A 144,179-nucleotide genomic window follows, 5' to 3' on the forward strand; every position below is an offset into this window, starting at 1 on the left:
GACCTCCTCCAAAACCTTATATTTACTCCTTTCCCAGAGCCCAGGATTAAATCTACCTCTTCATTCATCAGATTATGCGTCAGTTGGCTCTCCTAGCAGGATTCCAAGATTCACAGGCTCCTAATTTCCCCTGTGTTTTCATTATTATAATTTTAGTGTTCAGTTACTGTGTGCCTGGCACACAGTAGGGGCTCAATAATTGTTAGCTGAATGCATAAGCAAGTGAATAAATGTGTTGGAACCTTGCGCATGCTCCTGATCTGGCAGATGGTTGTGATAGAATAGAATACTGTTTGCCAAATATCCATCCCCTACCACCCTCCTACACAAGAAGTATACTTACCTGCTTGATTGATATTAGTCTTGGGCATTTGACCTTCTTTGTTCTCATAATAGGCAGATTGTGCTTCCTCATCCTTTGAGTTTAGACTTGGCCAAGTGACTTGCTTCATCTAATGTGTTGTGCACAGAGTTGATGCAATATTGGCTTTTACAGTGTGACTTACTCTCTTACATGGCTATCATTGCCACGAGAAAAACTCCCACTCTTCCCCAGTACCTACTAAATCCAGCTGGATCTGCACCATGTACACAACCACTCAGCCTCACCCAGCCTATGACAACCCACTACTAGGCAGCCCACCATCAGGCTAGTAAGAATAAATAACCTTATTTGAAGCACTGAGTGTGGAGTGCTTTGTTATGCACCATTATTGTAGCACTAGTTAACAGATACCTTTGTTACCAACAACAACAATAACAGCACTGTCATTACTGCTATCATTGCTATTAATCATGAGACATATGATTATAGACATGACATTGTCCATTTGCAGCAGATGCACCTGCACTGAAAAGACAGAGGGCACCACGGCAGCTCTAGTGCCTAAGTAGATGACAACTAAAGAAGAAAGGGAGATGCTGGGAAAGGGAAGAGACTCAAATACATAGCTTGTTAAGTGCACAACAGAGCCAAAGACCTGCTGTGAAGGTCCTTAGAAAATCCTTTCTCTACCGAGGAAGAAAAAATATGCCCCAAATGTTCTTTGCACTTGCCCGTGAAGTGAAGAAATCAATTCCCTCTCTAAAATTACTCTTTCACAAGGTCCTCACAGAGTTGAGTGGGCACAACCAGTTTAACAATAGCTTCCCACAGTATTAAGATGCAGGTGCAGGCATTTATCAGGGTCCTAGGCTCTCAGCAGTAGTGACTATTAAACGCAAGCCCAAACACGTGCCTTCCAACCAGCCTTGGTTTCTGAAGCTAATATAAAACCTTGCATATACATTCATTGCCTTTTCCCTGAGAAGTTTCTAAAAAAAAAAAAAGAAAGAAAGAAAGAAAGGAAAGGAAAGGAAAGGAAAGGAAAGGAAAAGAGAAAAGCAAATGGCTTTTTGTTTGAATTTCCTTAAAGAGTCATTTGCTGAAGCAAGTATTATTGGCTCTTGTAAACACACACAATTCATTTAACTGATCTCTGGCTGTTCTGAGAAATTGGAACCTGAAGCTTTGTAGCAAATTGTCTCAGACAGATCTTGGAATGTGAAATGCATATGATATAGGCAAGATTGCCTTTATGACAACTCAGTAAAGAAACAATTGCTGGTGCTTTTAGCACTCTGGGATAGGGCTCCACTCTCTGCAATTTTGATAGAGAAGTCACCCCAAAGCTTGGGGCACACATTCTGCATGTATGACTCAGAAAGCTGTGGACGAGGATGGCTGGAGGAGACAGAGACCTAGGAGACGACTTAAGTATTACCCAGGCTCACCCAATCTGTGTGACAAAAGTTGCTCTCTCCTCACACATCTGCCTCTTTCTCCAGCTTCCAAAGAAGTGTCTAAGTAAGCTAAGGGAGCCAAACTGTGCACTCAAGAATACTGACTACCGCACACTGGCTTTCCCTGGGTGTGCCCCATAAATAAAGGTGGGTGCCTTGGGGCATCTTTTCACCTCCTTCTCTCCTTTCCTTTGGTTCCCTTTCCCTGGGAGATCTCTTCTACTCCATAGTCGGTGACTATCAGAACTTTAATTCTATCCTGATTTCTCTGTTAAGAAAAGTCCAAGTCAGGAAAACTGAACTTGCTTATTGTATAAGCATTCAGACTCAACATGACCCAAATAGAACTCATTAATTTTCCACAGATATATTTATTCTCCTGCCTTTCTCATATCAGGTAAAGGCATCATCCCAAGCTGAAGATCCCAGAACCACTCTTTTACTCTTTTCTTTTCTCCACTCTCAAAGCCAATGGGATGCCAAGAGGTGCAATTTCTATACTGATAATCCACATCTGTCATTTTTTTCCCAGTAAACTGCCCATTCATTTACTCATCTAGTATTTATTGAGTCCTTATGCTGTGTCAGGGATTCTGGGTGATCTGAGATATAGCAGTGAGCAAACAGACAAAGAACCCTACATTGGAGCTATATTTGAGTGTGGACAGATAATAAACAATAAATAAAATGAATATGAAAATTACATAGCATGCTAGGAGGTGATGCATGCTATGGAAAATAATAATTTAAAAAGAGAGTCAGTTAAGTGGATGAGCTGTACGGGGGAAGAGGAGGAGGCTTGTTAAATATGGTGAACAGGGCAGGCTTTCCTGAGAAGATGAGGTTTGAGCAGGAAATAAAGGGATTAAGAGAATGATCCAGGTGGATATTTGGGGAAAGCAGGATTAGATCAGCTGGAGTAGAGGCCCAAAGGAAGGCTGGAGTTTGCAAAGAAGTTTGTGAAAGAGTCAGCTCAGCAGGCAAGGAGGGGAGTGAGGGAGGGAAATGGTGAGGAGGGTAGAGCCAGTGATCGGCTAAATGGGGGTATGAAAGAGAAAAATCAAGGGAAACGCCAAGATTGCATCCCAAACAACTGAAAGCGTGGAGTTGCCATCAACTGAGATGAGGAAGGAAACGGGGAGCAGGTTTGGGACAGGCAAGATCAGAAGATATGCTTTGATCATGCTGAATTTGAGATGTCTATTAGACATGTGAGTGGAGACATCAAGTAGACAGTTAGATACAAGGGGCTGGAATTCGGGAGAGAGCTTCAGACTGGAGATTTGACCCTAGGCTAGGTCACATCATCACTCACCTGCATTATTTCAATCATCTCATAACCGAGTTCCCTGCTTTCATCTCTGTATTTTCTACAATTGCCCTCTATACTTCCACTAGAGATGTATTTCCAAAACCAGAATCAATTCCATTTTTCATCTGCTTACAGACCTCCGATTTCCCTCTAAATATCAAATCCATACTATTCCACAGCATGGCATTCAAGCCTATATTTAGAGCTCTCTTTCATTAGGGTCAAGTATATAGAGAAAATACTCTAGCCCCTGGACTTATGGATAGTCTGGAATGTTTCCAGGGAGAGTTTCTTCATGTTCTTTTACTCTTGAATACCACCCTTCCTGTATCCTTGGCAAACCTACTTATCCTTAAAGTCCCAATAGAAAAGTCACCTCCTTGCTAAACCTTGGTCTACAACTCCCAGTAGAATTAATTGCTCTTCCATTCATCTTGCCATTGCACCTTATACATTCCTCTGTTGGTAAAACAGCTTTCTACCCATGACTAACCCAATGACTAAATGCCACTTCGTACACTTCTTTTGAGTCGGTGGCTAGCACAGTGCATAACAAAAGTGCAATCAAATTGCAATGAACTAAAATAAACCCAGCTACCTTCTTAGTGCACATATCATGTGGCACTATCTAGGATCCTGGAGTAACAGAAGAGGAAGTGGAGAGTTGTGGTGTCCATCAGGTGGGCCAGCCAGAGTCTGGTAGTCAGGGTGGTGACCTCTGCAGGTGGTTGACAGTCTTTGAGCCTGCAGCAGGGAGCTCCTTCTTTACTCCCTTCTCCTGGAATCCTGGCAGAGAAAAGCAGTGGAGGTAACAGGCTTGAGTTCTAACAGTAGGGGTTTTGTTTAGGCATAAAGAATGTCCCCATTAAAGCAAGAAATGAGATGGAACTTGCAGAGAGACATTAAGGGAAATAGAATAAATGCTCTCTAAATTCATTAGGCACCAGGACACCAGCAAGCAATCCAGTTCATCACATTTTGTTTCCCTCACATATTTACAAAGGATCCTCGGCCCTAGTTCTGGAGGTGATTAAGAAACATGCCTCCCACTCCCATATCCCCACATACATGCCTTCTCCCACCCTCTGTCTGCCAACTTCTGCAATCCTCTAACATTTAGAATGCCCGGCCTCCTAGTTCCAGGCCAGTCCCTCCATCAAAGTTGGTTTGAAAACTTAGTACTTTAAAACAAAGCAAAACAAAACTATCCCTAGTGGAGTGGAATAAGAAGTTCGTTGGTTCATTGCAATTGGATGCACTTTTTCTGCACACTGCTACCACATCCCAATTGTAGGAGAACTTCCACTGCCTGCTAAATAAATAATCAACCACAAAGTTAAGTCTGTGCTCTTCTCTGGGATTTGGGGCCAGTTCCTGATTATGAACATCAACTCAGCTCCAGAAATGCTGTGAGTCCTCAATATCATAAATGAGGCTCTTTGAGAGAAAAGAAAAACAAGAGTGACTTAGGGATGAGATTTGTTCTTCAGCAGGTTTTAGGTCTTAATTGCTTCTAAGGAAAATGGAGTGGTGGTTAGGAATGCTCCAGCCCGGCTCTCCTGCAAAACTTAATCAAAACTCTGAGACTCCCAGAGTGCAAAAGAGAGGCTGCTCTGAGGACAGGGAATTCTGTTTGCTTGGCTTATTATCATCATTTCCTGAGGCCTCCAGAACAATGCCTGGCACAGAATCAGTACTCCATAAACCTTTGTTTAATAAATAATAAATCATGGCACTTAAAAATTAGAGACAAAAAGAAGGACAAGAAACCAAACTTTAGATGTCATGGTAAGGAGCCAAGGAGTCATTGCACATTTTAATCTGGTTAAACAAACTGTCTTCAAAACATATAAATGAGCAAAACAATAAGATGTTCTTTTGGCATCTAATAGTTTTATGTCTAGTGCGTATGCAGATAGAAGAGCAACGTTCATGGAAAAATTCAGTCAAATATTTACCAAAGATAGGAATCTCAGAAATATCCCAATCCTTCTTCTCCCCCCTTTCTTCCTCCTCTTCTTTTCTGCCTCCCTCACTTTCTTTTTGCCTCTTCCTTCTCCCCCTACCTCTCTTTCCCCTCGTTTTCTTCCTCCTCTACCTCCTCCTCCTCCTTCTTCTTCCTGTCTCCTCTCTCTCTTCTTTCTCTCTCTCTCACACACACATACACACACACTTACTGTCCACAGGCAACCTGCCACCACATGTTGTAGTTCCAGTCTCTCCACTGAGTCTTTTTTGTTAGTATCTTCTCATCTGTCTCCTGCAATAGTCTTCCAAAAGTCTCTTTCGTGCCCCAAGTCTCTCTTGGGTGCATTCTTTCTCCACTCTACTACCCAGTTGGCCCTTCTAAGCTGCCTATCTGACCAAAAACCACATGTCTTCTCCCCACATAAAGCACAATGTTGAGGCATGTCTCAGAAGCATTCAATCCCTCATCATCTTCACTACCAGCTAATGCTGAGCATGCCATGCCCTGCGTATGAACTTTCACTGCCCTCTCCCCATACTCTGCTTGGCAAATCCCTCCCAATTCTCCTCAGCCCCTATATCTTAAAAACAATGATAAGTAAAAAGATGAAGAAAAATAAAAACTAAATCTCTGAATCCTTATACTATCTATACAGTATGCCTAGGAGCAGAAAGTCATGGTCAGTATTTCTCCAAAAGCCTGAAAGAATTCCTGGTTTAAAAGATATAAGAACAAAAAAAATATGATTCTGGTCCCTGACAGGGGTGAATCCTACATTTCTGTAGCTACCTGCTGCATATGTGGCCAGAATATCTTAGTAACAAGTACCTAAGCTGTGGCATTCTGGATGTTATTGCTGTTTATTCTATTTAGGCATCTTATCTCCCTTTGATTTTTGTGATTTCTTAATTGTTTCATTTCCTGCAAGGATTGAGACTCCCAATTATTGCCTTCTTAATGAATTAAAATAATGTACTCTCTTTTTGCAGTAGTGAGGGTTAGAATAACTTCGAATCATATACTATTATGAGCAGTTTGGAAATCATCTCACTGGATTTGTTTATTCCTGCATAATTAAAGACAAGAAGTTCCAGGAAGATAATAAACTAAATATTTAGCAATACATCTCTTTCTGTCTCAGTGGTCACACATCAAAGATGGCAGCCTGGTTTGGAGATAGTCTAGTTAATAATTCTTTTCTTGGTGGTTGGAGAAGTGGTTAGCAGTCATCTCAATCACGGACAATATAAAAAGGCAGTAAAAAAAAACTGCAAAAGGATATGAGAAAGTCACGAAAAGACTCAGGAAAATTAAGTTTAAAAATTTAACCTTCTGAAAAAGGCTTCTGTGTAAATATTGTCAATAAAATATAATGTCAGTAGGGTAAAAATTCTACCCTTGAATTTTTAATCTGTATTTCAAGTTCTCTAAGATAGTTAATTGGTAATATTTAATATATGTCATAAAATCACTTTTAAATTGATTCTAGGCTTCAATAATTTGCAATCTGTTAGGAGAGACATTAAATGGAAAGACTATTGAAAAACATTTTTCCAATGGACAATATTGGGAAAATATTGTCATAGGGAAAGATTAGATAAGTAGTAACTTTTCTTTGCTATATTCTGCTTATGGAAGAGGACTGATGCAGACAGTAGCTCTGTCTTGCGAATAAAATGCAAGTGTGATTGGGACCCTGAATTCTTTTCAGAGATGAGCAGGTGGGAGCCCCAGATAAGGTCCTTACCCCAGAACAATTCATTAGAGGATCCTCTTGACCCTGTTGAAAGCCCGGGAGAAAACCAAAGACCTTCTCCTTTTAGGCACAAAACAAACAAGTGGCAAATCCACTCTTGCTTGATGCAAACCTTCCTAGATTAAGCAGAGATTGAGACTAGTTGAACTATAGTCAGAGCAGCTGGTGTTTATACCTAACATTTTCATTCCTTGATCATGATCAAAATGCTGAGTCAAAATAGCCCGCATCTGGCATTTTAAGCCCGATAAAGTCAGGGAGAGGAACAGGGTCACAGATTGCGCCGACAGTGGCTTCCTAAAAAATTGCATATGCAAGATTTCGTGACTATGCTCATGGAGGACAGCACAGAACCTTGCAAGGATTGGGTCCCTTCAATGTGGGTTGACTATGTTCAACTAACCAACACAGGGTTTCCTGCAACTTCTTCACCGTCACAGGCTGCATTCTCCTGTACTCTTGACTATATTTGATAGATGTTTACTGTGAGCCTGGGTGAGGCACTAGAGATATAAAAAAATGGAAGACCCAGTCACCATCTTCACTGATTCAGGGTCTAGCTGGCATGATTTTGAACACAGAAGGCAGTAAATGCCAAAATCCCTAACATCTCTAATGATGAGGAAAGGTGATGCTTTGAAAGAGCATATTCTAATGTGATCAAATATTTCACATTTGTAAGATACAAAAATCATTCATGTTTCTGTCACACAAACTGAAGGAAATTGAGCTTGAGGCTACACAGAAAGCTGTGCTAATCTTCTGGCTAGAGCTGTAGGGAAGCTATTTTAGAAAGGGGAGGTTTCTCTGAGGAGGTGGCATTTAAGATAAGACAGAAAAGAAAGAAATGGGGAAGTGATTGCTATATTACTGTACCATTACCATAGAATTCCCATAGTACCTAAGGGTGTGTATTGGCCAACCCTTACAAAGATTTTGAATTCTGTATTTGACATCCCTCACCTTCACTTTCAGCCTCCTTTGTCCCTTTGTACCTCCTTAGATTGAAGTGTTCCTGCAGTCAGTGGGGCAACTGTCCTAAATAAATGTTGTACCCTTGATATATTAATTTATCAGTAGTTTTTGCATTACTTAACACTTCCAGTGAGATACAGAAAACTGAAGATAGTATGCATACATGTGTATTTAAAAAGGGAAGGTTGGTATACACACGTGTGCTTTTATATACATAAAACAGCTAAAAAAATACACAAAGACATTGACACCCATGGTTGATTCTGGGGAAGAAAACTGGAGCTCTTGGGATACAGAGTGACATGGAGACGTCCTTTCACTGTCTGCCCGCTTGTAATGTGTTATTGTTGTTGTTTGTTGGCTGTGTACATGTATTACTTTTTCAATTTAAATTTAAAAATAAAAGAAATGGCTACCAAAAAGGAGACAATCACCATAAATCCCAAAGAAATAAATTACAAAGGTTGAATTCAAGACACTGTGGCATAGCAGGAAAAAAAAAATTGAGGGCTCAGAGGACTACCAGTGATGGGTGCTTTCTACCTGTTAGTAAGAGCTCAGCCTGGCCCAGCGCTCCCACAGTGCATTTGTTGTGCTATTTTTAAGTTCAAATATACCTAAGATGCTATCTTATAGTCACCTTGGGCTACCGTAACAAAATACTATATAGGTGGAGCAGCTTAAACAACAGAAATGTATTTTTTTCACCGTTCTGGAGGCTAGAAATCCAAGGTCAAGATGCCTATATGGTTGGTTTCTGATGAGGGCCCTCTTCCTGACTTGCAGATGGCTGTCTTCTCACTATATCCTCACATGGCAAAGAGAGGTAGAGGGAAGGGAGACAGCAAGCTTTCTGGTGTCCTTTCTTAATAGAACATTAATCCCACCATGAGGACTCCACCTAATTCTCTCCTGAAGACCCCATCTCTAAATACCATTGGATTGAGGATTAGGGTTTCCATATAGAAATTTGGGGTGCACAAAATTCACTCCATAGCTGATGAATATATGTTAAGATGCATCTTAAGAAGTTCAGATGCATATATGATACCATCAGGGAAACTTACATGGTAGACATAGGTCTAGTTTAGAGGGCTGGCTCTTAAAGAATGCTTCCTATGGTTTTACGCCAAATTTCTTTTTTTTTTTTTTGAGAGGGAGTTTCGCTTTTGTTACCCAGGCTGGAGTGCAATGGCGCAATCACGGCTCACCGCAACCTCTGCCTCCTGGGTTCAGGCAATTCTCCTGCCTCAGCCTCCTGAGTTGCTGGGATTACAGGCACGCACCACCATGCCCAGCTAATTTTTTGTATTTTTAGTAGAGACGGGGTTTCACCATGTTGACCAGGATGGTCTCGATCTCTTGACCTCGTGATCCACCCGCCTCGGCCTCCCAAAGTGCTGAGATTACAGGCTTGAGCCACCGCGCCCGGCCACGCCAAACCTTTTAAGATTGAGGGTTGAACATGGAACGTGGCTGGAGAAAATGTTTTTGTCCTCTGTATCCAGGAAGACACAGAGTAGAAGCAAAGTAGGCTCATTAAGAAAGTACAAAAAGGGTAATAAGGAAAGTCTTACTGCCTCCTGCTCTCATTTCCCCTTATAACAAAGGGTAGAAAACTACCCTATAAAACTAAGTAAAATGCCATCTATGCTGTTGCTTCTGGAAATTACTTAATTGATAGTACACCAGGAAACAAAGTAACGTGCTTCTAATTCACTCAGTTCAGTCCCACCTCAGGAGTCTCAAAGACACTGAGAGCCTGTATTACACCTAATTTGGAAGTTTAAGCTCTTCTTCCTGCATCAGATTTGATTACCCAACATTTAAAATATCTCACTGCAGTTATGAGGCAATCTAGTGAACACGTGGCCTTGTTTACAACCTGGCTTGAAAATCATCACTGCCTTGGAGTCATTCTATTCCTAGCAGAGTTGCAAAAGGAACACTGGAGGTCGCAAATGGATTTCCTCTACTATTTTCTCTTAACACATTTTCCTGTGGTTCCATAAAGGTCCATTTTGTAAGAAAGGCAACTTGTGTTTTCTCAGAATGGAAGGCAATGTTACATGCAAAGAGAAATTAACAGGATGGCGACTCTCTAGAAAACTGAATATAAGCTTGTTTTATTGCAACTCACTCTTGAATTCCATTGAAACCAACAGGTCTGAGATCAATATTTCATCAACCGAGGCCATCTCAACACCTTGAGAATCAACTGGCAACGTGCCAATCTCCTACACAATACAAAGCTATTGACCCAGGAGCAGTGCCTGCTGCAGATATGACTGTGTTCCTTGCTGGTACCCTGGGCTTTCCTGATAACCCATGAGTGTGATGGCCAGAAAAAAAAAAAAAAAAAACACCTTATCAATTCATTATCTTCTGGGGAGAGAATTCTATAACACCACAATTGGTGCTTCAAAATATGCACTAGGTCATTCCAACCAAGTTTTGAGACCCTTAGAATTCCAAGGTTCTTCAATTGATTCTATTCTGCAGAGTACTTAACTTCAATCTGTGGCTACACTACCAAGTAATTGAAGATTTTGATCCTTGATTTAGAAGGTCATATCAAATGTTTTAAATCTTTAGCTTCAGAAAGAGGGGACATCTTTTTCTTTCCTATATGCCATTTCTCCTTCTCTCCATGGGGAAAGCCATGGTTTAAGTTATTTTAAAAAGTATAAAACAAGGAGGCAAAAAAAAAAATCAGTGTTAACCCAAGTTTGCAGGCCAAAATAGCTAATATATACTAAGAGAATAGATTTTAAGTGTTCACAACATACACACACACACACACACACAAATGGTAAGTATGTGAGGTAATACATATGAATATCAATGGCTTGAGTTTTTCATTCCACAATGTATACATATATCAAAACTTCATGTTGTATACCATAAATATATGCAATTTTCACTTAATTAAAAATAGCCAACGTATATGTAGCATTTACTATGTACCAGGCATCCATCTAAATGCCTTACATAAATCCACTTATCCTCACAGCAACCTAGGAGGTGGGTGCATTTTTACAGATAAGGAAACTGAGGCAACAGAGAGATTAAGTATCTTGTCCAACGTAAAAAGGCAGGGGCCATATATGCTAAGAAGTCCTCTGGTCAGTTTTAACTCAAATGCCAGCCCCCATTTAGTTTCTTTAATTTGTGGGAAAAGAAATTTCCTCTCAACAAATAAACAGTGTTTGAAAAAATCAAATGAACATGGTATCCCTGAAATTCTCAGTGCTCTTATGAAGGTAGAATGAAGGCACCATCCCCACTTACACGTGACCTCACCTCCCTACACCAAGCAGATACTCAATGAATGCTGGCAGAAGGGAAAAGGTTGGGAAGATTCCCAGTGCTGTCTCTGTTACTTGGTGGTGCAGCCACAGATTGAAGTAAGTACTTTGCAGAACAGAATCAACTGAAGAACCTTTGGAATTCTAAGGGTCTCAAAACTTGGTTGGAATGATGTAGTGCATATTTTGAAGCACCAACTGTGCTGTTATAGAATTATCTCCCCAGCAGTTCCTCTGAAAAGCTCCTCCCAGGGCTATGGCTTCTTGTGAGAAAGAAACAAAAACGGAGTCTTCCTTCTAGTTTCAAGATTGCCCGTGACTTCCTCCTCCCAGCCCTGACAAACTAGCACCTGGCTAACTCAGTCACTTCTCGTCTGTGAGTTAAGCTCATCCAATGTCCATTGACCCACCTTCTGCTTGCCTCTGCAGGGTTTGCACCACCATTCTATCCTATCTGGAACTCCTGCCTTTCCCAGGGCCCAGGCAGTAAGCGTGGTGTATGAGGGGTAGACCCCCAGGCCTTCAAGTGGGTCAGGCTGACTGCACATGATTACCACATCAATGAGCATGTCATTGACACTATCTCTCAGAGGAAATTCTCTCACTGCTTCTGTCTCCCCCGATTAGAGGAATATTAAGCTAGGACACACTTGAACAGTCAGAGTGAGCAATGTAGTGGAAGTAAGCACTGGAATTGAGTCAAGACACTCAGACACCTTGTTACAGTGTGCTGTGTGACTTTGAGTAAGCCTCTGCCCTATGAAAAGAGAAAGCATTGGACTATAGAGGGATAACAAATCCCTGACATGTCCATCACCATGACCCATTTCCAGACCCACAGCAGGTATCACTAATCAGTCATTTTCAACTGAGCCAAAATTAAGTGTCACAATTCTTCTCCATAGACAAGCCCTATCAATAGCACAGGACTGGCACACTGGCTTAAACCTCTTTACCACTCTAAATTTGATCATCCCTAAGATATTTTCCATTAGTCAATTTGTTTCATACTGCATTGAAGTCCAGTACAACTGGCCTATACAGATATATATTATATATATATATATATATATATATATACACACACACACATATATTTTTATCACAACATACTTCTCATCTCATCATGCAGTACTCCTCTCATTTTCCATACCTCCTCAGAGGCTATGAAACAAGTTTGCCTACCATACTCTTAGAACCTAGGAATGTCATTCATCAGGATCAGGAAATTTGGAATACTTTCATTCATCCATCCATCCATCCATCCACCCATCCATTCATTCATACAAACTCACTTTTTAAATTTTCTGAGCAGCAGCCACATGTCAGGCCTAGCCAGGTGCCCTCTTGTTGATTTCTCTCCTGTTTAGATGGTGATTCTTTATTCTAGTTTGGTTTGGTTCTTTCCATTCAAGACCATTTTTCCTGATGGACACCACTGCACTGCTTAGGTTCAGATGACTTTCCCTTTAAACTGCTACTTTCCCAGGGAAGTGTTCGTCATTGAATTCCCAAATACCTGTAGGAAACAGACATATCAGATGAGTTTTGGGTGTGGTCAACCCCAAGATGTTAACAAAATGACTCTGAGCTCCTAAATACAGAAATTTTGGAAGAAGAAAGAGGACTCAGAAGTGTTACAAAGGAAGCTAAAGTCCAGTTTTGCTGACTTGTAAAATTCTCTCTGTGGTAAGGCATATTAGCTGCTAGGACTTCGAGCAGCCCACCTTAGGCCTCAGAAGGAAGGTTCATAATCCAAAGTCAGGATCAAATAGTGACGGCAATAAACGAAGCTACTCAAGGGATTCCAAGCACGTTTTTCAAATATCTGAAGGGAACTCAGGGGCAGAATGCTCAGATGGCTCCAAGTCCATTGTGTGCCAGTTATGATGCTGAAGCAGAAACTGGAATCAAAGAATGGACAGTATTAGGGAATAGATTCTGGCTTCATAGAGGATATGTTTGAACAATCAGAAGCCCAAACGCAGTGGCTCACAACTGTAATCCCAGCACTTTGGGAGGCCAAGGTGGGAGGATCACTTGAGGCCAGGAGTTCAAGACAAGCCTGAACAACATAGAGAGACCCCATCTCTCAAAAAAAAAAATTTTTTTTTAAAGAACAGTCAGAGCATCCCAGAGAGAGAGAGTGAGCAGACCATCCCACCTCAAGGAGTAAGGAGCTTCCCGGATTGGGGAGGGAATCAAGCAAGGCTGCAAGTAGAAAAAGAAGTGGGTCCATGCTTGTCGTGTTTGTCTCTATAATCTCAGTGCCAGGCGCACAGTAGGTTTAATAGATACTTTTAAAAGAGAGAAGGGGGGATCTTGGTGAGGAAAGGGAAGGGATTAAAAGAGGAGGAGCAGGCTAACAGTCTTGGTTCTGGAGGGAATTTTCGCTCTGAGAGAGTGGTTAGACTAGATGATTTCTGGTCCCTCCTATTTCTGAGAGTTTATGATTCTAAGAAGAAAGAGAAGTTTATGAAAAGCTAACCCAGGTTTTTCAGCAAGTATGTGTGACTTTTTAATGAGGGAGCTCCCTCTACTGGACAGCAGTCTTTTCTTCAACAGAATTTTGTCATTTCATCAGCTTTTGGAACTCAGAGGTAGAAGAGTCTTCCTGTGCCAGTGCTTTTTAAATACTAAAGAAGCCACTATCCCATATGTCACACCTGGTCTGGAAACTCAAGTGTGGGAATGTGGCTTTGTCATCAGTAGTGAAAACACTATTGGTCAGAATCCTCAGGTCTAGGTTTTATTGTTAGCAAATAGCACAGGGAACCTGTGCCATTACCTACAGGAAAGCCACACCCCATTACGCAGCCAGCTGATTAACCAGCCTATATTGAACACCTACTGTGTGCCAAGCTGCTTGGTACTGAGGATACAATGGTAAGCAAGTAAACAGAGATAAGCTTTAAGAAGGAAAATTACAGAATCCTAGGAGAGCGGATGGCAGGAACTTACACCATGAGTATGTGGATGGGAAGATATAAGAAGGATGGTCCACAAAAGCTTCCAAGAACTGATTTCTGAGCTGACATCTGGGTCTGGCTGAAGGATGAATAGGAGTTCATCAGGCATAGAGTAGGTGCTTGCTATTTATAAACACTGAATGGCTGAGACACACAGCCTATTATTCCTCTAAAGTTTATTTCATGGTTTTTACATACCTGCTCGTGAATAGGCTGCAGATGCTTTAAAGTCAAATGCTACAGCTTGTACACCAGGTAACCCTTGAACAGAATTATTTAAATAGAGCATGCCAGGTTATTTCAGGTCACCATATTGAATTAAGGAATTATACTAGAAATCTATGTTGGCTGTAGTTTCAGCAATTTCACCTTTGACCTGGAAGTAATTGCAATGTTAATAACATTTGATTTAATTGCCAAATATGGCTCACAGGTGTATTCAAGGGAGCTTTGATAATACAGACTCATCTTAACCTGTTTGCAAGGTTAATGCATGGAGTCTGGGTGTGAAGGAGCCCAGGCTAATGACTGTTAATACAGATAGAGACAATATCTGCTCTTGATGAGAAGGAATGAAAAACTGACATTTATTGAAGACCTTCCACAATCCAGACACAGATCTGTGCTATTGCACTGGTCCTTATAGAAGCCATATGAAATATACAGGGCCATCTTCAACTGATTGTTGAATTGACATTGTTTCAGCCCTACCTTGCAATGGTTGCATAAGACTAACAATTAGATTTTTGCCAGGTTTCTTCAAATTTTAAGACCATAAAACAAGATTTTGAGTTGCTACTATGTGTCAGACTCCATGCACAGCATTTTAATATAAGTACACCATTTCACTTAATTCGAAGCATCATAATTATCTTTTCTGGCTGGGTCACTGAGACACCAAGAGATTTTATACTTTGCTCAGAGCCATACCAGCTGCTGGATGCAGGACACTTCATCCAGATCCACCCAACTCCAGAGCCTCAGCTCCTGGCCAAGTGTTACACAGCATTCCTGTCCACCCAGACAGGCAGGTCTGGAGCATTCAAGAGATTTGAATCACACTGGAAATCACTTATAGGCTATCGCAACTCCAGCCAATGGCCCATGCTATACACTCATTAGAAAACAAAATAGTCACCCTTTTACTCAGATGAGAAGGAAAACAGCAAGTTCCATTTTCCTAGCAGCACACTTCAGGCTATAAAAATTTTAATGAGAGAATTTAAACCTTTAGCTAATGCCTGTGTGAAAAAAAATGCTCCAGATTGCAGTAGTTTAATATGTAGATGCATGCCATCATTTACACTCTGCAATACGTTATACAATAAAGCAGGGCTTCACTAGGAAGAACCCAGACAGGAAGTTTAAAACACAAGATCAAACAGACAAGACCAAGAGTGGGATTTAAACTGTGGGAAGCCCTTGGCCTCCTTCCCCTTCAGTCCAACACAGACTGGAGGTCACATCACCCATGTGAATTGCATCCAAGTCTTCTCTCTCCACTTAGCACCATTTGTCTGCACTCTGGTGTTTGGGTACCTGGTGTACCCACCAGGGCAGGGTGCTTAGACATCTCTGTCATCCGCAGTCTCCAGCACAAAGGCTTTTCATGTAGATGAGGGCATCTGCAAAATAATCAGGACAATAGGCATTAATTGTAATTAGATATTGATTGTGCTGCCAATATTATGTACATACCTTATAAATATCACTTTTCACACACAATTTCTAATTCATCCAGTTACTATACACAAAAAAGATAAATTTTTGCTCCTGGAATAAACTGGAGCCATTGACTCTTCTTTATTAGTTCAAAAAGTTAATATCTTGTGAGAGAAAACTGTGTAGTCTGGCAAATGGCCATTCAAGGCAGGTTCTCGGGATCAGATTACATGAATTCAAATTTCCGCAGTGCCATTCATGAGCTGGCTATCCTTAGGTAAGATATTTGTCTTTGTGCCTCAGCTTCTCATCTGAAAAACAGAGGGAGAGTAATGCCAATGAGTAGATGTAACAGCATATGTGAAATGATGGTTTTTCTTGCATTTGAAAGCTGCAATATCCTATATCATCTATGAAACTTTTATCTTTTCTTCCCAAAGACTTACCACACATGACCAAGGGATCTCATGTTTACTATGGTCTTAATAGAAAATAAAAATCATCAGAAGTTCTTTGCACTGAAACATTAGCAGGCTGTATTTAAAATAAAGTTTTTAATGTGAATTTATATTGTTAGTCAAAACATGTACCAATGACATGGAATAATGGCTTAAACCATCAGTTGACCTGCAGGGACTAGTGATTTAGTTTTACCTAGAACAGGGCACATGATATTAACACCACATGTACTTGACTCTAGCTTCACCTATGACAGGGCACATGGTATTAAGGCCATTGACTGCTAGAAAAGAAGTCCCACTGGTGGAGCTATGAGAAAACTGGGACTCAGAGAGATTAGGCAAGTGACTCAAGGTCACACAGGTATTAAGTCATAGAGTTAGGATTTGAACTCAGGTCTACAGGACTCCAAAACCTCAGGAATTAGCTATTATGCTGCAGTATCTGTTCACCAGATAAACATCACCCTGCCCTCGGGGCCTTTGCTTTTTCCAAGATAAAGCTTAAAGATGATCTGAGCAAACTAGGGCAGAATGAAACAGGCTACTACATCACTAGGTACACTTGGAGTGCATGTAGCAAATAACTGAAACCCAAGCGATTCATCCAGTGGGATGCTGGTTCCTATGATGTCAAAGAGCCTACTGGGGCTGAAATTTTTGTGCAATCTCTCAGTTTTAAATCACATCAACCCAACTCTGGGTGCACTTGCTCTGTCACCATAATGGCCAATATTTGGATCCAGGGGAAATAAACCCTCATTCAGATGTCTTGATGTTCATTAATGTCACAACATCTTATTAAGGACTATGGTCATAGCATTGCATGGGCTAGGTGTTTGGTAGGGAAAGGACTACTTTTTCTTATAGTCCAGATCTGTTATATAATAGACATAGAAACATTGTCTCAATCTGCATAGAAACAACATGAGCAAAATAAAATGGCAAGGATGATAAAACAAACATCTTTGACTAATTCCCACTGAATTAGCAGGATTTATTATTAATAATGCAATGGCCATTTATACCCATGAAAGATTAATGGCATGTTAAGCAATATGTTGAATGCTTTATGTATATTACTGTCACATTTAATTTCTGCAACATTTGAGACATAAATAAACCAAGATTTGGCTGGTCACACAGTGAGAAAACAGGTTGGATCTATGCCCATGCCTGTCTGACTCCACAGCCCTAGCATTGGTGACTCTTTTTACATCTTTGATACTCAAGGCATGAGGCAGGGGCCAGCAAAAACTGTCTTTTCGCAGCTCCTTAGAAATGCAGAATATCAGCCTCCTTCCCTAGTCTTGCTGAATGAGAATCTGCACTTTAACAGGTACCTAGGTCATCTTGCCACCTAGCTGCACTTGTTCCATACTCTGGCACTATCCTTGGGTACTTGGTGTGTTCATCAGGAGCAGGGACCATTACTCTAGGTGTGATGCATAAACTCCCTGCCTTATATCACCTGAAGTTTCCTGGGTTCCATTCCAAGGTTGCTAAGCAAGATTCTCTGGTGGTGGGACTCAGGAATCTATATTTTAACCAGTTTTTCAGACTATCCTAAAGGCATACTACTGTCTGAAAACAAATGCTATAATACATCCCTTTCTCTTAAGGTTTACATGTAGGATTCTGTGCTTTCTTTCCAAACTGAAAGCGCATCCAAAAATTGAATGAATATGCAAATAATAAATGAGTCCATCAAGTGATCCTAGAAAGACATTCAGTTGTTGTTGATTTTGGAGTCATGGTAAAGTGTCCATGCTTCCTTTTAAAGCCAACTCATCAATCCTACCCAATGCAGCAAACATTTGCCAAGCTCCTCACATCAGCATCCACAGAAGGGGTGAGTTTTGAAGCAGCACAGTGATACACAGAGATGCAAGTAAACCCAACCCAAAGCACAGAATTCTGGTGACACAACAGAGAAGAGCAACATCAACATCAGCTTTCCTGAATTGGAAACTCTGATGCCCTCCCTCAGCCAACGGGCCCCATATGGCACCATAGCCACCATCGCCACCAAAACAGTAGATTGCCCACAGATTGAGTCTGAACTTTGAGTGCTGCCTGAAGTTAAGCTGGTGGACAAATAACCCCATACCTGTATGAGCCCCTAGCATGTGTCTGCACACTAACCAAGTTAGCCTAATGTACTCAACTGGATTTGTGCTTTGGTTTTCCTATTTAGCAGTCAAATAAATTACTAAGACTAAAACTTCCTTCTTTTCAGAGTATAAACGCTTAACTGATTTCTAACAATCTCCCTGTCTGCTCTCTGAGTGGGCTAGGGTCTTGATTTTAAGCATTCATTCATTTCACAAACACATGCTCAGGATGGAGATACCCTGGAGAAAAAAAGACTGATATTCTATTCTTCACTTATAAATCTTACTTAGAGACAAGCAGTGAAGGAAGTTAGCCATTTATTACAAAGAGAAATCAATTAGAGGAAGGTAACATTCTGGGTCCTGTGAAAGTGAACCACAGGAGAGCTGAACGCAATCCAGGAGAACTTGGAAGGCTTTCCTGAGGAAGTGGCATTTCAGTGGAGACCTGAAAATCCACTGAGAAGGAATTATTCCCTTGCCTGCAACACTTGCTACAGGTCCAGAACACTTGCACCTGCACTTCCACTGTTCTGTGATGCTAATGACTGCTTAAGATACATTGAACATTTGCTATTTGTGAAAGAAGGAGGCTTTTTGTTGTGTTATAGACCGAATGTTTGCATCTTCTCCCCAATAAACATGATATGATAAGGTCCTAATGCCCCAGGTGACCATATTTGGAGATGGGACCTTGAAGGAAATAATTAAGATTAGATGGGATCATAAACGTGGGGCCCTAATCTTACAGGATTTGTGTCCTTATGAAAGAGATGCCAGAGCACTAACACACACTCCCTCCTCTCCCCCTGCTTCTCCCCCCTTTCCCCAGCCACTCCCCCTTTCTCTTCGCTCTGTCTTTCCAGTATGTGAGTACCCAGAGGGAACACAGCCAACTGCAAGTCAGGAAGAAGTCTCACCAAAAACCGAACCCTGCCGGGACTTCGATCTTGGGCTTCCCTGCCCTCTAGAACTGTGAGAAAATAAGTAAGTATATTTTTGTTGTTTGAGCCACCCGTCCTGTAGTATTTTGTTATGGCAGCCCTAGCAGATGGATATATGCAGTGTTTGGATATAAATTTACTAAAGAAACTTTATTTGCTTACCATGCCTTGACCAAAAGAGAAAAATTAGACTTGGGGGTTTAAGGATTTCTTTTCTTTTTTCTGATTAACAACATCTACATAATATTTGTAGTTATGGTGTAAATTGTAATAAGGTCAGGGAATATTTTACAGCTTAGGTAAACAAAATGATCATCCGTGGAAGCTCCCTGACACAGAATGTGTGCAATCAATTCTCCGTCCCCTATTATCTCCACACCCAGGACAAGGAAGAACTGCACACACTTGCATGGTGCTCAGTGTGCCCCGAACTCTTCAAGCTCCTTGCGTGTATTGTCTCATTGTATCCTATCACAACCCCATAAGGTCACTGATGTTATTATCATGCTCATCTTACAGATAAGAAAACAGATGGATGGAGAAGTTAAGTAACTTACTCAAGGCCACCTAGCATGCCAGAGCTGGAAGTGACTGTGGCTGCAATTGGTGGGCGTTTGAACATAATTTTAAGTAAATAAAGTAAGGTGTGTAAGGCAGGGTTTCTCAACCTCAGCCCTGTTGACATTTGGGGCTAGATCCTTCTTTGTTGTGGGGCTGTCCTACAATTTGCAGGATTCTTAGCAGCATCTCTGGCCTCTTTCCAATAGTTGCCAATAGCACCCCTTCGCGTGTGACAATAGAAAATGTCTCCAGGCACTTTTGGAGGACAAAATTGCTGCTTAGTAAAAATCACGTTTATAAAGTGTTACCTCCTCTCTACATGCCCCTTTCTCCACCCTTTACTCCTGCCTTTGCCTAGAAAATGTTATTTCATGGCCAGCTGAGACATTGCCTCCTCCTGAACGCCCTCCCTGACTTCCCAGGGCAGTCAGGTGCCCCTCCTCTGGCTTTTGTTAACCCTTCTTTCCTCATCTGAATTATGGTATCTGTCATTCTTTATGGTAATTGCCTGATGATCCTCCAATAGACTGTAAGTTCCTTGGGATCAGGACTCACTTACTGCTCATGTTATATTCCCAGTGCCTAGTAGAGTGAGCTAAATTTGAGAGACAATCAGAGAATTCATTGTGGATAAGGAAAGTAGGTGAGGGCCCACAGCTCACATTATATACATGATAAAAAGCTGAAAGTTCTAAGATCAGAAACAAGACAAAGATGCCACTCCCATCACTTCTATTCAACACAGTAATGAAAGTTCTAGCCTGAGTAATAAGACAAGAAAGAAATAAAAGGCATCTAAATAGTAAAGAAAGAAATACAATTGTTTCTGTTTGCAGATGACATATCTTGTATGTAGAAAACACTAAAGATTTCACCAAAAAACTGTTAGAACTAATAAATAAATTCAATAAAGCTACATGATACAAAATCAACATATGAAAATTAGTTGTGTTTCTGTAATAAAAATATCTAAAAAAGAAATAAAATATCATTTACTATACATCAAAGAGAATAAAATACTAAATTTAGACATAAATTTAACCAAGGATATGAAAGATCTGTACACTGAAAAATGTAAAACAGGGATGCAAGAAATTAAAGAAGCTGCAAAGAAATGAAAATATATTTCATGTTTAGGAATTGGGAGAATTGATATTGTTAAAATGTCCATACTACCCAAAGTGATTTACAGATTCAATACAATTTCTATCAAAATTCCAGTGACATTTTTTACAGAAATGGAAAAAACAATTCTAAAATTTCTATGGAACTATAAAAGCCCCAAATATCCAATGCAATCTTGAGCAAGAAGAACAAAGCTGGAGGTATCACAGGACCTGCTTTTAAACAATGTTACAAAGCAATAGTAATCAAAACAGTACAGTACCTGCATAAAAACAGACAAAGACTAATAGAACAGAATAAAGAACCCATAAATAAACTCATGAATATATGGCTGACTAATCTTTGACAAAAGTACCAAGAATACACAACAGGAAAAGAATAGTCTCTTCAAAAAATGGCATTAAGAAAGCTAGATAGTCACATGCAAAAGAATAAATTCAGACACTTATACCACACATAAGAATCAACTCAAAATAGATGAAAGACTTAAATGATCAGAAACCATTAAAAAATTATAGGAAAAAAACATATGGGAAAAGCTTCTTGACATTGGTCTTGGATACAATATTTTGGATATGACACCACAAGCACAGGCAACAAAACTAAAGTAAATAGTGAGACTATATCAAATTAAAAATTTCTGCACAAAAAAAGAAGAAAACATCAATAAATTGAAAAGGCAACCTGTGGAATAGAAGACTATATTGCAAACCACATATCTGATAAAGGTTTAAAATCCAAAATATGCAAGAAAATCATACAGCTCAATAGCAGCAAATAAATATACAAATAAATAGAATACTCATTAAAAACTAGACAAAGGATGTGAACAAACATTTTTCCAAACAAGATATAAAAATGGACAGCAGGTATATAAAAGTGCTCAACATGGCTAATTATCAATAAAAGGCAAATCAAAACCATAATGAGATGTCGCCTTATACTTGTTAGGTTGGCTATTAACATAACAAGTACTGTCCAGGATGTGGAGAAAACCCTTATAATGTTAGTGGAATTGTAAATTGATACAGCCATTATGGAAAACACTACAGAGTTTCCTCAGAAAAACTAAAAATAGAACCACCATATGATCCAGCAATCCCAGTGCCAGGCATTTATCCAAAGGAACTAAAATCTATCTTGAAAAGATATCTCCATTTCCATGTTCAGCAGCATTTTTAAAAATAGTCAAGATATGAAAACAACCTAAGTGTCCACCAATGAATAAATGGATAAAGAAAATATGCTTATATGCAATGGAACACTATTAAGCCTTAAAACTGAAGGAGATCCTGCCATTTGTGACAAAATGGATTAATCTAGAGGACATTCTACTAAGTGAAATAGGCCAGGCACAGAAAGACAAACACTGCATGCATGACCTCACTTACATGTGGAATGCCAGGATGTCAAAGTCTTACTCAGAAACAAGGAGTAAAAATGTGGTTGCTAAAGGGTAGAGGTGGGACAAACAAGAGGATTTTGGTCAAAGGATACAAATTCTCAATTATAAAATGAATCCATCCTAGAGATCTAATTTGCAACACAGTAGCTATAATTAATATTAATATATAATTCAAATTTGCTAAAAGACTAGATATTAAGTATTCTTATCGCACAATACACACACACACACACAATGGTAACTATAAGAAGTAATGGATATGTTAATTAGCTTGATTGTGATAATCACTTTACAACATATACATATATCAAACTATCATGTGGTATACCTTAATTATATACAATTTTTGTTTATCAATTATACCTGAATAAAGCTGAGAAAAATGCCTATCATGATGGGGAAAAATTTATATTTCAAGAAATCATAGAGAAACATTATCATGACTTAAGAATTTCTCAGTTGGAAGTGAGTGTTAACACCTCAGGCCATTAATTGGTTACTAATCGTATAGATAGGGGCTTCATTAAACATTTAGAATGGAATAAACCATTAAACTGGAAAATTTGGTGGTTTGAAAAAAAAGAAAAAGGAAAGAAAAAAAGTAAGCCAAGTAATATCAGCATCACTTATGAAGGAAAAATCTGAGCTCAAGATAATCAACGCACTTCCGTGTCCAAGGCTAGTTAAATTCAGCTGATTTTACTTCCTAAATTTCTCCGGATTCCATATATTTCTCACTATCTCCATGGAAATCAACCACATCTGAACATCATTTCTCTTCCAGCCCTCTTACATCCCTTCCAGCCCACCTATCATCAGCACCCACATGTCAGCCTCGTGGTCTTTGAGAACCCAATTCTGATCACAACTATTCAAACTATAACCTTCAGTGGCCACCCTGGATATATCCAACCTAATAGGAAAGCCCCACCTGTCTTTCCACCCATCTCCCAGCTTCCTCCATCACTCTCCAGCCCTCTCTGACTTTCTTTCTACTCCTTTTGTGGGACAATTCCCTCCCCCATCAGGGCATCAGCACATACTTCTTCCTTTCCTGGGATGTTCTATACTTTCTTTTCACCTAACAAACTTTTCTCTACCTTCTGCTCTCAGTACTAAGGTCACTTGCTCCTCCTTCCTCACCATCCCACAACATGATCTAGATCAAGTCCTTCTGCTCTAGGCTCTCATGACCCCTATACCTTTCCCTCATGCCACTCACCGTAACTTCTAACTACTGTATATATTATAGACTCAGTATGTCTGATGTCTGTCTTTGCTACCCTTACTCTAAAATATAAACTTCAGATGGTAATTCTATAGTTATTGTGCATTACATTACACAATACCCTGGCAGATAGTAGGCACTCAATACATATTTATGGAAAGGAGAAAAAAGAAAAGGAAAGAAGGAAGGAAGGAAGGAAGGAAGGAAGGAAGGAAGGAAGGAAGGAAAACTATGATTAATAGGCAAAATATAAGAACAATCATTGATAGTGGTAACCTTAAAGAAAATTCCCCTTTTCTCTCCCCTTGGACAAGAATTCCCAAACCTTCTTCGCATATTAAACCACCCACTCATCTAATCTATCATGTAAGCAATTTTTGTTTGGGATCTGCCCCCCCCCCACACACACACACACAATTGAATTAGAAATCAATAGCGTTTGTGACCTTTAAAGGAAGTGACATTTTGCAGAACGTATCTGTGGCATGTTGAGTACACAATGGTTCTCAGGCGTCATGTGCACCTCCAGAGACATATTTCAGGTTTTCTTTCTCAAGTTCTGCTTGCACGCAGGCTGTGGTTGGGTTTTCCTCTCATGGAAACATTAAGTTTAGTCCCCATTCTTCCCACAGACAGAGAGGGCCTTTGGAAATGGCACGGCCCCTTGGAAGGGAGGCAGTGGTAGAGAGAAGAGAGTAAGGAACAGTGGTAAAAGGGAATGGGAGCCACTAAAGACTGGCTCCCATTGGAAGTATTTGGAAAAGAGCAGTGGCAGCAAGGGAGGCTATTTTCTCTCTCTTTTTCTTGATGTTTCCTCTGGTCAAAAATGGGAAGAACAGAGAGTCGTCGCATTTCCCAGAGCTGCACAGGTAAGTATGACTCTCAACAGAAAGGGTGCTTTAGGTTGGCTCAACATTCTGAGCTAAAGCTCATTTGCCCTGCTCCTCTGGCCCCCTAGGCTTGCCCCTCTCTGTGTATCCATGTAGGACATTCTGATCTCTGTCTCCCAAATGCTGCAGACTTGGAAAATCCCACTCGTGATGGTTAATTTTATGTGTTAGCTGAGCAATGGTACCCAGCATGGGGCCAACCATCAGTCTAGCTGTTGCTATACAGGTATTTTTTTTAGATGAGGTTTGCATTTGAATTGTTAGACTTCCAACAAAGCAGATTACCCTCAATAATGTGGGTGGGCCTCATCCAACTTAAGGTGGTCTGAAAGGCAGAATTCCATATTCCTTGGGGGAATTTCAGTCTTTTCCCTCAAGACCTTTAAGTCTGCCTTGAGACTTGAGCTACAATATCAGTTCTCCCTGGATCTCCAGCCTGAATCTGCCCTGCAGATTTCAGACTTTCCAGCCTCCACAATCATGTGAGCCAATTTCTTTATATAATTTCCTCTCTTTTTCTCTCTATGTGTACGTATCCTATTGGTTCTATTTCTGTGGAGATCCCTGACTAATATACCACTCCTCCTTCTCCTGATCACAAATGCACAACCTTGGGTCTGGCCCCCTGAGCCTGGGACCATTTGATTAATTATGTCTGGCTGCAACATTATTGGATATGAACTGAGAGGGAGCTTACCCTTCCCAGAAGAGATACACTGTAGCTAAGGTCTACAACTATGTTCATAGACAGATTATCAAACTATCATAATTCCAGACAACCAAGAACAAGCATCAGTATGTCCATTTTTAAAATAAGGAAAGTAAGATCAAGGGAGGTAAATGGTATGCCCAAACTCACATGTCTAATAAGTGACAGTGAGGACACAAACACACATGTGTTTGTTCTTAGTTTTGGCTCATTTCTGGATGCTGTATTGCTCTTCCTGGAGCCAGGATCTTGACATTGAAGAGTTGAATTGCTGGGACTCTGAGACCTAGTGTCGGGCAGAGGCAGAAGCTGCAAAATGTGGCAGAAAGAACTTGAATTTTAATTGAGTCAGACTGGATGAAGCATCCCACCTGTGCTGCTAACTCCCTGTTGGGTCTTGGGCAGTCATTTCATCCCTCTGAGCCTCAGTTTACCCATCTTTAAAAGAAGGAGATTGGACTAAAGTAGATGACTGATGTCTAGGGAGTGTCTTTTTCTATATAGCCTTTAAAGTTCTATGATTAGAGAGATATGTCCAAAAACCAAAATAAACCAACCCAAGAAAGGAACAAAGGTTTCTGAGGGGTGTGTGTGTGTGTGTGTGTGTGTGTGTGTGTGTGTGCGTGTTTTGTTTTTATCACTTTTCCTGGCTGCCAGGGTCTGTTTTGAGTTTTTCCACCCTTGACACCCATGTCTGACACATCTCTCCAGCTCATAATGAGCTTTCATTCAAGTCACTGATCAATAGCAGGAACCAGCAGGTCTGTCTCCCCTGCTTGTTTTCTCTATCTTCAATCTGCCAAGACAGATTAGGCTGTTTCCAAGGTCACTCAATATTCAGGGAGAGAATGGAAAGATATCTGGTAGGCTGTTTGTAGAACAAGGCTGCAAAGAGACAAGATAAGAGCCCAACTGCGTGTTCCGTGACAGATTCGATTTACATCAAGGTCAAAACGGGTATGCTTTCTTACTGAGTCTTTCTCTACTTCACAACCACCAGGTTGTCCATCAGCTGCTGAGTTGGGGGTCTTCCCTAATGGAATACTGATTTGTGAACACAAGACTGGCCTTGCCAGTCTAAGACTGCTATGTAATCTCGTAATCTAAGGTGCCCCTTGCTATACAATCTGCTTTATCAGTTTGTTAAAACATCCATCACTGGACTAAAGAGCAAGGCAGGGCACACATTCCCTGTCAATTGAATGCAGATACTTTTGTTGCAATGGCTAAAGTCTAATCTCTTGACAGATAGCATCCAATCAGTTCCACAGGGTGATTCCCCCCAATTATTTGAGAGGACACTAGAAAAACAAAACATGACAGATGGCAAGTTCAAAAGGTTTTAAATTTTACACTTGTAAGCATTGGTTAAAAAATCGTAAAGATGAAACCCAGGCTGCAACATACAAAACTTGGGGGAAGATTTACCTTGGGTTTAATCATGCCTCCGCCAACATTTATATGTTGAAGTCTTGAATACCAGTGCTTCAGGATATGACTGTATTTGGAGATAGCATTGATTAAGAGGTAATTAAATTAAAATGACACCATTAAGATGGATCCCAACCTAATATGACTATTGTCCTTATAAAAAGAGGAAATTTGGACATAGACATACGAGAGATAACCCTGTGCAGACACTAGCAGAAGATGATCATCTACAAGCCAAGGAGAAAGGCCTCAGAAGAAACTAAGCCTGCTGATACCTTGATCTCAGCTTCTAGCCTTCAGGACTGAGAGAAAGTGGCTTTCTGTTGTTTAAGCCAGTCGGTCCATGCAACTCTGCTATTGTAGCCCAGGGAAAATCATACAACTGTCTCTAAAAGCTCCATAACATTTGCCAAACAACTAAAGAAGTACATTTAGATGTAGCCATTCCCTCTCTGAACAGGTTTCCAATGACTATAAAAACAGTCAGTGTTTGGAAGCATATGCATTCTAGGAAACAATGTAAATATAATATGCATATATATGAAAGAGAAAGAGAATCGAGAGAAAGAGACAGAGAGACAGAGAGAGAGAGAGAGAGAGAGAGGTGGACTTTCTTCTAACCTCTTATTTTCTGTGATACTTTAAGAGTGTCAAACTCTACTCAGTGAACCACAGTATTTTTCAGAAGTAGCCTCTGGGTGTTAAGAGATTTATTTATCCATTAATCTGAATATTTACTGAATTCCCATTATGATGCAGTCTTCTGGACACTCTAGGTACAACTGTGAACAAAATTACTGCCCTACTGAAGTGTCTACTCATGGAACCAGGAGATAAACAAGTGAGTATATCTATAGTGTGCCAGGCAGTGATGCAGGCTATGGAGGAAAATAAAGCAGAGAAAAAGGATTAATTGTTGGGAGTTATCATTTTAGACAGAGTGTACAGGGCATGCTGGTTACTGCCTCAGTGTTTTTCTCCTTCTTCCAGTCCTTCCATGCTCAACTCTTTACAGCAAGGGGCTGTAAGCCTGCAAACTGCATTTCCCAGAGTCCCTTGTAGCTGGGAGTGGGTAGGCTCCAGCAATGGGTGTCAAGGAAAGGAGACAAGAGGAAGGCAAGAGGAAGGGCAGCAACATTCTTTCAGCCCCGATGGTGTTTTAAGCAACTGCAGCTACCACAGCAGAGTGTAGGGCTGTTGAGTCCCTGCTCAGTTAAAGATACCAACAGCAGCAGCTACACAGCATTTAATGCCTCCAGCAGCCATAACATCAGAAGCAAATATCTGCTAATTCCTGAGCGCCAGAGGGAGTGGGAGAAGATCCAACTGCAGCCTCTCTATGGCAGAGAGCCGGGGCTCTGGTTATACCATCTCCCCCTTTGCCTTCAGCCCTCCTGCTGCAGCTAATCTCTGCATGAGCTCATCTGTCCCTTCTGCTCCTCCAGTGTTTTCATTTTGTAACCAATAACCTCTATTAAATTCTCTGAAATACCTATAGTTGTTCCTATGTTTCTGACTAGACATCAACCAAATGGTCTCACTCAGTAGGTGACATCCGAGTAGAAACCTGAAGAAAGAGGAATAAGGTTTGTGACTATCTGGGGGAAAAACATTCCGAGCAGAAAAAAGAGCAAGTGCCAAGGACCTGAAGAAGAGCATGTCTGGTGTGCTCAGGAAACAACAGGGAGGCCAGAGGAGTTGAGGCAGAGCAGGGAAAGAGGGGAGTAGAAGATTAGATCAGAAGGAGTCAGATCATGAGAGACTCATAGCCTCATAGATCATGAGATGGCTCTATTGCCCTCCAAAATGCCAAGCACCCCCTACTAAATATGTGAAAATGACAAAATAAACTGGGAGTTGTCAGAACTCCAAAGGAATATTAGGGTCCAATGTAAGCCTATTCCCACATTATGAAGACAAAGAAACTATGGGAGCTATGATTTAGAGCAAGGGCTGTTAAATGATGTCCCACAATCCAAATCCAGCCCACCACCTGTTTCTGTAAATAAAGTTTGTCTGACAATTAACCACAGCCATTCACTTACATATTGCATATGGTGGATTTTGCACTACAATGATAGGGTTGAGTAGCTGCAGCAAAGACCATATGGCCCACAAAACCTAAAATAATTCCTCCCTGGCTCTTTATAGAAAAAGTCTGCTGACCCTTATTTAGAGAGTTAGTTATCTCAGTAATGAAAAGGAGCTGAGTTTAGAATAGGAAAGTAATCTTACATGAATAGTGAAAAATGCTATAGCCTTTAACAACATGCATAGTCTTGGTATGAGAGAGTACAAAGATGAGAAGACAGAAACCTCCAAGCGTTACCACATTTTCCACTTCAAAGTAGTCTGGATATTGTCAGGTGTGTATCACTGAGTAGCAGGTGATGACTGGGACAATCTCTCTTTATTGTCCCAATAAAGACTATAAAGAGACATGACATGAACTCTTCAGCAAGATGACATTTGCTTAGAAGTTTTCAGAACAGAATGGGAGCTGATGTCTAAGACATAGTGAAAATTTAGAAAGCTGGACAAGAGAAACCTTCACAGCCTTTGGAAAGCCAATTTGAATCCTAAACCCAGGGGCAAGGAGAGGGAAGGATGCATGCCCAGGTCTAACTCTGTCCTCCCAATTATACCCACAAAATGAGTACTCTCCCGTACTTCATCTTTCTTTCCCCTGCTTAAGTTCCACCCCACTCTGAGCACTGCGGTAGAACAGCAAAATTAGCCTTTGAATATGGAAATTCAGCTCCTCATTTTCTTAGAATTGTACAGAACCAGAGACTAACATTTGCATTCACAGTCTCCAGATTCTCACAGACCTTGATGAGCCAAGAGGAAGTTAACACCAGCATTCCTGGGTAAACTGGCTTTTCTATTGGCAAATAAATCTTTTTATATTAAGTTGAAACAATAATAATCATTTTAAACAATCATGTGGAGTGTGATTACAAAATAGCTCATTTGGAAAGAACATTATCAGCTTATGAGATCCTCAGAGATTCTAAAACGGAAGGTGTTATGAATAAAACCAACTGTTATGGGGCTTTGTCATTTCCACAGTACATGGAGGCAAAATTCACACTTTAATACTGTAATGAGAAAACAATGCAAATTCTGATTAAGTAAAAAGTGAAAGTACTTGTTACAGCCAAACATAGCATCTCTCATATCCTTGCTGGCATTAGGGAGGAATCAAGAGGGGAAGCTTCTAACCTTCGAAGGCACCTCAGGTACCATTCAGGTCTGCATACTCACATTCAAAGCACACATCCTTTGGCGGCTAGGTAACAGGAGGGGGGTTTGCCAGCAAATGCAAACAATTACACTTTGCAATACCTCACTCACTTGTTATTTACCCAAGGTTTCCTGTAAGCAGAATCCCAACTGGCTCAGCTTAATTCATGCTGACCTCGTTTCCATGGCATGTTTTCCACAGCAGTATAACCGCTCTAACTAGGGCTTGATGATAAAATGTCAAGCCTGGTTACTCACAGTCAGAAGGATCAAGAACATTGAGTATTTTTGCTAACATATCTTTCTGTTACTTCCAAGTACTATGGGAGCTCTTAGGACATGAAAAACAAAAACAAAAAAATCTAGTACTCATTCATTTGACAATGGATAATTGAACCGCATTCTGTACCAGATGCTGTTCAACTGCTGAAGCTACAACTGAGTTTTTTTTTCTTCATGGAACTTTGTATCCAAAAGAGATGGGAAAGATGAGCAATCGTCAGATCTATGGTCTTATGTGAAGATGGCACGAAACCTGTTTCCTCCTGATCATGGCAATCATCTCCCTTAATCTTTTTTTTTTTTTTTTGGAGACAGGGTTTCGCTCTTGTTACCCAGGCTGGAGTGCAATGGCGCGATCTCGGCTCACCGCAACCTCCGCCTCCTGGGTTCAGGCAATTCTCCTGCCTCAGCCTCCTGAGTAGCTGGGATTACAGGCACGCGCCACCACGCCCAGCTAATTTTTTGTATTTTCAGTAGAGACGGGGTTTCACCATGTTGACCAGGATGGTCTCGATCTCTTGACCTCGTGATCCACCTGCTTCGGCCTCCCAAAGTGCTGGGATTACAGGCGTGAGCCACCGCGCCTGGCCATCTCCCTTAATCTTATTTACACAAGGGCAAATATTATTTACCCTTCTTTCATTTTTTGAATTTTCAAAAATTAAAGTAGTTTTGAGCAAAGCCATTATCCAAATCATGAATTCTTGAAATCAAACTAATGCAACTTAATTCCTAATTGCAATGGGAAAGATTTGTTCTATTTTCTGAACTATCCTTGCATATTTTTTCAGCTCCTGTTGGTGTTTTCCTATTGCCATATGTATTGAGCTTGCTTCTTTCAAAAACAGAAATTGTGGCTTCTTGGAGAATGTATTCTCATTCTAATCAGACATTTACATCTTTATTTTATCATCTTCTGCTCCCTTCTAACCAACTATAATCTGGCTCCTGCCTCCACCTTGCTGTGTGACTCTTTCTGAGTTTATTAATGACTGCCCCATTGCTAACTCTAACAGACATGCTTTATGCCTCAGCTGACTTAGCTCTCTGGTGCATTCAATATAGCTTACCATCTGCTTTCATGGCACTGCATTCTTGCAGTTTTCTTCTTTCCTTCTTGGCCTCCTTTACCCACTAATTCCCCCTAAAATGTGGATAGTCCTCAAAGATATGCCTACAACCTTTTCTCCCAGTTTCATACCCTTTACCTAACTACCATCTCTATGCCAATAACCTGCAAAGTGATGTGTCCCACTCATAGCTCTCTTCTGAGTTAAAAAACAATATACTCAACTCTCTACTTGATTTTTCCCTTGGTTTTATTACAAGTACCTCAGAATCAACATATATTAAAGTAAACTGTTGATCCCATCCCCAAACCCATTTTTCTCCAAAGTCCTCTGTCTCTATGAATGACACAATCAGTTGTTCCAAACCAGAAGCTTCAGAGACAATCTTTCTCCTTCCTGACTCATACACTGTAAACAATGTCAAGAACCATTGATTCTTCTTTCTAAATAATTCCATGGCAATACAAAAATTAACTCCAGATGGATTAAAGATTTAAACATAAGACCTAACACCATAAAAACCCTAGAAGAAAACATAGGCAATGCCATTAAGGACATAGGCATAGACAAGGACTTCATGACTAAGACACCAAAAGCAATGGGAACAAAACCCAAAATTGACAAATGGGGTCCAACCAAACTAAAGAGCTTCTGCACAGCAAAAGAAACAATCATCAGAGTGAACCGACAACCAACAGAATGGGAAAAAATTTTTACAAGCTACCCATATGGCAAAGGGCTAATATTCAGAATCTACAAAGAACTAAAACAAATTTACAGGAAAAAAACAAACCCCATCAAACAGTGGGCAAAGGATATGCACAGGCACATTTCAAAAGAAAACATTTATGCAGCCAACAAACGTATGAAAAAATGCTCATCATCACCGGTCATTAGAGAAATGCAAATCGAAACCACATTGAGATATCATCTCATGTCAACTAGGATGGCGATCATTAAAATATCTGGATGCTGGAGAGGATGCGGAGAAATAGGAACGTGTTTACACTGTTGATGGGAGTGTAAATTAGGGCAACCATTGTAGAAGACAGTGTGACGATTCCCCAAGGATCTAGAAATAGAAATACCATTTGACCCAGCAATCCCATTACTGGATATATACCCAAATGATTATAAATTGTTCTATTATAAAGACATATGCACACACACACACTCATTGTGGCACTGTTTACAATGGCAAAAACTTGGAACCAACCCAAATGTCCATCAAGGATAGACTGGATAAAGAAAATGTGGCACATACACATCATGGAATATTATGCAGCCATAAAAAAGCATGAGTTCATGTTCTTTGCAGGGACATGGATGAATCTGGAAACCATCATTCTCCACAAACTGACACAAGAACAGAATACCAAACACTACATGTTCTCACTCATAAGTGGGTGTTGAACAATGAAAACACATGGACACAGAGAGGGGAACATCACACACTGGGGTCTGTTGCAGGGGGTGAGGGGAGTGACACCAGGGTGTGGGGAGGTTAGGGAGGGATAACATTAGGAGAAATACCTAATGTAGATGACGGGGGGATGGAGGCAGCAAACCACCATGGCATGTGTATACCTATTAACAATCCTGCAAGATCTGCACATGTACCCCAGAAGTTAAAGTATAATAAAAAATAAATAAATAAATAACTCCAGGGCAAAGCTCTCCAAATCCACTACCACCACTATAGTCCAAGCCAACATTTTCTTTTTCATGGACCACTGCAAGCCACATCTTCCATTTTTGTCCCTTTTATATGCATTCTTCACATTATAGGCAGAGTCATCTTTTAAAACACAAACTCAGTGATGTTGCTCTCCTGCTTCAAGCCTTTCAATTACTCTCTATTAGTCTTAGAATAAAATCCAAACTATTAACCTGGCCATGCCTGATAAGGCATCTGCCCTTTTCGCTTCACTGTTCGGCCAAACTGATTTTTCATTTCCTTAAATCAGCCGTACATCTTCCAAAGAACCATCTTCCATTTTCCACAGGACTTAAGGTCCTTTGCACATACTGTTCCCATCACATAGACTACTCTTCCCACTGCTTTTAAATTTAAATTTAAATACAATTTCTTCTCAAATACTCACTGATCCCCAAACTATAAACACCCCTTTTTCCCAAGCATAGAAGATCTCATTATGCATCTCCTTTTTAACTATTAAAGCAATTATAATAAAGGAATGGATGCGTGTTTTACATGTAATAATGTCAGCTCCATGAGGACACATAAAAACTTGACAAGTACAATCCAAATAATGAGTCAGTTAGTGAATTAACAACTAAAAGAATGTCAAGAAATTCCTAATACGTGGGGTATGGCAACCCATGACTAACAGCCCAAATACCACATGTCTAGTGATTTGGTGAGAGCTCTCTGAATTTTTATAAAGCACAGGAGAAAAAATGTTGCTTTGTCATCACAAGCTGGTAAGCAACATGAGACGATGCATGTTTTAAGTTAATTCACGCTCAGATTCAACTAGTTTACCAATTAAGTGTTTTCTCCCAGCCCTTTTTATCTTCTGTCCATGACATAATCAGCCAAGATCTCAAGGAGAAAAATCAACCTGTTACATCACACCCAGTCCTGGTTGGCTCAAAATAGTCTCCATCTGTCACACTTCAGCCCACCTTTATATCTCATGTACTAATGCAAGTGTACACCAAAAATGTTTAAAAATCCAACTGTTGACATCAACCTTGACTCCATTCTGTTTCATCTACTTTGACCTCCTGTATTAGTTGATTTTCACACTACTATAAAGAGACTACGTGAGACTGGGTAATTTATAAAGGAAAGAGGTTTAATTGACCCACGGTTCCGCATGGCTGGGGAGGTCTCAGAAAACTTACAATAATGGCAGAAGGTAAAGGGGAAACAAGGAAATTCTTCATATGGTGACAGGAGAAAGAGAGAGACAGAGGGGAAGTGCCACACTTTTAGACCATCAGATCTGATAAGAACTCACTCAATGTCACAAGAGCAGCATGAGGTAAACCTGCCCCATAATCCAACACCTCCCACCAGTTCCCTCCCCAAGCATGTGGGGATTACAATTCAAGATAAAACTATAGTGGGGACACAGAGCCAAACCATATCGCCTTCTATCTCTGTTCTTCCCTTTTTCAGATCTCCAACTCCTGATCTGCCCCCCAGTACCTCACTATCCATCTCTAGTGTCCTACTGTATCAGAACCTTGCTCCAGTGAGTCAGGTAGCTATTTCTGCATAACAAATGAGTTCAAATTAGAGTGGATTACAACAAAAAACACTTAGTATGTCTGAAGTGTCTGAAGACTGGCTGGAGTGAGTTGATTTGTATTTGGTTCAGCCAGAGGCAGCTGTGTTTCATATGCCTCTCATCCTCCTGCTGAGAACAGTAGGTTCACCTGAGCATGTTGTTCTCATGACAAAGGTAAAAATTCAGGAGGGTGAGGTCCCACTGCACAAGTCCAAGTTGAACCTCTGCTCATGTTACATGCTAACATTCCATTGCTGACAATGGTATTGCTAACTGGCTAAAGCCAGTTACGGCCACGCCCAGAGTCAAGGGGTAGAACTGTCACCACTCTACCGCAAAGCTGCAGAGAAAAAGGCATCGATGTAGAAAAGGTTGAAAAATTAGCCTAAGGCTTCAATCTATCACCTTAAATACAATCCTGGTGTTGCACGTGCAGAATAGTTTAGAGTCACTCTAGTATCCCTCTCTCACTCCCCCCTTAGATTCCTAAGCTGGCTCTGCTTCCTGGCTGGCCTCATCTTCAGAAAGAATAGACAATATCATCCATGATGACTATTTGATAATAAAACCCAAAGAAATTGGCAAGATTTTCGATGTTCTACTTTAAATATTTAAATACTTTAAATAAAGGTGAGTTGCTATCTCTTGACAGAGTGAAATTTTCTTAGAAAGCAAATTCGAATAATATGAGGTTTTGTGCTATTTTGGTAGAAATACAGATTCCCAGGACACACTACAGACCTACTGGGTCGAAATCTGCCTTTTGACAAGATCCCAGGCGATTTACATGCATGTAAAGTTTAAGAAATATGGGCCTGTACCAAGATTCTTTTAAAATTAGGGAAATGCCAATAGGTAACTTTGGAAATGATTATGACTGAAAGACACTATGGCCAGTCTTTAGAGAGATAGAAATGAATGACAAATAGCAATGTTGCTGTTGCCATTAGGTTATTAGACTCAGAGCTTTGGGTTTCAAAATCTTCCCTGGGAAGGTGGACCGTGCATTCCTCAGTGAACAGTCTATTTCTTTTGAAATCATAAAATTTCAAACAAATTACAAGAAAGGTCAGGCTGAAAATTAAAGCTATAATTTTATTGGGTGACTCCTTTCGGGCAGACAAAGCTGTTTTCCTTCACTGAATTGCTTTTATTGAATTTCTGGGTCATTTAAAAGGAAAAAAAATAAAATGTATACACAGAATGAATGGGCATATACAGTCTGGTTGAGTAAAAGAAAAAGTATAAAAGATCCTCATTAATTGGCAAATTATAATGGATGACAAACATAACTCAGTAATTGTCTAGAAAAGACAAGCATTCAAGCAATTTTCTTATTAGGAATAATGTAGGCAGGGAATGTGAAAAAGGAAGTGCATTTTCAAATATAATCTACTTATCAGGGGAAAATGTGCTAAATGTTATCTGGACAAGAGCAATATATACAGTCAAATAAATCATAACACTTTCCTTGTGCCCCTTTGTAATTCATCCCTCCCTCCACTGCTGTGCCAGGCACTTATCTGCTTTCTGTCATTAAAGATTAACTTACATTTTTTTTAGAATCTTATATAAATGAAATCATACCTTATGTATTATTTTGGTCTGGCCTGTTTTACTCAGAATAAAGATTTGAGAGTTATTCATGTTGTGTGTGTATCCGCAGTTGACTCTTTCTGATTGCTAGGTAGTTTTTTTGTTATATGAGTATACCATCATTTGTTAATGGATATCTGGGTCATTTCTATCCAGGCCATCATAAATAAAATTGTCATGAAAATGTGGATATAAGTCTTTACATGAACATGCATTTTTATTTTTCTTGTATAAATACCTAAGAGCTCATACAACAGGTATTTGTTTAACTCTTTTTAAAAAACTCTGTCAAGATTTTGCTAAAGTGGCTGTGCACGTTTCTATATTCCCACCAGCAGTGTGTGAGAGCTCTGATTCCTCCACAACCTCATCAACACTTGATGTGGTCAGTCTTTTTAATGTTAGCTATTGTAATGGTTCTGGGGTATTATCACCCTATGTCCCATGTTTTTCATTTGCATTTCCCTAAGGAATAATTATTCTAACCATCTTTTCATGTCCTTATTGCCCATTGGCATATTTCTTTCTGAAGTGTCTGCTCAAATATTTAGCCCACTTTTACTGGGATATTTTGCTTCTTCTTATTGAATTGTACAAGTTCTTTATATATTATGGATACATGTTATTTGTCTGATACATGATAGAAGAAAAGACTTAAGGTCCTTTCTGGTTGTTACATTTTAATATTCTGTGATTTGGGTATAATCCTGAGTATTCAGATACTTGTATTTATAGAGTTGAATAGTGGAATAAATATTTTATTTTTCACACAACTGTTTATACTTTATGCCCACATAATCCAATAAAAATGAATAGATACAATGTAAAGGATTCCAAAGGCTTTTGTTTATTTATTTTGTTTCTTATGACCACAATGGCTTAAAATGTAGACTGTGGTTTTAGCCTATTAAGGGCAACTTTTGTCCATTGCCCAGCAGCTAAGGAAGAAATGGGACCTATTCTGAAAAAGGCGAAAAGCAAAAAATCATCAAAAAGGGAATCTGTTCTTATTTAGGGACCCAAACAAGTACATGCCCCCACAGGCCAGAGGAGCTACCTAAATATTCTGATAAGCAAAGAGCATCATGAAGGGGATTTGTGAGATATCACAGACATAAAACAAAAGCAGGTCTCCCAGGGAGATCAAACGGATAGGCTCAGTTCCTGGTCAGTGTGGCCAAGGGAGCAAGCAAGAACAGAGAAATGGGCAGCAAATGCCAGCATCTCCAGATTCATGCAGCCAAAACCAGTGTCCCTCGGGACACCAGGGCTTGTGGTGTCTCCTGAGAATATGTCCAGCACCGTTCTGTAGCTTGAAGCCAAAGAAGAAGCCAAGGTAGGAACGCTGCCTCCAAGCACCTCACATTCTAGGGAAGGCAGGTAGCTACGAAAAGAAGGTGTCACCTAGGAAAAGAATCCAAGGGCATCTCAGGGATGGAGTGCAGGTCAGCATGACCCATCCCATGAACCAACTGGAGGCTTCAGAGCCCAGTACCACTGAACACTGTAGTGCAAAGTACAGTCAGTCTGTGATGCACCGTGGCTTTCCTTACAACCCATAGCAGATGTCCTTCTTAAGTGAAGGACTCAAAGCAATAGAGTAGGATAAGACTCAAGGACAGAGCCACAAAACACCATGATGTCAGCAACACTGAAGGTATCAGTTAGGGAAGGAAGCCTCACACTTCAGAAAATGATTTAAACTACAGAGAGGCATAAGCCCCAAGCTGTCTTCCAGTGATTAGGCTGTTTCTTGACGTAAAGGTCCAGCCACAAATGAAAACTTGGCAAATCAAAGGTAGAACCTAGGAAAAGAATGACCCCAAAGAGCCCAGAGTCAGAGATGGTACTTTGTCTCTAGCCACCACTCTTGGCTAAAAGAGTGTACTTGTCCCAAGCAAGAAGGTTAAAAAAAAATTGCTATAATTAATTAAACATACACCCAAGTTCACTGTTGGTAAGACTCCATAAAAAATTGTTTGGATTCTTCTTACACCAATTCCTTTATGTGTTTTCCCATGAAAGAATCATATTTGAGTGTTGATAAGGTAAAAATACCTAGATATTTCTGATTGATTGCATCATTTGGAAACCGCAGAATGTATTGAAAGACATAATTTGGTAGCTGAGAATCTGCAGGGTGGGTGAGGGGCTGTGCAGCAACCACACTTCAGAATTGCACCAGCAGAGGTCCCAATGCCCCTGGACTCAGATGCTGCAGCTCAGTCCACAGTCAGGCCTCAAACACCAAAAATCTCCCCTACACCTGTATCCAAAAGCCGAACACCTCCATCACCGCTATTGCCAGTAAATGAACTTCATGCCCTGCTGCTTCCTCTGACCACTTCACATCAAAATCTCCCTGATGTATGCATCTTATTGGTGGGGAGCCTCAGCCATATGACTGCACCCAGTAGCAAGACAGGCTGGGAAAATGCACACCTGGCTTCCACCTTGGGTGGGAAAGAGTCACATTATAGGAAATTAGCCAAACAAAAAAGGACTTTTCAGAAAACCCTGTGTGACCACAAAACACAATAGATCATTCTCACTAACATTCAATTTTTTCTTTTTATTCATCTCTTATCAGAGGTTCAAGTCAAGCTGCAGCCTCAATTGCTGCCATGAAATGATGGGGAAAAAAATGAGTCTCTGAATTCTTGTTGCTGGAGAACAAACCTACACTCATTTTAAAGAGCTTTTGTCTGCTTCACACACAATAATGATTAGCTAACAATTGCTATTGTATTTTGGCAACTATGTTGAGACTTGTAAAAAAAAAATACTTCTATACTTCTGTGGGAGCAAAGCTAAATGTCTGAACAATGATAAATTCATTGGAGGCCACAGAGAGTGGAAAAGTTCCAAAGAATAGCAAAGGCTATTTTTCAGATAAGGGCAGGCTGAAAAGAAGGTCATGTTGGCAAGATAAAGACACTTTCTTAAAAAAGATGATCAAAGCAGCCTATTGAAAATGAATCTATACCATTCATATCACCAAGATGAAATTTAATCCTCTGCCTTGATTCATGAAATAAAGATTAATGATTATAAACCAGGAGAGAAGAGTCAAATTGTCAGGGTGGATAGATAGCTATAATGTCAGATAAGTTCTGCTATTAGAGTGAAGTCAGTTCAAAAATACTCAAGTAGGTATCTGCCTACATTTACCGAAACTATTGAACATTTGAAGAAATGTACATAAACACACACACATAAACAGATACCCAAGCAGCAAACTGCTTTGTTTGTGGACAACAGCATCAGTAAAAACATGAGAAAATTAACCCTATCAGGCAAAGGTAGTTGACATTTTTCAACTAAATTTTTCAGGAAAAAAAAATCTCACACCTGCTTTCTTCTTAACAACACCTCATTACTTAAAATGCTTCAGTGTCACTCAGCTGTCTTCACAGTCCAACAGATATGAAAGAAAGCATTTAATATCCAGATTGACTTTATAATTCTGCACAGACACATTTTGTATAAATTCTAAACTATACTGTGAATTATAAATATAAAATATATATTTCATTTTAGATGAAACTTCAGTTTTTAATTTGAAAATGGCAATAAGTATAAACAGAAATTGAGCACCTGACACATGAAACAGCTACCAAAATTTATGTTACAAAATTTTTATTGTCTTAAGTGGGGTAATGTGTAGAAGTTCAGACTCGTAGTAGATGTCTCTTAAGTGATTTTCCACATGTGAATAAAAGTACTTTGATCGAAATAAATATCTTAAGGCTAACAGCTTTAAAAATATGCCTAGAGCTAGTTTTAGAAGTATCAGAAAGCTTAGGAAATTTAAGCACTCAGTCCACATAGATAGTTTATCTTAAAGAGCCATTTTGTTAAAAGATATTCTTCTTTTAAGAGCGGTGTGGCTGTCAGACTGGACAAGCCCCTGATCACATTTAGCAAGCAGTCCGCCTCCCAAATTCAGCACCCTTTGCTCTGTTCCTAAGGAGCAACAGGACTCCATATACGCAGAATCCATAGTTTTTCAAATAGTCCTATTGGAAGTAATGGGACTTCACATATTCTAAGCATTCAAAAGAACTTTTTAATTTGCACTGCAAAAATTCACATAGCAACCTTTTTCCTACCTCTGTTGACCCGGAGGCTCAGCTGGCCCCACAAGGGCACCTTTCATAATGGAAGAAATGTTCTCCAACCTCAAACTGCCATTCTCCTCATCATCTGCAGAGACAAAGATGAATGGAAAGAGTGGGTGCTCGACCAGGAGGCGATTTCCTGATACAGGCACTAATCATGCTGGTGACATTAAGCCTGGACAGAGAAGAATTACACCCACAGCCAGATGGAGAGAGTGCCCTTTATTTGCAAGTCCCTGGGTGTGAAGCGCTGGTCCTGGGCAAAATGGTAAAGTTAGGAGAAAGTTCACCGCATCTTGGCACACTCTTGCCCACCTCGAAGTGCCCTGGGTTCTCCCATTATTCCCTAAAAGGAGAGCACCCTTACCTGTCTTTCAGCTGCTCTGAGCCTTTGGTTCTACATCTGTAAAATGCAGATGAAAACATAATGGTGTAGGCGTTTGTGAAAGGAACTATAGGTAGACATGCTGGACTAATGTACATGATAGAATAATGTAAGACAGTTTTTATTTCTATCAATCAGCACATGTGATATTAATCTAGTACTGTTGTTCATATCTTCTGGTTGCTGTGTTAAGGTAAATCTAATAAGTCTAGCTACTGCAACTCATTAAGATCGCCACCTGTTCCCACTGGCTCTGGAACCCTGCATAAATGAGTTGGAACTGTGGTTTTATAACACATTTGTGATGGTACCACGCACTTAGCTCTTACTATGCACCAAGCATTATGGTAAGGACTAAACACATGCAAACAAATTTAATCTTCGCAACAAACAGCCTGAGGAGCTAGAGAGGTGGGTAGAGAGAAAAGGAGAAGGTCTTCCTAGTGCTCTTCAAATCACTTAAAGGCAATTATCTATTACGTCGATTTAAAGGACTAGTAGTGTTCTGGGAGCTTGAACAGGTAATTCTATTTCTTTTAGACTAAGTTTCCTCAACTGGAAAACAAAGGCTAGATGACATCTGTAGTTCTTTCCATCTCTAACCTAACAATTACCTAAGGCAGTATCACTCTTGTTGCAGAACACAGGGGTGCATTTGAGTTGGTTCATGAGGAATAAATTTACCATAGTATGGTCAAGGTTAAAATTCGGAAGTGGTGGGTCCTAAGAAAGCCCTGTGGCCAGTCCTTCTATCATGGAGCCTCTGCTTCTCTCTGGGCTTCTATTCTCTTATTCCCTTTATTATATCCATCTGGGATATGATGACTCATAACCCTAGTCATGTCAGTTTGAATTTCAGTTTGCCCATTTTCTTCCCCATGCACGCTATGGCCTTTTGCTCCCTGTTGTTAGCTGATTCAGTCTTTTTGTTTTCCAATTCTGAGAAAATGAATGGTTGGTCCAAGCCGACCCGAGGGTCCTAGGTCTGTTCATCCTACGGACTGGCTGCTTCTGGGTCAGGGCCCAGCTCTGATGCATTCAGCTGTGATGAATGAGGGGAAGGATCTGCCTATCACAAGCACAGTCTTTCTTCTCAGGGAAGTTTCTTTGAGAAGGGAAAATATTCAGTGAGGATACTGGAATGTCTCTACATGACTACTGAAACACATCAATGTCTCAATCGATTAAAAGATGTGTTTTTACCGGTGAATGGCAGCCATACACACTGCTGAGGCTTGAAAACACACACACACACACACACACACACAAAAGAGCACCGACTCTGTATCTGTACAATTGCAAATGCAAGGCATCCTGCTTTTGTACAGTGCATGAGAAAGAGAAAGCAGCCCCTGGCATCCAGGAGCTGACCAGGCATTACCAGCTAGACCTTGATGCTCTTCTGTTGGACATCAACAATTTCACAGAACATAAACATCAGACAAGGCCACTCCATGACCAGAAACGATTGAGACAAAAACAGGACCATTATGTAATTATGCCTGAACACAAACAAAGCTTGATGATGGCTCAGATCACAAAAATAACCAGACACCCTTCTTGCTTAATATGAGTGAAGGCTTCTTCTTTACCAATCACAGCTTCAGCCTCACTCTAATCTGTCCTCCCTCTAGATAAGATTACTTAAGGCATGCATTCACAGACTTGCCCACTGCTTGACAGCCTCCAATCCAGAGAGAAGCCCTACTTCCTTACGCCCTCCTCAAACCCTTGACACAAAGCCAAATTTCAAACAAGTCTTTCCGAGACACGCTGTAGTTTCCTGCGGAACAGTTCTCTTTCCCTTCTGTGAGAACTGAACCCAAGTTGTTCAACGACAGGTGTGTTCCTGGTGGAAGACATTCTGCTGGAGGACACTGACATGCTCTGTAGCCTAGGAAGTATTTTCACTTACATGAAATTCACTTATTTAACCTCACATTTGCCCTGTGAAAGCAGCGTCATTAATCAATAAGTGAAGAAACTGGGGCTTAAAGAAGTTACTCAAGGTGCACTTCCGGCCATCATCAAAGGTCAGATTTAAGCATAGGGTTGCCTAATTGCAAACCCAGTGCTCCTTATTCCAGAGGAAGATAACCTCTCCACTGTGACTATTTTCCTGGCAATTACTATAGAAGCCAAAGACAGTTGCATTTGTAATAGTCTGTCTCTTTCTCTCACATACATACCCTCTCTTCCTGCTCTAAAAACCAAGATAAACAACACAAAACTATCATATTTTTACCCAAAACTTATGATCAGTTAAAATCTGAAGCTTGGATAGAAACAAGGATCAGTGGCATGATTTAGGAGAAAATGCCAGTGGCACTTGGAGACACCTGTCCCAGAGGACATGCAGCCCCTGGGGACGTCTTCACCTCTGTGCTGCCAGCCTGGGTCAGGTTGGCCACATGGTTTTCTTACCCCCATTCCCTCCTCTCTGCAAACTGGCACAGATCCAGTCTCTATTACTACTCAAGTGAATGGACAGGACCCAATTCCTCCTTTCAAACTTTTCATTTAAATGGAGGGGAAAAGTCATCCTAATGTGTACTTACTGTGAAGAGTTGCTCCCGTAAATGGAGTACTGAATGACAGAGTTAATAAAACATAGAAAAAGAGGCATTTTCTCACCTGAGAACTTAATTGCCACAGCAAATTTAACAAGGAGTTCTTGACATTCTATTTCATAAAGAGTGTTTTATTCTCAAATTGTACCTTTGATTTATAAACTAGAGGGTGAGGGCCCATCAATGGCCATGGGGAACATTTCTCTTCCTAAATACCAACGGGTAATTTATGCATGTCAAGACTAGAACTAATTTATTTGGTTTATAATATAACTCAAAGTACCTTTAATTTATGTCATTATAATTTTGAAACATTAACTTTGAAAATAAATTGCCCATCTTCACCAATACAAATATATCATGAGTTTGTTCAGGTCAAGGGTTCAAGTTTTCATGGTGAATGCCCATTGAAGAATGCCCTATCTTATCCCCTCTGCAATAGTTTAAACTTGAAATATGAATAATAGAATAAATATTTTAGGACTTATTTTTTTAAGCAAGTCTAAATAGGGGTTTAAGTTAGCCATATTAAAAGAATTTTACCAAAGGATTTTATATGATAGGAAGAATGAGTATACCTTGTTTTCAACAAAATAGTTTTGAAAATGAACTGATTTCATTAACACATATTGGTTGGGTGTTGATTCCATCAATCAGCAGCTCAGCACAAAATAGGTGACACACTCAATTAAATACTCCTTGGAGATTTCGTTTGCAAGGGCACAGCTTACAAAGGTGTAGCCTAGGGCAATCAAAAGGGGTGGTGGTGGACCCCTGGGCTAGAAGTAACAAAGCTGTTAGAGCCTCCAAGCCACAGGGACTAAGGGAGGAAGTTGTTCCCAGACCCTAGAAGGAGGGATTCTAAAGGCAGAAGATCTAAAGGATCTGTTGCCATGATGGAGACAGGATCTCCTTCATAAAGAGAAAAAGAAAACGTGTGAGAAAGAGAAAAGCAGTCTTTGGCGTCCAGGAGCTGACCAGGCATTACCAGCTAGACCTTGGTGTTCTCCGGTTGAACATCAACAATTTCACGAACATTAATATCAGAAAAGGCCACTCTGACACCAGGAAGGATCAAGATAAAAACAGGACTACTGATCTGAAGAAAGCGCATAGGAGGGGACAAGGGAATAAAGACCCTGATCTTGCTCTTCAATCTCCCTCCTTTTTTTGAGGGGTTGAGGGGTGTGGGAGACTGGGCAGAACTGTTCATTGGCCAAACCTAAGTAGGACCCAGAAGACATGGGAGACCATTGATATAATGCACAGGGGACAAGCTTTGGAGACAGACAAGTAGAGTGGAGAAGGGTGGGGAGTGGATGGGAAGGGGCATGTGGGTGATGTCAGCACACCTGCTACACCCAAGGCACAGTGCTCTCTGAGGACAAGAAATTGAATAGCACCCCTGTCTTCCCTGAAGAAGCATAAAGTCTATGGAAGAGAGAATATGAGTGTAAAATAAATGAAACGAATAAACTCTATATTTTCATTATAGAATTTTAGTGGGAGAAAAATTTTAAATTTGAAACAGCATCTGTCTTTTTTGCCTGTACGGAAGCTCTTCTCATCTATTTGCTAACAGCACCCTCACTTTTCTTGGAGTAGTGGATGTCACACTTTAGAGTGCATGAGAATCACCAGGAAGGCTTGATAAGTCACAAGTCACTGGGCCTGACCCCAGGATTTCTGATTCAGTAGCTCTAGGGTGAGCCTCAAGAATTTGCATTTCAAATAGTTTCCCAGGAGATGCTGATGCTGCTGGTGTCCAGGGATCACAGTTTAAGAATCACTGTCTTAGGGAAATTACCTGTCTTTCTCCCTCAAAACCTTAGTCCCTATGACTGCACTAGGTTTATGAACTTCCCACCTACCAATGCTGGTTCCATGACTCGGGTCTGACCAGACAGCATCATCCATCATCTGAAATCCGCCAGGGCTGCTCTGCATTGAATAAGCGGTCAACTCCCCTCTTCCTTTTCTTCTCCTTCTCTGGAAACTGTCCCAGCTCTCATCTGCTCATGACTTGCTTATTCAGGGAATTTACCTTTAAGAAATAATTCAAGGTATGTACCAAGATGTAAACAACTAAAGTGTTCATCGTAACATTACTAACTACCTAAATATCCAGTTACAGAGATTTGATTATAACAGGGCCCCACAAAGCCACGATAAACCTGAATACAAAAATACATTCCTTTATGTAGAATAATGTTTCCAACACATTAAGCTTTAAAAAAGCAAGTCATAAAACTATTTGTAAGATATTATCCCCTTTAAAAATCTATATATTAATGAAAGTAAACACTATTGTATGAACTGATTATTGTGGGTGAATGATGGTTGTATTTTTATTTTATTTTTTGCTTTTTATCTGTCTGTTCTTTTTAAAATGAGCAAGTATCACATTCTAGTAAAAACAAACAACCAAAGAAATTTTATTTTGAAACACATACACCATTATCATTCTGACTGTATCTAGTTTTAGGGCTTGTAAACACTTATATCTGTTCGCAATTTTCTCAGGTCTCCATGGGTCCATAAAATCCAGATGTATTTATTACAATTAGTGTGATCTCTAACCCGAATTAGCAGGGGCTTAGAACTGAGAAAGTTTTATTCTCTCCCATAAAATTTCTAGAGATAAGTGTCTAGGGCCAATATGTGGTTCTGCAAATACTCAGAGATTCTGTCACCTTCCAGCCTTCTGCTGCATTGCTTCTGGAACGTGGCCTCTTCCGTAAGGTCTAAGATGACTGTTGGAGTCTTGGCCATTATATCCCTATTCTAGCCAGCAGGAAGGGAAAAAGGCAAAGGAAAAAAAATGTCCTTTTCTCCCTTAAAGACATTTGCTTGAGTTGTGCATGCCACTTTTGCTTACATCCTACCTACTGGCTAGATCTTAGCAATGTGGCCACACCTACCTACAAAGGGGGCTGGAAAATGCCTTTATTATGAGAAATACCTTTCATATTGTCATATCTTTCACTCCATTACTGTGGGAAAAGGAAAAATGGATATGGAAAAATAACCAGCAATGTATACTATTATATGTCATATAAAAGACATTATCTAGTTAAACTTTATGCAGCAATTCCTCCAAAGAAGCCACTGTCTCATTTAAGACCTAATGTCTGAAATGGAGTTGATTTCCAAAACAGGTGAGGTTCTACTCATGCTGGCCACCAGGTCCTCCTTGTTGTTCCAACTATGTGCCAGGCAGTTCAATGCCATTGAATTTACTTGCCCTGTGTTTAGAATGCTCAGATATTTACTTGGCTCATTATCTCACTCCTTCATCTCTTCAGGTCTCCATGCAAATGTCACATTATCAGCATGACTGTACTCCCCACTCTATTTAAAATTGCAATTTAAAAATAGTCTTCCCCATCCAACACTCTCTACCTCCTGTTTCCAACTTGATTTTTGTCTTTTGCATTGTGTTTTGAGTATTCACTCTCTGCCTCACCTACTCCAAACTAGAAAGTAAAAATTCCATGAAGGCAGGAATCTTTTTCTGTTTTAGGCAATTCATTTGTCCCCTGATTAAGAGCTGAGCCTGGCACATAATAGGTGTTCAACAAATTAATAAGCAAACAAATCTTATATCCCAGCAGTCAACACAGTTGAATGTGAATTTTATGCAAAAATAAGTAAGAGTTTCAGAAGTGGCTCATTAAATCCAGAACTCAATTTTGTAAGCAGTTATAGAGCTCTTTTCCCCATTAGGCTCTTCGCTCGGCAATAAGGAAACAATAGTGAGTAGGGGTGCTGCTTCATAAAACTTTCCATCTGATTAAATAGAACAATATGAGTTAAATTGTCCTAAAAACAAATGCAAAAGTAAACTGTGCCAGTCACTACTAAGGAAAGGGACTCCTTCCTAAGTCCTCATTTGACCGTTCATACCACTTCATATTTTTCCAGTATCTTTCAATGAATCTTATTTAATTTCCTATTTGTTTTTACCTCTTTACTGTATATCTTCCCTCACTAAAATAAATAGAGATCCCACGATAATGAACATCTTGTCTTCTTCTTTTCCATATCCCTAGTACCTGGAATAGTTCCTAGCACTTAAAAAGGCATCTGACAAATATTATTGTATGTGTGAATGAATGAATAATGCTATGAATGCCTTAAAGAAATTCAGAAAGGTAAAGGGAGGATATGATTGACAGGAGGAGTGAAGACAAGAAAGAATTAACTGGGCAAATAAGGACAGGAAGAACATTCCACTCAAAGGAAAAATGGCATGTGCACAAGCTCTGTTCAACTCATGGTTTGTATCACAAACAACTCAACCCATCATTGGTTTTGTAAATAAAGTTTTATTGGAATACAACGACATTCATTCTGATTGTCTATGGCTGATTTCACACTACAATGGCAGAGCTGAAAAGGCATAATTGAGTAATTGAGACAGAAACCAAATGAAATGCAAAGTTGAAAGTATTTACCATCTGGTCCTTTACAGAAAAAGTTTGCTGACCATGATACAAAAGTTCAATGTTGGACTACAATGTGGTTGGCAGTGATGCTCAAAGTGTAGTCCTCAGACCAGCAGCATCAGCATCCCCTAGGAAAGGGTCAGAAATGTACCTGTCAGGCCCCATCCCAGATCTATGGAATCAGAGTCTTTGGGGGACAGCAGTGCAGCAATGTGTGTTTTGACAGGCTCTCTAGATGATTCTAATACATGCTATCTATTGTGGCAGTGAATAAGAGAAATAGAAGAATGTGGTGAGAAATGAGGCTGGAGAAGTTGGCAGAGGCTAGACCATGCAGGCATAAGGCGATAGTCAAGAGTTTAATCTTTATCTTAAGAACAAGAGGAAGACATTGAAACGTTTTAAACAGGCAGATAATAGTATGAGCAAATTTGCAATTTGGACACTCTGACTGCAGTGTGAAGAATAAGTTGTAGGGGGCGCTAGAGTGCAGGCAGCAAGATCCGCTGGAGAGATGACGGTAGTTTGAATTCTGAATGACATCCGACCACCATATTCTTGTTTTTCTCCTTTGACCTTGCTGAGTGTCAGTTTTCTTATCAGTAAACTGAGGATAGCAACTCATAAATTTGCAATGAGGTTTAAAAGATAAAATGTGTATGACAAACCCAGCACAGTCTCCAGCACAAAATAGGGACTCAACACATAGGAATTCTCTTCTTGAGACCTATTTTCTTTTCCTTCTGCTTCACCTTCATTCCTTCATCTTGAATGATGACTCTTGCACTCCACTTTGGCCAATATACAATATGACAGCTTGGAAATCGTTGAATACTATCCTATTTCCTTTTATCTGCAGCAAGCTTAGATTCTACCTTTATGATGAAGTTTAAAATACTACCAAAAGCAATGAAAAACTAATTCATCCAAGACTTTAAACTAATTAAGGGAGCCCAGCATTTATACAGTCATTTGCAGGGAATTCTTTCTTGAAGAGAAAAAGTTTTCTTCATTTATAGCCCACTCTATTCCAAAAGGGATTTGAGATGGCTTCCAAAAACATGCACGTCACAGAAAAATAAATTAAAAGGAAGAAAAATTAAACAAAAGTAAAAGAAAGTGATTTAGAACTATAAGCAAATTTAGTAAACTCCCTGTGACTGTGCCACTAATTTGGCTCTGAGTTTTCTAAAAGTCAGTATGTCAAGGAAGTCACAGCGGGTTATGAGATTCAGGCTCCATAGGATTAAAGCATACCAGTGTTCAAGAAGAGTTCTTAACACAGAGGCCAAAGAAAGATCCCTCTCTGGGGTCCCCAGAGTGAAGATACCGAATAATTTAACAAACAACATCCTTTGCGGCTTCCAGAACAGCCTTGAAGAATTGCTTCCTAATTGCAAGGTTTTGTAAAGCCCAGATTCCAGTTAGCATTATCTGTGATTTAAGTGGTCCCCTTGAGGGCTGAAGAATTAATGCTGATGTTTTATGCTGCTGTATTAGTCACACACAAAGAGAACATGGAAGCTGAAAGCCCAGAGAGGTCTTTCAGCCCTAGGGTTCTCAGGCTGTTTCTTGGATTCCTCAGGTTTTACAAAAATGCTTCAGAGGAAGTGGGGGCTTGGAGGAGCACAAAAGAGATGCCAGAGTCTTGTGCTCCAGGTCCCTGGTTTTAACCCCAGCAGTGCTGCCTTCTTTTAAAAACTTTGAAAGCCACAAGGGTCTCAGTACAGTGTAGCAGTTCAGAAAGTGAACTTTGGAGTCATTTGGAGGTCAGAGAGCCTGGGTTAGGATTCAAAGTCAGGTACTCAGTAGCTGTGACTTTGGGCAAATTACTTCACCTGTGTGTGCCTTAGTCTTTTTCCACTTACAAAGGAGGATATCAAATAGTACTTACCACATAGGGACAGTGGGAACATTAAATTGCTTGATGCAGATAAAGCCCTTTAGCAGAATGCATAGCACAGGAAAAGTTCAATAGAGGTTTAATAGCAGGAGCCTGGGAAGGAGAAATATTAACCTCTTAATCTACTCCAATATCCCATGTATAAACAAACTCCTGCTATAAAAATACTCTGTCTGCATAGAGGCTATCCAAAATAAAAGTGTCCAAAAGTTGATGTGACTTGCCCCAAATACATTTCCACTAGCAGAACAGGTGCTTGAACCCAGTGCTCCTGACTTATTTTCCAATTTCCTGTCCATATAAAAAGGAGACTGCTTTCCATTTCTCATGACTGTGCTCCATTTTGCTCTAATTGTCCAACCGTACCCATTTTATGAAATCCAATATATGGAGCAGCAAATGGCTCTCATCTCATGGGTGAACTCCAACTGTTAATGGCTTTCTAGAGAAAGATTTTATACCACATTCAGGATTAACACTATCGAGTTTGGCAATCAACTAGAAATGTCTGCTACTGGAAAGAAAAGGGATAAGTTTGCAGATGCATATCACTGTAGCAGAAGACAAGCTGAATAATAACTGCTTGATGGTGGGAACCAAGTATCAGTGCTTTTGACTCTCCACAGCACATCTTCCCATTCTGAACATATAATAGGCTGTTTGTCAATGTTCACAGAGTGACTCATTGATTGATGGATTGTTCGTACAAAATATTTTGTAATAATAAAAATCAATGGTGATAGATTCAATTGATCTTTTACAGAACATAAGGCAGGTGGTATTACTTGAGGCTAAGAATTATGAGTATTCAATTATGTACTTTCTCGAGATCCTCCAACATATAGCAATGCCTTACTGGTTTTGGAAGGTCCATTGCCTGGAAAATGGAGAGAAACACTGCACTGATTTCTACTGGGAACATGCCCTTCTATGAAAGTTCAAAATCAATTCAAGACTCTTGTACAATGGCTGACTTCAACATTTATTGCCTCAAATGGAAACTGATTATCTTCAAACAGTTTTGACACTGCAAACAGTTATTGGGTCCCTACTTTACAAAGATGCTGTCCTGCTAACTGTAAGCCATAGGACAATGAATTGGAGTTGCCGGCTTCCAAAAAGATACAAATGCCAATTAATCTCACCTAACTCAAGAACATGGATTCATCTAATATAAGAGCAGGAAAAGTGTTAATAGCATGTATGCTTGGGGCTATTTATCCTCTCTGGTCCTTGAAATACTTTCTTGCTCAGTTGACAGGACATGGCATCATTGGCTATTTCTCTAACTGGGAAGTTTGAGTCTCTTTTCCTGGTCTTTCTTATCTTCCTAAGTTCAAAATGTTGACATACACCAGAGCCTACTCCTTGGACCTCCTTCCCTGCATATTAACACTCGTGCGTGGTGATCTCATCCAGCCTCATGGTTTTACATGTAATCTGTGTGCTGATGGCTCTTTAATTTACATCTCCATCCCCGGCTTTGCCTCTGAGCTCAGGCTTATACAACCAACTGCCCATCTAACATCTTCATTTGAATATCTAAAGCTATTTCAAATGTTGAATGTCCCAAACCAATTTCTGATGTTCCCTTGCAAACCCACTCTTGCCACAGTGTTCTCATTACACTACATTACAATGCATTCTATGTCAAACACACACTTTCAGTGGCTTAGATCAAAGTGTTGACTCCTAACTTTTGCTTGTAACTCCTAACCAGTCCACCAACAAATCCTTTCCACTATTGTTTCGTTTTACCTAGAATCTAACCCCTGCTCCCCACCTCCACTGTACCACTATCCTGTCTCACCTGAATTACTGCTTTATCCCCACTGAGCCCACACTTTTACCTTTTGCCACCTATATATCTCAATGCAGAAGCCAAAGTGATTCTATCAATGTGTAAGTCAGATAATTTGCATCAAGTCCAAACCCTCCAAGAGACTCCCATTGCCCTTGGAGAACAAGCCTAAGACAATAGAGAGAAACACTGCACAGTTTTTACAAGGACATATAAGGTCTTGAATGATGTGCTGCACCTCCGTTATCTCCCTGCCATTACTCTCCCCCTTGTTCGCTCTGCCTCAGACATACTGTCTCCTAGCTGTGCCTGAAACCTTTCAAGCATATTAATATTTTTCCTCAGGACCCTTGCACTTGCTCTTTGAAATTCTTTTCTCAAATATCCACATGGTACAACCCCTCACTTCCTCCAGTTCTTCTATTGTTCTGCAATTTATGTTCTGCAAGCCTTTTCCTGGCCACCCTATCTAAAATTGTAAGCCCTACCCCTAACACTTCCTATGCTTTTCCTTTGCCTTACTTTTTTTCTCCTTAGAATTTATCACTGTTTTCTGTATTTTTCTTAATCAATTTGTGCCTTTAAAAATTTCCCCCACAAGAATACAAACTCTGTGAATGTAGGAATTTTTGTCTCATATTTAATGCTGTGTCCTAACTACCTGGAACACTGAACAATCCATAGTAGGCACTCGAGAAATATTTATTGAATGAGCAAAGAAAAAAAGAAGTTAAATTGCAGATAGAAGAAAAGGAGAGACAATAGCATGATGATAAGAAATAGCCTATATTTCAAGCCAGGTGCAGTGGTTGTTGCCTGTAATTCCAGCACTTTGGGAGGCCAAGGCAGGAAGATTGTTTGAGGCCAGAAGTTCAAGACCAGCCTAGGCAAAACGAAGAGATCCTGTCTGCAAAAAATGAAAAAATCAGTGGGACATGCTAGTGCATGCCTGCAATTCTAATTACTTGGGAGGCAGAGGCGGGAATATTGCTTGATGCCAGGAGTTAGTCTATATTCCTTTAGTGAAAAAGAATTAACATATTCAAAATGTATTTTCTAATCTTAGAAGACAGAATCTGGAAAAAATTGCAATGACAAAGCTATATAATGAACATGCTGTGCTTTTTGTGCAATTTCTAATCACTTTTATTTAAATGTTTTATAAATATTTTTAAAAGCTTGATGAGTTTGCAAGTGCCTCAAAATATTTAGAAGTTATTTTGGAACACTTCAAATGGTTTCAAAATCATTTTCAAAAAATTTCAACTCATCAGCAAGCTTAGAAAATAAACTAGTTTAATATCTAAAATGTTTTGAAATTGTGTCTTAAGATGTTTAGATTTAGAATGGGGAAAAATTATTTGGAAACAGTTGTGAAAGCCAACTCTTCAAACTGATCATTTTGAAATTTAAAGTTCTTGTTATCTTGGTGAAGAAGGAGAGGGAATGAATCAAACATTTTAAAGCCACTTAGAAAGCAACGTTTTCAAATTTGGGGAGAAGTAAGTTGAAAGTTTGCGAGGATACTTTTTACAGCCTGGTACTTAATAGTAAAACTTGAAACTATGTCTGTCAATAGAAAAACTAGTAAATAGATAAGGTATTTAAAATATAACACAGAACATAATCAGCAAAGAATGTAGGTTGTGAAATAGTAGCAAATCATCATCCCATTTGGTCTTTCCTAGGAATTTGAATGTACGTGTCTATAAAGCATACCCATGTATATGGATGTCTGGAGGGGTGCTGCTCCCTGTGAGAAAACATTGTAAATGGTCCATTTTCAAGGCATAATAAATCTTAAGTACTGACAGCCAGCCTGCAGATGTAACAAACCACAAAGCTCATGCACCTAGAAGGTCACGGTAAGTGAACAAAATGTAGAGGAGGTGTCAGCCTATAAAAGGAGAGAAAGTTTCTTTATTGGGAAATTGGAACTTAAGCGGGGAAGGGGACGGTGTATAACCTTATAAATGGATAATAAAACTTAAGCAATGTCCGGGAAGATTGTAACCCCATAGTACTCAACCAATGAGGAACTGGGGGAGGGACTTGCCTGCTAGGAGATAGATTACCTGCATAACTTCCCCGGGGGTGCCTGCCTACCAGACACCCCATCTCGCAAGACTGCTATTAAAAGTCTTGCTTCTGCTGTTCTTCGTGACTCCAAATCCATTCTTTAAATTTGGGCAGGTTAATGAGATTCCCACACTCCCCAGCTTTTCGTTGTGGTTACCCTAGAGTAAGGCACTGGAAGGGCCTGAGGAACTGGGAACTTTTATTTTAATGTATCCCCATTGCATCATTTTAAGATTCTTTGAAATGTAGTAAGTTACTTTTGGGATTTTTTTTTCTTTAAAAAATAAAACTATGAAACTGTTTCAAATGTTTTAAGCATAAAAGAGTTTGAGATATTAAGATGAGTCAAACCTCTTCCCAGTTTTTCAGGGATTTAAAATATAGCAACATAGCAAGAAACGTTTAAAAAATAATTCCTACAATATAATAAGCTTTTTATCAATAGCACAAAGTTCAGAAGATACATAGATAAAAGAACATCTGAATCTGTTGGGAATCCTTCCCAGAAGATTAATTGGGCCAGTTCTTGAGGGACACATACAGTTGGGTTGAGATATTTCAGACACAGGAGCAGAGCCAAGGAATAAAAACGCTCATCTGGGGGAAAAAAGTTTAGCTTGACTAGGGGACGGGATCCAGGCTCCTTCAAGATTATTACTAGGAAGGCAAAGCTCAAATTGTGAGCTCTGGAATAAAACAAGATGTAAATGAGTAAATATGTCAAGCTAAGGAATCCATTTGGTTTTAACTCCCAAAACCATTTTCCTCCTACTATACCCCAGGTCTTTCCTTTAATAAAATGCTCCTGACAAAGCTTTCTTTCTAAAGGTAAAATGATACTTCTACCTAACTTACCATATTCAGCTTTTAGCCTTTTTCTGCTATACCCATATCTATGAGTGTGTTTGGCCTTCCCAGTGATTTGAAGGAATAGATGACTTGGGTTATTTTTATCTCCATTTTATAGCCAAGGCCATAGAGGCCCAGACACAAGTCATTCTGCAAATTGCTGACTTGGCTGGAAGTTGAGCCTGCATGCCTCCTACCTCCAGACCTGAGCCCCTCTCATTGGATCACATTATGAAATGATAATGGATCCTGAGGGAGCACTGCAGTAAAAATGTGAGGAGATGTTTATTTCCCCCCCATTATTTCTTACAGAAGTTCTTCTTTCTTTCTTTCTCATAATTGAATGAGATAACACTTAATTTGTAGCCAGTTAATCCCCAAAAAGGTCAAACTCCATAGAAACTTATTTTAGGTAGAAATCAATGTTTCCAAAAATAATAAAAGAGAGAAGTTCTAGAAGAAAAAAAGTGTTCTAGAAGAAAAAAATGGGCATCATTATGATTTCATCAGGAGTTAACTCACAATCATTAAATTTAATTTAATTTTAATTTTTTACTTGATATGTAATCATTGTACACATTTATGGTCTACATAGTGATGCTGGGATATGTAGAACATATAGTAATCAGATCAGGATAGTACATCTATCATCTCAAACATTATTTCTTTGTGTTGGAAGAATTCAATATACTTTTTCTAGCCGTTTGAAATTCTATACTATATTATTTTTAACTATAGTCATACTATGGTGCTATAAACACTAGAACTTATTTCTCCTATCTAGTCATAATTTTATACCCTTTAACAAATCTTTATTTCCCATTTCCCCCACTCTTCACAGCCTGTAGTATCCTCTGTTCTACTTTTTACTTCTATGAAATCTACTTTGTTTTAGCTTCCACATATGAGCAGAAATATGCAGTGTTTCAGTTTCTGTTCCTGGCTTATCTCACTTAACGTAATGTCCTCCAGTTCCAACCACGTTGCCACAAATGACAGAGTTTCATTCCTTTTTATGACTGAAGAGTATTTCCTTGTGTATATGTACCTCATTTTCTTTATTCATTCACTGTTGTTGGTTACCTAAGTTGATTCCACATCTTGGCTATTGTGAATAGTGCTGCAATAAACATCAGGGTGAAGATGTCTCTTTGACATACTGATTTCCTTTCCTTTCAGTAAATGCCAGTAGTGGTGGTATTGCTAAATCATATGGTACTTCTATTTGTAGTTTTTGAGGAATGTCCATACTGTTTTCCATAATGGTTGTATTCCCAGTTTCCATTCCCACAAACAGTGTATAAGATTTCTCTTTTCTCTACATTCTTGACAGCATTTGTTATTTCTTATCTTTTTGATAATTGTTATCCTAATTGGAGTGAGATGATACCTCATTCTGGTTTTGATTTGCATTTTACAGTAACTAGTGATATTAAGCATCTGTCATACATTTGTTAGCCATTTGTATGTCTTCCTCTGAGAAATGCCTGTTCAGATCATTTGCCTATTTTTAAATTAGATTATTTGATTTTGGAGATTTTATTTTGGTATGGTTTTTGATATTCAGTTGTTTGAGTTCCTTGTGTATTCTAGACATTAATCTCCTGCAGATGAATGATTAGCAAATATTTTCTCCTATTCTATAGGTTGTCTTTAACTACATTGTTTCTCTTACTGTATAGAAGCTTTTTAGTTTGATATAATCTCATTTGTTTATTTTTGCTTTTGTTGCCTGTGTTTTTAAGGTCTTATTCATAAAAGTTTTACTGGATTAATGTCCCTGCATGTTGTCTTCTGGTAGTTTTATAGTTTCAGGTCCAATATTTAGGTTCTTGATCAATTCTGAGTTGATTTTTTAGTAAAGTGAGAGGTGGGGGTATAATTTAATGCAAAAATATGTAAAATTTAAGAAGACAAAACTTACAGTGTCTGACACCTAGCTAAAAACTAGCAGGTATGCAAAAAACATAAAAATACATTACAAAATAAAGAGATAAACTAATTACTCAAAGCCAACCCAGAACTGAAACAGATGTTAGAATTAGCAAATAAGAACCCTAATAGAGTGGGAGGCCAACGTGGACAGATCATGAGGTCAGGAGATCGAGACCATCCTGGGCAACATGGTGAAACTCTGTCTCTGCTAAAAACATAAAAATTGGCTGGGCGTGGTGGTGCATGCCTGTAGTCCCAGCTACTTGAAAGTCTGAGGCAGGAGAACCACTTGAACCTGGGAGATGGAGGTTGCAGTGAGCCAAGATCATGCCACTGCACTCCAGCCTGGCAACAGAGCAAGACTCCATCTCAAAAGAAAAAAAAAATATATATATATATATATATATATATAGAGAAGAGAGAGAGAAAGAGAGAGAGAGAGAGAGAGTTCTTATAACTTGACTCCATATGTTCATAAAACTACAATTTCTGAGATGAAAATTACACAGGTTGTGATTAATGGCAGTTTAGAATTTAAAAATATATACATTACTGAGCTTGAAGACATAGCAATAGAAATTATCAAAAAACAAGGAATAAAGAGCATAGACATTTTTTAAACTAAATACCAGCAAGTCATGAGACAGCTTTCAGGAAGTTTCTGAAAAGGAGATATATACAGAAACAACAGAAAAAAATACTTGAAAAAATGATTACCAAATTATTTTAAATTTAAATAAAACTACACTTACAGTTTGCTTATTGAAACATTTCCAGTTTCAATAAAATCAATAAACCAAAGCACCAAAAAATTAAAATAAAAAATAACCCACCAAAAATGCATCATAATCAAATCATTCGAAACCAGTGAAAAAGGGGAAAACTTTAAAGCAGTGAGAGAGAAAAAATAACTTGCTACACACAGAGGAACAAAGATAATGAAGACAGCGGATTACCTGTTGGAATCAATGCAATAAAAAAGACAGTGGAACAACAACTTTAAACCACTGAAAGAAACACTGTAAATTTAGTATCCTACACTCAGTGCAAATGTATTTCAAAAAAGAAATGAAATAAAAATATGCCCAGATATACAAAAAATAAAAATAAAATAATTTATCATTGGCCAACAGGGACTATAATAAGTTTTAAAGAAAGTTTTTCAGGCAGAAGAAAAATAATACCAGATATAACTATAAATACATAGTTATAATATAAATACATAAGTAAATAAATACATAAGTAAATAAATATACATATATATATATACCAAATAAAAGTATAATATAAAATATAAATATATGTATACCAAATCACATATGTATCTAGACAAAGAATAAGAGCATCAGAAATGGTAAATACATGGGTAGTTATGTAAGATATTCTTTTATTTAAGTATCCTGAAACATAATAGCTTAAACAAAAGAAATGTGTTAGGTTTATAATATATGCAAAATTAAAATATATGCCAACAATAGCACAAAGATCAGGGCAGAAGAAATGAAAGTATATTTCTATAAGGTTATACTATACTTGAAGTGGAATTGCATTATTTAAAGATAGAATGTAGTAAGTTAAAGATGCATACCATAAACCAAGAAAAAAATATCAAAGGAAACCAAAAAATAGTTACAGATAATAAGCCAGAAAAGGTGATAAAAGGGATTCATTAAAAATATTCAATGAATCCAAAAGTAGGCAGGAAAAAAAAGGAAAAGGAATGGATTAGTCTGTTTTGTGTTGCTATAAAAGAATATTTGCTATTGAGTCATTTATTTTTTTTTTTAAATAGGCTTATATAGCTAGTGATTCTGCAGGCTGAGAAGTTCAAAAGCATGGCCCTGGCCTCTGCTGAGAGCTTTTGTGTTGCATCATACATGGCAAAGAAGGTCAAAGGGGAAGTGGACACCTGCAGAGAGAGAAAAACCTGAGGGGCATCTGGCTTTCTAACAACACTCCCAGAAATTAATCCATTCCCCAGGGAAGTAACACAGCCTCAAAAGAGTGAGAACTCGATCACAGCCATGAGAAGAATACTAAACCATTCATGAGGGATCCACCCCCATAACTGAACATGTCCAATTAGGCCACACCTCCTATAGCCACCACATTAGAGATCAAATTTCGATGTGAGTTTTGGTGGAGACAAACCATACTGAAACAATGGCAAGGGGAAAAAAGACAATATGGGACAATAGGAAACACAACGCAAGATAAAGTTTAAACTTAAGCATAGCAATAATAACATTAAATGTAAATGTTATTTTTAAATTTAAGTTACAATGTAAAGGTAACATTTACATTTAATGTTACCTCCTAATTAAAAAGCAGACATCAGATTGGACAAAAATTCAAGACACAGCCATATGTTACCTACAATAAATACTTGTAATATCAAGACACAAACATGTTAATGTTAAAAGAATGAAAAAGATTTGCCAGGCTAGCATTAATCAAAAGAAACATATGATGGCTCTATTAATATTAGACAGAGAAGGTAAATTTTAGAGAAAAGTATTATAGATAGCAAATGTCATTTCATCATAATAAAGGGTCATTCATCAAGATCATAAGACAATCCTAAATGTTTACGAACCTAGTAACTAAGCTTCAAAAGACATGAAGCAAAAGTTTTTTAAAACTGTGAGAGAAACAATATAATATAATATAATCACACACTTCACCATTTTAAAATAATTGCTAAAACACAGAAAATTAGTACACAGAAAATTAGTAAGGATATAGATTTAAATAACATGATCAACCCATTTTACCTAAATGGGGCTCATATTTACATTTATAAAGCACCCAGTAAGTGAAGTATGAATCAACACCCTCCTTTTGTTGTTTTGGCATCTGAGTATCCAATTATTCCAGCACCACTTGTTTAAGAGACTATACCCTGAATTGCATTTGCACTTTACATCATATATGAAACTTAAACTGTATTTTAGACCTAGATATAAAACTTAAAACTATGAAACTTCTAGAATAAAACAGAAGAGGAAGCCTTTATCACTGAGTTAAACAAAAATTGTATATATACAATTGTATATATACAATCCAAACCACATCTCATGAAAGATCAAAAAGATAAATTAGACTTTACCTAAATAATAAAAAGTCAGCTTTTCAAATAAAAAGAGAATGGCAAGACATTCCACAGACTGATAGAAAATATTTGAAAATTACATATATAATAAAGAATATGTCTACGAAATACATAAAGAATCCTCAAAATTCAGAAATAAAAAAACCCAAAAGCCTGATTTTAAAACTAGGCAAAGATTTTTAAAGTATTTCCAAAGAATATATATGGATGGCAAGTAAGCAAGCAAGGCTATGTACTATCATTGGCTATTAGGGAAACACAAGTTAACATCATGAGATACCACTATACACCTGGTAAGACATGTATCATTTTAAAAATCGACCATACTCAGTGCTGATGAGAACATGAAAGAACTCTTGTGCTGCTGGTCAGATTGTAAAATGGCACAACTACTTTGGAAATCAGTGTGACAGTTATTTTTAAAGTTAAACGTACACTTATTATATGCTCCAACCACTCCGTTCCTAGTATTTATCCAAGATAAATGAAAGCTTATGTTCACACAAAGATTTATATATGGATGTTTATGGTGGCCCGGAGGATCCCATGAATTATAAATTTTCCAGGTGGGGCCACTCTTCCTCTGTCCCCATATTCCTCCTGCAATAGGCAGGCATGATCAGTTGGGAAAAGCAAGAGAGATGGGCCCAAATAGACCAGAGTTCAAAGCTTGCTCCACTACTTTCCATTTGTGTGATCCTGGACAGGTGAGCTGAGGACTCACCTCGAGGGCCAATAAGGTAGTGGGGGAGGGAGATAGGAAGGGAAAGAAACTAACAGGTAATGAAGACATAGTAAGCAACAAATGTGTTATGAATGTTAACTGCTTTAATCCCCAAATGACTCTGTAAGGCAGGCATCCTGTTCCTTGTTATACAGGTAAGAAAATGAACTCAGAAGATGAAGTCACTAGCCTACTATCACAGGGCTCATGAACAGGATGACAGGGAGGAATTTAGTCCTGGCTTCAATGAGTCCAGAGCCTAACTTTGTTCCACTGCTTCTGCTTGAGTAAATGAACTTAATAACAGTAACAATAATATTTATGTTAAATAATAGGAAAAGAAGTAAACATTGAGCACTCACTCTGTGCTAAGGACTTTAACACAGTATCTCATTTAATCCAATTAACATGCTTTTGAGATATATCCTATCATTATCCTGAATTTACAGATAAGGAAACTGAGGCCCTAAAAGTTTAAGTGACTTGCTCAAGGTCACAGAGCTGGCAAGTGGCCAAGGCAGAATTTGAACTCAGGCAGTATGACAAGAGACCCCATTACTTATCACTATACGATACTGGCTCCTCTATAGAGCAACATTTGGGGATGCAAAGTCAGGTTGCCAGTTCACACAGAGGTGCTTCCAGCCTGATCTTGATGAGGTGGCAGCTCTGAGGCCCCTCACAACTGTGAGATCTAAAGTACTTTGCTAAGTGCCTTCCTTAGACAGACCTTTCTCACTCAAACTTCAAGCTCCCACATGTTCTGTGCTGTTACTCTGTCCCTATCATGGGTCAGGGGAGGACACCCGTCCACCAGGCCTCCTGTGCTATATGCCTTGTGGGACTACCCTCTGCCTCCAGGGTCATCTGCATGTGCTTACATCCATCAGTAGTGCCACCACCTAATAGAAGCTCTTCAGGGCCCTGGGGAGTGCCACCTCCTCCATGAGGCCTGCATGCCTCTCTCTTCCATCCCCTCCTCCCTTGCTCCCTTCTCCCTCCCTCATGCTCCACCCCAAACATTTATCTCACATCAGTGAGTCTGGGAAGGCAGAACTAAGCCACTGTCTTTATAACTTTTGACTTAATTATCTTATTTAATGCCCCAACAACCCTCAAGCACTGCATGAGATGCTCCCGGGGGTCTCTTGAGCTCTAATAGTCCACATTTCTACTTCTATTAGAACTTTGACTAGTTGACATCCCATGGGGCAACAGAGAAGTGAGTGATATTGCCTATACCAGGAAACAGACAAAATCTTGTGAAAGCCTTCCCCAGGGCTCGCCAACCTCATTCTCATCCTCATCTTCATCCTCACCGGCACCTTCCTGTTTACTGAAGAAAGGTACACACTCTCCAGCAGATGAATTACTGCATTGTATCTTTTGCACTTTTTGACATCTTCGAAATCGGGATGTGTCTTACAATCAATGAATCACACATCAGGATTTGGTTGTCAGCATCTTGTGTTTCCTAGTTGTTCGTAACATAGTGGTGCATCTTATAATCGACAGCATCCTAAATGCAACGATAGACAATCTGCAAACTCCCACATCCCCATCCCCACGACTGAAAAACACAAATTAGAAAAAAACACCACCTCTGACTGATCGGTGGTCCCAAAGACCATCGTTTTGTAAGTGGTCAGCACATTCGGAATTTTTAAAAATGCTTTTTCCTCCAAGAAGACAGAGGGCACAAGGATTAGAGGCAGATCACAGGCTGTATTTCAGCCCCAGGTGCATTTGTGTAATGCATAACCTCACAACTGTGCATGGCAGCCCTGATATCTCTAACCAACTCTGCCTGGCCCCAGAGACTAAGAATTAAAATGCAGTCAAATATCACTGGATTTCACATAGTTTCTCAGAGCTCAAAATAATTTCAAGCTACCATTTCTTTAAATGGTTTTTATTTTTCTAAAACCCTAAAAGCAGATTTTTTACAGACTAATAATGCCAAACAATTGCCTGCAACTCAAAGGCAAGTGAATAAACATTCATGAATTAAAAAAAAGGAAAATAAAATATTGGGGGTAGGGTTACTCTCTCGACAGCACACAAATGTAGCAAAACATCTATTAATATTATTCCCTGAAGAAGAATGAGTTAGTATAAAACTAGGAAGGACAACAGCCATGCATCTTTCTCTGTCTTCATAAAATACAGGCTTCCTGAAAATTGATGTGATTACTTGTGAAGCCAATGTTTCTCCATTTTTTTCTTTTTCAATAGCTATTTGGGCCTTGATGTGCTTTAAACGTGTAATAAAAATATAATGAAAAACATACATTTATTAAATGTGGCTGCTACAACATATGCTATAAAGCCTGAATCCTATAAAGTTGAGTTTTATGGCATTTCTTAAACCTGTTCCTTCTACTTATAGCTGCCCTACAATATTGGTCACAATTTAATGCTTCTCTCTCCCACCTTCACCTCGAATTACTATGCTTGAACTTGCAGTTCCCATTTCTGCTTCTTCTTTTTTCTTCCATCTTCCATCCCACACTATACCCTAATTTCCCTATTCTTCCCACCCTATGCCCAAATATCCTACCACAAAGAAGTACATACCAGGTGCGACTTGTCAAAAAATCTACACCAAAACCTCACAGTTGGACTTCCCTAGCCAAAAACAACCTTTTATATAAAAATGTTAAGCAGTGGAGTTAGAGCAGGGATCAGCAAATTACAAAGAACCAATCTGACCCTCCTCTGTTTTTATAAATAATATTTTATTGGAACGTAACCATGCTCATTTATTTGAGTGTTGTCTAATGCTGCATTCTTGCTACAAAGGCAGAGTTGAGTAGTTGTAATCAGGACTTTATGACCTGTGGTCAACTTTATTGGATTAAAGGATGCAAAGTATTTCTGGGTATTTCTGTAAGGGTGTTGCCTAAGGAGATTAACATTTGAGTAAGCGGACTGGGAGATGCAGACCCACCCTTAATCTGAGTGGGCACAATCTAATCAGCTGCCAGCTTGGCCAGAATAAAAGCAGGTGGAAGAATGTGAAAGAACTAAATGGGCTCAGTCTTCTAGCCTACATCTTTTTCCCATGCTGGATGCTTCCTGCCCGCAAACATTGGACTCTAAGTTCTTCAGCTTTTGGACTCTTGGACCTTTGACCACAGACTCAACCATACCACTGTTGGCTTCCCTACTTTTGAGGTTTTGGGACTGGCTTTCTTGCTCCTCAGCTTACAGGTGGCCTATTGTGGGACTTCACCTTGTGATCATGTGTGTTAATACTCCTCAATAAACTGACTTTCATATGTGCATCTATCCTATTCCTCCAGTCCCTCTAGAAATCCCTCATACAGCCTACAAGGCCTAAAACATGTATTATCTATCCCTTTCACAATAATTGTGCCCATCCCTGGGTCACAACCAGATCTCCAGAGTTGGCATACCTGGGTTGACAACGAGCTTGGAGACACTGTGGACCACATTCCTCTCCGGCATGGATTTTTCTCTCTGGAACACCCATCCAAGGGTGTCAATTGACTGCAGTTGCTTCCAGTTCTCATGCTTTGGAGAATCTCAGTGCTTTTCCCATCTCATCCTGAGATAGAAATAACAGGGTGGTCTCAGGACAGTCACTAAGCAACAACTAACACAAGGCAGCCATTAAAGCTTCACGTAAGGCCGGCCACGGTGGCTCACACCTATCTATGATCCCAGCACTTTGGGAGGCCAAGGCGGTGGATCACTTGAGGTCAGGAGTTTGTGACCAGCCTGGCCAACATGGTCTGTACTAAAAACACAAAAGTTATCTGGACATGGTGGCTGGTGGCTGTAAGCCCAGTTACTCAGGAGGCTGAGGCAGAAGAATCGCTTGAACCCGGGAGATGGAGGTTGCTGTGAGTCCAGATCACACCACTGCACTCCTGCCTGGGCAACAAAGCATGACTCCGTCTCAAACAAAAAAAAAGACTTACGTAACTGGTGAGGAAGGAACTGTTAAAACCAGTTAACCAGTTGCAGCTGCAGCAGCAAGGGGCTGGTAAGTCCCTGACAAACAGGATGTGGGCAAAAGCTGGTTAAAACAGGCCCAATCCAACATGGCACTAGGTATGGCCCAGCTTTCACCTAGGACCTAATTATATGCTCATTAGCATACTAAATCACACACCCATGGGCACTGTGACAGTTCTGAATACGCCCATGTTTGGTATAACAATGCGTGACACTTCATTTCAGGGAAATCCCTGCCCTTTCTATAGAATTTAATGAATATCACCCTCTAATTAAAAAAACCCCATAATAAAGGAAACTTCATACCCTGTGGGGCACTACTCTCCTGAGTGTGTACTTACGCTTTGCAATAAAAGCTCTTGTATGCTCACTACTCTCTGACTTGTCCTTAAATTCTTGGCAATGGTGCCAAGAGCCTGAACATTGCCTAGGGTTGAGGTCCTACTGCTGTCCAGAGATCTCCCCTCACTGGCTGGCATCAAACCCCCATAAAAGCCATTGTTGAGGCCTCAGGGACAGATATCCTTACAGCAGCTGCAGGCTACCCACCCAACTTATGCCTGCATGTTCCGTGTCCTCACTTGGACGGTTGCCTTCATGATTTGAAGATACTTGACTATCCACTCTAAGGACTGAAAATAACTTTTCTTCCTTGAAAACAACTGCTGTACTTCGGATTTCCTAAGAAGCAGTCCCTGAGACAAGATTGGAATGACTGGAATGTAAGTAGCTTATTTGGGAGTAATCTCAGAAGATATTGGAAGGCGAGGAGGAGGTAAAGCAGAGAACAGAAGAAAACCAGTAGGTGTGTCATTGAGCAAGTCAGAAGGATGGGAAAGCAGAGCTTAATTCGGATGGATCTTTGGAAGTCAGCGTAGATCACGTCTCAAAGGCATCCCAACTAGAGGTGAACAAGAGCCCTCTGGAGGCTCTATCCACCAATTCCAATCCATCATTGTTTGTTGAGGAATGCTCACAAAGGTGTTCATTACCTGGCCCTCCCAGGCCACCAGGCATCTTGCTCCAGCAGTCAAGAGAGAACCCTGAATGAAGATGCAGGGATGGCAATTGGTAGTCAGTCCAGACAGAGTACACTCCTGGCAAAGAGGCCAGGAGATATGGGCACCTAGAGCATCCAATACTACATTGTGTCAAATAAAGTACCTCAAAGGAAAGGGGATAGAATCTGGGTTAGGAGATATTGAGATTTCACATAGAAATGTAAATAGCTTGTCAAAACTGCCATGTCACTGTTAGAATACAATTGCCTCAACCAAAGGCAACGGCAAGTGTTCAAATTTAGAATAAAGAGTATTTATTCTTCTGATAGAATTGCTCTGGGATGTTTAAAATAAGAGCGGCTCTCTACCTTCAAGGTGTTATTAATGTTACTAGGCTGTCAATCGAGCTCTGTTTTCATTTCTTTTGTCCTAGAAGAAAATGTTCTGCTTTCTCTGCACTTAAGACATATTGTTTCTCCTCACTAGTACTACAGAGAAAACTGTCCTTGTAATGCCATATCAAGTTTTTAATACTTTTGTTTTCTTTCATGTAAACACGGTTGACACTTTCAAGTTACTTTTGTCTATATTTTCCAATGCATCAAGTCAGCGACAAAGATATTTTTAACATTAAGTCATTTCGAATTTTTAAATTTGGCTGCCATTGGTTCATGTACTCATTCAATCAACAACCAGTTCTGGAACATTTATTGAGTCACTTGTTAAAGGTAGAATGGAGGTGTTAAATAAGCCATAATTTCTGCCTTTAGGGATCTTAAAGAATAATTGTGTTGCAGAGAGCATTTGCTATTTGGGGTCTGTGCAGCATCTTTCCCGCCTTTTTGGTGATGGTGCCCTCACCTGTCTGAAGAGAGATTTCCCCTCCCCTGCTCAATACGTAGGGTCCCCAATGCAATTCCAGTGCTGAGGTACATAACTCAGACTGGTCTCTCAGTTCACTGAATCCTCTAAGATAGTGATTTATTCAAAGATGACCACACAATCAAGCTTATTCTATCAAAAGGAATTCCAAGGCTTATTTGAGACTTTCAGGAAGTGGTGCTTTTTTCTTCTTTAGTTAAACTTGAACTGAGAACAATTTAAGCTGGAGATGCTGCAGTCATCTTACTCCCATGAGAGGAAAGGCTGGCTGGGAGCATAGCCAGTACAGAAAATGGGGAGCTAAAGGATGAAGAGATGGAAATGGAATCTCAATGACATTGTACTGTGGACCAGACATTCACCTCTGCCTTGACATTTTGGGGACAGGACCCAATAATTTCCTTTTAAAGACCAAGCCAGATAGCACTAGTTTTTCTGGCAAAGAGAAAAAGGCCTAGCCAATTCAAGATGAAATAAGATGTTTTTTACTGATGAGGAATTTTAAGTGTCCATCAATTTCATGATACATATGATGTAGACACTGAGAGATTGTTCTTAGGTTGTAATGACAGAAATATAGATTACAGGACCACAGAGATATTATTATTGATCTTGATCTTGATCTTGACTGGTCAGGCTTCATCTAAAATGTATACCAATTCTGGGTACATCACCGGATAGAAGATACTCAGAAACGAGGGAACAGAATGACGTAGCTTCTGAAAACTATGTCATAAGACAAACTGAAATGCTTGAGGTATATATCTCAGAGATTTTTAAAAAATGGAAGTTATATTTCTATAGTTATTTGCACAATTTTTAAATTATCTTAAGGTTGAAGCGTTTTAAGGATCACAAAATCAATACTGCCTTCCTTTAAGATGTGTTTCAAACCAGCTCTTGGCTTTTTACTTTGGCTAAGGGACTTAATATCTGACAACTTTCTTTGCTGGCCCATGAAAGTAAGCCTAAAACTAGAATTTATCAACGTTGCTTGAAAGTTAATTCTATTACAGGTAATAGTGGAGTATTGGATGTCGTCCATTCATCCAGTGGTGCCTGGCCTCATTAATCACCAGAGGTAACAGTGCAGAAGGAGTTCTCAAGTCAGCACAGCCAGATTCCTTAGCAAACTGATACTTGAAGGAGTAGACACTGTAATGTAATAAAGCTGCCTGATCAATGCAATCACAGCTGGGCTCACAGCTCTTCAATCTTTTGTAAGTAAACAGCATATCAAGCATTAGGACATTTATTTAACAAACATTTTGGAGTGCCTAATGATCATAGAACATTGTGCTGGTAAGCTCAAGAATCAGGTATATAATTCAGCAGGATACAATTTATGCCTTTAAAGAACTTAGCAATGAGTGTAAGTGACATTATATGCCTAAGAGAAGACAAGGGGAGATCACAGAGAGCATCTAAACAACATTAATGTCTCAATTCCTCTTTCATGCTCTAGACAGACATTGCTAATGAACGTGACAATCTTTCCTGTTAAGCCTAGATACAGTCTCAGAATCCTCAAGACAATTCTCCAGGCAGCTTTTATTAACCAACCAGATTTTGTTCCTGAGATGAAGTCTACTTGCCACTCCTGAATTGGAGTGGCAAGGTGAGACTGATTCCCAATGCAGAGATTAGGAAAGTCAGTTGAACTGGCACTAGAAGAGTGGCTAGAATGTCTTCACATAGGGATTTGAGTAACTTTCTCTGCATATGGAAGAAATGACATGAGCCATGTCTGAGGTACCAAAGAAAGAGCAGTGTGGTCTGGCTAAAGTCTATAGCAGCGGAGGTAAGGCTGGAGACAGATGGCCAAAAGCTTGGATGCTACACTAGTATTTGGAAGTTATTTGGAGTGCAAATAGAACCATTCACAATACTACATCATAGAAGTGATTTTAGAAATGTCATTAGCTGGACTCTCTAGGAAAAACAAGAAGAGTTAAAAGTAAATTTAAAAAAGAGAAGTTAGTTATATAGTCAAAACATAGCAGGAAGAGGGTAGGAAGGTATGAACAGTGAAAGTAAACAGTGGGTGAGTCATCCTGGAGAAGAGACAGTATTGATAATGGTCCAGCCCCAGGAGTGGGAGGATGGCAAACGAGCACAGCTGAACATGACTGTGGGGTGTTGAGTATGAGTGAAGAGAGAATGTGGTATCTTTAACTGCATTCAGCCGTTCTCATGCTGCTATAAGGACATACCTGTGACTGGACATACCTGAGACTGACACTTAATTGACTGTGAGTCCATTAAGGAAAGAGGTTTAATTGAGTCACAGTTCTGCATGACTGGGGAGGTCTCAGGAAACGTACAATCATGGTGGAAGGGGAAGCAAACACGTCTTCTTCACAGGGTGGCAGGAGAGAGAAGAATGAGAGCGGATGGTGGGGAAAGCCCCTTAGAAAACCATCAGATCTCATGAGAACTCACTATCAATGAGAACAGCATGAGGGTAACTGCCCCTGTGATTCAGTTACCTCCCACAGGGCCCCTCCCATGACATGTGGGGATTATGGGAACTATAATTCAAGATGAGATTTGGGTGGGAACACAGCCAAACCATATCCTTAACTAAGACCGATAAGTCTGGTTCTGTTTGGAACACACTGAACATGAGGTGTGGGTGGAATACCCTGTCAATGTGTCTAGATAGAATTTAAAAATAAGGGTCTAATATTTTGGGGAAAATAGAAAGTAGAGACATAAACATGAGAGCAACAGCTACAAATAAGTAGGATCTCAGCATGGATGAGAGGGACAATGGCCAAGAGACAACTTGGAAGTAGCCTGAAGGAAGAGAGGCACACAAAGGAGGTGCATTTTTTTTCTAAGATAATAACTCCTATACAAGGTTATAGAAAATTTTGAATCAAATAGGATTTTGTTTCAAAACAAACTCATACAACAACTTCGGTCCTAACTCTTGGTGTAGTCAACTACAGACCACCATCAGAATCACTCAATTCCTAAATCCAGGTTGCTCAGGATGGAAAGAACTTCCTGGGACAAAGCTGTGAAGAGGCTGTTAGAGCTACAAATAGCTCCCAGCTAAATTGGCCTTGCAGGGCCCAGTGGAGAGAAGCATTCACTCATGCACCTCAAATATATCTATGGTACCTTGCTGAGTCAGGTTTTGACTTGATGCTAGGAATACAGAAATGAATGAAACTCAAACCCTTCAAAGCCTTAAGGAGGCTGTAATTTAGCAGAGTTGACGCACATGAAAATGTTAACAAAACCATGGTAGACAAAACAATTTGTCTGTTGAAGGAGAAGGGTAATAAGAAAAGGCTAACCAGGTCTAAGAGATTTTTCTTTGGTTTTCAAGGGCCCTGTACTTGACCTGGGGCCACTAAAATATGGATGGATGGATGGATGGATGGATGGATGGATGGATGGAGGATGAGTAGATGGATGGATGGGTGGAGGATGGATGAATGAAGCATACATTTGTTGAAGATAGTGATGTGGAATAATTGTTTACATATTGGAGTTACTATCTTTACCCTGCTAGCTAAAAAAATACTGGTTGAGTCTCTTTCCTTTCTATACCCTGAAACAAAGATGCTTCAACTCCCACAAGTCTTCTTTCCAATCTCTGATGGATTGGAAGAAAGATTAAAAGGGACAAAAAAAAAAACCCACAAAACAAAATAATCCCCCACGTACCTACTGATTCCTACGTAGTAAAAAACTGAGAGTTAATGAACTATACCACTCCTACCCCTAACCTCTGCTGTATGTGGGTGGTGGGGGGTAGGAGTATGATATCTAGAATGAGGAAGAGAGTTATTTCTAGGTATGAGTTAGTAGCCCCAGAATGTTACTGAACTGATAAGCTAGGAAATGACAGGACCAGCATGTGCTTCCAAGTTCTATACAACGTCCAGGTTGAAATCAGAATCAGCTTGGATTATGCCTCTGTGATTATATGATGAAAACACTAGCTTCCTTTGAACTCTGAATTCAGACCCTATGACTAGTACTCATCAATGAACTGTAAATGGACACGGCACTTGTCCCTTTTAGACTGATGCAAATAAGAGTTGGTGAGCCTTCTCCACACTCTTTCTTCCCACCCTGGTGATCTAGAAATGATCTAGAAATTCTAGATGTCATAATCAAGACGGAAGAGGCTACCAGAGTGGGAAATCTACCTTTGATGACTTATGCCAAGATAATATCAGGGTTTATTTGTTCTTGCAGCATAGCCTAGCATTGTTATAACCAACATTTAACACCACTCTGACCATAAATCACTTGGGTCACAAATTCATTACAGTTATTACAGTAATGCTAAATATTTTAAGGCTTCATACTCATTTTTATACTGCTTCACCTCCCAATTCTTCACCAATCCTTCACCTCCCAATGCTTCATCAATTCTAGCCTCTAAAATATATAAGCACTCATACCCTGTTTTATTATTATACATATATATATCATACTTTTAATAAAAATGCAAGCCAGAAATTCAAAGAAAAGATATTAATATTCATATCTATCTAAATCAATCATTGTTTGTTTTTCTTAAAGACACTATATTGGATGATGATACATTTTAAACATGGTTTTTATACTAACAAAACACTTAGAAAGGCACTAATAGGAGACACAATTGATATTACATCTATGTATGAATAGGAAACTGACATAAGTTTAGTATCTTGTTTTAAGATAGTACACTTATTTCAAAGAACATTTGTAGAGGTGGCTTGGAAGATAGATCATTTTTATTTCCATAGCTTTAGGGGTAAATTGTAACTACCCTCTCATTTTTTCTATTAAAAAAGATACAGAAAAAAAAGGGGAAAAAATTTTTTAAGCCTCTAGCATAAATATTAGGAACAGCCAGGAACACAAAGAAAGAAAAAAAGAAGAAAAAAAAGAAAAAGCTTTTGGCTATTATATTGTTACAATATATCAATACTGTCCCATAAAGTTTTTATGTGACCATCTCAAGATGTGATGAAAAAGAAGTCATAAGTTTAAAATAAAACTCTCCCTGTAGTTCTCTTCTAATCACTCTACATGTGATGCTATGGCAAATATTATCTCTGAATTATGAAGGAAAACAGAAGGTAGACTAAAAAAAAATGACAAAAAACAGAGCAAAAAATATTTTAAACATCATCACTCATTAAACCATTCTCAAGGTATGTAGAAAGATGACAAAATCTCTATCATCTAATGTCAAGTATTGTAAAAGTCACAATCCTTTTTCTCTTTTCTAAAAATTTTTAAATTTTAAAAGTTATTTTTGGAAAAGAAATTTTTTTTAAAAAACTATTTTCGGAAAATAATTTTTTTTTCAAAATTGCATGAAGGTAAAGCCAAGTTCTAGTTATGCGCGTGTGTTATGTAGATGTTAGCAGTACTGCCTGCATTACATACTCATTGGACACCAGTGCAACTCCAAGAAAAGAAGAGTAGTAATTATTTTTCTATTTCCCTCTTGACCCATCCATCCATTCCTGTAATCATGTACCCATTCCTTCATCTAACTCCCCTTCCATGCATTCATTCATTTCATTGGCTAAATGTTCAATTACTATGAAATGCCAGTGCCACCCTCAATGAATTTGGTAAACTATGATGTAAATAATTTTAGAGCAAGGCTGAGGTAGATATGACATAGGAGAGACACCCAAAAAGTGCTAGAAATGGAGAAGAAGTGATCCATCTCACAGTGGATGTCGGAAGACTTCATGAAGCAGAAGTCTGAAGGTAGGTTGAAGACCTAGTGGCTGCTAGTTCAGTGCCTTACAGATGAGGCTGAAGTGGAAAGCAGTATTAATAATAAGCAACCACCTATCTCAAAGCAGGTTTCTTAGCTGCCAATGAGACTGCTAATAATTTCTTCAATCCACTCTTGAAAATCTCAGTCAATAAAAGCAGGAGCAAAAGTTTTACCATTTTCTTTAAAAACAAAAAAATACAATGCAGATTGAGGTGGTGGATTTGTCATTTGCTTTTGTCTTTGTTTTAACTTTGTTAAGCAGAAAGTTCCACAGTGCCTTTCCCAGTGAGGCCTGCAATCAAAATGTCATCAGCTTGCCTCCTCCGATTTTCCAATCTCTCAGGAAAATAGCTGTTTAAAAAAAATAGCAGAACATTTTAACATTATTTCTATGCAGCTGCCCAAAAAGGTGACATTTGGTGAATGTCAGCATTCAGGTATCATTCACATCAGACACTGTGATTTTTTTTTTTAATTTGGGGATTTTACTTTTCTAGTGACAGCTAAGGTTATCCCCCACCTACCCAACACCACCCAAAAAAAAAAAAAAAAACGCACCAAATCCCTACCTTTGGGTATTGAAAAGGGAACTGGGATGTACCTCTGGAGACCACGCATGGGATTGGGATTGCTGTTGTGGAGAGCACTGAGTTACTGTTGAAGCAGCCAGCTTTTGTCTTCTATTTTACATTCATCTTAACTCCCTGGAGACACAGAGCTGGGAATTCTCTTTGCTAGAGTGGCAGGCTCCTCTCCTGTTTTCCCATCAGTTGCACCACTATTTAATCAAGTGAGCTAATCAACTGTGGAGTTCTTAATGGATGTCAGTAACATTTCCTGTGTTATGATTGATGAATCTAACTTTGGACTTAATGCCTTTGTTCAAAATTAGATGACAATAGAATCGAGGTTAGTATCTTTTTTTAAAAAGCTGCATTATGACAGCTAGTAAAAGTTCTCTCAACACAATAGCACCACATTGGTGGTAGTAGAGATTATTTCAGGCAGAGCCTGAACTATTTTAATTCTAATAACTACATAGCTTTTAATATGTATTAATGTTAATCTTCTATTTATGATGACTGATGATAGTATTTTTTCATTAGGGGTCATGCTAAAAGTTTCTTTTCTATATGGAAGTGAAAAAAGAAATGAGTTCTCTCCAGGTATGTTTGTGTGTGTTGAATAAATAATCCTCTATCCATTTCCTCTTATGCCAAAATTCAAAACCATTTATTGAGTCATCTTTCTCCTATCTCTTCTACCTCCCCAATCAATTCCCTCCCTTAAAATAAAAGTTAACAATATGCAGACTACCCATAGAGAAGCCCTTAGGAATTGCCCTCCTGCCTTCCAGGAATGCTGAGTGAAATGAGGGTGGGGTTTGTCCGCAATGTAGTTTCTGAGTATGGGTTTAAATCTAACTATCTCATCCAGAGCCCAGCAAGCACAGGCTCCCTTTACAGTGTCTTCTTTGTTCTTTCTTATTTTCCTTCCTTTTTTGATTAACCAACAATGCTTCTTTATAATAATCTCAAAAGAACATCTTGATAGATTGCAACCATTAAAGGAGTTTTTCCACAGAGAAATGTACTTGAAATGTTCATCAGGTTGAGGGGAGAGGGGACCCTGTGGGAGAGTCCTTAACAGTTATAACAGGAAAAACTAGTAAGACTAAAAATGCCCATTTCAATTAAATGGGGAAAGAGGTTTTTTTAAATTATTAAGTTCTTAAGACAACAAATTATATTATTGTGCCATAAAATTGAGCAAAATACAGAAGGATCTTCTGCATAATAATAAAGAACCATATTAGCTTGATTTTAAAAAAAAATCTTTCATCAGTCCCTAGAAACAGTAATCTCTTGATAATACATAAATCCCAACACTTACGCATTTCTATAAATCCTTTCTCCGTGTGCATTACTTGAATTTTCTATCACTGTGCACTATAACCTATTTAGGAGTAGGTCTTAATTTGTTGGAGGCTCAATGAGAACTGGTTTTATCTTTAAGTATTGTCACCAATTGTCCCTTGTAGAATTCCTGTGGCTCCCTGGGTGGACGTGTTCTTAATGGCAACTCAGTCTGATTGTGTAACTTGTCGGTCACTTTCGGCTATTAAAACCATCTCAGGTTGGTCCTTCAGGCTCATTCATGTTGCTGTCAAAGCATCTATTTTATATTAAATTTCAAGTTGGCTTCTTTTCCTACCCTCCTGAATACAAGCTAAAATAATGACCCCAGACCCTGGAGACAGAGGTGGGTGGCACCTGCAGTTTCTTGGTGAAAGGAGGTGAGGTGAAGAAGAAGGAGAGAAAAGTGGACATCTCCTTTTGTGACCCCACCCCCACCCCATGACTGGGCTGAGCCTTCTCCTTGGCTGACTGCAACCACTCATCTGTTTCTTTGTCTATGGGCTGGAGGAGTTTGAGCTGGGATGCTGGCAGATGCTTCTGATGGGGTTTCACTCCACTCCTTGCCCAACAAGTAAAGCCTCACCTCCAGAATATGAAATTTAAACCTCTTTATAACCTGATTCAAAACTCCCTTTCACCTCAACTCCTTCCTCACTCTACTCCACTCCAGGGACCCTATATTTCAAGATGCCTTTGTCAGTTTGCCAAACATGATGTGCTGTGTCCTGTCTGCAGATTGATCCATTTGCTTTCTTTTGCCCCCGAGTTAGATTGCCTTCTGCTCTTCTCAGCTCTCTAAATTCTCATTTATCCACCCAGAGAGCCTTGAGGTGCTTTGGTCATCTAGGCAGGTTGGGGGCTAGCGATGTTCCTAGTTCATCAAGTTCTCTAGAATTCTGAAACAGAGAAGTCTGGCTACAAGATTTAAATCCAAGTGAAAACTGAAATTATCCAAACCTTTCTATTAGTCATCTACACATCTAGGTGATATTTTCACCCTTACTTTCAGTACTTTCTATAAAGCTGCCATAATTCTTCTATAACTAAAAGACAATTTGAAAATAACAATAAGCCATATAAAAAAGCCATCAGGAAAACATTTACAATGTATTCCACAAGCCCTGTTATTAATTCTCATATAAGCGATGCTATTTTCTTAAAACAAATAAATTATAAAAATCATGCAGCAAAATAAAACTCTGTTCCACTGAATGCTACTTTATTGAGAAATACATACACACTACTTACATACACACTGCCAACATACACACGTACACAATGGAATTTCATCAAGAGAGCTTCAATATGTAGTCTTCTCAGTGAATAATGCAAAGTGATACTTCACACCAAAAACAACAAATGCATTAATTAGATAATGTAAAACATCATATTTTGTGCCAGAGAATAAAGCAGTAGAAAATATTCTATATTTACACATAAAAAACAATGTAATTTTTACGGGAGAGGGGATATTTATAATTGGTTATCTGAAATAGAATTTTCTATTGTGTTATTTATCTCCCCTCTTCTCTTCAAAATAAACAGCATGTATAGGAATAAGCCAAAGTTTAGGAAGAATGTTTGCTTTAACTGTGTAAGACATTTGTTTCCTTTCTGAAGTGACCTTTGTTTGAGGTTTCAGTGTGCTATATTCAGGGGAAGAGATATAAATTGAAACTTGATTTGGGCTTTTGCCTTCTTTAGAAAGTTTCACAAAATTTCCATAATGGTCTCCAGGGTGGTGGCTGGGCTGAAGTCTTGCGAGAGTCAGCACACAGGCTGGGTAATTGTATTACCTGACACCTGATCAGACCTCCATGACCTGGGACCCCAGACCTGAGTAGCAGATCTGGTCATGCAGAACCAGACAAATCTCTGTTCTCTGACTCTTAGATTTTCCCTGCTGTGCTACAGGGAGAATCCAGTACTACTTCCATCAAGGCCAAAAGCATCATAGATTTTTAAATTTAATTTAAAATTCAATTTTGTATTTGAGGCAGCGACTTTAGGGAAACATAATGGCTGGATGGATTTATATGAAGCAAGAGAATGATATAAAATAAACACTGGCTATCATCAGCTTCCAGAAAATTACGTTACAGACATTTAAAAAAAAAAAAAAAAAACCACCATCTGAGGTATGGATGTGATCATATGAACGTTCTCAGGATAAGGTCATAGAGCATGCATTAAAAATCTGTATTAAGACACTGTACGTAGAATTGTTGAGGCTCTCAACTCCAGATAAATGTCAAACAGTCTCTTGATACTGCGATTTTTGTTCACAAATTACTCATGCTGATAAGTGGCTTTATTTAAAACAAACAAACAAAAATCAGATACAAGTCTTTCCTCTGGTGGGAATTTTGATGGTATGGAGCCCACACTGTGTAGTTAGAACTGAAAGTCTGGTAGTCTCTGGTGCTGAGTAGAAGTTCCAGCTCTGACAATAACTAAATGCATTATTTAAGGAAAAATCAGCTTCTGTGGGCCTCAACCCTTCATCTATAATTGGATGAGAATTGAGGGTCTTCAAATCTTTTAAAACTAGTTGAGAAATGCTTTGCTCAAGCGAATTTTATGCAAAATCCCATAATATAAATGGATATTAGATTGGGATACTCTGCTTGAAGGGAGGAGGTGGGGCAGAGGCCCAACCATCTGGGAAAACCCTGGGATCTAAGGGCCACGGTGTGCAACAGCCTGGGATACAGGAGATGAGTAGATGACTTCCCACCACCCTTCCAGCCCAACACTCTAAATCAGGGATCTGCAAGACACAGCCCATGAGCCAAATCCAGCTCACTGCCTGGTTTTGGTTTTATCAGAACACAGCAAGACCCATGTCATTTGTTTAAGTATTGTATATGGCACTTTTGATGTCATAGTACAGAATTGGTAATTGTGACATGGCCTAAAATATCTGCTTTCTCTTCTTTCATAGAAAAATTTGCCAACTGCTGCACTAAATACTTTTAGCTCAGTGCTTGGCACACTGTTGGCATTTCACCAGTGCTTGCAACTTTACCATCACCCCATTGTATACTTTAAAAAGAGCATGATGCCAAGTAACTATTTGGAGCACTTCCCCAGTAGGAAGCCAATCTAAAAACATTACATGGACGAAGAGAATAGAACATGTAAATTAATTTTAAATAATGTAAGTCAGTCATTATTCCTACCATGCAACTGATATACAAAATTATGGTATCACTTCCCTCCAATCAAATTGAGCATGGTCCCAACCTAGAGACCTTCAGAAAAAGAAACTCCATGTAGAAATCTCAAATAACTCATGTTCCAAACTACTCACTACCTCAGTTATTCCAGTCAGGCAAAATGTAGAACCTTTATTTTAAACTCTTAGTTAATTCTAGATTTCTAGATTTAAAAAAGGAAAAAAAAAATAAGAAGAAATGGGTGAGTTGGCTGGGCTCAGTGACTCATGCCTGTAATCCCAGCACTTTGGGAGGCCGAGGCGGGCGGATCACAAGGTCAAGAGATTGAGACCATCCTGGCCAACACGGTGAAACCCCTTCTCTACTAAAAATACAAAAATTAGCTGGGAGTGGTGGTGCATGCCTGTAGTCCCAGCTATTGGGGAGGCTGAGGCAGGAGAATTACTTGAACCTGGGAGGCAGAGGTTGCAGTGAGCTGAGATCGCACCTCTGCACTCCAGCCTGGCACCTGGCAATGGAACGAGACTCTGTCTCAAAAAAAAAGAAGAAAAGAAAAGAAATGGGAGAGTCTACAGAGAGAAAACCAGTGTGATGTGGTTATTTAGTCAATTAAAAACAAATAAAATAATTATTTTGGTTATTTGAAATCAAATCTGTGAAACCAAGATATAAAACCAAAATAAAATACTAGTAATATCAACAGCCTGGGAGATCAAACTTCTTAATAAAACACGTAATATTTATATTTCAACTTGGCACTTACTACTGCATGTGGAAGATTCTTATACATCACTCAAATGTGAAAAGCACAGGCTTTGGCAGCTGGTTAATTACTGGATTGTCATAAATAATTTCATGCCTCACCATCTTGTTTTTAATAAACTGACTTTGTTAGTACTTTTATTTGGTAACTGTAGTCACCTGACAAGTGCCCTATAATACCCGCTGTTTTACAACAGAGTCTACTGAGAGAGGGAAAAAATTCCTCTATGGATAGAGACTTCAAATACCTTACCATCTGCTCCCAAAACATAGAGCTTTAAAACAGTGGGGGAGTAATATTGAACTGCCATTCTGATGTGATATTAGGTTAGTAAGAGGCCTTAAGGAAATATATAACTTTTAAAGAACATATGTAACTACCTTTAAACGTATATGCAGAATTAGCAACAGTATCTTAGATGCATTTTCAGGGAATCCTAGAAGCAGCTCTCTATTCAGGCTGATTAGTAGTTATTTCTGAGATCCTATAATTATCAAGATGACTAATTTAATGAGTGCCATGACCAGTGTTCATATTCCGCATAGCTGGGTACGTGGCAAGGCTTGCCCAGAAAAAGAAAGGGGTGTTTTCACACCCTCCTTACACATAACATGAAGATCAGAATTTTTTTTGCTACTTCTATGTTAGTCATATTTCACGATCCAAAAAGAATGGTATTTTTTTGACCCCTCTGGATTCTCACAGCTCTTCTGTCATCCAGCCTTATCTGTGAGTATTCACTGTGTGTCATGGTGCTGGCTGGTCACCGTGTCAGTGACTCAGCTCTCTGTACCGCCACTCTTCCAGAGTAGGAATCCCTTGAGAGCTGAGACAAAGTCTTGTTTATTAATAAGTCTCTCATCCCTAACATAACATCTGGCTCATTTTAGGTTTTATTTGGGAAGTATTTGTTGAGTTAGCTTACACAAGGCTCTGCTGGTATGAGGAAGCCCATGCAAGCTGAGGGCAATGCTACCAAACTGTGAAATCCTGAAGGACACAAGCCATATTTCTGTTCTGTGTATCACCAATGCCTAGCACATAGTAGCTGCTAAATGAATGTTTGAGGAAAGAAGAAAAGATTTCCACAAGGACGTGAGAAGTTCATTTGACAATATAAAAATCCAACATCAACCAAATACGTTGCAGATCTAAATCAGGCCTCGACAAGCTTTTTCTGTCAAGGGCCAGTTAGAAAGTATTTTAAGCTCATGGGCTATATGGTGTCTGTTGGAATTGCTCACTTTTGTGGTTGCAGTATTGTGACAATTAATACTGAGTGTCAGCTTGATTGGATTGAAGGATATAAAGTATCGATCCTTTGTGTGTGTCTGTGATGGTGTTGCCAAAGGAGATTAACATTTGAGTCAGGGGGCTGGGAAAGGCTGACCCACCCTTAATCTGGGTGGGCACCATCTAACTAGCTACCAGTTCAGCAGAATATAAGCAGGCAGAAAAATGTGAAAAATGAGACTGACCCCGCCTCCCAGCCTACATCTTTCTCCCATGCTGGATGCTTCCTGCCCTCAAACATCAGAATCCAAGTTCTTCAGTTTTGGAACTCAGACTGGCTCTCCTTGCTCCTCAGCCTGCAGGTGGCCTATTGTGGGACCTTGTGATTGTGTGAGTTAATACTTAGTAAACACATAGTGTATATATATATATATATATATAAAATGAAATATATATATATATTAGTGGCATATATATTATATATAACGGAATATATATTTTATATATATATATATATAATATATATATATTAGTTCTGTCCCTCTAGAAACCCTAATACAAGCATGAAATCTTCCATAGATAATAGGTAAGTGAGTGACTGACTGTTTTCCAATAGAACTTTCCAAAATCAAGTCATTGGCTAGACTTTCTCGCCAGCCATGGTTTTCTGATACAAATTTTTAAAAAATGCAAAGACTTTAAGAAGACAATAAAGTTTATATATAATCTTGGCATAAAGAAGAAGTGTTTTAAATAAGATACAAAAAGCAGTTGCCGTTCAGGAAAATAATTTGTAAGTGGACTATATTAGAATTAAGAACATTAGCATACTATGTAGCCATGAAATGAACAAACTGTAGCTACCGATACAATGTGAATAAGCCTAATGTGGTTATAGCATAAGCATGAACAAAAGAGGTAGCACACAAATGCACACACACACACACACACACACAAATGTACACACATTAGGAAAATAAAAAGACAAGCCATAGGATGGAAAAGGAATTTGTCACTTATATAAAAAGCAAAGACCATCTACCCATAATACATATTTTTAAAACTCTATACTATATATCAATAAGGAAAAGACAAAGCCCAAAAGAAAACTAGAAAATGACAAGAGTAAACATATCACCCAAAAGGTATGTCCAAATGACTGATAAATGTGAAAATATGACCAACTTCATTAGCAACCAGAAAAATACAAATAAAAATCACAATGATGTGCCACTGCATACCCAACAGAATGACAAAAGTTAAAGACTAATAATACCAGGTATTAGTGAAAATGTCAACTCACAGAACTCTGCTGTGCTCCTCTAGCAAAGAAAATGGGTGCCACCCTTTTTGAAAACAGTTTCTCACTCTCTATTCATGCTGAACGTACTCTCCTAGGTGACACCTAAGAAAAATGCATGTCCAGGTGCAACAGATACATATTTTTAAATGTGTATACAGCATTATTTTCTGGAAACAATTGGGAGCAACCCATGTTCATCAGCAGTGGAATGAATGAATATTCATACAAAGGAACTTTCTCCAGTAATGACAAGCAAACCACAGCTGCACTCACAATGTGTATAGAGTTCACAAACTTAATATTTACAGGGAAAAAATTTAAATCCCAGACACAAGTGAACACAGGCATTATTATTCAATGTACATAAAGTTCGAAAACAGATAAAATATAGATAATGGTTATCAGAGAAGTTGACCCCATGGTCAGTTAGAGGGAGTGGAGAGAGATCATGACTCAGGCAGGCATGCTTCGGCTCTGTAGTTCTGACCATTTGTTTCTTGATCTGTGACTACATAGGAATTTGCTCAATTAAAATTTATTCAGCTGTATATTTACATGTATGCACTTTTTTGTATTTGGTGATATTTTATAATTTTTTAAAAAAGGCTTTATGTTACCTGAAGCCTGCCATAGGGACCTGCCACTGTGAAATGAGATTAAATAAAAATACCAGTGTTAGAAGAGCTCCTTTTTTTTCATTGATGCCACTGCATTATAAAGGATATGTCAGATCAGTTACCACGAAAGCGGCATAACATGACTTTCAAGGCTAGGTCATAAAAGGCCTCCCAGCTTCTGTATGGCTCCCTTGGCATGCTCTTCCTCAGGATGCTGCCTGTTGGAACACAGCCACCATGCTCTGAGTGGCTCCAGTCATACCAAGGCCAATAGGTCTTCCAGTTTAGAGCATGTCCAGTTTAAACACGAAACGTGTCATAATCCCAACCAGGAACCAGCCACATGAGTGAACAAACCTGCAATAGATCTCCACCCCCAGCCATTGAAGTCTTCCCAGATGCTGCAGAGACAGGCTACCTACCCTCCTACTCCCAACCCATGCCCATGGAAGTTCCCAACCCACAGAAATCACCAGCACAATGAAATGGCTATTGTGTGGGGGCATCAAGTTACAGGTGTCTTTTCACAACAATAGCAATTGGAACGGCCACTATAACTCCATTACTTCTAGTTGCTGTAAGGACTTCATGAAGATAGGCACTTTATTCGCCTTTTCTGGAGGGCATAGGTGAGGCTTGGAGCAATGAGGTGAATTGCCTTGTGTTATACAGTGGAGCCTGGATTTAAACCTGAATACGTCTGTCCTGAAAGCCTGTGCACTGCCTGTGTGCTATAGGCTGAATGTTTGAGTTCTTCCCAAATTCATATGTTGAAACCCTAACTTTCAATGTGATGGTATTAGGAGGTAAGAACTTTGGGAGGTAATTAGGTCATAGAGGTAGAGGCCTTGTGATGGGATTAGTGCCCTTATATGAAGAGACATGGGAGAAAGACGATCTCTCTCTTTACCACATAAGGACAAAGAAAGAAGGCACCCATCTGCAAATCAAGATGAGAGCCCTCTCCAGACACTGATTCTGCTGGTACCTTGGTCTTGGACTTCCAGCCTCCAGAACTGTGAGAAATAAATGTTTGTTGTTTAAGCCACCCTGACTATATTTATTTGTTATAGAAGCCCAAGCTGACTAAGGCAAGAAAATGGTGCTGAGAAGTGAGATGCTGCGTTAATAACAAATACCTGAAAATGTGGAAGTGTCTTTTAAACTGGGTGATGGATAGAGACTGGAAGAATTTGATTTTACAGGTTCACAGATTGAGCACAATTTTGCCTAAGGAGAATTACATCTCAAGTCTCACCCATAACTGACATAGTTGAACTTAGATAAACTTTGGACTTTAGATTTCACAGTTATGCTGGAATGAGTTAAGCGAATCTGGAGCTGTTGGGGCGAGATTAACGTATTTGGGGAATGTATTTGGAAGGTCCAAGAGAAGAATGCTATGAACTGAATATTTGTGCCCCCAGCAAAACTGGTAACTTGCTATAGCAGTCTGAGCTGACTAGGATGTAGGCCACACTGCCTTTCTTTCAGAGAGGGCTTCGTCATCACAACAAAATACCTCAGAAATATGTATAACAACAATAAGAGGGTTTCCTTAATGCTATCTTAGATGTAGAACAGAGCTGGACTACCAGAATGTTCATAAGACTAAGAGGGTTTAAGGCAGACTCTGTCACATAACAGCTCCATGACACAGGCTGTCTACCCAGCCCCATTTCTCATCCATGAACTACTGCCTAAGACAATTATTGCCTAGGACATACCATGGGATAATATCCACTTGGGGCTGCCTTTGAGGGTTTTTATAAGAATAGAAATGAGGGAATAATGGACACTAAAAGTAATAATGATACCATCAGACATGTTGCTTCTTGACCAATTGACTAATTTTAGGAATGTGAAATTCTCACACCCATTTGCACAGCATTCTGTTGGTTTCAAAGGGTTTCCACAACACACCTGGGGGAAAGTGCTCAGTAAATTGTAAGGCACAATGACAGACTGCATTATTATTGACATATAGGGAGACAATAAAAGGCAGGGAGTGTCAATCTGCTATGGTAATGACCCAAAATGGAGGAATAAAGGAAATAAATGAAGGATGGGGCATGACATGGAAATGGAGTTTTCCTTCTCTGTATCATTGGCATCAGATACACAAAATTGTGTCAATTCACCAGAACAGTATCTGGATGTAGCCTTTCAAGCTAGCCACTGAAATTTTCAAGATCTCAGAACTGGCAAAACTATGCAATCTTATAGGAAAAAAATTTCTCCCAACTTTGTTCCTTCAGATAAGAACTCGGCGAAACTATTCCACATCATATGCAGGAGAAAAACAGTGAAAGCCTATCAGCATATTATGATGGCCCATGTGATGTTCTACTTTGTGAGCTGAACCTCTGCAATAGGACACTCAGAAATATCCATCCCCCCACCAAAGAGTAGTTGTGACTTCAGTCAATGGTCTCAATTCAAGGACTTCCTGCTTTTCTAACCTATAGGAGTTTAAAATGTGCTGGGTGACTTTGTCTGATTTTTTTTTCCCCACTGCATCACACACAATGGAACAGAACATGGGGTCAAGAAAAATGTAGAATGGAAAGCATTCTTTTCTCTGGAAATAGATGGGAAGATGGCGGATCATGTTCTGAAGTGATTTTTACTGCTCTCTAAGGAGCAAAATACAATGAAAGACTCAAAAAGTAGGGATAGAGGCCATTTCCTTGCACAGCGTTTGAGCTGATGCATTTTATTCTTGGAATGTGTTCTTGTATTCTGCTCTTTCTGGGCAGGGAAGGTCACTTCAGAACTTGCCCAGCTGTCTTCTGCTTTTAGTGGAAACTGTAACAGTCAGGGGTTGGACTGTCTTTTCTTCAAAGGACAAAGGATTCCTTTGTTAGTTCTAAGTCTTTATGGGGCTCCTACTATGTTCTCACACCACGTTAAGTTTCGTGTCTGACCCAGTGCCATAAATATAGTTGGTGATCAAGAGATGGTGGGTTATTCATTCAAATATTCATTGTGCTAGGCCCTTAGCCCAGTTAATGAAAGAGACAGTCTCTGCCTCACAGAACTTCTGATGTAATGTCAGTGGCACTGGGCACTGAATGCTGTAGCAGGAGAGGCAGAGGGGCCTAGCTATTGGCTACAAATTAGTGCTCCCATTCATAAAGTAGTTGCTGGAAATTAGTTGTCCACTACATTTCTAGCCTCCTTTGCATCTAAGTGAGGTCGTTGCTCACCATCCCCCAAGCCCCAACAAAAAAGGGGGAGGACAAGGCAGAAGTGGTCCATAAGAACCATAACACTTTCTGTGCAATTCTCTATCTTCTCTCTCTTCCCACCTCTGTTGACTGGAGGTCAATGTCTGTGGGAGCCATATAATGAAGGTGGCAAAACCTCTTGTCAGCCTGGGTCCCTGAATGGCTCTGTGGAGCACAGAGTAAGCCTTCATACCCTGTATGGCCACCCTGCCATCAATGATTGGACTGACATTCATAAAATAAATAAGCTTTTATTTTATGAAGCCACTGAAATTGGAAAATTTATCTATTGCCACTGCTACAACATTTGTTCTATTAACTACTCATTTAGCACCTTCCAGCTCATTCATGCATTCATTTGTTTTATTTATTTGACACACAGAGTTCTAGGTACAAGAGACACCAAGGCATGGGGCGTGGAGTGACAGGAAATGAACGAAAAATACACAAGGTAATTCAAACTGAATAATGATATGAAGGAAAAACAAACACTGCTGTGATGGAGAATAATTGAGAAACACCTGTGAGGAGTTGACAATTTGGCCTAAGACCTGAAGGCTATGAAAGAGCTAACCACGTATGTATTTGGGGTTAAAGAACTACAAGCTGAAAGATCCGAAAATGCAAAGGTCTCAAGTAAGAAAATCAGTAGGCATATTCCAGGAACCAGGTAAAGGTGTATATGCCGTGCAAGCTAGAGCAGGACCACAGGAATAAACTGAAACACCGTAGAAGCACCTACAGAATCAGGAGGTGCGGTCACCCTCCTCAGGGCCTTCCCAACACTGCTCCTAGGTCAAACACTGCCCCCTGTAGTCCTAGAGCCTTACTCCCTTCCCAGTGCTCCACGCTGCGGCTGTGCCTGTCCCTGGTGAGAAGTGACGACTAAAAGAATTTCTTTTCAGCAGCTGCAGCAGCAAGCCTAATTCCTGAATGCTGCTTGGAGTCATCTGCTTCAAGCAGCAAAACATTCAACATTTTGAAGTTTTTTTAAACTGGTACAACTTCTGGTGGCTTGAACATCCCTTAAAATTTTGACTTGAGGATTTTAGAAAAGCAACAACACACAAATTGCCAAGTCTTTCTTTACGAAAAAATAAATAAAAGGATAATGGCAATAACATCACTGTGAAGTGTTTTCCCTAGTAGAGAAGGAGGAAAGTGTAATGGTTTCAATGCAGGATCGGGGGACCACATTTGATATGAGCTCTTCTGCCCTTACATGAAATATTGAATTAATTTCTGTTATCAATTGGAATACGTTGCTGTCTTATTCACTGTGAATTACCCTGTCTGAAAATATTTGCTATTTTTTTTTCTCCTAGAGATTCTCCTGTGTCAATAGCCTGTGGAATAAACTGTCTGATTTAGTTACAGAGAAAATGACTGTTTTTATTTGATGGCTATTTTTTTCTAAGGGGCAAAGAAAAACATTCCCACTGCTACCGACTTGTTCCTATGGAAAGAAGGTGCCATTTCACTAAAAATCTATCACATGGCCCAATAAATGAAGTTACTCTGAGTTGGGCTGGGGAAAAGCTCCTGGAAATGAACTAATGAACTAAGTAGGAAGGAGTTATGTGATGCTGAAATGAAAGAGAAGAATTGAGCAGTTCCCTATATTTCCTCAACCCTGAGGGCAAAGGGAGCAGAAGCTTTGACTTTCAAAGGCCTCTACAGGGGAAGAAGGGTTGGGAAGAGTTGAGAGGGAGAGAGGTAAATGGAGTCAGGAAACTGGATTCAGGGGCTAACTCCATTCTCAAGTGAAACTAAGCTGGTAATTATCACTGCAGGTCTCAGTTGCTTTATCAGAAAGATGAATTTGGTTTGGTCTCTGTCAGGCTTAATGGTCTGTGGGAGATGTGTTGAGATGATCAAAAATAAATAAATACCTAAAATAAAATCCCAGTGTGATCATGGGCTGCAATAGAAGGAGATGTCTTGTTTCACCCTGCTTCTCAGATCACAATGGGCCCAACTGCAGTCAGTTATAGCTGTCTTTGTGCACCATTAGCAAACCACTGACAAATAAAAATGCATCCAGGTGCGAGAGATCAGATTGGTGAAGTTGGCCAAAACTATGCCTCATGGGGAACAGTGGGAAAATTTGCAGATATTTAATAAGACTGTGGTTCTCAATTGAGAATGGTTTTGCCCATAGAGGACATTTATCAATGTCTGGAGACATTTTTGGTGGTCACAACTGGGAGTGTGCCCCTAGCACCTAGTGGGTAGAAGACAGGGCAGTCTTCTACATCCTACAATGTAAGCATCCTACAATGCACAGGGCAGTCCTTGCAATAAAGAATGATCCGGCTCAAAATGGCAGTAGAGCTGAAGCTGAGAAGGCAAAGATCTACCTGCTTAACTAAATGCACAAGGCAGTTTGAGAACTATGCAAACATGGAATGAGATATTCCACAGGAATAAGTCTTGTGTTGCTGGACATTTCCAGTCAGAAATTATACAATGAGTTGCTGGGGATACTATAGAGAATCCTCAAACCTTGAACTATAAGTGATTCTTGAACATGTACAGGAAACCCCAAGGAGAGGTTCATGAATCTTTATCCAGTTCAGAGTGAAGAAACATCAGAAGCCATATGATTCATATGCAATTCTGTCATCCTCTGGGAGCAGAATCAATATTAAAACTTATGGTTATGTAATCTTGCATAGCAACTGAGAAAATACATCTTTAATCCTTCTCTTTTGGCAGATACGATAACTTAACTTCCTGATAACCAAGTCCACGTTCTCCTATGTGCTCCAGCTACACAAAAAAGAGGAAGCATCTAGAAGACTCTATTATCAATGACCAAGCAAAGCAGTAATGATGCTGCTTGGGCAATGGATTATATTTCATTGCTAGAAATTACTTTTCCTGAAAATAATCTGGCAATAAAACCTCTCTGACCTTTATCCTTCTGTCAGGACATCCCATAGAAACCAGTAGAGGTTAGACCCTCATCTCCCCAGGCATAAACTTCATGACTTGTGAGCTAGGGATGATGACCCATAAATATGAGCAGTCTACTGCAAGTACTATTAAGATCATTTATCAGTCAGGGTCCCAACAGGAAACAGATGCAACACCCAAAATCAATTCAAGGAGGGTTTTTTTCACAAAGAGATTCATTCCAAACTTCAAGGGATATTGCAGGAACCTGGACTAACAATAGTGGAGCTGTCTGGATACCTAGGCACAAATGGACAAAGGAAAGAGTAGGTCCCAGAACACAGAGGAGAGAGTGTTGTATAGAGAGCTACCTTGGGAGGACCGGGGCTCTTGTCACAGGTAGCCACACAGGGAAGGAAGGAACCAAAGGAACGAGCACACTGACCTCTCTCTCCTCCCTTCCCTAACCCCATCTTCTGCTGGGGCTCCCCACTGGGCGAACCCAACCAGAAGCCACCGGCATGGGAGCCCCTTGACATACTTCTCTTAGGTCACCCCCCAGGTCCAGGAGAAGAGAGAAGATGAGAGGCATGTGATATAATGGAGCTATAAAACACATGAAAAATGTGTAGCCTCACTGGGATTGTAGAGTTGAGGGAGAGGGGATTTTTAAGGTAGTATTTTTCACAATAAATTGGGAAGAAGTATTTTTAAAGGTGAATTTGATGAAACGAACATACTACAGCTGATTGAGACAAAGATGTTCAGTGTTTCTAGAAGGCCATTTGGAATGAGTAGCAAGAAGTGTTCAAATATCCTTGTCTTTGACTCAGTATTTCCACTGATGAATCTACAGATATTTCTATACTAGAATATTCATTGTAGCATTATTTATGATAGTGAAAAATTAGAACATTAAATGACTAACAATAGGACTTTAGTTTTAAAAATTACAGTATGTTCATATGGATAGAAAACCCCACAATCATGAAAAATCGTATTGTTGAAGAATAAGGATATAATAAAATGTTCAAGATATAAAATGTGTGGCAAACTTTCAGCTGTCAACTATATACTGTGAAACCCAATGCCAGCAGACTGTGCATGTGTACCTGGAAATACATCTGAATTAAGTCAGCAGTGAAGTACACCAAAATATTAGTGGTGACTACTTCTGGGTAGCAGGATTGTAGGTGATTCTTAACTCTGTTAACTAAGGGAGCAGGGAAGGGAGGAAAGGAAAATAAACATCAGGCATTAATATGCCTCAAATCAATAGGGAAATCAAGGTTTTAAATTTCATATGAAAATTGTGTGCCATTTTCTAAAGCCCTTAAGTCATATCAGAGAATCCCTAACAGAGAAGGGAATGGAAGATGCTACCATAGCCCTCTTCTCTGGATGGGAAACATGAGATTCTAAAAACTAACAAAAAATACAAGTCAAGGATCTATTATTTCTTAATGTGGTGATTTAAAGTCAAGCTTTACTTTAAAAAATAAACCCCAAAGTGAATGTGTCTTTTTAAATGCATGCCTCCTCATTCTCATTTAGTGATACCATTTACTGTCAGCTGGTCTCAAAGACTGCACCAACAGTTTCCATGAGTGAACACTCTTGAGACTCAGGCCATAAAAGGAATCTTCTAATAGCCCTTTACAGTTTACCAAACTCTTTCACATATATCATTTCCTATAGATTATCCCACATTCATAATGGAAAGAGCTATGCAAGTCCCTGGCATAACTGGTGGCCTGTCGTAGGTCATTACTGAGCTCCACAGCAACCTGGAAGGCCAATGTCGTGGCTCTAATTTTGTAGATGAGGAAAGTGAGGCTCGGAGTGGTCAAGATTCTTATGGAAGGGGACACAGTAGATGATGACTTGAACCCAAGTATCCTGAGGCATTTCCCTTCTACCAGTTTCTCCCGGGGTAGCTGAGTATGCTTCAGCCAAACATAGCCTCCCTCCCTGATGTGGCTTGGATGTTTGTTGCCTCCAAATCTCATGGTGAAATGTGATCCCCAATGTTGGAGGTGGGGCTCAGAGGGAGATGTTTGGGTCATGGGTGTGGATCCCTCATGAATGGCTTGGTGCCCTAGCTGTGGTCATGAGTTACAGTGAGTTCTGATTGTTTAAAGGAGTATGAGATTGCCCCCACTTGCCTCCCCTTTGCCTTTCACCATGAGTGGAAGTTTTGTAGAGCCCTGACCAGAATCAGATGCTGGCACCATGATTCCTGTATAGCCTGCAGAAACTATGAGCCAAATAAATCCCTTTTCTTTACAAATTACCCAGTTTCAGGTGTTCCTTTACAGCGATGCAAAAGGACTAACATACTTCTAGAGGGCTATACAAGTATGAACCTTAAACTGGGTGTGCTTTTTGGTTCTGCATCTTGTAATCCACAAGGAAAAGTATTAAATAATGATGATTTCAAGAAAAAAATGACTGCTTCTTGAAATTGCACAAAGCAGGCACTAAGTAAATGCTTACTGGTAGAATTTCTTTCTCTTTTTAAATAAAATAACTTGGAATCACCAAAAAATTCTTTCTTTGACTTCTGTCTTCAAAGTAGTTCAACAAAACTGCATCTATTTTTGTAATAACTTTGTTGGTGATCACAACTGTAATAAATACACAAAGCAGAAAACTTGACAAAATAGGAAAACAAAAGAAAATAAAAATTATTCATAAATTTAATATTTGCCCTTCCCATCCTGTGCCCTCAAGGTGGCCGCTGAACATTTTTGTCCAGACCCTCCCATTTTTCTCCCAAGATACAGTCACTCTTGACCAAGTCTTAATCTTCTTTAGTTAATTGTATGAATGAAAAACAAAATACTCCTTAACCCTACAAGCAAACTTTACCTGTGTCCTCTTCTCTCCTCTGTTGTTAGAATACGAACTAAAATTTAAAAAATAAATGCTACCAACCCATCAAACTTTTCTTTTTATTTCTTTCTTTCTTTCTTTCTTTCTTTTTTTAAATAGACAGAGTCACACTCTGTCACCTAGGCTGCAGTGCAGTGCAGTAGCTCACTGCAGCCTTGAATTCCTGGGCTCAAGGGATCCTTCCACCTCAGCTTCCCAATTAGCTGGAACTAAAGGCACAGTCTACCACATCTAGCTTCAACAAAACTATTGACCAGCCTTCCCTGCCCCAAGCATCATCAAGTTAACTCTTTCTTTCCAATGAATGAGTAAATGAATAAATGTAAAAGTCTAGGCAAAAACAAAAATAAATAAATGGAACCTAATTAAACTGAAAAGCTTCTGCACAGCAAAAGAAATAATCAGCAGAGTAGAAAGCCAACCCACAGAACGGGAGAAAATATTTGCAAACTACACATCCCACAAAAGACTAGTATACAGAATCCATAAACTCAAACAAATCACTAAGATAAAAAATAATAATAATAATCTCACTTAAGAGTGGGCAGAAGATATGAGTAGACATTTCTCAAAAGAAGATATATGTATGGCCAACAAATATATGAAAAAATGTTCAACATCACTAACCATCTGGGAAATGCAAATTAAGACCACAATGAGATACCACCTTATGCCTGGAAGAACAGCCATTATTAAAGAATCAAAAAGACAATAGTTGTTGGCATGGATTGGGAAAAAGGAAATGCTTATACACAGCTGGTGAGAATGTAAATTCTACTATTCAATACAGCAATCCCACTACTGGGTATCTACCCAAAAGAAAACAAGTCATCATACGAAAAAGACACTTGCATGTGTGTGTTTACGGTAGCAAAATTCACAATTGCAAAAACATGGAAACAATCTAAGTGCCCATTGACTAATGAGTAAATAAGGAAAATGTGGTAAATATACACCAGGGAACACTACTCAGCCATTAAAAGGGACAAAATAATGTATTTTGCAGCAACTTGGATGGAGCTGGATGTCATAATTCTAAGTGGGGTAACTAGGAGTGGGTGGAAAACAAAAAATTATATGTTCTCACTTATAAGTGGGAGCTAAGCTATGAGGACATAAATGCATAAGAATGATATAGTGCACTTTAAAGTCTCAGAAAGTGAAGACTGGGATTAAAAAATGACACATTAGGTACCATGTACACTACTCGGGTGATGAGTATACTAAGATCTCAGAATTCACCACTATATAATTCATCCACATAACAAAAACCCACCTGTATTCCAAAAGCTATTGAAATTTTTTTTAAGTCTGGATTAATAAATGTATGCAGAGTAAATGTTTCCTGGCCTGGAGCAAAGAGTACGAGGCCCTCTGCAAAGCTGCTTTCTGGCTCATAATAAACCAGAAAGATGCAACACAACACAGTATTGCCCAGAGGTACCCTCTATCTTGCCACACGAGCAGCGGAACTGCTGTTTACAACTCAGTCTCATGAACACAATTCACTCCTTATGGTACTTTCCTTTTCCTTTTCCTGATGGAAAAGTTCAGTTACCACATAAGACATTTCAGTCAATGATGATCACATATGCTACCGTGGTTCCATGGGATTTTAATGGAGCTGAAATATTCCTAACACCTAGTGGCATTTCGATGATCTTGACTCTGAGTAGACCTAGGGTAATGCGTGTGTTTCTGTGCCCATCAGCCAATGAATGGATAAAGAAAATATGGTATATATACCATAGAACACTACTCAGCCATAAACAATAATGAAATAATGTCTTTTGCAACAACTTGGATGGAGCTGAATGCCATTATTCTAAATGAAGTAAATCAGGAATCAAAAATCAAATATTATTTGTTCTTACTTACAAGTGGAGCTAAGCTATGGGTACACAGCAAAGGCATACAGAGTGGCATAATAACACTGGAGACTCAGAAGTGGGCAGAGTGAGAAGGGGGTGAGGGATGAAAAACTACCTATAGGGTACAACGCACAGTACTTGGGTGATGGGTGCACTACAGTTCTAGACTTCACCACTACACAATTCATCCATGTAACCAAAAACCTCTTGGACCCCTAAAGCTACTGAAATAAAACAGTTTTTAAGAAAGACTATGTGGAAAGAAAAAAAAGTTTAAATCAACATCTCAAAAATAAACAGGCAAAGGAGATGAACAGAAAACTCACAAAACATGAAAAACAATTGGCAAGCTCAGTAGTAATAAAATAAATGGAACTTAATAAAGTGTTAACATTTTTATTTAGTAAACTCACTTTTAGAAATAAGAATATTTAAAATAGTGCAGTGAGACAGGCATTTGCATGCCCCACTGTGAATCAGAAAATTGGAAGCCTGATTTTATAAAGTAATCTAGCTTATTAAGTAAGAAGAAATAAGTAAAAAGAAATACATAAATTACTATGTTCACTTCTTTTTCCCATTATTCAACTTGTAACAATTCTAAGATAATAACCTAAACTGCAGCAAAGCCTTTCTGTATAACAAATGCATTGGCGTTATAAACTAAATATCTGTCAATAAAGAAATGTGGAAATAAATTAGTTCACTCCTGTAATAAAACATGTAGCTCTTAAACTTTATTCATACTTTTTAAATTTTAAAATTTATAAATATATATATTTTTTAATGAAAATAGAAAAAGCTTATAGAAAAAGGAAATATTTTGTATGACCGTACAATGTGTTTGTGTTTTAAGCTATGTGTTATTACAAAAGTCAAAAAGTTTAAAATTTTAAAAGCTTATGAAGTTAAAAAGTTACAGCAAATGAAAAAAAAAGTTACAGCAAATGAAAAAAAAAGTTACAGCAAATGAAGGCTAAATTATTATCGAAGAAAGAAAGATTTTTCAAATAAATGTACTGTAGCCTAAGTGTGCAGTGTTTATCAAGCCTACAGTTGCACACATTAATATCCTAGGCCCTTCCATTCACTCACCACTCACAACTCACCCAGAGCAAATTCCAGTCCTGTAAACTCCACTGGTAACTGCCCTATACAGGTGCAATATTTTTAATCTTTTATATTGTATTTTTACTGTGCCTTTTCTATGTTTAGATACACAAATAAATACTCAGCATTATGTTCCAATTACCTATAGTGTTCAGGACAGTAATGTGCTGTACAGGTTTGTAGGCTGGGAGCAATAGGCTACACCCATGCAGCCTAAGTGTGTAATAGGCTATACCACCTAAATTTATGTGAGTGTGCTCTATGATGTTTGCACAACAACGAAATCACCTCAGAACATATTCATGTCGTTAAGAGACATGTGACTATATTTGGGTTCTAAGTGTTCATATTGAATGAGGCAGCAGGGAAGAGAAAACAATATCTGGGAATGAGGCTTAATTGTCATGAGCTCACTGAAGATGCTCTGCCTTTGGAACTGCAAGTGTCCTTGAGTCCTCTAAGCTGGTCAGGGCTGTCTCTGTTATATCTTGCTGCCTCCTGGAGGCAAGGAGCAGGTTGTCTACAGAGTTATCATCACTCTTATGGCCATTTCACCAGCCATTCTTCTCTCATTCATAAATATCTAAGTATTAAGAATCCCCATCACACACGTTTACCTATATAACAAACCTGCACATATACCCCTGAACTAAAAAGTTAAAAAGAAAGAACACAGAGTCCTGGTGTCATTTTGATCATAATCTTATCCAAGAATAAATGGTAGAGAGACTGGGCAGACATAATCCTTCTTTAGCAAGTTCAGCATTACTTTAAGACACAGACAAATGTGTGTGTCTTGACAACTATCTAGAAAGTTCAGCCAATGGGTAAAATTGCAAAATATGTTAAACAGCCAAAGGTGGCTGAAATTGAATTCCTGCAGGCCATGAGTTTGCATCTGCAGTCAGCAACCTGCAAGGTTGGTTATCATTAAACATTTAGTATTCATTCATTCAGGAAATATATATTAAGTGCCTACCATGCTAAGCCCTATGCAATGAAGTGGTGGTACAGCAGGGAAAAAGATAAACATAATCTTTATACTTGTGGAGCTTACAGCCCAGTGGGGAAAATAAAGAAATAATAAGGATTTTCAGATAGAAAATTCTGCGACAGACGCCAGATGGTCAGAGAAGGCTGTGTGGTAGATGCTGCCATGCTGCCCAGATCCTCTTCAAGAAGTATTTGTGCCCTAGCCCCTGGGAGTACTGTCAACACTTGGCCTTCAGTTATCGGTCCTTCTATGGATTGCCTTGAGGAGAGTCACCTCCCCAAGGTCACATCCTTTTTGGCAGGAGGGGGTCCGCATTTAAGACTGATCAATAAAAGAGTACGAGGGCCTGGCCATAGCAGCCAGTTGGCAGCAACTCGGAAAGACCATTCCAGCTCCAGGGCTCTCTGTAGGGCCAATGCTGCGACAGGCTGCATTGTTCCACTTCTCCCTCTGCCCACTCCTGCTCCATTCCCCTTCCTTCCACAGAGGTTAAGTTCAACAACCCTCCACAATGTGAAACTCTGCCTCAGGATCCTTTCTCTGGGAAATGCAAGACAAGTGGATACTTGGAGGCTGAGAAGGAGCCAGCCATGCCAAGAGGCAAATGCAGCCATACAGATGGAGGAACATCAAATTCACATCACTGAGGCATGAACAAGTTGGCATCTTTAAGGACCAGAGAGGCAGCTGATGCAGTATCAACATAAGAAACAAATCAAAACATTTGGAGATGGTATTAGAGAAGCAGGCAGGAGCCAGACCAGGAAGGTCTGTGCAGATCACAACAAAATCATGGATTTTATCCCAGTGCTAGGCAAAGGAAGGGTTGTAAGCCTGGGAGTTACAAGATTGAATGTGCAATTTTAAGAGATGACTCCAGTGTCTCCCTTTGCTAGAGTTGGAAGCACAGGGGCATAAATCCCTATTTCAGCTTTCCCAAATACATGAATTTGGACAGAGAGTAATTCTTTTATGATTTGTTCAAAAGATAACTTCACAGGTCAAGAAGATGAAAAATCCCTTGTATCTAGTAAGCACCTACTATGTGCTGGGCCTAACGATACTTTTAGTGCAAAGTAGCTTCATGTAGCAGAGACAGCAATGAGGGCAAAGAGGAAGCAAGAAACTGGTCCAAATTTACACAGATTGTTATTAGGGTGGTGCAAAAGTTACTTTTCATGGCAAAAACCATGATTACTTTTGCACCAATCTAATAAAACCAAGTCTTTACTGGGGTGTGAATCTGAGTCTCTTTATTCCACAAATTACTTCTTTTTACGTATTATTGTATCATAATTATGTATTACATGTTTTTACTGTATATAATTACAGTATTTATATATAGTGTATATATATATATATTACAAGATACTATATCTATTGTAACGCCAATGACAATCACGGCATTTAAATGGACAATTACTACCATTTTACATAATCCCTCATCCTATTAAACAGCTGCACTTGCCCCCAATATAATAATCAGTCTATGCAGGAAAAGGAGGAACTCAAATGTAGCTGACGGTATCCGAGTTCCGCTCTGTGTTCTGAAGAATCCCTGGCAATGCCCATCAGTGCTCCCTTGGCCCCCCTGCCCCAAGATACCCCCCTCTTGGCTGTTTCATGAGAAGGGCCTCTCTTGTAGGTCATTGACTGCAGGCACAGATCTATGGTGTATGATAGCCTAATTACCAGCCAACTTTGGTTGTTTAAAGGTATTCTGCAATTGTATCCATTGAAATTCAATGTAAGTGGCTGAACTTTCAAGCATCTCCTTCTGCTTTCCCTTAACTGGGAACAAGATAGCAAGGCAAATGCCTGTGATTGAGGAGCTTTTGTAGTGTGGTGATGTGAAGGTCAGAAGAAGGAAACTTGTTCCCTCTCATCTCCTTCCAAGCCTTGCACAATGAAGATTTCTAATACTAACAATGCAAAAGGTCAAAGCCAAGATGAATGTCTCCTCTTCTTAAACACTTTTGGAAGAAACCAAGCTCACTGATGCATTATATCATTTCAAGGACTGAGATTCTTTCCACAACATGAAAAGGCAAAATAGAACTCTGGCCCCACCTCTTCTCACAATGAAACTCAGTAACCCAGTAATTTTGTGGGGTTTATTTCTAGATAGTATTTACTCATCCTGTGTTCCAGTTCTGTTGCCTTGAACAGAACTGCACCTAAAATCCTGAGTAGGCTATCTAGGAAACAGAAGAAAGACCTTGCAGCCATTACAATGTTTCCAATTGTTTTGAAGTCACTATTAATTATGTCCAAAAAAAAAAAACCTTGAGGCAGTTTACATTAGAATGTACACAGAAATGACAAATTTGCAAAATCCTTAAATTGAAGTAAAAAGGCAAGAACCGAGAAATAACCATATTCAACTGGCTGTTATTTTTTAAATGTATTTTCATAAATTCATGGATAATTCCCTAATTTTCCCAGCACAGCAGGCTCTCTGGCCTAGATGGGCATTTCCGCCTGGGCTGAGCTGCTCTTGTAGGAATATGTATTTTATTTAATAAACTTTTAAAGAGTAATAAAAGTTTATTACATGAACTTTTTTTTTGTCTTTACATAAACTTTAATATACATATAGAAGAGCGTAATTGATGGAGTACAGTTTGATGAAATTTCACAAAGTGAATATTCTCAGGTGTCAGTAGCCAGATCAAGAATTTGAGTACTGTCAAGGACCCAGCAGCCCCCTCAGGCCCTTCAGTCTCTATCCTCCCCAACCTCTTCTCCAAGATAATCAACATCCTAACTGCTATCACCATAGGTTACTTTTACCTGGCTTGGGACTTTATATAAACAGGATCTTGCAGCATGTGCTCTTTTGCACTTGATTTCTTTTGCTCAACACAATGTTTGTGAGACTCACATTGTGGCAGGCAGTAGTGGTTCATTTTTATTACTATATCATGCTCTCTTGCATGAATATGTAATGCCCACTGTCCTGTAGATGCACATTTTGTTTTTTCTAGTCCCCAGCTACCATGCATAGTATGGCTGCAGACATACTTGTACATCATTTGGCACACGACTGTACACACTTCTGTTGGAACCAAGCTTGATGGTTCATACAGTGTGTGTGTAGTCAGCCTCAGTAAATACTGCCAGTTTTCTGACGTGATTGCACTAATTATACTCCCACTGACAGAGTATGACATTTCTTGTTTATCTAAACAAATTTTCAAGGTTTGGATGGTTTTGACTTTTTACCAAGTAATGCATGTTCATAGTTGGAAAAAAAAAATCTCACCCAAACAATCTCATAAGGCTTATTACACAAAGGAGCAGCACTCTGCTCTGAAGTCCTGCTCTGCAGAGCCAAGAATTTTCAGTTCTTTTAGCTCCTTCTTCCAGTATGTATCTTTTTGCTTCTATACGTTTATTTTTTACTTTTTACTTGATTTTTAAGAATTATCTATTAACTTCCTTCTATAGAAAAATAAAATTTTTGCACTGTTACAGCCTATATCTTTACCCTTTCCACCTACGTTTCACTTCTACGTTATTCATAATACAGCTTTATCATAATGTTGGTTATATCAAGAGTTACTGTTTAAACTGCTATTATTCACAGATGAAACCAATAAAATACTGTGACTACATTTCCTTTCTTATACAAAAGTTTGTTTTTCCTAAAGTTAATGATTGCCTTTATTTTTCATCTACCTATTTTTCTAAGTATCACTGGTTTTTCTGACTCTGATGGAACACCTCTTAAAAATGTTCAACTCCTTAAGAAATCTGTTAATGCTGCATTTGTTCTTTGAAGCTCTTTTCTTTCTTTTTTTTCTTTTTTCTTTCAGCTAAAGTTCTCTTTCTTCCTATTCACTGAGCCTCTGGAACAGTTGTTATTTTAGGAAATCCCTCCCATCATTATCCTAAGAATTCTTTCGTGTATTTTTCTTTTCAAGGATGAATCCCCTGTCTCCAGGACCTCAATCTCTCTTTCTTGATGGTTTCCCTTGCTGGCTGGGTCAAATCATCCTATTCCTTCCTGGATGTAAGTATTTTGAGATGCCTACATTCTACATCTGCATCCTAACTTCACATTTGATTTGACACTTTGGAGGTAGATTGATGTCTAGGTTAGAAACAATTGCCTCAGCTTGGAAGACATTGCTTCATTGACTTCCTGCTTTGAAACTTGCTGCTAAGAAGTTGAATCTCATTGTGATTTCTAATCCTTTCCTACGTAAATTTGTTTGCTCTTCTCTGGAAATGTACAGCATGTTCTCCGGTGCCCTGAAATTCCACAGCGATGTGCCTTGGTGCAGGCTACACACGCACCATATACATACAAAATGTTTTCAATCTCGAGATTCGAGTTCATCAGTTCTCAGTTATCTGTATACATGATTTTTAAAATTCCTCCTTTTTTGTGTCTCCCTTGCTTGGATGTTGGACTCATTGGACTGATTATCTGATTTTCTTATCATTTTCTCCTGTTTTCTGTGTCTTGTTCTTTTGTTCTATTTCTAGGAGATTCCTCAACATCAAATTTCAAACTTCTGCTTATTTATTTGACTATCCGCTATCATACTTTTAATTTCCAAGGGCTGTTTGTTCTCCAGCTCTTTTTAAAAATAACATGTTATTTAGAATCATCGATGAAATGTCTTCCCGTTCTTTTGAAAATATTATAGTGTTTTTAGTTAAGTTACCCTCTGCTCACTTCACTGTCACTATATTCATCAATTTCCATTTTTTCTGGTATTTCCTTTGGTCTTTCTCATTTGAGAATAGACACTTTCCTCAAAAGTCTGGTGATCCTGACATTTCCATTAATATTTAGGAAAGGCAATAAAAAGCTGATTTGCAGATCTGTGAGTGGGCGTGGCTCTACTGGATGGTGATAAGATAGATATTTATCAGATTCATTGGAGTATTTTTCCTTGTGCAGAAGTTGATTTTTCCTAAGAAAAATCTCTTTATCTCTGCCTGCAAAGCCTATGTTCTAAGAATTGAGAAGGGGAAGAGGATTAAGAAGGCTCTTCCTTTATTTTATTTTAATATCTGAAGCCTGCTCTCCTCTATTCCTGATGTCTCCATTTGGTTCCCCTCTGGATGAGTTTCTCCAGAGACAAATTTCCTTTCTACTGATGCTGTAGTGGGGCGGGAGGTAGTCCATTATCTGGTTGTATGGGAAAGAACATCTGGGAATAAAACTATCTTTCATACATGCAGTAACAATAGGGTTGTTTTGAGGCTTTTTGTGTGGTTGTTTGCTTGTTTTGGATTGCAAGCAATAGAAATGAACTCTGGGAAAAGTTCATTGAATTTTGGGGAGGGTTTAAAAACTAGGCTCCAGGTTAAGCTTCTAGAGCTATGCCCAAAACTAATCTCACCAAAAAAGCCTGGTGAAGAAAACTTCACACAGACTCTGCTGCCTTACTGAGCACTGAAGTAGGTTATCGCTGTGCCCACCAGCACCAACAGCAATGACAGTTCTGTATGAGAAGTGTAACCTTAGAGGCATTTGCCAATTGCTTCCACTAAATTACTGAGCTCTCTCCTTCAAAAATAGAAACACACATAGATCTTCTTTCCTCGACTCACTCCTGAATTAAAATTATGTGCGTGTGTGGTTGGCACAGCCAGGTTGCTTGACTATAGACTAACTATAGGGGAAGCTGGGAATTAGAGTTTGGATTAAGGAAGCAATACTCATAAATTGAGATAAATCTAAATACAGAAAAGCTACTCAAAAATGGACAACCATAATATGAGACCTATCCACTACTGAGCTGATTCTTCATATCTGTCTTTAGAGGTATCTCTGGGCTCCAATTTTCTTTTCTCCCTAGAATTCTGTGGCAAAAGTTGGCTTGTTTCTAACTGGGATTCCCCTCTCCAGGCACTTTGCCCCAGCTTTCTTGCTCTGCCAGTACAGTTAACATTCATCTATCTGCTTTCCGTCTTCCAAACATTTGTTGAGATATTTAATTTGCTATTGTTTCCTCTCTTATACTGCTCGTGTAAGTTTATAACATTTTAATTCCTTTTCTATCATTTTAGTGGGGTTCAGCAGGATGCAAACATTGATGCATGCTATGACTAGAATTGGAAGTATTTTTTGCATAGCTATGAAGGAGAATACAGGTTTAGAAGTGATTGTTTATTTAATATGCCAAAATAGCCTGTTAAAAAAATTAAAATTTCTCAGTGGGCTCAGGCGCATCAAGACTGCAACCTTTACCTCCTGACCATCTTGCACTAAGGCAGCTAGCCAGGCCTGTGCATTTATAAGAAACAGACTTTCCTGCTTGAGAATTTTATATATTGCATGAGTTTCAAAAGGAGAAATTTGCAAAGAGAATAGCTCTCTGTTTTAACAACATGTTGGAGAAAGGCAGTTCCCGTCTTCTATATTTACAAAATTTATCTTTTTTATTCCCTTGGTTGTTTTGAATTTAAATAGAAAAAAAATAGAATTAACATTGTTTTATAGACATAAAAGCTCAAATAAAATGTGTAATGGTTATTTTTAATCGATAAATCATCCAAAACATTATCACTCAACTATTAAGTACTGCAAGTATAGGTTACCTGGACTTTTTATTTTTAAAATATAGAACAATCAAACCTACAGAATTCACTTGGTAGAACATGAGCTTGAGAATTTAGCTAATAGAAACCTGAATTTTAAAGAAATAACTGATTGATTTTCTTCATTCAAAGCCAAGAATTTCAACCACCTAGGCAAGCCCATTCACTCATTCCAAGCTGAATGTGCTTAGCTACAAAAGACTAGATGCAATATGTCACATCTGCCAGGCATGATAAAATGAGACTTAAAGAAAAATAAGTTACTTTGAGAAATTAAACCCATTTAAATGATACCATCACTGCTCAAAACATTTGCAAAATGCTTCTTTTAGCATTCTTTTTTAAAGCCAATTTCATCAGCCAAACAAACAAACAACAATTCACTAGCAATTCAAACTCAGCCTTTGAGTTGGCTCCAAACTGGTATCTCCCAGCATAATTTCCCACCTTATTCACAAGACTTGGCTCTCAAAGACTTTAGGGTCTTTTCCAAAAATGAAATCTATTCTCAAAGAAACAAGACTTGCTAATATCAAAATTGTTCTTAAAAATAACAATAATTAAGAAGGTTCCAAACAAGAGTGTTCCAAACAATAGCACATCAGTCCAGTGAGTTTCTAGTACCCTGAGGGACTAACCGTGGGGAGATGTGCTCAGAGCCCTGTACAGAAGCAGAGACTCTGGCAGGAAGGGTCCATCACTCCCCTGCTAAGTGACCTTGAGCAAATAATTTCCTTATCTATATTTCTGATTTCTTCCACCACAAAATAAAGATAGCATCTCAGGTAACCATATTATATATTGTCCAATCCAGTGCACTTTGGAGAGAGAAAAGGTGGCTTTTACTAAGACAGTCATGTATTACATAAAGACATTTCGATGAACGATGGAGTTCACAAGCAATGTGCAATGGTGATCCCATAAGATTATAAGGAAACTAAAAACGTCCTATCACCTAGTGACACAGTAGCCTCTGGGACATTGTAGTGAAACACATTACTCACATGTTTGCGATGATACTCCTGTAAACAAACCTACTATCCTTACTTTTCATGGTTATCTTAGAGTATATTCCTTCTGCTTATTAAAAAAAAAAAAAAACAGCAAGTCAACTGTAAAGCTGCCTTAGGCAGATCCTTCAAATGGTATTCAAGAAGAAGGCAGTGAGATCCTAGGTGACGATGGCTTCACGGAACTTTCTGCCACTGAAGACTTTCCAGTGGGTAAGAGGTAGAGGTGAAAGACAGTGAGACAGATAATTCCAACTCTGTACACGTCTAGACAAATGTGTGTCCTTGTGTCTTACTTGTTAACAAAATTATAAAATGCAAAAACGTGTTTCTTTTAAAAATAGAAAAAAGCCTATAGAATGAGGATATACAGAAAGAAAATATTTTTGTACAGATGTACAATGTGTTTATGCTTTAAGTGTTATTACAAAAAAGCCCAAAAGCTGAAAAAGTTAAAGAGTTTATAAAGTTAAAAAGTTGCAGTAAATTAAGATTCGTTTATCATGGAAGAAAAATATTTTTCTAGACTTAGTGTAGCCTAAGTGTACAGCGGTCGTAAAGTCTCTAGCAGTGCACAGAAGTGTCCTGGGCCCTCACGTTCACTCACCACCCACTCACTGACTCACCCAGGGCAACTTTCAGCCCTGCAAGCTCCATTCATTGTACGTGCTCTACAAAGAGGTACCATTTTTTCTTTTATACCGTATTTTTACTGTACCTCTTCTATGTTTAGATATACAAATTCTTACCATCATGTTCCTATTGGCTACAGTATTCAGTACAAACACATTCTATACAGGTTTGTAGCCTAGGATCAATAGGCTACACCAACTAGCCTAGGTGTGGTGTAGTAGGCCACACCACCTAGGTTTGTGTATACACTCTAGGATGTTCTCACAACAATGAAATTGCCTAATGAGGACGCATTTCTCAGAAGGTATCCCTGTCATTAAGTGACACTTGCATCAGGACAGCAAGCAGAGGCTGGGATTGGCACATGCAAACCAGAATGTCTGGTGACCCTAACACCCCACTTTCTTAAGAATGTTTGCGAAGATTAAGTAACATAATAGGTTCACCAGGTGTGACTAAGAGGTAACCCTGTATAATTTATACCAGGCTAAAAAGCAAAAAGTTATATCCTTTGTCGATGATGCCTGTCTGCTCCATTGGGTCTTGCTTTCAAAATCCTTTCATTTGCAAATATATGCAGGTCTGGCAGTTTGCCCCATCTGGTATGATAAATGGGTGTGCACTGACACAGACACAGCCCTCCCTCCCACCTGGGGCACTACCACAGAGTGGCAGCTTTCCCTTTGAACCCAGCCAGGAAGGTGGCAGCACAAGGCCCATTTATCATTTGCTGCATCCAAGGCACTGGCCATACAGCGAGGTTTCCAGACGTGTGACAGGCTCAGCATAGACATGTTGCTCTCAAGGGGTGGAACCTCCTCAAGAGAAGTAAATGAAGCCCAAGTACATCCATATATCCAACAGCAGACAGGTGCCCGCACTTCCACATTTCACCCTGACAGGAAGCAGGTATTATAATAACATGAGCTCCTATTTATTTTAATGTTAGCTAACTACCTCACTAGGCTCTCTGTGTCTTTCTGACACCAAATATATCTTTCCAACACCAAGTTTTCATATTCCGTGACACCAGTCAGATGTCCAACAATTCAAATCGATTCTGACAGTATTCCGAGTTAGCACAGACCCCATAGGTTAAGGGCTCTGTCCTAAAAAACTGTGCCCACTGCAGAAGCTGGCTGGAAATGGGGTCTCCAGACCACCTTCACTTTGGCCCAGCAGATGGCAGGTTCAGGGGTTCCCAGAATCACTCTTTAGGTTTGATACCTTGCTAGAACAACTCACAGAACTCAGGATGGTGGCATGTTTACTATTACAGTGTATTATAAAGGATTCCAATGAACAGCCAGATAGTGAGGTCTGGAAGTGTTTCAGATGCAGGAGCTTTTGTTCCCATGGAGTTGGGAAGAGCTGCCCTCCCAGCACATGAATGTGTTCACCAACTTGGAAGCACCCTCAAATCTCAAAAGCCTCTCCACTTCAAAAACCTGCTTGACACGCCGTCTTCCCCATCTAAATGAAGGGCTACATTCTCCTACTTGGTGCAGCCCAGAAATCATTAAGTCTTTCTTTATCTCTTTTTCTTTCATATTACCAATTCGTCAGTGATCCCAGTGGCTCCACCTTTTAGATATAGAGAGCCGCTGGCCAGGCATGGTGGCTCATGCCTATAATCCCAACACTTTGAGAGGCCAAGGCAGGAAGATGGCCTGAGTTCAGGAATTTCAGACCATCCTGGACAACACAGCAAAACCTCCTCTATACTGAAAAAAAAAAAGAAAGAAAGAAAAAAAAGAAAAGAAATTAGCCTGGCATGGCTGTTCGTGCCTGTGGTCCCAGCTGTTTGGGAGCATCACTTGAGGCCAGGAGATAGAGGCTGCAGTGAGTTATGATCGTGCTACTACTCTCCAGCCTAGGTGACAGAGTGAGTCCCTGTCTTAAAACAAAACAGAAACAGCAATACTGAAGATATAGAAGATATAGAGAGGCAAATACTCCCCCCTCCTACCACTACCAGGGTGGTCCACTCCTCATCATCTCCCAGCTGAATCTTTGCAACAGCTTCCTAACTGGTCTCCCTCCATCTACCTGTTGTCTCCACCATTATTTTCACAGCACAGCAGCAGCCATAGCAATCTAATGAAAGCATGAGGGAGATCTCCCCTTCCACTGGCCCCTATCTCACTTGGAGTGAAAGCCAATGGCCTCGTGATTCCCCTCTGCCAATCTCATCTCATCCCACACCCCTGCTCACCCCTCTGCACAACACTGCCCTCCCTGAGCTTCCTAAAACACACTGGGCCACACTTGCCTTGAGACCTCTGCAACCTCCATTCCTCTGCTTAGAATACTCTTCCCCAAATATTCCTGTGGCTTCCTCCCCATTTCCTTTAGTTCTCTGACTCCCCATTTAAAATAACAACACTTTCCACCCTTCCACTCTCCAATCCCAGCACTCCCTAACTTCCCTTCTGTGACTTATTCTGCTCATTAGGCTTACTGCCACTTAGCATATATTCTTATTTGTTTTTTGTTTAATGTAAAGTTCAAAGAAATAAGAATTGTTTGATTCTGGTCCTTTGTGACCAGATCAGTGTCTGTCTCATGGAGGCACTTAATAAATATTTGTTGAAAAAAAGGAAGAAAGGAGGGAAGAAAATGGAAGAATTAAGCAGAAGGAGGAGTAAGGAAGAGATCTTATCAAGGAAATATTGTTACCAACCATGTATCTAGGAGAGAGGAAAGGGATACCCCAGCTTGAATCCAAACTTTGTCCACCTCTGATATGTCTGGCCAAGTGCTGCTAGATGTTGAGGTGGGACAGCCAGAAGTCCAAGGGAATGATAGCCTGGGAAACCTCCTAGGAAGAGGATGTTGCAAAAGGAATCAGATATATGGTTTGACCCAGCCTCAGGGTCCAGCAGTCAGAGTGGCAGGGAGTGCCCAAATGAAGCAGGCTGTCTCCCACTCTGATGTGTCCCAAGTTTAGCCCAATGGACTCACAGCTTAGTGCCCTGCAAAGGGAGAAAACTAAAAGATCTGATTCACTCTTTGAACCACAAACATCATGAGAGTGAACCCCACTTGGGTGCCAAGTTCAGTGTAAAAAGATTGTGTGCTGAATCTTGTGTTTTTGCAGCTTTCTCCTCACTTCATAAAAGCATGGCTGGCATCCAGTTTGGGAACTGAGGAAGTACTCCGGCCTGGCTGCAGAGGAAGAGAGAGAGGTGGTGGCAGAAATGGAAGCTGGGCCTGGCAGAGGACTCCGTCTCTTATGGACATATCAGTAACCATAGCAGAAGATAAAAGAAAGAGAACATTTCATGACACCCCTGGTAACTCAAGTGATAGATATATTCATGAGCTCATGAAAATTCCCTGGCAAGACTGCAAAATGTGTAGGGGTGATTTTTACGGAACAGGGCAGTGAGCAAGAAGAGACCAGCACCAGCAGGAATGACACTTAGGACTCCATTGGAACGCACCAGTTGATGGCTAAGATAAAATCCAACCCCAGATTTGATTTCAAAAGAGCAACTTTTGGTGCATTCTCTCCTTATGTATATAAAATTTAGGAGCCCAGAGAAAGATAATTAATTCCATTGTTGTTTTTCTGCAAAGTCAGGCTTTCCAGAAACACACCTTATTACATCCAGGTGATTGGTTTATATGTAGAGATACTCTCTGAGCATGAGATCTGAATGGCCAAGTACTATTTTAATTGCATTATGACCACAAGTTGACTTCTTTAGTCAATTGTTAGTTTTCCTATGAAAGTCCTCATTCAGGCAAATCTATCCATTTTAAGATTGCAACCCCTACTAATGAATAATGAAAATGCTGCTCTAGACAAAGCAATGCAACAATGAGGGGTTCATTTGTGGCTCTCCTGACCTCCAAAAGTGAACAGCAGACTGAAAATTCTGCCTGTGGTGACATATCGATTAGGGACATAAAGAGCTGCTTATTTAATAGAATCATTTAGGAGTCTCAACATCAAAAGAGCATCAAAAGAACATAAGTCACCTAGGGAAATACGTGAGCACTGTGGATGTAAACTCTGGTTTTTTCAGGTGCAATTTTATCTTGCCTTAGCAGCCACCATCATTAAGCAAACATTTTTAAGTTAAATTGCCTCTTCAGTGAAGCCAGCTACCATCATTAGGCAAACATTAGATTTGGGACATGTGTCAATACAAAAATGATTTGCTCTGTTGGTTGCCACACTGATGTAGAACAAATTCTGGGCCAGCTTGAGTATATCAGAGTCAGCTTGTTTTATCTTCAACTCACCCTTTCCCCCACTCAACTCCAAAGCTCCTGTCGATCAGAGAACATTTTCCATTCCCACTGTTTTCTCTCCTTCTCTCTAAAACCCACTACGGCAGAAATGGGGGAACTTAGCCAGACATGGTTGCTCATACCTGTAATCCCAGCACTTTGGGAGGCCAAGGCGGGCGGATTACAAGGTCCAGAGTTCAAGACCAACCTGGCCAACATAGTGAAACCCCATCTCCACTAAAAATACAAAAAATTAGTCAGGCATGGTGGCACGCACCTGCAATCCCAGCTACTCAGGAGACTAAGGCAGGAGAATAGCTTGAACGTGGGAGGCGGAGGTTGCAGTGAGCTGAGATCGCGCCACTGCACTTCAGCCTTGGCCACAGTGCAAGACTCCGTCTCAAAAAAAAAAAAAAAAAAGAAAAAGAAATGGGGGAGCTTGCCTCCCTTTTCTTCTTTTCCCTTAAGACTCAGTCAGAAGAGAACTCCAACTCCAATTGGTTCAATGATCTTTCCTTAAGGGACACATTTAACAAATCAAGCACCCTTCGAGCTAGGTCATGTGTTGACCAACGTAAAATTATCATTGTTTCTTGAACTATTTCTAGCTTAAACACTCTCAGTATCTGAACTGTAATCATCTGTTGCCTTTTTGCTACTGTTTTTCTAAAATTATCCTAGCACTGCTCTGCATCAGGAAATTCACACACAGAAGCTGACATCTGCTTTGTGTTTTGCATCCCAGTCCCAAGTCACAGACTCACAATGAGGACTTACGCAATCTCCTGTACACTTACTTTAGCATCCATGCTAATGCTCATGGCAAGCAACGGATAGAGAGGATTTTTTTCAGGGCAGACTTTCTTAGTAATGGGTGTGAATCCCAGGGAAATCACTCCAAAACTGTTGGCTGATATTCATGCAGCAAGGAGACCAGATCCATGATACTGGGTTGCGAAAGTCAAGCCCCAGTCTCTTATGGGGAATTTTTATTAATGTTTTAAGGATCATTTGCAAATTGAAGATGGCCATAAATTTATTTTAACACTTCTTCCCTCAAGAGAGGAGATTTATTTATTCAACCCTTGAAGAAAGAGGACTGGCCTCTTTGACCAGTAAATAGGGCAAAAGTGATGGTATGCCAGCCCTGGGCCTGGGCTTTAAGAAGACCGGCAGCTTCTGTCTTGGTCTCTTGGAAGGCAACACCCAAGTGAGAACTGCAAAATCTCCAAGACTGTCCTGCTGCAAAAAGCCCAAGCCATATGAGGAAACTCTGGGGATGTGACACCATGTAGAAAAGAAAGAGACAAAAGAGCATCAAGGTGTCTGACATGTAAAGGAAGGCCCATCTTGAAAGCAGATCCTTCAGCCTCAGCTGCCCTCATGAATGCCAAATGAACCAAAACAACCACTCAGCTGAGCCCTTCCCAAATTCCTAATTCCAACAAAATTGTCAGCAATATAGATAGGTCACTTAAAACTGTGGAGTTTGCAGCAAACTGACACAAGAACAGAAAACCAAACACCGCATGTTCTCACTCGTAAATGGGTGTTGAACAATGAGAACACATGGACACAGGGAGGGGAATATCACACACCAGGACCTTGGGGCAGGGGGCTAGGGGAGGAATAGCAGGGAGTGGGGGAATTGGGGAGAAATAGCATTAGGAGAAATACCTAATGTAGATGATGGGACGATGAATGCAGCAAACCACTACCATGGCACGTGTATACCTATGTAACAAACCTGCACAATCTGCACATGTACCCCAGAACTTAAAGTATAATAAATAAATTTTTGAAAAATTAAAAATAAATATAACTGTTGAGTTTGGGAATCATCTGTTATGAAGCTCTAGATGATCGGAATAGAATTGACCTATGAGAGGTTCTTTTCTTGCACATGACAAGTTTGATCCCACATCAGGGCCTTTGCATGTGTTTTTCCCTGGGATGCTCTTCTCCTAGGTGTTTGCCTGAGTAGATCCCTCTAACCATTCAGGTGTGGATCACACCCCTCTAGCTTGGAAAGGCCTTCTCTGACCACCTTATGTAAAGCTGCACTTAAGCCACCCTTTGGAAATTTCCTTATTTGCTCTTGTGTTTACTAGTTGATAATGAAAAGAAATGCAGCTTTGCCTTCTCTGTGTGTGGCCTTATTTCCATCACCCAGAACAACATGTCACACACATGAGATATTAAGGAAATATTTGTCGGCCAGATTCACAGATAAATAATACATTTATCAAACACAAGGAAAAAAAAGGAAATATAAGCATAAGTTGCCAAAATATTTGAAGAAATAAAATAGATCTCTTAGTCTGTCTTGCTATAAAGGCATGATTCTGGGTAATGTGAAGAAAAAAAAGTTTATTTGGCTCTTGATTCTGATGGCTGGAAAGTTCAAGATTGGGTGTCTGCATCTGGTGAGGGCCTCAGACTGCCTCCACACGTGGCAGATGGGGAAGGGGAGCTGGTGTGAGGTGTCTCCATCTGGTGAGAGCCTCACCTGGTGTCTGCATCTGGTAAGGGCCTCAGACTGCCTCCACACATGGCCAGAGGGAGAGCATAAGAGAGGGGAGGCGCTAGGGTCTTTTTAACAACCTGCTTTTCAGGGACCCTTAGAACAGGAACTCATTACCATGAGGACAGCTCCTAGCCATCCATGAGGGATCTGCCCCCACAACCAAATACCTCCCACCAAACTGCACCTCCAAAGCTGGGGATCATATTTCATCATGAGGGTTGGGAGGTAAAACATTCAAACTGTAGCAATCTCCAAGAGAAAAAAGTTATAAATCATGATAAGGTTATGTTGTAATAAAGCAAATAAAAGCTTTTATCCCTCATTTACCTGGTTCCTGAGTTCTTAAATTTCCAAATTAAGAATCTAAAGGAATGCTTTAGATTTTTCCTTCCTGATTCTCCAGAGTAAAGACCCCAGACATTAAAATATCATTTACAACAGACATTATTCTATTATACAGCAATGCTTCTCACTGAAATGCAACCCATTTTTCTCACCTCAAGACTCAAATTTAAAAGGTATACTAAGGTGCTAATTTGTTACGCTAAAACTCCGAAATCAAAGCTATTACCACAGTGCCATCTTGTGGCTAATACTGATTCTGCACTTATTACATTTTAATTTTTCTTTATTTATTTAAAGACAGGGTCTCTCTCTGTCATCCAGGCTGGAGTACAGTGGCTCAACAATAGCTCATCACATCCTTAAACTCTGAGTTCAAGCAATCCTCTCATCTCAGCCTCCTGAATAGCTGGGATGGTAGGCACACATACCACACCTGGATAATTTTCTGTTCTTGTTTTCCTTTGTCATAGATCAAGGTCTCAAACTCCTGGCCTCAAGCAATCCTCCTGCCTCTGCCTCCCAACATGCGTGTATTATAGGCATGAGCCAGTGCACCAGCCACACGTTTTTCTTTTAACACCAATTGGGAATGAAGAAAAGTGTATCTTGCACTCCAGGTTATAGAAAGTGTTTGGTATACATGATCTTATTTGAGATGCTGTGATTCTGAGGTAGGTAATGGTATCCCTGTGTTAGGGAGACTAGGAGAGAGAAAAGGACTGTGACAAATACTTATTGATACCTAATGTGTGCTGTATTATGCAGGGCCTTTTGAATAGCTTATATTCCTTAACATTTGAAATTATGCTGGGATTTTGATACTAACAATCTTTTTGTACATAAGCACATTTGTGCATAATGATGTTGTGTCTTGTCATACATCTAGTACATGAATATTGGTCCCAGGAATGCTGACCTCTGGAGCTGTTTTCAGCCTATGGCATAGCACTGCCTCTCCAACAAAGTTAAACTTCACCAAGTTTGACAAACCTGTCAATTTGAGAGATGAAACTCAAACCCTAGAGTTCTGGCTCTAATGTTCATTCATTCAACAAACACTTACTGAGCTCCGATATGGTTTGGATCTCTGTTCCCACCAAATCTCATGTCAAAGTAATCCTTAATGTTGAAGGCAGGGCCTGGTGGGAGGTAACCGGGTAGTTACGGTGAATTTCACATGAATGGTTTAGCACCACCCCCTTGGAACTGTCCTCATGTTAGTGAATTCTTCCAAAATCTGTTTAAAGTGAGTGGCACCTCCCCACTCTTTTGCTAATTCTCTGGCCATGTGATGTGCCTGCTCTCCCTTTGCCTTCCACTATGATTGTAAGTTTTCTGAGGCCTCCCCAGAAGCCAAGCAGATGCCAGCATCATACTTCCTGTACAGCCTACAGAATCATGAGCCAATTAAACCTCTTTTCTTTATAAATTACCCAGTCTCCAGCATTTCTTTATAGCAATGCAAGAATGGACTGATACAAGCTCCTATTGCATGCAAAAATTGTGCTGGATACCAAGGATATGCCCGCAAACCATGTCTATCTTTATGTTCTTCATGTTCTTTCTGTAGCCTTAGAAAACCGAATATCACCCATTTCTTTCAAAGTTTGGTCACACATCAAAACCCAGTAGGCTCTAGTAAATTCCGGATAATGTGTTAATTCATTCGCTCATTCATTCATTCATTCCATAGCCATTAAAAACCTGGAAAAAAGGCTACTGTAGGCAAAAGCAGTAGTGGTTCCTGGCATCATGAAACTTATACCCTGGTCAAGGAGAAAGACATTAATCAAATAATCACAATAACATGCAAAATTCCCACAGTGGTCAACACAATACAACTCTCCTAAGTAAATGCTCTTATGTACCACACAAAAGCATGTGATTGGGAGAACTGACCAGTTCAGGAGGTCAGCACACACTCTCCTAAGTGATGACCGGCCAATAGGATAAGTAAGAGTTATGAAGGAAAAGGGAGAAGGCAAAAAAATCCCAGGCAGAGGGACCTGAAGTGCAAAGGCCCTGAGACGCTTGCAGGAGATGATGTGAGTATGATCCTAAAACTAAAATCCTTTCCTCAGGGCTTCTGCCTTACATTAGAAAATGGAAACACATCCTCAGCACTTCAGTTGCTGCTCCAATGTGCTCAGAATCTTCTAGGAACCTAAAAAATTGGAACAACTCCTAAACGCTCATTTTGTGACCATGAACAATATATTAAGAAGAGCCTCAAATATGGGTGGTACTTTTACTTTCCAGAGCATTTTTCCGTTCATCTTATTTTGACTCTCTCCCAGAAGCCACGTGGGCTAGGTGAGGTGTATAGTTATTCTCGCATTCCAGGGAGAGGCATATCAGAAAGACTGGGTGACTTGTCCACATTAGTGTGTTAGTATGTGGCCCAAGCAAACCTTCATTCAACCTCAATCTAATTATCTGTCCACCAGTCTTCACAATGTAATTTAATCACTAGTTACTGCTCACTTACCACACCGCCATTGGCAAATAATCATTTGGTGCCTAAGTTAAAAATAATTTTAATGTTCATATTATTCATGCTCTTAGCCTTCTGTGCAACAATTTTGTTGTATGATTTTATCAGCAGGAACTACTTTGGTTAATACTTTGATCTTAAAAACAGATAACTGTCTTGTATTTTCTTGGCTATCATATCAACATTCAACTGGGGGACTTAATCAACAACTGATCAATTCAAACTAGTTTAATTAATTTTTTCTACTGAATTGCTCTACTCTAATAATTTATTATCAAATTTATCAGTTATATAAGAGTTAGGAAGACAGAACAGGATAATACAATTAATTTTAAATTTCATGGGAGGGCAGGATTGGGGTGAGTACAAACTGTCATTTGCTATTTTGTGTAGATAAAATTTAAACTAGAGAATATTGCATTCTCTAAAAGAGCTGCCAGAAAAAAAAACAAACCCTGTCATTCAGTCATGTATGCATGTATGCATGCAATCATGAATTCATTCAATCATTCAGTTAACATTAATTTTGCATTTACTAAGTGCCAGATCTGTGCTAAGTGGAATGCTACAGAAATGATTCAGAGAAGTGTACAGTACAAACCTGTGCCAATTACCAATTTATTGCCTTCAAGCTAGCTATAGATCCATGCTTCATTGCCAGCCCTGTGAAAAGTTCTTTGAAGATGACATGATGCTATACTTTGTCAGCAGAGAGCACTGGAGAGACATTGCAGGAAGAAGGGGAGTCTCTGTTCTGGTGCTCTTCTGTTGGCTTCTGGCTCCTACCAAGAGCTGTTGCCAGCAACATATTGGGAGAGAACATTGGCACTCAACCCCATGGAGTTCCAGTGACATCCCCAGGAGTGGGTTTCCAGTGAATCTCACAGGCCCCCTAGCAGTCTGCTCCCAGCCTCAGTCCACCTGCACCCATGAGGGTTGTCTCCTGCTTATTGGTCACTCCCTCCATTTTCTGCTCACCCATACTCAGAGGGTCAATTCCTGCTTGTAACTGCAGACCAGCTCCAGTCAGGGTAAACCAGAGAACCTCCTCACACAGTGGACTGTAGCCACACCTTCTGCAAGGTCTGAATCCCAGCATTGCGGGAGGGACTCTTTCCAAGTGGATCCCTCATTTAGGATTCTTCTTCATTCCTAGGATACTCTGGAGTGTTCTCTTTATACCTTTCTAGATAATCTCTGATTTAGCTAATAATCAGAGATTTAGCAGTGTTTCTCAACTGGGGTGCATTTCGCAGACCAGAGGACACGGGTAATGACTGGAGACACTGTTGGTGATCACCACTGGAGTAGGGGTAGGAGGCGGGTTGGCATCTAGTAGGTAGAGGCCAGAGATGCTGTTGATCATCCAAAAATGCACAAAACAGTGCCCACAATACAGAATCCTTCAGCCCACATGCTAATGGTGCTAAGGTTAAGAAACTCTATGGTAAATGTTTCTCATTTAACTTATGGTGTGGTTTCTTTCTCCTGATTGGACCCTGACTGATGCAGAAAGTGAGAAGGAAATGAAGGCAGATAAATTACTCCCTGGTAAGTTTTATCATGAGGCTTTTGTCTTAGCCACTCTGCTTTGTCTAAACGATTTGACCTGATGTTGCTGATTGAGTCAGGAAAAACATGAGTGCTGGAGGCTGAGAGAAGAAAACCAGAGAGGTTTTTGTTTTCCTTAGCTTGGCATGGATTTTCCTATTAATGAATGGGGAACACATTTTTCACATGCTCCAACATCTATTTTCAGCTGAAAACAGATGGTAGGAAGGGTGGGTAAGGACACCATGAGATTGCAGATTATGTGCTCACTAACAAAGAGAATATAAACATGAAATACTAGAAAATAAATTCAAGAAATATGAAAGTAATTCAAAATCACCTCCTATTAGAATGAAGAGGGCCTTGAGAGACTGATAACCCAATGGTACCCAAACCAGGAGGAAAATCTGTCATCGGGAGGTTTTTAAAAAATATACAGCTTCTGGGACCTTAGCCCACGATGATTAAATATTATTATTTATAGAGGCAATAGAGTTCATTTCCATCATTTTATCCAGGGTCACTGCTAGCCCATGAGGTGTCTTTGTGAAAATTAGAAAAGGCACTCCTCCCTCTGGGCCAGGAACATGACATGGCAGGTGGAGAATCTGGGTTTTAGTTTTTTCCTACCCCCTTCAGCCAAGTTTCCTTGTGCAGTGTGCAGTCTGCAAAATTATACATGGGAGCCCTGCTTTGCCAAATGAGGAAATTGAAGCTTTCTTTCTTTTTATAATTTTCTCTGCCTCGTTCATTCACAAATTCACTTACTCAACCATCATTTATTGAAGACTTGATATAGGCAAGATCTGTTCATGTAAGATGAATAAAACACGGCCCCTTGCCCTCAGGGAATGTACAGTCCAGGTGGAGAATAACTTTAACTAAATGTTTTTGCTTCTATCACTTCATCTGGTTTTCCAACAATGTGGAGAAGTAGGAAGTATCATTATTATCCCTACTATACAAATGGAGCAACAGAGAGTCTGAGACATGTCCAAAGTCACACATCTAGCCAGTCCCAAACTGGAACCAGAAGACAGGGCTCTCCAATCCCTGTGCATACCTGCTCCTCTACAGAACATCACCCTCTGTAAGAGGCTACAGCTTGGTGTCATTGGACTCCAACTTCACAAACACCCTATCCTCCAATGTGGGCTGTCAAGAGTGATTGTATTACCTATTTCACATTCTTGAGTCATTTCCGATTAGTGATATCTATGCACTGAGCACCAGTGAATACTGACGTTATCTCAGTGCCAATGACTGCATTTGAGAATGAATAAGACATTGTAGAGAAGGGTGGGAAGACATCAAAGTAGGATATGTTTATCCTTTTCAAATGTACCCAGTGTTAATCTCTTAAAAATTAAGTGTTTTGTCTTCATAGCACTAATCACTAGATGATGCTAATGCTTAACCATGGATTTGCTTCTCCCACTAAAATGTCAGCTTTTTGAAGGTTGGGATTTGTCTGTCATATTCAGTTTCTGACTCCCAGAATGAGAACAATGTCTAGTTCAGTAAACACTCACCAAATAAATGAATGAACAAATTAGTAAATTTTATAGAGCCCATGAAGTAAGCCCAACCAAATCTTTTTTCTGCTTTTAACAGAAAACCCAAAAGCAGTGTGGTTTTATAAATTTCAACAAAAAGTTCATAAAAAAATCCTTTGTTTTATAATGCAAATCTTATTCGTCAGAAAATGTGAGTATTCCCTTCCTAAACCTGTAGTTTTATAGTTAAGACTTTTTTTGGGCTATATTGTTAGTAAAAACATTTTGTATTGCAGCACTAGCCAGTTTATGATCTGTTTCCTTTTATGCTGACAAGCCACCAAAAAAAAAAAATGCATCACATCTGTTTGTGCCACTCCAGTGGTTTAGAATAAATTGTCCAAATCAAACGTGGACAGTATGACTAGCATTCTAGTGATGCATCACAGAGTCACAAAATATTAGGGGCAGGAGAAATCTTCTTAAACATGAAAAGAACTGCAGACCCAATTGGCTAAGGGAATCTTTGAATATCACTTGGCAAGCTGGTATCAGGGCTGTGACTGAACTCCAGCTCTCACTGTTGGTGGAGAGACTCCAGCTCTTGCTGAGGTGTTCACAAACAGAATCACAGCATTGTGCATCTGTTACACAAAGCTGGGAAAACACACTCTCTGGGAGCCACGAAGAAGGAAAAATGTGCCTTTAATTAAGTTATCTTAACTTCTGCCTCTAGACTTACCACACAATTTTGGGATGAATGGACATGACTAAGTATATTAGGTAGATTTCGTTGCATAACAAACTACCCCTGAACTTAATGGCTGAAAACAATAGCCATTTATTTAGTGCATGGTTCTAAGAACTGGCAACATAGGCTGGGCTCAGCTGGTAAATTCTTCTGGTCTCACATCACTCATGCATCAGCTGACAGCTACTGGTTTAGCTAGGAAGCTTTGTTTCTGGGGGTTGGCTGGTGGTTTTAACTAGCATGATGGAAGAAGCTGGGCCATGCATCTATCATCATCTGGAAAGCTAGCCAGTAAGATTGATATCTACCTAGTTTCTTGAGCTTCAGTTTTCTTATCTGCAAAATGAATATATGTAGTAAATTGTTGGAAGGATTAGTCATAAAATATACAGCATGCTCAGTACAGCACTTAAAACAGCCACTGTCAGCATCTTTATGAACACTTTTAATAATTTCAACTAATTCCAGGTAACATGTTTCACATTTCCATTTTTCACTCACAGGCAACCCTCCTCTCTCAACAATGTCTCTGTAGCTCTCTGTCCCACTTCTTTTTCCCTTTCATTATGAAAAACCAGCCATGTTTGGTCACCAAATAGAAACTAAGCATGAGACCCAATCTATTGCAAGTCTGGTAGTATCCAGCCCAGCCTTGGGCAACAGTGGAGTAAAAGTAAAGTGCTGAGGCCCATGGGTCCAGGTCTCAAGGATAGTCAGCTAGTGACCAGCTCTAGGAATCAATGGGAGGCATCATGGGCCAGGCTAGGAGCCACCTGGAAAGGGGTACAACAAGATGAGAAAATAGATGCACTGACCTGGAAATAGTCATTCTCTGGAAAAGTCTGAGGCTGATTTGACTTATTAATTTTGCCAGAAGCATCTTGCTAGCCCACGGCAGTTTTCAAAGCCTTGTAGGCATGTCTAAGCATTCTTTTGCTCACTGTTCCTAACAGGATATCTGCCAATTTTCTCAAAATTGCCAGTGAAGATTTTCATTTATTGTAGCTCTAATTTATATTTTCCAACCTTGAGTATGAAATGATTCTTCCTTGCAGACCTGCCTCAATCAGCTCCTTAAGCCCCTCCCCTAAGTAGCTGGGGCCAAAAACCACCCAGAGGAAGGCTCATCCTGAAGGACCTATCCTTATCAACACATCAAGGGCCCTCTGCCCAGCGAAGAGCAGCTTTTCACAAGAACTAAATAAAAGTGCTGCTTTTTTTTTTTTTCAAAATTAGAACATTCATATTAACAAAAAGTACTCTCTATGTTTTAATTTTTCACTTAATTGTGAATTTGTTCTCGTTAACTAAAAGATAAAATAAGCTGCAATGGGTCATAGGGGGTAAAATCCCCTGCCCCTAAGTCTAGCAACACCTAATTATTCCATTGGTATTGAATCGATAGCTTTTATACTCAAGTTGGTGAGACCACAAACACTCACCAGCATAAGCTAACACAAGACATCAATGTCTCCTGGAATTGCACGGCTATTTATAAAGGATAATTAAGTATTTTAGCAAACGCATTGTGCTTTCCCTGTGCAAGTCATTGCTCTTAATGCCTTACAAGCACTAATTCTTGGAATATTTGCGGTAGCTCTAAGAGACAGGTATCAGCCACATTTTGCAGATGAAGCAAGTGAAGCACAGAAAAATAGGGTTACTTGCCCAAGGTTACACGGTCAGTCAGTGGTAGAACAGGATTTGGTGCAGGCTGGCCAGCTCTAGTGTCTGTGTGCACAGCCACTACACCATGCTGCAAACATCCTGACTAGAACTTTCCATCACACATGGGAAACATGATCGTCCCCAGGACTAGAGTGGAATCCACAAGCACAAAACATCGAGCTAGAGCAACACCTGATGACCACTCTGAGATAGCACCACCTCCAAGTCAGTCAGCCCTGAACCTTGGCGAGCCCAGACCAGTTCTCAGTTCTTGATCTTGGCTGAGTCAACTCACCTCCCTAAACTTCAGCGTTGGCTGTTGTGAGGATTCAAAGGGATAACACTTGCAAAGGGTTTCGAGCAGGGCCTGGCTCATCTTAAGAGTTTGATAAATATCAGTCACTGTTATCATGATTGTTTTGCAGATAAGAACATAGAGATGGAAAGAAGCAAAGGACCCCCTCAAAGCAAAGCCACACTGCTGTTGTATAAGGGGCGTGACTGGAGATTCACAACCACACGTCTCAGCTGCCCTAAGCAAATTCAATTACAGCAGGTGTGTGTTCTTTTTGCCACATCCCTTTCTCTGCCCTGCTATCTTGTATATCAGCCCATTTCAAGGGCACATAGGTCATCCTGGTCCCAAAGGAACCCCAAGACCCATCAGAAAGAAAAAGGGGTTGGAATTCCAGCCTTGCCCCATAAGGGCCGCTCCTAGAAAAGCAGACAGATTCCAATCCCCTCTCACACACCAGTGTGTTGAGTTGGTGTTTATTTCAAGGCAGAGTCCAATTGCTGCGATGGTTGGAGAAAGCAAATGTGATCCAACACAGGAGAGATGGCCACGAAGGCCAACAGCCAGCAATCGATGTAATTAATCTGTCGGAAATCCAGGCACCAAGCTCAAGTGGGTTTGCTGCCCTTTTGAAGCATTTATCTTAAAGGCTGAGATGTGTGGAGTCTGCTGAGAGAACAAGTTTGCCTTTCAAAGATGCCTTGAGGAGAAGTGGTACCCCAGCCTGCAAACAAGGTCTTTGAAGGTTTGTAATTCCTCAGCATGTAGCCTAACAATCGCTCCATAAAGGTGACTTAACGCTGTCAGAGGCTTGGCTATGTGGAGGTAGGGCATCTTTTCCCACCAGAGACCCTGGGAGTTTCTCTGCCCACATTTTTTATACAGGCATTTATTTACTTATTTAATAGAGGAAGGGAGCAATGAAGGCAAAAGTGCCTAAATTCCATGACCTGGGTTCCTCCAAGAGCCAAGCAAACATATAAGAAATGATGATTAAAAGGAAAATGGCTTCCTTTTTATTTTTATTTGTTTCCTTTTTTGAAATGGAGTCTAATCATGAGAAAATATCGAACAAAACCAAATTGAGGGGCATTCTGCAAAATACCTGATCAGCGCTCTTCAAAACCACCAAAGTCATGGCAAACAAAGACTGACCAGAGGAGACTGGGGGATACACTAGCTAAATGCATTGCGGTTGCCTGAATTGGATCCTAGAACAGAACAAAAGCATGAGCCTAGAAACTGTTGACCTCTGAGTAGAGTTAATAGTGAAAAGCAAAGAAAGCAGAAATGTGATATTTCTTATAGACATGAGTTTGTAGTTACAAAGTTCTACCACATGAACAATGAGGATGAGGATAAGGTAGATATTTTAACTTACTTTAAAGTACTCATTATAAGCACAGGTAGATATTTAAACTCGTTATAAACACATTGAGACAGAGAGAGAGTACTAGCTATAGGTACAGATATGTCAGTGTTCAACTTACCTTTAATCTACACCTTGGGACAGTTTATTAACATTTGAAGTTCCCTAATCAGGAATCCACACCCCAGGGAGGTTTGTTTAGCATCTGATGAACTCTAATCAGGAGTTCAATCTCCAGAAGCTGCCACCTCAAGCATTTCAAACATCTCTACTTAAATATGCTCTAGAGGACCATTAATTAGCAGAGGAGATGTTGGAAATAGTTTCTCCCTGATTAGATGAGTAGCATTCAGGGTATGGGGTCAGCCAGAAGTACGGTGATACAGACCTCCATCTTCAGTCAATTCAGTATGAGAATCTGGTGAGCCCAGCATCCTAACAGTGCCTCGTGTCTAGAATCTCATTTGGTCTTATCTGTCTCTCAATTTTGTCTGCTGGTCATTCTTGTCTGATTGGACATTTTAGCCACCTCCTGGTTTTTCAGAACAGAGTAGCTAGACTCTCTCCTCCCTCAGTGCCTTGGTCTATTCAGGCTGCTATAACAAAATGCCATGCACTGGGTGGCCTGTACACGACAGAAATATATTTCTCACAGTTCTGGAGGCTGGTAAGTCCAAGGTCAAGGCATTGGCAGATTCAATGTCTGGTGAGGGATTTCTAGTTCATAGACGGCACCTTCCCACTGTGTCCTCACAAGATAGAAGGAATGAGGGGTCTCTTTCAGGCCTCTTTTATAATGGCACTAACACCACTTATTAGAGGCTCAGCCCTCATGACCTAATCACCTGTCAAAGATATCACCTCCTAATATCATCAACTTGGAGGTTTCAATATATGAATTTGCAGGGGACATGAACACTCAGACCATGACACCCTGGAAGTCTTCCCTGACCACCTCCTTCTGAATAATATTTTCCTCTGCAAGTCATATACCACTTGCCTTCACTGCTACTTATGTGTAATACTTTTAGGCACAGACAGAAGCACAGGGATTTGGAGAAAATATAATAGTAAAATACTAGCAACAACAACCAAAACACAACAATAGGTGATATATAAATCTGGCTTGTACTGTAGGCTCCACTCCATGACAAGCCCTGTACACATATTATCTCAGTCAATTTTTGAAACCTATCACATAGGTCTTCTGACAATCTTCATTTTACTAATGAGAAAAATAAGAAAACTGAGGCACCAAGGCCACAGAGCTTATGGGTGGTAAAGCCATAATCCAAATCTTCCAAAGACTTAGCTGGATTAGAGCCTAGCTCTGCCATTTGCTATCAAGGTAACCTGGGACAAGGTACGTAAACTCCCTACACCTGTGTTACCTCGCTGGTCTGCTATTACTCTACCCACCTGACAAGATTGTAAGGCTTGATTAAATAATGGCCCTGGATGCAAGCCTCGGAAGGGGCAGGCACTTAATAAAGTTGTTGAATAAGCAAATAAGCACATAATAGCTATTAGCAACCAGTATTGCCTACCTTCAGTTTTTCAATCCTCACTACTGTAGGTGGCACTGGCTAAGGTGGCTGTCCACACCATATTTCCCCAGTGGCCACCACTGGACTATGTTTTGGAAGAATTAATTGGAATGTCTCAGTCTACATGGATTTGGGTAGAGGAGATGAGGGGCTTTTATTCAGTCCCCCTAGACCAATCAGAGTCCTTCCTTGACATTTTTCTAGAAGAACCTAGAAGCACTCCACTCTATCTGGTAAGCTCGCAGGATGAGGGCAGAGGTCTGCAGGCAGCCATAGCTATACCATATGGAAGGAATCGCACCTGGAAAGAGAAAATCAAGCCATCATGCAGGCAGAGAAAGAGAGATGAACCAGAAAACCCTGACAGCCTCCAAGTGCCTGGTCCCAATGGTCACAAAGCTAGTCCCATCCCCATCCTTGCTGTAGTTTGGTTTCATGAGCCACTGAAGTCCCCTCTTTGACTAAGCAATTTTAATATGTTTTTCTGTTATTTTCAACCAAAGAAACTCAACTATTACAATCACTTCACTCACCATTTGTTCACCCAACAGAGAGTTATTGAGTGCTAAAAATATACCAAGCACTGTGGACTTAGACTGGGTCCTGGGCTAGGCACTGTGAAAGAGGAAAGGAAAGGGATTGCTAAGTGCCTAAATATGAGAGCAAGTGCTGGCCATAAGCAAACATAATGCCTCCTTCAAGCACAGCAAGAATTCTGCCAAGAAGGTATTCTTGTTCCCACTTTACAGACAACAAAGCTGAGGTACAGAGAACATGCTCACTATCGTGTTAGTAACGACAATTATTATCATTCATTGAGTATTTACTATACGGCAGGTGTTGTGCTAAGGGCTTCATGGGGATTAATCCACTGTCTTTCACTGACTTTGAGGTGCCATAACTTATAAGACATGTCATTAATTCAAAAGAAAAAATTGTTATGAATTGTCATAGTAAGATACTTGTTATGGGTTAAATCATGTCCTCTCAAAATTCCTATATTGAAGTCCTAATCCCCAGTATCTCAGAATCTGACCTTATTTGGAAGTAAAATCACTAGATGCAATTAGTTAAAATGAGGTCACACTGGAGTAGAGTGGGCCCCTACTCCAATATGACTTGTGTTCATATAAAAAGAACTTCAGGTGAACACACACACATACACACGAAGAACGTGATGTGAAGATTGGAGTTATGCTGCTACAGACTGAGGAACTATCGTAAGCTCAGAAAGAAGCCTGGAACAGATCCTTCTTGAGCACCTTCAGAGGGAGTATGGCTCTGCATGCACCTTGATCTCAGACTTCCAGCCTCCAGACCTGGGGACAATGAATTTCTGTTGTTGAAGCACTCGGTTTCTGTACTTTGTACAGCAGCCTAGCAAACTTGTGTGACACTGTTTCTTGGAAGATGCATTTGAATTATGAGATCTTAAAACATCAGTTATACAATCACGAGATAAGATAGTGTGATCTTTACAACAAATCCACAAACCTACAAAGCCTGACAAAGCTGGCCCCATTTTACAGATGAAGAAATTGGGGCACCAAGTGCCTTACGTAATCATCATATTATGCATTGGTGGAGCCAGGACTGAATGCAATTCTGGGTTCTTAAAAAGTGTCCTGCACTGCCTCCCAGATGTTCCCATAACCACACACACTTGCAGACTTGCAGGTACAAGCAAGCAAGCACACACGCAAGCACACACACACACACACACACACACACACACACACACACACACACACGGGGCTCTTTAATTTTTAGGCCATTTAGAGTAACCGACAAAGTTTCATTTGCAAAGAGGAATGACCATCTGTGTGCAAAGGAATTCTGCACTCTCTATTGTTCTTCTAACTTCTGTTACCAAAAACAATTCCATCTGTGGCACTTCAGCCAGATTTTTGCCGGGTGGCTCAAGCTCTGCATTGAGTCATGGAGATTCCTCAGCCTGCCTCTTGGTGCAGTCCTAACGATAACACATCAGATCAGCACAGAGAGTTCCTCAGGACCCAGCAGAAACACTGACAGAGGCACACTTGCTTTTTCGGCACAATAAACAGTCCCCAGAAGACTAACCCAGAATGTTTTTGAAGTCTCCCAGATGGCTTAGGGGGCATCTGTGTCATGGTCTGGCAGCCCTGCTAAATTCTGAGTGAGCCATTCACCCTTTCATCATGTCTCCAGTGTTCTTTTAGTTCTGAGAAGCATCTTGAGAAAAGTGCGGTTGTGACACCCCCGAGAGACATTTCGCTGAGTGAGGAATGGAGAAAATATAAAAACAAGTGATTCCAGAGTTTGCATTGGAGAGTTCATGATCAAGTGCCATGGCTCCTGCAAACAAGGCAGAAACTGGTATTTGCCAGTCTACCAACAGGAAAGCAGGCTTGGATGTTTGTTGGTGCCTGGCCCAGAGCCTAGTACATAGGAAGCACTCAATAATCCTTGCAGGTTTAATGAATAGGAAAGCTTCCTCTGCCTGAGGTTTTCCAGCCCCCTTGCTATGTCTGAAATTTTATCATTATAAATTCATTTCTTGGGACTTAAATAGTCTCCTAGTGAAATGCACAACTTCTAAGAGGAGACAGACCCTCAATATTGTGAATTTATCCTCTCGACCAGGACTGAAAGTCAGGCTTTTTAGAATAGGTGCTTCTCAAAGTGAGATGACATAGCCCAAGAGGAGGACTGGGATGATCCCCTGGGGTGTGGAAGGAAAACATTCAGCTCTTATTTATGTTTACTTTTTCTCATTATTCTTACATTTCTACTCGTGTGTGCTTTACAATGAAATAACATATTACTGATTTAGGACACACAGACTGTAAGTGACACACAGCCTGGAAATTCTTGATTGTTGTTCTTTTGGGGTTTTTGTTTTACAACTGAGGTCCAGTCAAAAAAATTAAAAATCATTGTATTTTGCAAATGAAAGCTTAATTTTTCTTAAAGCAGGGAGATGAAATGAATAAAGTCGATAATATAACTTTCTATTCTCCTGAGTTTTAAACCCCCCCAAAAAACTCATTGCACATTTCCTCCAATTATCTGGTTACTTGTTTTGCTATTTCATGTTAAGTCGAACTAGCCACAGATTTGTGTCCCTTATGGATTTTAGTCAAATGCGTGGCTACCTGGGGTATAATGTGAAGGGTACTAGTCCAGTTCTAACTGGCCAAACACATTCATCCACTCAAGTGCCAAGGGGGCTGCCATTTTCCACATTTATGTCTCTTTTGAGTTTCACACTGGAAAAGGGGTATTAAAAACAATTACTTAGAACCTGCTGTGTGTCAGTTGTGCACTGGCACCTGGAATATAAAAGAAAGTGAGGACATGGGGAAGAAAGGAGAGCTGAAGATTTCACTATTCACCAGGGAACACAGGCATGTGAATATATGACTCTAAAATCCAATGTAATAAGTGCCTGATATGTAGTGGGTTTTTGGCATGTAGTTTTGATTAAATGAGAGGATGAAAAAGGAGTTAAAGGGAAATATGAAGTGTCTGGAGGCAGGAGAGGGACATGTGCCTGACTGGGTCTGAGCAGGGCAGGGTGGACTCACAGAGTCGCTGGCTTGGGGGTGGTGAGGTTCCAGGAATGACTTTGCCAGGCAGAGGGGAAGATGCTCATGAGGTTCCAGGTGTGTCAGGTTTGCTCCCTTCCGTTTGTGAGCTGAATTTCACAAAGCCCCTGATTCTGTGATGACATACAGCTCCCCAGAAGGATGCTTTCAAGACTAAACAGGATATAGCACGAAGCCGCCTACATCTCTTCCCTGAGTCATTGTATTCCTTAAAAGATGAATGATGCTAATCTTTACCTTTCCCTATATGTAGGATAATGTCTGAGGTAGGGTCGTGATTACACCTCTGCAATCTATAATCAGATGTACTCTCGGATCCAAACTTTGATGTGATTTTGAATGCCTTGAATCTTCACCACCTGTGTATAAACTGTAAACAGGAATACTGCATTGCAGCAGCAATTCTGATAGCACTGCTCTCAGCCCATAGACCTCTATCTCTATAGTGCTCAGCCAAATTTTTAATTAAACTAACTTTAATTCTTTAAAAGGTGGCCAGGCGAGGTGTCCCACACCTGTAATCCCAGCACTTTGGGAGGCCGAGGCAGGCAGATCACTTGAGGTTAGGCATTTCGAGACCAGCCTGGCCATTGTGGCGAACCTCACCTCTCCCATAAACAAAAGAAAAGAAATTAGCTGGGTGTGGTGGTGCATGCCTGTAGACCCAGCTACTCAGGAGGCTGTGCAGGAGAATCACTTGAACCCAGGGGGCGGAGGCTGTGGTGAGTCGAGATGGCACCACTGCACTCCAGCCTGGGCAATAGAGCAAGACTACATCTCAAGAAAAAAAAAATTTAAAGGCTCAATCTTTTTTCTTTAGTCAACATAAGCAAAGGAACAGTTTGATGAGACAGGAGATAGAGTAGGAGCCATCACCCTCACGTTCTTACCTAGTCACCAAGCGGTGCTCGTCCAAGGGGGAGGAAATGGGGCATGGACCAGTCAGGTTGCACTGCTGAGGAGTGCTGGGGCTGGGGTGCTGCCTGACTCCAGAGACAGATGGAGCCACAGACACATGGAAGCAAACAGAAGGGAGACAGATAAAGGAGGCAGCTTTTCAGGAATGTGGCCGGCGTTGGGGGCAGGTGAAGAAGGGAGGGAAAACCTGAGGCTTTGCATTTAGCTTCGGCAGCAACCTCATTCAACCACTAGATGTCACTAAACACAAAACCCATTAGAAACAGGGAGATGAAGCCACGGACTCTTGATCCCAAAGAATTCCTGGACTCAGCCCTGGAAACGTCTTAAAGCTAAGGAATGCGGCATGCAGATCACTCTAGGTAAAGCAAGACCGACTTTTATAACTGTCACCAAAGGAGATGCCACATCTCTGGTGTCCTGGCGCCTGTATCTCAAACACAAAGCATCTTAGTTAATCGTCAGAACATGCCTGAGGGGTAGGACCACCACTATCCCCATTTCACAGGTGGGAGCACTGAGGCCCAAGAGGTTGTTACCTACCCAAGTCCATGCAGCTAGGAAGGGGCTGAACTAGGATTGAAGCCAGGACTCTCTGACTTTTCCTCTGGGCTGCTTTGTCTATACCATGACAACCATTCCAAGGACATGACCTGCTACCACCATTACAGAAACACCACAGCAGCAGGCTCAAAGGCAGACCAGGTCATTTCTTTAGTTTATTAAACTCCATTATTCTAACATAATTACTCCTTAATTTTACAACAGCAAATTGTAATAGCCGGTCATGGAGAACGGTAACCTGGATTGACACAAACAGCAGGTTTTAGTTTGGGTTTGTTTTTCCACTTTTGACATTTATTGCACAGGCTGTACTTCATTTGGGGGATTGGGAAGGAGAGTGTTGTGTGTGATTTTAAATCAATCTATTTAGCATGTCAATGTCATTTGGCATTGGATAAAGATCAGAGTGTATATGTTGTCTGATACAGAAAGTGGGTGAGAATGTAAGTAGAAAAAAGAAAAACAGCACATGAAGAGACAGAAAGCCCAGCTAAACTCAAACTCTGCCACTCAAACACCAAAAGTAGAGGGACGATGGTAGTTTGGAATGAAGCAGGTCCCTCACACAGCAGAAGAGAAAATGGAACATCCCAGCATCAGCACCAAAGCAGTTTTCCATGTGCTCATTCCCTCGTTCATGCATTCAAACATTTCCCAGGAGACACAAACGTGGCCAAAACTGCTCCCTGTGGTAGAGGAGACCTCTAAGAGGCTAATCAGAATACAACACACTTAATGTTATATCTGAGATACACACAAGGTGCTACTGGATGGATAAAACAGGGAGGGGAAGAAAAGACATTAAACATGGGTTTAAAAGATAAATAAAAGTTCAAGTACAGAAGGGCATGCCAGGCAACAGGAATAAGTGCAAGAGCACAGCACAGAGCAAAAGGGCAGGAGAGGGTCATGGGATGACAAAACTTTTCATGCATGTGATGGACTGGGAAACTTGTAGGGCTTGGGAAGGTGGAGCAGGAAGAGGCGGGAAGGATGGGCAGGGGCTAGATTCAGAGCCACAGGCCCTGGGGCAGTTGCGATGTGCTGTTCTGAACTGAGATGCACTGTGGGTGTAAAATACACACCAGATTTTGAAGACCCAGTGGAAATAAATAAAGTACCTCATTAATATTTTTACATTGTTTGGCTTATAAAATGATAATATTTGGGTTATGCTGAGCTAAATAAAATGTATTATTAAAATTAATTTCACTCAATGGTTTTGACTTCGTTAGTGTGGCTGCTAGAAAATTTAAGATGACATATATGGCTCACATTCATCTCCACTGGGCAGTGCTGGGCTCATTCAAACATGCGGGCATCCAATTCCATCGTAAGGGGTTTGGGGCTCATCTGGTAGCAACAGGGAGTCACCAGAAGTTCCAGAGCAAAGGAGCAATTCAGTCCATTGCAGGTTTAGGAACACATTCACCTTCAGCAGGTGCAGGCTGGAGGGGTAAAGCCATGGTCAGGGAGGGCACTCTGTGGGACGTGAAGCTTCCTAAGGCAGAAATGCTTAACTCTGAACATATCAAAAAAGGAAAATGTGGGGGAGCTATTTAAGACAAGAGAAAACAACTGACAAATCAAAATCAGATTACTGCACTACAAAAACATCACAGGAATCAATTACAGTTCTTTGGGGAGAAATGCCTACTCCTCCAACCCTCCACTGCCCCAACTCCCATCAGATCACATAGTGTAACCTTCCTGGCTGATGTAACATACAAAGCTGAAAAGACAGCTTTCAGGGCACAGGAAAAGCAGCGGCAATGCTTAAGAAAAGAACTTACTCCTCTTTCCTTATTAAGGAACCAAGAGGAAAACCTACCCCACTGGGCCCCAGACAGCAAACTCTAACAGTGTGCTCTTTTATACCTTCCTTCAAGGCTGCTGACAGGAAAGGCCGTTGCCAAGGAAACGGGCCCAGCCAGGAAGCGAGTGGAGCAAACACAGACAGTCTCACGGCCGATCTGCGGACAGAGCCGACCAGTTGGTAAATATTACACCAGGCACATACCAGAGACACAAAGTAAACAGTATGTCATCCCCGCGCTGGGCTGGAATCGTTCCACAAGGAAATGTTGAACTCAGAAGCTGTGCAGCTTGGTTCCCATGTTACAAGGGATGACCTCCCAATATGACAGGGCATACAGTGGGGCACTGGGACATTTTGCTATAGTAGGATTACAGCTCTCTATATATGTGAGTTCCACATCTGCAGATTCAACCAAATAAAAAATATTCTCCAAAAAATGTACAAATAATACAAATTGTAAAATACATTAAATATATAAAATATAAACTATTTATGTAGCATTTACATTGTATTAGGTATTGTAAGTAATCTAAAAGTACATGGGAGAATGTACCCAGGTTACAGACAAATATACTATTTTACATAAAGGACTTGAGCAGCCTCAGATTTTGGTAGCAGTAATGACCCTGGAACCAATCCCCCGGGATATCAAGGGGTGACTGTACCGAGCATCTCCCAGCACAGGGCCTGTCGGTGCTGGTGGCAAAAGAGATGTCAACGTACTCTGGAGAAACGTAGGAAACCAGTGGGCAAGTTGCTTCTCCTGCATGGCAGCCTCAATTTTGCTTACCTTTAAAATGGGTATAATCTTTTAAAGATTATGTCACAGGATCATTGTGAGCATTCAATGGAGTAAAATAGTTTAATAAATAAGATAAATATGTAGTCACCTCAATAAATGTTAGTTTCACTTCCCATTCTGGTGTGTGACATCTGGAATTACAGATATTCTGTCTACAGTTTGAATGCCAAATATTTAGATACTTCTATTAAGTAAGCCTAAGTCTGTCTTAGCTTTCTTAGTATATAACTCTGACTACAACCACAAAGAGATTCTTTTTGCTTTGTATCTTTTATGTGAACGGTAGGTAAGTCACATCTCTTGGATTTTTTACTGATGTAATTGATGATCTGGGTTCAAGTCCTGAACATGCAAACCATTCCAGTGAAGCCCATTTTATTAGATTGAGGCCATGCTCTAGTCTAGCAAGATCACTTGAAAGCTGTCCTCTGTCCTCAGAGAGCTTGATGTCTGGAGCAGTGGTTTTTAAAATGTGTCTCTTGACCTCAGAATTAACTGAGGTGGTTGTTTAAAAGGCAAGTTTTCAGGCTTCATCTTAGACCTACTGAATCAGAACATCTAGAGGCAAGTCCCAGAAACCTGCAATTTCAGCAAACTTTCCAGGTTACACTCATGCCCAATAAAGTTTGAAAAATCAATTATCTTCATTATTTCTGCATTTAAAGAATTGATCCTTGGACCACCTGCATTTGATGCCTGTTGAAATGCAGGTTTCTGAGCATCATCCACATGTAAGGAATCATAGTCTCTGGACTTGAGAACCTGCCTGTGTAACAAATTCTCCAGTTGATTCTCACTCACACTAAAAGCTGAGAACCAGTGGCCTAGTGAATTATAAAGAAAGGCTCCCCAAACTTGGCATAGGTGTGCATAGGAAGTGCCTGGAGAGCTTGTTAAAGCAGAGATCACTGAGCCCACCTCCAGAAAATCTGACTCATTAGCGGAGGGATCCAAGAACTTGTATTTCTAACAAGCTCCCAGGTGATGGAAATGCTGCTGATCTGCAGATCACACTGTGAGCAGTCGTGGTGTTAAACTCACATTATTCTATATATTTTAAAAAATACACCCATAACTAAAGAATCTATATAAATCCTATTGAAACAAAAATGGCGATGCCTTTTTGTAACCTGGGAAAGGTTTGTGTATGAATGTGGTAAAATACACATAACATAAAATTTACCATTTTAGCCATTTTAAAGTAGACAATTCAGTGGGCATTTGATACATACACAACATGGTGCCACCATCGCTACTATCCATTCCCAGAATTGTCTATCACCCCAGAAGGAGACTCCATACTCACTTAGTAGCCACTCCCCATTCTGGCTTCCCCTCAGTTTCTGGCAACCACTAATCTGGTTATTCTCTCTATTAATTTGTCTATTCTGTATATTCCACATACATGAAATTATACAATATATGACCTTTTGTATATGACTCCTTTCACTTAGCAAGATGTTTTCAAGGTTCATCCGTGTTGTAGAATGAATCAGAATCTATTCTTTTTCATGGCTCAACAATACTCTATTGTGTGGCTAGATCACCTTTTGTTTATCCATTCATCAGTTGATAGACACATAGGTAACTTCTACCTTTTGACTGCTGTTAATAGTGCTCCTATAAACACTAGTGTGCAAGTTTTTGTTTGAACATCTGTTATCAATTCTTTGGGGATATATGCTTAGGAGTGAAACTGCTAGGCCACATAATAAGTTTGTGTTTAACTCATTGAGGAATTGCCAAATTGTCTTCCACAGCAGGCTATGCCACTTTACATTTTAGTCAGCCATGTATGAGGGTTCCAGTTTCTCCACATACTCACCATCACTTGTGATTTTCCTTTTTTTATTATGACCATCCCAGTGAGTATGAAGTAGCATCTCGTTGCAGTTTTGATTTTTATTTCCTCAGTGACTAGTAACATTGGGCATGTGTTCACACCCTTACTGGCCATTTGTGAATCACCTATGGAGAAATATCTATTCAAGAATCTGACCATTTTTTAATTGGATAATTTGTCTTTTTTGTTATTGAGTAGTAAGTTAGTTATATATTCCTGATATTAACTCCATAAATTTATACAAACGATTTATAAATAAATCCCATTCTGTGGGTTGCCTTTTCACTAACCTGATAGGCCTTACCTTTTTGAAGATTAATTAAATTCCAAGGCAATGACAGTTCTACAAAGGGGCATAACTGGCAAAGACTTGGAATCTGCACTGTCAAAGACTCTCAGAAAAAAAACAGAAACAAAAAAACTGAGGCCCAGAGAGCTACAGAGTCTGTCCCAAGCTCTCATGGGAACTCCTCCGCACTGGAAGGGCCTTAGAGAACATTCAGTCCACTCCCACAACACACAATAACCACATGCAAACACACACACACACACACACACACACACACACACACACACATACACACACGATCCCATTTTATGCCTCGGATATTAAGGGCACTTGAAATATACCCTTAGAAAGTTGCCTCATTTTGGAAATCAGGCTGTAATACATCTATAGAGGTTAATGCATTCAAAGTTAGACTTTCAGCACTAGATAATTTTCCATTAAAATTCTAAAGTCAGAGCTTACAAAAAGAAAGCAAAATAGGTACTCAGGGTGGATCTAGAGTTACTTCAATGTTAGACACTTCCTTTAATTAGGAATTCATTTCTGAATTAGAGGTATATATATATTACCTACTAGTGAAATGGGTTAATAAGCACAAAGCAAGTGTCTCGAATGTAAACAACAACAAGGGCAAGGAAGTAACACAGAATGTCAAATCCGAAAGAGTGAAAGGTGATAGGCCTGCAGTGCTTGCTTTACAATCAAGTGTAAATTCTGCTTTGCTGTGTCACTGCTTAAAACACTGAACAGACTAAACAAAATGGCAAAGAAAACACTTCCATGGGCTGTGAAAGCCCTCATCCAGTCTGCCAGTTTATGATTCTTGTGTAAAGTGCCCCTTCCTTCATTTTAAATTTAACTAAGTATCTCAGTTCATGATCCTTTCCAATCCAAAGAAGCAAAGATGAACAAAACAAAATAAACATAATCAAGCACAAAATGAGTGTCTGTTATGTGCCTGGGTCTGGTCCAACTGCTAAACCCAAAGAGGTAGAAGCAGTGAAGCAGCAGAATCAGGAATGGCAATTGCTGTGATGCCTGGCAGAACAGCTTCAGCCTCACAGGAGCAACAATTAACTAAAAATGTTTTGTTCACATATACCCCATTTCTTTCTCAAGAGAGCTTTTGGGGGATTCTACAATAAAGAGTATAATACCATTAACAGAATAAATAAAGGAATAGTCAGGAAAAGAAAAGAGTGAGAAAGGAAATATGAAGCATAATAGTAGAGATGACTTAGAATCTATGAGTAGCATCAAATTTGACTGTGAGCTTCCTAGCAGCCAGGGGGGAAAATGGAGATACTATGTAATTTTTAGTATTAGAACTATGATTCTTAAATCTTTAAGAAAAAAAATATCTTAAAAGTGACAAGTTCCCAAAGAACATTCTCAAATGTTTGGCTAAAATAACTCCTAATGATTTAAACATAAGGATTTGATAAGTTTTTCTGAAAACTGCCAGCCTACCATTAATGCTTTTCCCTAATGTTTTGCAGTAGGAAGGCCTCATGCAAACTCAGAAAGCTACATGCTATAACTAAGAGAAAATGACATATTAAGGGTCTGATGAGAATGACTTGGAGGGCTCACACATTCAGCAGCACACATCCCTAGTAGGGCCATCGTGAACATCAAAAATACTCCAGACTATACATCTCCGGGAGTGGAATAACTCCAGTGTTAGACAGCTTTCCAGGGAAAGAAAATGGATATAGTCCAAGTCCAAAAAAAATTAACAACTCCTTTTTTGGGGAGGAAGAACTGTATCTGAGACATGGAAAAGATAAATCCCTGGAAAAAAAATCCAGTTATACGTCGCCTAGTCAGATGATGCATCCTGAAACAATAGACTGTTCTGTCACCAAGTGTATTAGTCTTTTCTCACGCTGCTTATAAAGACATACCTGTGACTGGATAATGTATAAAGGAAATAGGTTTAATTGACTCAGTTCCACATGGCTAGGGAGGCCTCACAATCATGGTGGAAGGGAAATAAGGAGTAAAGTCACATCTTACATGGTGGCAGACAAGGGAGCTTGTGTAGGGGAACTTCCCTTTATAAAACCATCAGATTACATGAGACTTATTCCCTATCATGACAATAGCACAGGAAAGACCTGCTCCCATGATTAAATGACCTCCCACTGAGTCCCTCCCATGACATGTGGAAATTACTGGAGCTAAAATTCAAGATGAGATTTGGGTGGGACACAGACAAACCATATTACCAAGCCTTGGTGAAGTAGCAAAGAAAGAGGCTTTCTTCAAGAGGAGACGGCTGACTGTCTCAGTTAACAAATCCAGCACTCTGGAGTGCCAGGAAAAATGTCAAGCAAATGCATGTGAAGGTGAGAAATAGAGAGAAAGTGTAAGATTAGAAACAAGGAGAAGTGATTGCGGTCAAGCTGATTTCTCCATCCCGTTCTGTGTCTATAGATACCTATATGTTCTGAGATTAGAGTTATCAAGTCATAAAACGTAACAGATTAATCATTGTGTTTATTAAGAATCTTTTGTAGTAGGCAACGGGAAATTGATTCAAGTTAAGCATAGAAAGAATTTGTTGAAAGGTATTGAAGTGACATATAATAGAATCAAAGGAAAACTAAAAGAGAAAGAAAAGCCTCAAGAATCCAGACACCAGGACATCTGTGAGCATCTATGTAGCAAGAACTCCTGCCCAGTCACTTTAGGATATCCCTCAGCTCATGAGTTAAATTCCAAGGTGGTAGAGCCTGATTATTCCAGCGTGGGTCACACGTCCATTCTCTGGCATTTCATCTTAACCAGTGGTTGTGAATCAGGGGCCATTTTGCCCCCTAGGAGACATCTGGCATTGTCTGGGGACATTGTTGGTTGTCACAATCAGAGGGCATTAGTGGATTTTACAACCAAGGATGCTGCTAAATATCCTATAGCTCATGGGGCATACCCTTGCAACAAAGACTTTACCCCAGTAGTGTCAAAAAGTCAGTAGTGTCAAGGTTGGGAACCCTGATTCTGACTGATGAGTCCAAAAGCAGCACAGAAGAGGCATTTCCTTAATGGAAAACGGGGTGTGTAGTGGTCTCATCTTTTGCCTACTCTACCCAGACTCCCTGGAATCCCTTTGACCATCTCTCTTCCCCTGCCCCAGCTTTGTCTCTACCAGCAACCAACTTCTATATTCTTCAAAGAATAGTCCTGGGCTGCTGCAGCCTTTGGCAAGTTTAGAGAGCTTGGAGTGCCTGGGTGTTTATCCCATACGGGAGACCCATAGTGGGGTAACAGGAAAACCCAGCTCTCTTGCCTCAAGTCAGGTGCCATTCACACTCCAGAGCTCCCCCATAGGATGGGGCTGAGGCTGGGACTGTGCTTAAATGGCACCCTTGCTCAGCATCTCCTTCGTCTCAGTCCTGCTTCCCCACTGCCTGACTGGTTTCTTCCAGGAAAACTCTCTTAATAACTCATTTGTAGCTATATCTCCACTTAGGATGTGCTTTCAGAGAGCCTGACCTAAAAAAAAAAAAAGTAAAGTGTGAGGATTGCTGATAGGAAACCAGCATAATCAAACAAACTCTCCTGCCTGGGTTTCCTGCTCTCCCCTCACCATATAAAAAGGTGAAAGATAGAAATCACGCTCTTATTCAAATGTAGTGACCAGGAAATGCCCCAACCATCTTGTATCCAGGATTAGACCTCCACAAACAGAACCAGAGGCTTAAGGCTCCAAGACAGAAGCAAACAAGTTGATGCTTTCTGATTATTAATAACAGGTTGACACTTCCTAATCACTGATGACACAAACAGCAAAATCACCAACACCGAGCATCAGACTTCATCTCTGTGGATGGCTGGAGAGGCAGCCACCTCATCCAGACAGGAAGAGAAGATTATTCATAGAGGAAGAATAATGATGCTTAGTCACAAAAATGAGATGGGGAAAGGCACAAGAGAATCCAAAGTGTCGACCCCTGGGGAGTCGAATTGCTAGTTCCTTGTGAAAATTCAAGCAGCTGAAATGCAAGGTTTAGATGAATGCCTTATGAATGAAATATAAGAGATTTACTAGTCTGCAGATAAGAAAATTAGACGTTTCCAAGTGGCACAGAAGAGCAAAGGAAGTAAGCAATCTTTGCAGATCTGCAAAGTCCTTAGAGTGGATTGAAATCAAACAAAGGATATGAAAAGACACCTAAAATAGGGGCAGAAAACTGACCTCAACTCTGTTGCCTGCCTCGTAATGCCAATAGGGGCTTTAAGTAAGATTGAGAATGCACTCTTCTAAGTCTATGGAGCTGTCCAATACAGTAGCCACTGGCCCCAGGGAGATGTCTAAGTTCAAATTATTTAAAACAAAACAAAATCCATAATTCAGTTGTTCAAATGCATTGGGTTGTATTGCCAGCTCAGTGACTTATTTAAGCAGGTCTCATCCCTCTGTGGACCTCAAAATCCCAGCTGGCAAAGAAGGGGCCGACAGGAGGTCTGTAAGATCTCTTCCAGCTCTGGTATTCTTCATTCTGTGGCCTGTCTTGGAAAACAGCTCAGAAGGAATCATCTTAAAATGATCCATAAGGGTTGTATACCTACAAATTCAAAATCCATGTGTCCCAGTAGACCAAGAAGTGTACTTCTCACATCCTCCTTCAGAAAAGGATTTGCTACCACTAGCTCTTGGCTTTTTGGGCTCTGCCTCAGATGCGGAGAACAATTCCACACAAGGTCATGGCCTCCTGGGAGCAGCGTATATTCAGTGACTGAGCAAGGTGAGGTATAAAGGCCTGGTCATTCCGTACCACAGGAGAAAGCTCTGACAGGCAATACTGGCTCCTAAGCCCTCCACTGGGTTGAAGGTCTTCGTGGGGCATGCATAACAGTTCAGCTTCTCCTCTGCCCAGCCCTTCTGTCTCCCCACCCTTTCATTGGTGTTCATCGCTAACAAATACTGTATCCACTAATAAACGCCTCAGGGTCTGCTTCCAGAAAACCCAATCTCTGTCACTGTGGGCCATTAGAGGTGGCTTGGCTAGGCTGGGCAAATAGAACAAAAGGATTCTATGGAGATTTGATGGTATAACAACAATTAATAACAATTGTAATAGCAATTATACGTCCAGGCACTCTTCCATGTACTTTACACATGCTAACTCTAACGCTCACCCAACCAAACAAATTAAGTGCTGTCATTATAGACAGGAAACCAAGGTACACAGAGGCCACAACGGGCCTATAGCCGGACCTAAACCCTGGCAGGCTGGCTCTGGAGTCTGCACTCTCACCCACCAATTTGAGGCATTATCTCACTGGCCTTAAGCCATTAACTCCCCTGGCTTCACTTTTTCCTTTGTGGTGTGAGAAGTCCAGAGCCAGTAACCTCCCAAGCCCTTCCAAAGTCACTGTGTGGTGCTCCCTCTCCTTCTCGATGTGTCCATGGCAACCCAGAGCTTGTCACAGTCAGGCCCGGAACTCAAAAGTCACTGTTGTCCCCACACCCTGAGGCTCTTTGCTCCACTCTGGTCTGACTTTACAGAGGGGGAGGTGGAGGCAGACCCAGAAGAAGGGCTCTAATCTATCTAGCTCTAATCATGGCTGTAGAGTAACAGCAGTAATAGAAGTAGTGGTAAGAGGAAGATTAGCAACATTAAACAGCAGTAGAAGTTACTGTAGTAGACGAAGAGAAAGAAAAGTAAAGAAAGGGGAAAAGAGAAAGGAAAACGATATAGTTGTGGCAGTAGTGGTGGAAGAAGTAGGACTTACAGAGGAACTTATAGAAGAAATCACAGTAATGACTGTAGTGTACACCATAATAGAAGTAGTTGTAGTAGCAGCAGTGGCAACAGAATTAGTAGTAAAAGAAACGACAGTAGTTAATAGATGAAATTGTAATACTATAGGTAGTAGTAATAGTGATAGAAGGAGTAGTAACGTTAGCAAAGGCAGTGGTTTTCAAAGAAGAAGAAGGGGAGGAGAAAGAGGCGGAGGAGGAGGTAGAATTAGAAGAGGAGGAAGGAGAAAAAACACCAACATTTATGAAGACCTCCTAGTGCCAGACACTGTGGCGAATGGGTTTTGTATATTCAATCCTCACATCTCTCTTGTTAGCCAGCTACCTACAATAATGCTTATTTCACAGAGGGGCAAACCAAGATTCAGAGATGTCAACCTACGCAAAGAGGTGGTGGAGTCCAGGCCTTGGCCTTCCACCACGTTGGCTGCCTCTCCAAGGCCACCCACACCATGCGCCAGAGGGAGTAGCTAGCTGTGTTCTTTCAATTTTTACAATGCTCATTCCAAGAGTCCTGCCATATAAAATGATTTGACCCTCTCGTCCTCAGAATTAGTAGGAAACTTAGAATTAAATTCCCTCGGATAAGATCCTTTGTAAATATTTTCCATCGTTGCTTTATTTGAAAAATAGGCATGAGACTGGTTGTCACCCAATACTCTGTTGACACTTCCTTTTTAAAGAACATAACATACATTCTTGGGCTGGGCTCAAACATTCTTACATTTTGTTTTTTAAAAAGAAACTATTTATGGAAAATCATAATTATTGGAAATGCAAGGTGGAATCCCTGAGTTCTTTCTTCCTCTGTGATAAAGGGCATAAAATGTCAGCTTTCTACCATTCTGAGAGATATATTCCCCTCTCCAGCCCCATTTCTAAAGACTGGCACAAAGTGTCATCATAATAACAACTAAAAATGTTAATGGATATTTGCCATTTCGGAGGGTTGCTATATAAAGCATTTTATGTGCATCTTTTCATTGAATTCTCATCATAACCTTATGAGATAGGGTTGTCAGCATCAGCCCCATTTTACCAGATGGCGAAACCAAAGCTTGTGGGCTTTAAGAAAATCACCCAAGTTCACCCTGTAAGTGAACAAAGTGGGCTCCTAATCACAGGTGTGTCTGAATCAAAGCGAGAGCTCCTAGACTAACTGGGAGTAGCTGGAAGTTACCAACTAAGGGAATTTAAGAAACTCAACTCCTGAAGGAATGAAAACTTTAGATGGATGACTGTTCAGCAACTGACCGACAAAAATACAGTCATGAGAGGTCACTGGAAAAAACCGCCTAAGTAAGAGCTTGGAGTTGGAGGTGGGGGTTCTGTGAATATCTTCATGGTCATTCATTCACTGTGTCTTCAGCAAACATGTGCTGCTCATCTATCACGACAGACAAAGCCCTAGGAACCAGGAACACAATTGGAACCAAGTCAAACACAGTTGCTGCCTTCTAAGGGCTCACAGTTGAGAAGAGAACAGACAGTCAACAAGCAATCACAGTTGAATGGGAGAAATGAAACGCTAAGGTTTCACTTTGAAGGAACTGAGAGGGGGATAGGATACAGCCCAAGGGGAGAGAGGATACAGTCAAGAAAGGCTTGCTGGAGAAGATGCCACAAACTGCTATTTGAAAAACAAACAGAAGTCAGCTAGGTAAATGAAGCTGGCTGTGGAAAGAGTCCTGGGCAGAGAGAATGGCATGCACAGTGGCTTGGAGGAGAGGGCAAGGAAAGACTGGAGAACTGCAGGACCTTAGTATGTACATTCTGATGCTGGACATGGAGGCCTCAGTCCTTTGTGGCTGGGTCATATGAGCCACTCTAAGAGACCTAAGTCCCCTCGTCCTGGCTCCAGCTCCAAGCTTACCCAATCACCCTCTAGTTATCATTGGCTTCCAATGATAACAGGGACAGAAGGTCTAGACAGGAGCTAGATTTCAAATGCAAATTAACAGATGGATTTTTCAATTATTTCTTGCCCCTCTCAAGCGAATTGCATTTTTACCACTGAGTTTCCAGGAACCTGGTCACCTGAGTGTCCAAGCCCACACAGTACAAACACAGACATAGGGCACAGCACCCTCATTCTGCATGGACCTTCTGGCTGAGATAGATCATTTGCCTGAGGGTGCATGCCATGGCCAGTTCATGCATCGGTGTTTACTGAGCATCTGTATCTGTTAAAATTCTTTCAACAGTGACCAAGAAAAAACTAATTCAAAGTCTTAAGTAATAAGGGAATTTATGATTTTATGGCCAGAGGACCAAGAGTAGGTTAATTCCATAGCTCAATGATGTCATCAAATACCAAATATTTTCCTACTGTTTCTCTCTTCCTTCATCTTTCTGTGGTTCCTGGTGTCTCACACAGAGTTAATAATCATTAGAAGAAAAGTGACTTTGCCTGCCCTGATCTTATCCCCAAAAGTGCCCTCACCCCATTAGATTTTCCCCCATACCTCATTGGCCAGAAATTGGTCACATGCCAAAATTTGGTTAAGAAAAGAAAAGGATTGCTTAAACTGGATCCACTGTGGGAAATATAGAAAGTTTCACCATGCCTGATCCACAGCTCCGTGGAGGAGGCAAAATTGAATGATTAGGGGCTCTGCCAGCCAGGAAAAGTAGGGTTTAAAAAATGGATATGAGTCATTTGCCTGGCTTTCAGTAAGGTCTCAATAAATGTTTTCTGAATGAGGAAAGGAACGAGCAAGTTGAGATGGTTACAAGAGGCAAGGTAGCGTAACAGCTATGGACATGTATTCAACACAACCCTCTGAGTTGAAAAAACTAGAAACTCAGTTCAAACTTGCTTCAGAGAAGAATAAATGATACCTATTGAATCCTATAATTGAGAAGTCTAGGATTGTACCAGCGGCAGGCTTAGCGGGATGCAGTAATCCACATACTATTTTCAGGAATCAATGCCGTCAACAGCAGCCTCCCAGGTTAACAACACTAAGGGTACATTTTTTTTCCCAGCCTTCCAGCCCAAGTTCCTGATCTGTGGCTCAATGGCCTGATCCAGATGCACAGGCTGGGGCTGTGAGGGGGCTGATTGGTCAGCCATGGGGTCACATGACCCCCATGGACATGGGAAGCAGGAAGAGAGTTTCTCCGAGCTCAGGAGCAGGTGAACTGGAGGCAGAGCAGGCACAGGGTGAAGAAGGGAGGAGAGGCTGAAGAGAGATGTGACTTGGCTCTTAGTCATTTTCCATCGTTTCCTCATAGCTCCTGGCTGTTTTTTCTTTGGTGGTTAGGACATAACCAGGCAATCCGCACATTTCCTAGTCACGTCTCTCTGCTAAACAGCAAAAATGCCTTGCGAGAATCATTCCAAACCAAGAGCTGGGTGGGTGGATGGAGAAAGACATTCGCATCTAATTAATGGGAGCTGACAGTCATGAAATGATGTTGGTGGCAAAAACTTCCTTTAACCTAGGTTTAGGAAGGGGCCACTTAGGAGATGATTAATGACGTTTTATTCTTCATAGTCTCAGTGAAAGTAAAGGAGAAACATAACTGTTGTCATTTGGTTAAAATGTGGCAATTTGTTCACTGGCAGTTTTGTTCGTTGGGAAGGGGTGGGGATCTGGCCAGAGCAGAACAAACAAGGTAGGCACGTTGTAACAACGCACAGCCGAAGCCTGTCTGTTTGGAAAAGGAGCTGAATGGAATACGTGACTGGTTTTTACGTAATTCAGAACCCACAACTGCTGCACTCATTTCAGAATTTCCAAACTGGGTTCCTCTTGAGTGGGCCTATAGGAGGCATCAAACATCGCATCCCCCTGGAATGATCACATGACAAATATGAGAAAGCACGCCATGTATCGTCAGGATGTATTATGTGGCCTAGTTTCCCCACCATAAGGCCTTGCCCTTGCTGGTCTCCCCACTTGGAATGCCCTTCTCTGTGATCTTTGCAGGACTGGCTCATCCTGTATCTTCACATCTCAGTTCAAATGTCACCTTGTCAGAGAGGCCTGACCCCATGATCTGCTTCACAGGACACTACTTAATTTCTCAGCATATCCCTGGCTGATATGTACTTGGTTTATTTGCATGTTCATAGACTCATTTTCTTTATGGCTCAGGATGGCCCCTTAAGGGCAGATGCTTGTCCTATCTTGGTCATCAGTAGATGGCCAGTGCCTCGCCAGTGACTGGCACTCAATTATTTGTTGAAAAACTTAATGATCTCTGACCCCTTCTTGCTAACATCTGCCATAGCAGATTCCTAGCATAGGCTCCAAACTCTTGCATTGGCTCTTCCATCTACCAGAAATCCATGTGCTCACTCACCTTCACACCAAAGGACTACAAGATGAATTCCATTCATTCTTCAGGGCCAATGTTACCTTCTTTCTGTAGCTTGCCTGGATCCCCAGCTCAGCCCAAAATAGAGTATAATAAAAATAACCCAGGCCCTGAAGTCAGACAGACCTATGTTCAATTTTGCCTCCAACACTTACTAGCTATGGGTGCTCAGAAACATGTTTGGCTCTTTAGCCTCAGTTTTCCCATCTGAAAAATGAGAATCATAACAGTACTAACATAGAATTTCCTTGAGGACTAAATGAGGTCAAATGTATACAAAATGCCCAGTCCTAGCACCTCACATTATTGTTTTAGGATTCTAGAATCAATCATAGTCATTTGTGGATGTATCTGTACCAACAGGAGGCTGTGAGTTCCTCAAGAAGGGACTATTTGCTGCTTCTCTTTATGTTATCATGTCTTGCATTTTTTGTGGAGCATAGTAGGTACTCAATAAATATGTGTCGAATTAAATTGGATGTCATTCCAACATTTCCTAGGAATTCAAGTGGCTTCTCTACTCCTTTTCCTTGACTTGCAGCTATCCAGAAAAAGCAAACCCATGTTGCTCATGTCACAAGCAAAAATTTAAGAAGAAATGTCATCCATGAGAAAATAATCACACCCCATGTTCCCACACCAAACGGAATTGTTTTCAGTCAAGTTCTAGTCTGTGCACTCTGCCCTTCTAACCAATGTTTATTAATGTTAGCAATCAAGAGGTTACTAGGGGCAATTGCTCAAAACTGGCAGGAAACTAACATTTGGTTGGTATCTGAGTCTCTCTCTGGAATGGATGCGTCTTCACATTCACTTCTCATGCTGAGGTTTGTTTTTCCCACATGTTGTTCAGAAAACACAAGACTTAATGCCCTAGCTTTTTGCTGCCTAAAACTGCCAACCCTTCCCTTCTTCAACCCCAGGGACTATGTCAACTTTAAGGTCATGACTGCAGGGCCACAGAGGAGCCAGACATGATAAAAAATATTATTGTTTGCTTCCCTGGTTTCTGGTACAATCAACAGGAGCCCTCAGCTCCCAGAGCCCCAAGACTCTACAAATTCCTGTTCCAACCCAAAACTTCACCAGTCACTAGAACACTAATCATTTTATCAGACACCTAAGGTGACTCCAGCATCTCATTCCAAGTTCTGACTATGCTTTATTTTTTTTTCCAACATTATAAATGTGCTACTTTCAAAAAAACATGTTTTTGTTGGAAAGATCTGTATGTCCTTACTAATCTTTCAGATCTTACTGGAGTCCCTTAATATGCCCCTTAAAATATCCATTAAAAAGTCAACCATAACTGTTTAAATACTTTTAATACATACATTTAAAAAGAGAGCAATGATATATGCTACACCGTTCAAAGATGGTGGTGGAGTTAGAAAGGGAAGTCAGTGATGAGCGTGAGGTCACAGACTCACCATTGGGGACTATTCTTCATTCAGCAAATTGTCATTTACTTGGAATATCTCCCCCATTCCATGGATTTTAGGCATATTTTCTCTTTCAATGGGAAAATGGAAGGAATAGGTCATTGGGACCTTTCATTTTTCTCATTCCTATCATCTAAACACAAAGAAACTGCCCTGTTTAGAAAATGCTGCTAAGTTAGGGCAGCCCAGGGATATTTCAAGCTTGCATTCTGGCCATTTCTCTCTGTTTTATATGGCTTCCTATTCTCACATCCAATGAAAATAGCTCTTTCCATGGCAACAGCACATAGAGATATCATGGCAGAATTGTGTTGTGGTTTTTTTTTAGCGTACTATTTATCTTGAAACTGCACCAATTTCTCTCGTTTTTCTCATTCCACAATCACACCACTGTTGGCAGGTTCTCTTGAGGGCATGTGAGGACACTTAGTCACCTTTACCAAAGGATTGTAGTTCTCCTTCTTTAGTCCACCATACATTAGTCCTGTGTACTTGCCAAGTTTTTAACTTCGGGTGCTCAAGTTGAAGTTCTCAGTTTGATGTTCAAAGCCATTCACAATAGCCTTGACTGCTTCCATATTTTCATATCCTAACACTGCCTACATTATAAAAATACTGAGCTGTTTAACCTGTGACCCAAAGATGCCTAGACCTTGTTGGCCAGCCTCTCACTGCATTACAGCCAAATTTAACATATCACCTTATTCCAAACACACACGTTAATACACACATACAAATACATAGACACATAAATCTATTTCCTATAGCATTTAGACAACAAAGTAAAATTTTGCTGAAAGTCTATGGAGAAGACTGAGAATGGGAATTATACTACACATTCTTAGACAAATGTGCCTTTAAAATGCCTTTTTATAACATTTCTTTAAAGTTCCTTTTCCTTTAATAATTGTTAAATGTATCTCTACCCCTAGCTCCTTTATCTCAAAACTGCTCTCCAGTTGAAGTTAACTCTTTCTCCCCACCTCTCCTCCAGTTCAAACATCCCACTGAACAAAATGAGATCCAGGCCACTAGCTGAGAGGTTTCAGTGAAATCAGATCATTAGGCTGGGCCTAATCATTCAGCAAAGTTCATTAGGTTTACCAACCAATCACTGATGGCTTGAATGAGTCCCAGGCTGAGAAGAGATGGGCATTAATGTCCTCTTCAACCCATCATGTGAAATTTACAAGTATACTAGGCACCTCTGGCTTCATGAGTGCACATGCTATTCCTGCTTCCTAGAATGCCCTTTCCTCATTGCTTATCCGATAAAACCTTTAAGGTTTTAAGATCCAGCTCAAGAATCAATACTTCTGAGAAATCTTGGGGATTTCAGACATGTATCCTCATCCAAAGAAAAACATAAAAATCCAGAGCTGGCCATTCTGACGTAGCGCTGTTCACGACCCCTGGGTTTTTTACTTATTGACCATGTCTTTGCCCTACTTCTCTTATCTTAAAAGGAAAGTCTTCTCACCTGAATTTTCAGAACCCAGATCAGCACTGAGTATATACATAGTATATAATCAGTAAATGTTCACCAGATGGAATTATATTCTTGCCATACATCCAGGAATTGGGTGAAGCAGGTATTATATTTTAATAGGCATTGATAGGCAAATTCTTTTTCCTCTCTGAGACACGGGTTATACTGTATGAATGCCCTAAGCACTATACATGTATTAATTCATTTAATCATCACGAGAACCCTATGAAGTAAATGCTATTATCATCCTCATTTTACAGAAGATATGGTTGGATTTCCCTTTGGTAAATTTTGTTGTAGTTCAAAATGCTTTTCACCCATCCTGGGGTGTCTCTCCCTATAGGAGGCTTATATACCCAGGCATGGCTACGTGACTAACTTTGTCCTAGGAAAACTAAAAAGTAATGTGTGTCATCCACAAAGATTTAAGAACCAGCATGTGATTGCCCTACTTCTTTCTCCTCTACCCTCTTAGACACTTCTACTCCATCATCATGGATGCCTGAGTAAAAATGATATGGGAGGTACCACTGATCCATGTGACCACAGAGCACAAGCAAGAAATAACCTTTGTATCTGTAAGCCACTGAACTCTGGGTATCATTTGTTGTCTCAGCATAATTTAGCCTAAACTGACTTATGAACTCCACGAATCTGTCGTTTTTTCAACATTCCCAATGTCATTGAATGAGATTAACATCCATCTATTTACACAAGTGATGAATCTGGAATTTATTTCTGGTGCTCCTCTCCCTTCTCTAAAGGAAAAAAGTATATATCCAAGCCCTGTCAATGCAACCTCCAAAGTCTCCCTGGAATGGAATGTCTCCACTTCTCTCTTCAATACCACCATCCTACGCCAAGTCACCGTCATCTCTCCCTTTGGCTGTTGAAATGATATATCTGAACTCCCTAGCACCATACTTCACTGACTTTTTTTTGCTGCCCATGCTATCCTCCACAGAGGCTCTATTATAACAACAGCATTAATCATGTTATTATGGTGTGTAGAAACATTCAGTGCCTTCCCATTGTTCTCATGTACTGACAAGACCCTCTAGAACCAAGCCTGCCTCTCCAATTTCTCTCTCTCTCTCTCTCTCTTTTTGAGATGGAGTCTCACTCTTTCACCCAGGCTGGAGTGCAGTGGCACAATCTCGGCTCACTGCAACCTCCGCCTAAAGCGTTCAAGCAATTCTCTGCTTCAGCCTCCCGAGTAGCTTGAATT

General features: G+C 40.0%; 1 non-coding gene across 1 annotated transcript; it reads right to left on the reverse strand.

Annotated features, from left to right (window-relative positions):
- Positions 1 to 71,165: 71,165 nt before the first annotated feature.
- LOC116559656 lies at positions 71,166 to 71,288 on the reverse strand. Its single transcript, XR_004272559.1, has one exon. It is a non-coding gene; the product is annotated as a U4atac minor spliceosomal RNA (small nuclear RNA).
- Between the last annotated feature and the right edge of the window lie 72,891 nt (positions 71,289 to 144,179).

This window comes from Sapajus apella, unplaced genomic scaffold (genome assembly GCF_009761245.1).
Source record: "Sapajus apella isolate SASKATOON/1434 unplaced genomic scaffold, GSC_monkey_1.0 scaffold23, whole genome shotgun sequence".
Classification (NCBI taxonomy): Eukaryota; Metazoa; Chordata; class Mammalia; order Primates; family Cebidae; genus Sapajus; species Sapajus apella.